The 121483-nt window shown below is 39.2% G+C and overlaps 7 protein-coding genes and 1 long non-coding RNA gene across 15 annotated transcripts; 5 read left to right on the forward strand and 3 right to left on the reverse strand.

Annotated features, from left to right (window-relative positions):
* Window positions 1–11859: 11859 nt before the first annotated feature.
* Window positions 11860–28422, reverse strand: hnf4g (hepatocyte nuclear factor 4, gamma). Of its 2 annotated transcripts, none has more exons than XM_023266228.3 (11): window positions 28255–28422; window positions 20716–20881; window positions 20225–20319; window positions 19395–19501; window positions 19105–19254; window positions 18708–18795; window positions 18146–18298; window positions 17109–17158; window positions 16653–16839; window positions 15140–15259; window positions 11860–14714 (listed from the first exon to the last, which is right to left on the reverse strand). In XM_023266228.3, exons 1-11 carry the CDS (start codon window positions 28283–28285, stop codon window positions 14593–14595), a joined length of 1269 nt encoding a protein of 422 aa, XP_023121996.1. In that variant the 5' UTR covers window positions 28286–28422; the 3' UTR covers window positions 11860–14592. The 2 variants fall into 2 exon arrangements, with proteins under 2 accessions (XP_023121996.1, XP_023121994.1); XM_023266226.3 differs by lacking the exon at window positions 28255–28422 and adding an exon at window positions 24295–24555.
* LOC129347983 (uncharacterized) lies at window positions 27935–29718 on the forward strand. Its single transcript, XR_008600358.1, has 2 exons — window positions 27935–28135; window positions 28277–29718. It is a non-coding gene; the product is annotated as an uncharacterized LOC129347983 (long non-coding RNA).
* On the reverse strand, window positions 28682–31472 carry LOC111565919 (probable G-protein coupled receptor 141). Its single transcript, XM_023266229.3, has 2 exons — window positions 31167–31472; window positions 28682–30690 (listed from the first exon to the last, which is right to left on the reverse strand). The coding sequence occupies exon 2, from the start codon at window positions 30682–30684 to the stop codon at window positions 29737–29739; it is 948 nt and encodes a 315-aa protein (XP_023121997.1). The 5' UTR covers window positions 30685–30690; window positions 31167–31472; the 3' UTR covers window positions 28682–29736.
* Window positions 31473–32354: 882 nt separating this feature from the next.
* On the reverse strand, window positions 32355–46892 carry pign (phosphatidylinositol glycan anchor biosynthesis, class N). Its single transcript, XM_023266234.3, has 29 exons — window positions 45817–46892; window positions 45171–45443; window positions 44851–44972; window positions 44356–44454; window positions 43976–44082; window positions 43510–43634; window positions 43257–43387; window positions 43015–43134; window positions 42862–42902; window positions 42676–42735; window positions 42329–42421; window positions 41502–41557; window positions 41046–41124; window positions 39852–40034; window positions 39589–39728; window positions 39152–39251; window positions 38878–38970; window positions 38340–38431; window positions 37744–37849; window positions 37535–37643; window positions 37221–37323; window positions 37013–37115; window positions 36412–36498; window positions 35848–35903; window positions 35178–35253; window positions 34811–34884; window positions 34465–34507; window positions 34295–34347; window positions 32355–34142 (listed from the first exon to the last, which is right to left on the reverse strand). The coding sequence occupies exons 2-29, from the start codon at window positions 45395–45397 to the stop codon at window positions 34019–34021; spliced, it is 2802 nt and encodes a 933-aa protein (XP_023122002.1). The 5' UTR covers window positions 45398–45443; window positions 45817–46892; the 3' UTR covers window positions 32355–34018.
* Window positions 46505–83253, forward strand: relch (RAB11 binding and LisH domain, coiled-coil and HEAT repeat containing). Of its 7 annotated transcripts, none has more exons than XM_035946422.2 (31): window positions 46505–47039; window positions 53916–54005; window positions 56734–56805; window positions 56948–57003; window positions 57166–57279; window positions 57561–57755; window positions 58549–58643; window positions 59104–59236; window positions 59482–59627; window positions 60423–60498; window positions 60585–60680; window positions 61587–61610; window positions 65175–65287; window positions 65444–65534; window positions 66827–66898; window positions 67015–67155; window positions 67344–67508; window positions 67618–67765; window positions 67949–68105; window positions 68536–68659; window positions 69965–70013; window positions 70668–70747; window positions 71605–71711; window positions 71910–72009; window positions 73555–73637; window positions 76186–76249; window positions 76336–76474; window positions 76568–76684; window positions 78913–79001; window positions 79527–79597; window positions 81924–83253. In XM_035946422.2, exons 1-31 carry the CDS (start codon window positions 46586–46588, stop codon window positions 82042–82044), a joined length of 3582 nt encoding a protein of 1193 aa, XP_035802315.1. In that variant the 5' UTR covers window positions 46505–46585; the 3' UTR covers window positions 82045–83253. The 7 variants fall into 7 exon arrangements, 6 of the variants coding, with proteins under 6 accessions (XP_035802315.1, XP_035802316.1, XP_023121987.1 ...); XM_035946423.2 differs by lacking the exon at window positions 73555–73637 and adding an exon at window positions 74375–74457; XM_023266219.3 differs by lacking the exon at window positions 61587–61610.
* Window positions 83254–85945: 2692 nt separating this feature from the next.
* On the forward strand, window positions 85946–99437 carry tnfrsf11a (tumor necrosis factor receptor superfamily, member 11a, NFKB activator). The gene is made up of 10 exons (XM_023266230.3): window positions 85946–86288; window positions 91080–91161; window positions 91616–91741; window positions 92203–92358; window positions 92444–92534; window positions 92886–92962; window positions 93130–93237; window positions 93366–93415; window positions 93591–94536; window positions 98136–99437. The coding sequence occupies exons 1-10, from the start codon at window positions 86214–86216 to the stop codon at window positions 98417–98419; spliced, it is 1995 nt and encodes a 664-aa protein (XP_023121998.1). The 5' UTR covers window positions 85946–86213; the 3' UTR covers window positions 98420–99437.
* A 1830-nt stretch (window positions 99438–101267) lies between these two features.
* si:dkey-73n8.3 (uncharacterized protein LOC100150965 homolog) lies at window positions 101268–106089 on the forward strand. The gene is made up of 7 exons (XM_023266217.3): window positions 101268–101425; window positions 101831–101946; window positions 102311–102466; window positions 102561–102665; window positions 102928–103137; window positions 103559–103751; window positions 104907–106089. Exons 1-7 carry the CDS (start codon window positions 101412–101414, stop codon window positions 105007–105009), a joined length of 897 nt encoding a protein of 298 aa, XP_023121985.1. The 5' UTR covers window positions 101268–101411; the 3' UTR covers window positions 105010–106089.
* A 347-nt stretch (window positions 106090–106436) lies between these two features.
* On the forward strand, window positions 106437–115039 carry zgc:112332 (uncharacterized protein LOC553712 homolog). Its single transcript, XM_023266216.3, has 7 exons — window positions 106437–106588; window positions 106989–107104; window positions 109266–109421; window positions 110451–110555; window positions 112459–112668; window positions 113590–113782; window positions 113987–115039. The coding sequence occupies exons 1-7, from the start codon at window positions 106578–106580 to the stop codon at window positions 114087–114089; spliced, it is 894 nt and encodes a 297-aa protein (XP_023121984.1). The 5' UTR covers window positions 106437–106577; the 3' UTR covers window positions 114090–115039.
* The last annotated feature ends 6444 nt before the right edge of the window (window positions 115040–121483 follow it).

The raw sequence follows: 121483 nt of genomic DNA on the forward strand, positions 1-121483 counted from the left end.
TAGCTTTTTATCCATGTAGAATTTGAAATGAAGATGTAAATTGTTCGTTTAACATAGCCATAGGACATGGAGGCTTCTGCTGTCAAAGTCAATTACAGACTCAGCATAGTCCCAGACTTTATGAAAACCTAATCAAGATGTGGTCTGTGTGTGTGTGTGTGTGTGTGAATGTGTGTATCAGAGTGTCTGGACATGCGCACGTGCATTGGTGTGTGTGCACATGTGAGTGTAGCTTCTGTCTTGGTGCGAACACAGTGTTTCACACTGATGCTGGGCGGTTACACTGATAATAAATATATATATGTATCTAAAAACCAAATCTTATCAGCACAGAGAGAAAATAGTTCTGTTTTAGCTACTGTAACAGAAGAGCTGTAATCTTTAAAAATGTTTTTAACTTTTATTGCCACTCTTTTCTCGTGAAGCTGCTTTATTTTTTGTAATGTAAAATTCGAGGGAAGTGGTCGAATTTGTGCTGTAAATTCATCTAAGTTCAGTTCAGAAGTTTACACTTTAGATGTTTTAACGTGTATCCATTACACAATATCATCAGAGAGGCATCATTTGAAAGCATGACAAGGACCTAAAACATACAAGCAGAGAAATATAGAAGTATCTTCACTGAAAAGAAGAACATAGAACCCTCAAACAGACAGTATGGCCTAGGAAAATCTTTAAATAAAAACTGTTCATGGCGTTATTTTTGAAAGCATTATCACTTTACTTATACTGTTAAAAACCTTTTACACATTTTAGACCCTACAGTCCAAGAGAGACGAGAAACAGAAAAACATGAATATACAAATTCTGTAGATAAATGTTTTGTCTGTAGGCAATGTTCTCTGCCAAACTGATGTAATATGAAAAAAAATGAAATATATCAGGAGCAAAATGAAAAAATGTAAATGCACACAGTAATACATACAGTGATGGAACAGGTAGAGCTGGAGTGAAACATGGCATAACTGATTTACTGATTTGTCAAAAACTTGACTGGGAACAAGTCATTTTTTTAAACTGCTTCTTGAATGTGATTCTCTGTGATTGTTACAGTTGTGCATGAAAGTAAACTCCTTTAATTGACTATTTGGGGCTTCTAGACCCTGTGACTGCTGTTTTTCCCATTTTTTGGATATCTTACAGAGCAAACAGTTGATCACCAGATTAAATAATCAACAGATGTAAACCAGCAATAAAAAAAAAACAGTTGCATATTAAGAACAATTTTGTTTAACAACTATGCAGTGATACATCTTTTCATAGAGCCTGTAGTACAAACCAATACAGAAAAACAAAGCCAGTTTATATAACATTTTATCTGAAACATATCTTAAGACTCTCCTCAGGTTTTCACCTGCAGGAGCTTATTTTTTTCCCCCCATTTTCTATTTGCTAATACAACACTACTTATCGCTGAAAAAGTCAAAACTGTAGTGAAAAATCTTGTCAAACTTTTTAATGCAACTTGTCATGCCAGTGGACGACTGACACAAATTCTGTTGACAGACCTCAAATACCCAAATGAGCTCAGTGGAGTAAGCCATGCAGGCGGAGGTTTGCTTGTGTGGAAAGTCATTTATAAACGCCAAGGGTAGCCATTCATGCTCAATGATTTAGGACTTTCAAAACACATTTCTAGCTCATTTGAATAATAATGGTCATAAAAAACACTGCCTGAGGCGCAGCAAGCATACATCAAGCAACAACAAATGCCTTCTGAAGTTGTCGAAAGGCCCACAAACACAAAAACAATTAGGACACACAACTTAATTTGCAAAGGGTATATTTCTCAGTTACGCCTTGCTCATTTTAATGAGTTTGAAGGCAGTAGTGTCCTGTAGTTTGTGCTGCTGATTGATTGACTGTTGCAGCCATACAGTGCAGGCTCAGACAGACTTCTATTCAACTCCACTATGTGTACGTAGATGTACACACTCGGGCCTGTTTACGCATACACATGCAAAAACATAATTCGCTTCGCCTGGTTTCTTATGCCTGACTTAATCACACCAGGTAGCTGATGATAAGACAGCCAAACACCCGCATGCACGGACTCACACACAGACGGATCAAACAAACCTATCCACTTCAAACAGATGACCCCGTGATTGCCTTACATCAAAACTAGCGTGCAATTAAGGCTGAGTAGTGTTCATCAGCCTCGCCTCGCTTTGTCCAGAGGCTTTTCATTGTCCAGCACACTTAGCAGCAAACATCAGTGTAGAGAATCAAAAGACGAGTGCAATTACACATCAGCAGTGTGTACCAAAAAAACCCCTTTAACTTCTGAATAAAAAAGAAAATTAGATTTTAACATTTATTCTTGCCATGCAAGTTAGCTTACATAATGTACCACATGGCAAATATAACGCACACATCCTATTGTGCATTGGTAAACACATTAGTGTTAAAAATGTCTGTTAATCTGTGTTTTTCTTCCATGAATGAATTGCAGGTATTACAGAATACTGATATAGTATTTTCATATCTGGTGGGAGTGGTTAAAGCAAAAAACTGCTTGCAAATATAACTTCTAAAAAGACTGTGTTCTTCCCTGAGGATAGCTAAGTGAGGAAAAAAAGAGATTTGTGAAAATTTAAAGCTTTTTGGAGCATATTTGTGAATAAAATGTCCAATTCATGCCTTTTTGCATCCTTTAACTGCACCAAATGTGATACAGTCTTGCATTTATGAAGTCGTTCAACTTCGTTTGCTGGTATGCAGTACATATCACAATCACCAGGTATGTGATTGCAAATGCATCATTTACTGAAATAACCCAGTAACACATTATTGCCATTGTCAACCAGACCAACCAGACAGTCCTAATCAACATTTATGAATGTCAGCGAATGGCTCTAAGCATTGTAAATATGCTGAACATTTTCAAGAGGAATGCTTTGCGTAGTATTACAACATGCCAAATGTGTACATTTTCATTCGTAGAATTGCAGGGAATGTAAAATAATGAGACGAGATTGAGCAACAAAACAACGTCTCTTGACTGTTTCTGCAGCTTGTTTGCCAGGTGGATGCTGCACACTTCCATAAGGTTTGAAATGCAAACTGACTTTTCCTGTTCCACAGCTTGTCATACACCGTGGCCCCACTGATTGGCTTTTATTGTCTTTGTAAAAATGAGAATCACTCATCGTCTGTCTCCACTGGAGACCATGTACACACATCCACACATGAAACGACATGCAGATACACGTACACTCTTTACGCGCAGAGGACAATACTCACTGCAGCCTAGGTGGAAGTGACACAAACAAACACGCACAGCTCACTGACTAAAAAAGCTACTAGCAAACAATGCAAAGTGAAAAGATATTAATATTTAAATAGATCATTTGCAAGATTGGTATAATTAGCGGTTCATATTCATGTATTCACTTCAGGGATATCACATCGAGACATGTCTACTTATTCAAATAAGATGCAACATGTCACAGGGTGCATATATGCAAATGCACATATGCCACTAATTACACATTGCCTGTCACAAAGAGAGAGAGGCTTTCAGCAAAAATGTTCAAAGTTTTCTATGAACTGTTCAACCAGGCTGCTCAGGCTGCTCAGGTCTAATTAAAACATGCATGTCCCCAAGGCCTTATCAAAGCACTGTAGAAATATGTACATCTCAAATAGAGGAGAATTAGCTAAATAAAGGACCTCCCTGGTGCTTTTGTCCTGCTCAGATTCCAGGCTCTGCACTAACAAACTTTATTTCTGATTGATACTGATAGTCCACCGCAGGGATTTGAGAATATTTTGACCTGAGGCGGGAGACTTTTATTTTGACATCTTTTCCCCTGGCACAATCCCAGATTTGATTCTGTGCTTGACACCAGCTGTATTGAAGGCTTGTGTGATCGGGATTGTTATTTTAATGAGGTGGAAATGAGATGTAAACCTTCTAGGAAGTGTTTTCTAATTAACCAAATGATTTGGCCTATAGGGCTGGCTACTGACAAATCATACATTGTGTACCGCACAAGGTTGATAACAGGATTTATTTTAAGGCATCAAAGAAAATCAAAACCTACTTTACTTTTTACAAGAGGACCAAAACTTTTGAGCGATTCTCACTAAAATATAATTCCATCGTGGTTTCACTGGATGTAAAAACAACAGGGAATCAATTATAATATAATAAACTGTAATTGATAAGTTGTATTTTTATTATAAGCACATGCATGCTGTGTTTGATACCAGGCCTGTCTCCTCAGAATCATGTTCCCATACAACTAAACTGCACTTTGAAAGAAACTTATTTTTTCCTGGATTATTTAAGTATCAAGCAAGTGTTAATCAACATATCATTTCCATTTATTTTATTGTTTTACTGTCTCTCCTCCCCAGTAAACTATTCATATAATAGACTGGGTAAGATTCAATGCCCTGGTAACCCAGAAGTTTGAGAAGAAGCTTCAAACATGTTGTGAAAGAGTCATATTTTTAACCAACCATTGTTATTTCCTAAAATAAACCAAACAGTTTTGGTACCTAAACCTCACCAAACTTCTAATGCGCACTTATCCTTCAGACAGAGTGAATTTTAACCCAAAACACGATGTTTTCCAAAACCTAGCTTAGTACTTTTGGTGCCTAAAACCAATCAAACTTGGATTAAAAAACATTTGTGAACAAAAAAAAAATGAAGGTTCAGTCTAACAATAATGGGCCCACATGGAACACAAACCACAGTCTCTGGTTTGTGATAGTCCTGTTGTGGAGTTAGGCTAGTGTTATGCTTTCAAGGACTGTGAGTATGCATCTGTGGAATGTCCATATTTTTATCTCTACCAGTTTACAGGCTTTCACGGACATAGGGAGGTGATGTGGAGCCTAAAATCTAGACAATACGTAGATGCAAAACTACTGTGCATGTATGGAGCAATGTCCTCCCAGAGGACTCGAAGCAGTATAATTGTTATGTATCATGATGTCTGCAGTTGTGTGTATGTGCGTCTGCAGGGGAAAATAATCAAGGCTTTAAAGGCCAAGTCATGCTTTCCATGTCCATGTGTCTACATCAATACATATGATGTAGATTTTGTCATCTACCCAATCTGTGAGGGTCCGTGAAACTTTGTCCACACGCGTCATGCAGATAAGAGATTCTCTGTCATAATCCACCATTGAAATATTATCAGGATTCTGAGGTGCTTTAATTTATTGATACGTTTCCATTAATTGTGCCCAAACATAGTGGCAAGTTTTAAATTCTCCAGAAATCCCGTGCAATGTATACCTACTGTGCTCATCACGTTGGCACAGTGCTACAGGCCAATCTGTAACTAGCTGCTATATATGCTAAAATGCATAGTCACTGCCAACCTTTCAGAAACATCCGTGGAAGTCCCATGTGTTTTTCTGTGTCCAATATGACAGGCAAGACTTCCATCTGTGCAGCAGACTGTCACGTCCTCTATAGTATGTATATTGTAGTATGAATGAAACCTCAAGCGAAACCACCTCCTAAAGGGGTTTCCGCATCCCTGTGCACTGACTGAAGCAAGATCTTTCCAGTGTGGAGCAAAGTTGAAGTCAGTCTACCTCTCAAAGCAGCTAATTGAGCTTTTTTTCCATGCAGAAAATAATGAAAGTAACCAATCAGTCCATTGTCTGAAAAATAGACAGGCGTAGCAAATGCATATGTCAAAAAAATTGTCAAAAAGGACAACTGTGTCTCACTTTCTTGCTTTCAAAGACATATACATTTTTATTAACATATACTTGCATTTGCACACATAAACACAAAGGCTGAGGCATCCATTCTGCAGAGCTCAGAGCACAGAGGTGTCCAGAAGCCTGTCTGTGTGAGGAAAATGTATGCAGCTCAAATCAAAGTGATGTTGCACACAGTAATCTTTCTCTATTAAGGATGTCACTTTTTGCAATCTTTTTGCAATTGCGGCCTAATATCCTTTACCACTCCACTGCTGGGTTGGTGAGCTTCTGCGAGCGTACATACACACATACACTCACTGTCTCATCACACAGATCCACGGTGTGTAGGTATCCCACTGAAGGAGTCAGTCATGTGTATCTTTCAGATAGGAGCTGAGAAAGCTCTTGATTAGGACAGGAAGTCATGTGTGTAAAATTCACACTTTTTTACCACCGCCGTCTTTCTATACATGGTGAAGGTAATGTGGGTCTGTGTGTGTCTGTGTGCAGCACACATCTATAGAAACCATAATTAACTGACGTAAAGGTAAATAGTAATATAAAATTAATTACACGCTTACAGTGAATTCCTTTGTACCTGTGAAAGTGAGCTCAGTTCTAATTTTGAGGTAAAATAATTAGATCTGGGGCTGTTTTGGAAATGAAACGCCTTGCCTCTTCTATGAAAGACAAATTATTTACACTTGGTTTGTTTCTGATGATAAAATTCAAAAATGGTCACCCAACAGTCATGTGAACTGGAGATAAAAGTGAGTATTGTCTAATTCTACTGATTTTCCTCAGATGCATTTAGATCTTCTTTTCTTTTCTTGATTAAACCTCATTTACTCAGAAATGCTCTGATTCACACTGACAATTCCACAAATTTTCCTTAATGTGCCAGTGTTGACCAGAGGCCACATCTGTTGAGACAATTAGTAAGTCCTGCATTTTTAAGAATATATTCTCTGGGAAATTCCCTACATTTCCCAAAAATGCCCCTTAAAAACATCAGAATGTTCTATAACTTGTAGAATCCAGCTGTTTTGACTCAAGCATGGATGTAAGAAGCAATGAAAATGGAAAACAAGAGTGCGAGGTTTTCCAGTAGAGAAAAAAGTGAGGATCACAGATGACTCAAAACACAACTTGTCTTATGACAGCAATATTGCATTATGGACTATTGATGCAAGTGTCACTGGAGAAATTGCCCTCTCTGCCTCTTCTTTGATGGATTTTTCCCTGACTGCTGAACATGAAAATGGTCAAAAGCCCTTCCTACTTGATGCTCAGAGGCTGAAAACAAACATCTGAGATTGGATGGCGATGTTTAAGATATAGAAGCTGGAGATTTTTCAATTTTCTCACTCCACCTGTGCAGGTGTATCATCACGCCATTTATTTTTTGCTTTCTGCAGCAGTGCTGAGTAATCAAACTTTGGTTAAATGCAAGGTCTCACATAACTATACATCTATGTATATTTGTATATGTATGTTTTTTTTGCCATGCATGGCTGTATGGTTTGGAAAAGCACCTAATGGATGGATTTTTTGATGACATTTACTGTCCCCGCCTAAAAGAAGTCTACGGACTCTTCTCATAGTGTTACAATGACATTTTGTGTGAAATATCTTGATAAATATTGAGCTAGATTGTTGTGAAATTTGGAAAATGTGATAACATTGGCGATCCTTTAACCAGTCATTCTTGTGCCATCATTAGGTCAAAATTTGAGTTCGTCCAGTTCTTTGGTTTGTGAACAACTACCTGCAAAACCGCCCTCTGCTGTACTTTGAATTCCGTGCTAATTAGCATATGTTAGCATGCTGATACACAGATAATGAGATAATGAACATGCTAAAGCATTATTCCTGCTATCCATTAGTAGCATTGTAACTGTGCACGTCAGCATGCTGATGACACAGGTTTGACCTCTGTATTAACCAGCGTATTCAGTCATTTCACACAGGAGCTATTGGGTCCGCTATCTCTGCTCTTAAGAAGGCGTTCGATTGAAGGTTGTCATTCCAACAAAACCCTGAAGCATGTAATTTAACTGAAAACACCTTTAACCAGAAAAGTGATAGTCAGAATTTAAATCATCTGCTTGGTTGATTAGAAAGAAAATGTGCAGAATCTTTGGCCTGCATGGTCAAAAACAACTTTGGTAAATGCATTTTGAAATAGTGGTATCCAGCTATGAAGCACGGTAGTGTATGAATAAGGGCAGTATTCATGCACCCTTATTACTGTTGGAAATCATCTCTTATTGTGCAAAACATAGGCCACCTACATGCTGCAATTTGCAATACATTTAGTATTATTGACCAAGGTCCATAGGCCCCCTATAATTTAAGATACCAAGCACAGACTTCTACTTGCGCTTCACTACAGGGTGTCTAATATTCTTTGGATTGAAGGTGCTTTAGTTTCCGCAGCAAACCCCAGACAACATGAGATGGGTAAAAAGGTAAGAATTTCCTCAATGCAGATGGAGTTATCTGAAATCATGGCTCTAGTATTCAGTCCTCTCCCTCCTTCTGCCTTCTCTCCTCCTCTCCTCCTTTTCTCTCTCGCCCCTTCTTTCTCAATTGTGTCCCTCGCCTCTAGCAAATGGGAGTCATTTGTTTGTGTGAACTTCCCATAACCCGTAGTGTGTGAGACACTTATCATTCAGAGTGGTGCTGCTTCGTCCTGAGTTGTAATACCTCTTCTCTTCTCTTCTCTTCTCTTCTCTTCTCTTCTCTTCTCTTCTCTTCTCTTCTCTTCTCTTCTCTTCTCTTCTCTTCTCTTCTCTTCTCTTCTCTTCTCTTCTCTTCTTCCGGTTGACTTTCACCGTGGTTCATCATAAACGATTCTCCATATGTCTATATTCTTTCACTCCCCGTCATTAATACCTACTACTCCATTCTCTCTCCTTCCTCTCTCTCCCTCTTTCCCTTCTTCCTCTTATTCTCCAATCTCATTCCCTATAATCTCGGGGTACAGAGGACCATTTTCATTTCTGCACTACTCATCTTATCATCCACCCTGTCATCTCCTCTGTCCCCTGTTCTTTTTTATATTCCTTTATTCTAACAAGTCTGCATCTCAGAACCCATCGCTGGTCCACCCCTTTTCATTTCCCTAATGTACCCCAACAACCACGCACACACATACACACACACTCTTGCGTAAACGTAACCCCTAATTTCATTGCCCTAACCTGTTCCCCATCATCCTGATGTAGAGTGTATCCAAGCTCCCTGAAACCATGTAAATCACTGTGCATGTAGCCACCAGTACAGTGTGTCATTTTTTAAAAAACCTGTGTGTGGATTATCTCTGCAGGCAAAATGAGCAGTAACAAGACAAAATAGATAACTTTACAAGGAATGAGATGATAAAAGTGGAAAAAAACATTTAGGCGTAAATAAATATGGACACAGAAAGAGGGGTGAGACGGGGAGAGACAGACAGAGAGGAAAAAAGAGTGATTTTAAGGAGGGAAAGCTGTCACTGAAGGCCGAGGTGAGCCCTCACCCTCTTGCTTGCTTTAATCCCTCATTTATGTGAACTCAGCTTTGGAAATGAAGCTGTCGCTGTATTTTCCTTCCCTTCACCCATCCTCAGGTATAATCAGAAACCACACATGCATGCAACACACACACACACACACACACACACACACACACACACACACACACACACACACACACACACACACACACACACACACACACACGGTTGCAGGACAGAGACACAGAAAATCACTCAGTAGAGGTTTTAAATTCATTCCAGAGTTAGAGGCAGAGATTCATACCGTCTCACCTTGTCTCCTGGAGGAGGAATCATCGGATACGTTGGAGACAGAGGGGAATTATGGGTAAATGCACTGGTGAGGAATGATAGTCTGCAATCTCCGGTTGTAATCTGGGACCGCTGACACATGCCATTCATTTCAGACTGTACCAATATTCCCCTGCATGGTGCAGAGCCTAAGTGTGTGACTTTGCAATCTTTTCCTGGCAATTTTTGAGACAGAAATCTGTTCAGACAGTTTGGAAATAACCAAAAAGTTGCATTTTTACAACCTGAAAGACTCACTTTTAGTTGTTTGCTGTGGCTATACGTGTACTGATGTCAAATAATGTTGACGTTATATTAAACTACGGATGGAAATTTCCATATGATGAAACAAATAAACAAAAAAAACATGTAGCATATGTCAGTATGTTTCTCACTTTTGTTGATAGGATTTGAGAGGAAAATGATTGATTTACAGTACACACAATGCCTTTCTAAGCGCTGCACCCTACTGAGCGATGCTCATGGCTTTACAGTCTTATTAAATATTTTTAATCACTTTCAATTTTTTTTCTCCATTTTTTATCATTTTGACTTAGGATGATAGAGGAAGGGAAACATACATAGGTAACAGCCATTAAAGAGCAATATGCAATGCTGGAAACCATAGACCTGTACTGCCATCTAGTGCTTACAAGAGAAAGAGGCTGGATGATGTGTTGGGTGGATTGTTGTTTGATGAACAGACGGTCAGAGAAGAGGAAATAACTTGTCGCTGTCCAGTTTTGCAAATTCTAAACCATTTTAACAATGAATGAATAAAAACCTACAATAGATTCAATAAATATCTGCAGAACAGATGTAAATCAGTGTCCACATATCTCATTAATATCAGCACACTTACTCTAGGAAGAGAATTTCATCAACAGTGTGTTTTTTCATTCAGCAAATTAAGTTAAGAGTAAAATATTTTTTAGAAATGTCTCATAACAAGGAAGTGAATCTTGATATTCCAAAACTTTAGAATTGTATCAACTTTACAATCTTGTGCACCGATCTTAAAATTAAACCATAGTTGGACAAAACATAAATCACCTTTTGGCCTCAGGAGATGCTGGGATCCTGTTTGGAAATTACAACCTTAATTGACAAGTCAAACTAAGATGCAACTGCAAAATAAAAGATAAGAACATTTGATATTCCTGTCCATCCTTTATCCCTCCATTTCTCCTCAGGTGGAGCGAGTATCATACTGGTGTGTAATAGCTCTGCTGTCAGTGTGGGCCGCGGTGAGGTGCGGGGAGGAGAGCCGGTGCGTCTCAGATGAGATATGTGACTGGCATGCTAACACACAGTTTTATCTGAGGAAAAAGAGAGAGACAAGGCCCCCACATCTCCTCACTATAGGCCTTTGATTAAAGCTCCCTGGGTACACACACATGCACACACTTCCAAAAACACACATATAGGAGTGTACACACATGTACCCGCTCAGATTATAAATAAATTGCAGGTGGGGGTGAACACACACTTACTGTATATGCACATACACACATCCACCCATTGTAGGTGGTGCTGTTTTGACCTAAGACAGGTAGCTTGTCCATTATAGAGTTGATAGGAGGATTTGGCCATGTTGATTCTAGATAACATCATCTCCTCGCCATAAATAACGTGAGTGTTTTCTCTGAGTCACACAACAATATACAGAGAAAAAGAGCTCTCAGCTTTATCCCCCGGCCTCATCCACTGCACGCAGACACTCACCCATACACATAAACTCCAAGAAAATGATTGTGTGTGGATGGACATAAACAAAATCGCAGATTTAAAAGTACAGTTGGCCCCAGTGCAGCTCAGTTTCAGGGTAAATTACCGCTTTGCATTCTAGTTTGGCTTTACTATTTGTCTCCAAGCGTGTCCTCTCGGATGGACGATGGGGGAAGCTAGTTTGATTTTAGATGAGCAGCATCATCCGACAGTGTGGTCTCAATAGCTTGCCAATAAAGTATGGATACAAACTATATATCCCTGACCAATGGAACTATGGGGGAGCATAATGACTTCCATGAAGAAAGTAATGGACAAAGCAAACTCAGTATTACGACATGTGGGTAAACCATTTTGAAATACATTTCTGTCAATTTATCATCATGTGTCTGTGTGTATTGTGTTCCTTGCAGGATCAAATATGAAAAAATGTCAATTTAACTTTTCTTACATTTAACAAAAATGTACTGAAATGATTTGTTGGGGCTGTAGCAACAAACAGATTGGATAGGAATCGTTTTTTTCGATTGCATATTTGATTCACTTCCATATTTTATCAAAACAAGAAACCCGAATACACACACACACACACACACACGTATATGTAATCCACATTCACTGACCACTTGTTTCATCACTTCTTCAAAATTGTTTAATCAATACATAAATTAAGAAATGTACATGTTATCAACACAAACCAAAAAAAAGCATTTCAATCAATAAAGTGAGAAAACCAGTCTGATAATTTAGATATTTTCTATCATTCATTTCACTATGTACAGCAAGTTAAATACTACAGTTTATCCATATTCATTTATGCATTTAACATGACATCATCAAGAATTTCTGTGATGTTGATCGTTGTTCAAAAGTATTTATATGTTTTAGCTGCTATTCATTTCCATTAGGACAATGCACACATCACTGTGTAAGTTATACGCACACAGACACACACACACACACACACACACACACACACACACACACACACACACACACACACACACACACACACACATATGTATATGTTCAGTATCAAATGCCAACAACAGTATTTTTTGTTTTGTAATTTAATTGTCAATTACTTCCTTCATAAAAGATAAAAATCCTGAAAATGTGAAACAAACAAACAAACAAAAACACGTTTCTGTGGTTCGATTAAACAAAAGAACTGATCTTAGATCTTAGTTTAGAGGTTTCTTCTGATGCATACTGTCTAAACAAAACACTGTATTCATTCCTTATTTGATAGCCAGCTGAAACTTTTACTTTCAGCAGCTGTAATTTTTTGACAGTTTTAAATTAATTATTCCATTGCTGTTTCCTCAGAAACATCTGATTATGTATTTTTATATTTTAGATCTCTGGAATTCAATAGACAGGCTCATTATGCCCAGTCCAGTGAGTGTTATTTTAATACTTAGGTACAAAGCACTAAGTAATAAAATCAACAGTTTAAACCGACCCAAGATCAAAATTTTAGAACACTGTCATGTCCATAAGCCACATGTCTACAATGATGTGCCTTAATGACACTATGGTAGTTTTAAGTGACTACAAAGAAGCATATCTTGTTTAGCTAAACCATAGTTTAGTGTTTGCCGCATTTTTCCACTTCATTTGAAGCGATATAGTAAAGTTTAAGGGCTCTATTTTGCTGAAATATCCCAGACACAAACACAACTGGGTGTGATGAGCAAATTTTGTTTGTAATTATCTCATCTCATCCCCTTTAAAAGAAGCAACAAGTGCAACAAAGTGAAAGAAACTCAGAGAGAGAAGCGAAGTGCTTAAAATTCCAAAATAATGAAAAAATAAAAACATGACATCCCACATTTTAATATGCAATATTTGGCAGTGTAAGTTACAGAATGAACTGGCAGATAATTGGTGCTGCTGCTGCAGGAGTATCAGTACAGCCGGTTGTGGCTGTGCATTTAATTAAATAGACTCAATTATGTCTTAAAAGTAGCATAAACAAAATAAAGAGAAAACAAGGGTCTTTGTGAAATATCAGACCTAATTTACTGAGCAAAACAAAACATCAAACAGTCCTCATATCCTTTGGAAATACATTGCATGAGGCTAATTATCGCTAAATCCTAGTGACTTGTCAGGAGGTTTACATAATGAATTGACATCAACCCTGTGCTCTGTATGCGTAAAGTGTGTGCATTTAGTAGAGGCCTGTGTATCATTTGCTGGTATCCAGCTGGTCTGAGCAGACAGAAATCCACAGAAAAAAAATAGTGTTTTAATTTTTTGGACATTTATTTGCCATTGTGCCATTTTGTACTGCAAGCTTTTATCTTCACTCCCCAACATGCAGCTCTGACTCCATATTTAATTGTGGGTCAGGTCAGGTCTTATATCAATGGTGCAGGTCTGGAATTGATTTAGAGACAATCACAGGTAACAGATGAGTGCATCTGAACCTCTCCAGGAGTCTTTTCCTTCCAAGTTTTCACACCTCTACACTGGACTCCATACCTCACATGTGTAAACTTGTTTTATAGTGTTCTACCAACATGTTGTATTTGTTCTCGGTATATAGAAATGGAAGCAACAAGAGCAAATATGTAGTAGGTTATTGCTAATGATTTGGACTCAGAGTTTGGACTTTTGTTTTTAACAAAAATGCCTGTATGTAGCTATTTGATGGAGCTCAGGACTCATCCAGGGCACGGCTGCATTACTCCAAGATGATTTTACAGCTGAACTTGTAATCTGTAAGCAATAATGCTCTAGTGTGAGAGCATGCCCTTACATGACGGATCCTGCTGCCATGTCGGGAGACTTAAATAATTAATAAAGTTTCTGCTGTGCCATCTTTGCAAATTAAACACAACACTCCCCACACATCAGAGACTGTAGCTGCTGTGCGATGACTACAGCTACAGCGTGCTGTGGGTAGGTTTTAACATGAATGCAATTTTTGTGCCTAAATGAGCACCAGAACTACATTGTGCCACGTAGTGCAAGAAAATGTCAGAATACCCTGAGCTTGAGCTTCTGTAGTGCTGGGAAATAAACAATAACAGGCGCAGATACACAAGAAAAAAAAGAGAAAAAAAAGAACTTGCAGCAGATAAAAATTGCACAAAAACTGTGCTTACCTTAACGCTCATGTGGGAAAATAGAAACCCGCAAAAGCTCCACATAGCTGCTGCTTTCATTATGCCTAAGCTATTGTTACAGCCACACCAGGAGTCACAGCAGAAAGAAGAAGGGTGAAGTCTAACCACAGACACTGAATAGAGACTGCTGTCATAATTTTTTATACCATGACCAGGGATAATGAACGGGGGGGCAAGGAAGCTGATCCCATGTCGGATTCTTTGACAGAGTGCAGGAAGGAGTCAGAGGTCGGTCTGTGTGGACGGCGAGGGGCTGGTTGGAGGACAAAGAGGCTGGGGAAAGTGTTTGTACATTTCCGGGGCAGGACCCTGAGGAGGTGACGGGATGGGAGTGTCTGGAGAGGCTGCAGAAGAGAGACAGGGACAGAGAGTCATTTTAGATTGCTTATTTCTTTATTTTCAAATGAACATGTTTTTATGTGGAACAAAGTAAATGACGTTGTGTGGCCATTAGGTGGTGTGCTATAGCCAAATGCATTTTTTACTAACAAATGAAAGCACAGAATATGGCCAATGCTCATCAATTCTGGCAAATTACAGCGTTACAAGTTACATCTAATGTGTTTTTTTACAATCCGAATTTTTATTTATTTGTTTCAACTAAGCTAATGGAAATGCACCTGGTGGCACACACTTTTTCACAAGAACAGATAAGTTGTCGGTCGACTTTGATGTGTGTGTCAGAGGCCTTGTTCTTGTCTTGGTATCTGACTGCATGCAGGTTGCACTTTCCTGAAATTGCATTTTGAATTTGAGATCAGAATCTTACCTATTTGCGGAGTGTGAGCGACAGGCACGGTGCTGATGACCAGTGTGTGCCCAGTCACAGGGTCCTGGGCCAGCTGGGTGTGTGCTGGGTGGTGCAGGTGTGTGGGCTCTGATGTTAGTCCTGAACACACAACACAGAGACTCATAAATAAATTGCAACAGATAGTGGTGGAGTTTAACCAGCTGACACAAAGATGTTTTAAAGAATGTGTAAAGGCATATAGACACTGATTTTGTTAGATCGAAATGACTGGCAGAAAAACCTATGTAAGCTCACGTTCAATTTGTCCACTCTAATCTGTCAAAAATGCAAGAAAACTTTATTTTTTATCTACATATACATAAGCCAAGGAAAGGCGGACTATCTAATTTTATCTATGTGGTTTGATTAACTTGTCTTTGGTTAAGGGGTTGACCAGTTATTGGTTTGGCCGATTATTGGATCTGATATTCAACATTTTTCCAATCATCCAAATCCTTACTTTTTAAAATTGATTTTGTGTAAAATAACTTGAATTAAAAATCCACTAATTTTGCTCTGATCTCTTCCTATCTGTAGTCACCAGTCTTTTTCTTAAGCAGTGTCCCACCTACAGCACTATTTGATTGGTTATCCTATCAGCACTGAAGGTTAATTGTTGAAAAGTTCGCTGTTAATTAAACTCATGTAAAGCTTAAGTATTTTAATTAAGTCTTGTGTTGGAGTTTATGTTATTATAAATTTGAATGCCAGTATTTCCATTTTAATTGCAAATGCATTTCAGTTATTGGTCTCTGATTACTAATAATCTTCACTCAAAATAATGCATCTTTCAACCCCAAGTTTGGTTTCAAACTGTATCTCTATGCTTCATAAGTTTCCCATTCACATTACTATATATATAATCTTAACTATATTTGAACAGTGTGGGCTTTTGTTTGTATTGTTGTTGGTTTGTATGTGGATTAGTTCCGCATTCTGACAAGACGTTGGAAAGTAAAACAAATGCAGCTCTTTCTGTACACCGTCTTCTAAGTTGTCATATTCTGGAGGTGTTTTTTTTTAGCATGTATGGTGAAAACTGGAAGACATTTTTGGAGATGACTTTTTACTTTATTTCCATATCTCATCTTATGCTTGAGTTGTCTGTCATGGCCCTCCCGTGGAATATATTTGATGCATTCTGGCTTTAACTTCAGGCTTCCTTATTTATACATATTTAGATGTTTGCAGTTGTCCCTAGCAGCATCTCATAGCCACTTCAGTTTATTTCAGCTTTGCCTAATATATACTGTATGTGAATTATACAAAGTTGGACCATCTTTCTGTAACATCCTCAACTTTTTACACATTGTAATATCCTAGAAAACTTTGCAGAGCATGTATACTTTCACTTTCCTACATTGCTTCGTAATTCTACAGTTCACCACATTCATCGTTGAGGAGCTCCACTGGAACATTTGGTGATGTTTGCTGAAGGTCAGCCTATTTGTCTTTCTCCAGATTTACAAGCACAGAAGTCGCCCAGTCTCACCTCCCAGCAGCATCTCATGCAGCAGGTTGTCTATCTTGGCCAGGCCACAGAGCTTAATGAACTGGAGCTGTTCGATCATCTGCCAGGTGATGCTCTGCAGGGTGGGCAGCAGGAGTAACAGCTCCCCAAAACGACCCCTGGAGTCATACTGACGGTCATTAATGTAGTCCTCCAGACTCATCTGAACCTACACATACACACACAAGCACACACAAGGCCTCTAGTTTCTAACAATGAAAGCAAACTGCACATTTGTCCTTGTTGACTGGTACATTGATAACAAACCTGTGAAAATGTGAAGTAAAATACATAGTGAGGATAAAAATGAGGTGATTTAGCTTCTGAAAATCAAAAAGCAGAGATGCTAATCGGTAACATGGTTGAAAGGTCTGATAAAACATTCTACAAACAGCCGCAGTTCTGCAATAAGCTAGAAGGGTCAAATGGTTGACCTACCTGCAGTCGCATAGCCTTAATCTTCGAAGGGTCCCGCAAAGACTTTGCATCTGCAGATTGGAAGGCAAAGCATGGAAGAGGGGGATGCATTAAGGTTGGGAGTGATGGAGGACAGGATAGAAGGACAGGACAGGATAAGAAAAAAAACCTGAAAGATCAGGGATGGAATTGAGGATATGAGTGAAATTGATGGAACGATTATGGTCAAACTGGGGCATGAAGGCAAAATGAGAGGATTTAGTAAAGGGGAGCTAAAAGGGGGGGGGGGGGGGCAGGTAACATAAAATGGGGGCAGGGATTGTAGTGACACTAGGCCGAGGAGACATGAGGAAGGGCTGGAACGATTGGGTTCTAACTAGGAGAGGAAATGTAGCCAGGACACGTTGGGAAAGGAGAGATTTGGATAGAAATTGCAATGTGTATCGAACACGATAGCTATAAAAAGTCTATATTTTAATGCTATTTTTAATCTTTTATGAATCAAAGCATTGTGTTTAACCATTTCCCCCTTTTTACGCCTTCTTCTACCACGTTTGTTGGCCTTTTTCACTTCTAATATAAAACAGCATTTGAAACAAGGCATTTATTTAGCTTTTAGTATGTAACAATCCATTTCGTGTGTAAGTATTAAAAAGGAAGGATTAATTTGTGGTCCATCACAAAATACAACCCCATTTCTGTACATATGTCATAAAGTTCTGTGCCACAATTATTGCCAATATAATTTCTTAGAAATTCTATCGCTGGCCTTAACCAAGCAATCTTACTTCCCTCACATTCATTTGAAACCAAAAGCGGACTTGCTCTAGTTCTCCTAAAATCCCCAAGCTTTTCACTTGCTGGAGCAAACAGACAGAAATTTAATTACATATAATTACAGGCAACAGTTTCTGAATGGACAAGGAAAGGGTGAACCGAAAAATCAGGGCAACCACTCATCCCCAGTAATGGCTACTAGGATATGTTATTAAATGTATCTCACAAATTATTTGATGGCTGCTGGGTTAATGTACTAAATGTTACTTTTAATTCATTACCTGGGTCAAAGAAGACAATGGCCTTGAGAGCTGCGTACTCGTTGTCATCTATCTGAATATCCTGGAAGGGCTGGACCAGCTCATCCAGCACTCTATTGGCTACCCGACATATCTCTGGTTCTGGACTGTTCCTGTGGATCACGCAGCCATTACCTGCAGGCACAGAGAGTGTAGTTAGTGGACATGTTGAGGGGAGGTGACTGGGACTGATAGGTATGTAGGTGTGTGTGAGGTGGGGCAATGGTTTGGAGGACTGTTGCCGCTTTGAGAGAAAGATGCATTTAATCTTGTAGACTTTTATTTGTTTCAGTCAATGGTAAATATGTGTGTGAAGTGGGGTGACACAAAAGGCCCGCTTGAGTGTTTGTAGTAGACAAATCTGCTTACAGTGCAATGTTGATGCATGTTGCAGTAATAAATAATGTAATTTACGAGAGACACTTTTGAAGTCAAAAAGAAACAGAAAGCCTTAGTTAATCATTCAAAGCGCTCTCACTTCAGTGCTGCACCACCCGATTACACCACACATGCATAAAATGCCATTCTAGGGGTCGGTTTCTACCTAAAAGCAGGAAGTCCTTGAATGGCATTGACCTTTTGGCAACCCCGAGCAAGAGGTGTTCACCTGCATGAGCCCTGAGCAAGCTCACCTGGGGACAAACACACACACAGTTAGGGAAAGAACAATGCAAGAATACCTCCTATCTTTGCCCTTACATACAACACATGAATGTAATACTTCTCGTGTTGTTTGCCATATTTAATAGTTACACCCTGGTTTAAAGAAACATCTATCATATTCAATCATGACGGTCATCTATATGTCCATTTTTCTAGCTAAGGTGGATCTTTTTCACTAAAAGCAGGCCCTTTAAGAGCACACACACACACACACACACCTACAAAGGCGAACCAAAATAGAAAGACAGAGCTCCAGAGCTAAAGTCTAAGTTTGTTACCTGGTCATCCAGTGGCAGTTCTCCAAAGGCAGGAATATATTTGGCCCATTCCACCAGCACCAATAGCTGCTGTCTCATAGAATCACATATATCCCCCACAGTGCCTGACTTCTGCTCTGATATGTCTGCCATTCCAACCGGAGTAGTGATCTGCAGATAGAGAGGAGAAAAAAATCTGCTCAATTCTGTAAACAACAGCAATTTAGTCACACACATGATGTGATGACTGATCAATTAACATACAAAGACGCATCAGTATTTAAGTAGGAAATTTATTAAAAGATTATCACCTGTTGAGACAGTGATTCTGCTTGGGCCAAAATAGTAATGGGTGGCAGGTCTTGGGAGTCGGGGATACTTCTTCTGGAGCTGATCCGATCTCTCTCGTTCTGTACAGCTATGATACAACAGTTAAGGTCACTGTGTGTGCCTGCATAAATTAAACATTACAGGGAACGAACACAACCTCCTGTACTGTCCTTTTTGAAAAAATCAGTCCACTTTCAAACTGGAGTATTGGGCTGTAAACTCGTTCCCAGTTTTGTATTTTGAAGAATTTATTTAAGTAGGTATTCATCACCGTTAAAAAGCTGGTAGGGAGTCCTAAATACAAATGTTGACAGTGGATACTAAGGCAGTTAATATTTAGGAAAATAGCCACACGGGCTGGCATCAGCAAAAGGAGTAAAACGTTAACCAGTGGCAATCCAGAACAACATGTTTGAATAACACATGATTAGGTGTCATAAAACTCTGTGCCAAGGTTATACCCCTCATAAATATACACACACACTCAGTAATCTGTTTTATGGCTGAGCCAGTTTCAACCATCTTGAAACAGCTTCTCGGACGACAATCTTTCTTTCAGGGTTGCTGTGCCAAAAATGAAAATAAACTACATTGAAAACTGATTGAAAAATGTAAATGCTGATTGCTCACTGAATATGATGTAGATGAGACAGTTTTTGTACAAAATTGACAAGATATTCAAGAAGGGGTCTTTTTTCTATGTTTGTATCTCTACATCTAACTTTTTGTACAGTTTCGATATTGAAGAAAATATGATGTTTTTGCTGATGATGTGTAACAATTAAGTTTTATGCAAGGGAGGTTTCCCTACCTTCTTTTTTCATGCCAGCTCTGAAGCATTTGTTGAGTCTGCAGAAACGACACTGGTTCCTCTTATCTTTATCCACAATGCATTGTCTGCTGAACCTGTACATGGTGAACACATAATGATAGAGGTAACTTTACAACTTAAGCCATGATGACTCAATGTACTGTAGCATAATGTAATAAGCTGTACCACAACATGATAACTGGGCTGAAAAGAAAGATATCAAGATATCTGCACTTTACCATAGAGGTGCACATAAAAGAAGGCTTAAGTGTACACTTATGCATGTACATTTTGTCCTGTAGTTTACACAAATGCACACACACCCACTCTCACACACTACTTACACACAGTAAATGTCAACCACAGTATGTGTACAGTACCTGTCTACAATAAACATTGTACATAAAGGAGTACATGTCTACTTTTGCTTGTTTGTTTGCTGTGTTTATGTGCCTGTGTGTGCTCACACAGTGAATCCTTGTTGTGTGTACCTGCAGGTATAGATGTGGTTCTTGCGTATGGAGCGTCTGAAGAAGCCTTTACATCCATCGCAGCTGGAAGCTCCGTAGTGTTTCCCAGTAGCTTTGTCTCCACAGATCGCACAGTTACTGCTGACCCCATCGGGACCAGGCAGGCTCGGCTCTGTCGGCATGTTGTCTAAAACACACAAAAACACTCACAAAGGTAAATACACACACATGAGTGCAAAGAGACATGCATCCGTATATTACGCACACTACACAAGTCAAATACATCCAAGAAACAGTACGCCAATGTAGTTCAGTCCACAAAATAGTTCAGCATGACAACCTTGCTATGTCATCTACATGAAACACCTGTATAGAATTTCAGTGCTATGACAGCATGTTTCCAATTACTGTGATGCATAAGTCTTAATTACGCTCAGTGTCTATGTCACATCTTTAGCTTGTTACATAATGCATTACTGTCTGCTGCATTGTCTTTTTTCAAAGTACACCTGAGGGAATGGTAAAATCAGAAACAGGGCCGAGGTCATATCATTTTTGTCGTCACCCAAAGTCAGTGAGAGTCCACCACTAGGACAGTAGTGTGCATGATCAGCAGCAGTGTTGATGCATGGAATACGTAAAGGCCGAGCTACTGTGCTTGTATGGGATGGAGTTCTCTCAACAGATGCCAGGTGACTATAAAGTAGTAAGGGACCAGTTTTAAGCCTTGTTGAGCAGCACACAGATAAGTGCAGATACCACTGACAGGTAGTCGTATTATGCTACACAAATTTTGGGCTGAGCACAATCGTCTGTAAAGGAGAGTGGTGTAAACTCCCGCATACCAGAGGAGATGCTAACATTTTTGTCCAACCGTAGAAGATCCTGGCTTACTTGCAAATAAAGAAAGCATAAGCCCTGATTATGTTTCACTGTGGACACGGACAGCTGTGAAAACCCACAAACACATAGTTTGCTGTTAGCTGTTAGTATAATACTTTGTTAGTCTGTGGAAGTCCACATGGAATATTCAGTTGCAAACATGCCCAGTAAATTGTAACTAAGAATTTTGTTCTGCAAAAATTGTTCATGTGAACACAAATTTTGGGCTGCTCACGGAGGTGTGCGAAGGGATCCATGCAGAGTCAAGCAGACTTGTGGAGATAATGAAATTATGTCTCATGGACCCTTGCACACTTGCAAACATGGAAAGTGTAACACAGAACAAACAAAGCATGAGGTTGCCGTGATATTTCACACATATTAAAGAGTGTATGAATAGACACGTGTGCAGATATCCTTGTGCAGGCCTTTTTTTTTTTTCTGCTACAGCTACTACACCACAAGACTAGTAGTGTGCACACGTGGAATGTGTCAACACTGACTCTTCTTGACATGTATGGACTGGAGTTTTCCAAGCGAACTAGAAAATGCTAGATATAAACAACTACACGTCTGTAGAATCCATAGCTGTCCATGCACACGCAAGTTAAGTGGATTGTTTTTTTCTTAGGTCCCATCACATCATTAAACACCTCTCGTGTTGGGCAGTACCAAAAACAGGCAAGACAAAAAGCAGGTGTGGAGAAATTGCAGGCCATGACAAGAAAGGCCCTTCATGCTGATGCTGCCAAGTGTGCAAAAATCACTGACATGTTTGCTGCAGGCCCTTCTTCAGCACCCACGGCTGATGACGGTGGTGGGCACAAAGGTGACCAGAGGGAGTGTAGAGCTTATATTAAGTAGGAGCTATGAATGGGCTAGCCTTCAGCTCAACAATATGTTACTCTGGAGCTGAACTACCCATTAAACTCTTCTTGATTAAACCGAGCAAAAAAGTGCCTTTGGTGAATAAACTAGCAAAGTTATGTTGATCACACCACAATAATAACGAATCCTGCATGCTATTTTCTACTTCACTTTGGCTAGCTTGCTACTTTTATAAACATAGTTGTTCACATTTTCTGTTTTTCAGGGTGAGCTGATAATAAACCTCACATGTGGCTTACATTGTCTCATAGGAACCAACATTTATCAACATTAACAACAGGTGTGTGAGCAGTGCTTGTTGTTTTGTTTATTCAATTTTTTTTAGACTATATGAGTATATGTAAACAGCTATGCTCTTCTGAGATATGGAAAAATATGTTCAGAGGCCAGCTTTTACTGGCTTTACAGATTATGTAACATTACTTTAATTTGGAAAACTCCTGTCACCTATTGAATCATTTATAATGCCCAGTTGTCACAGTTAAGTGTACAGTTTTGCAACATCACCTATTAAAGACACTTATCAAGTTTCCATTTGCACAATGTTACTTGATCCCCCTCTGTCTTATTACATGGCTGTAAATTTTTTTAAAAATGTGTTTAGGGAGTAGCATGGTTGGTTTACATATGACAAGGACAGTGATCAATGGTGTTATTTTTTATTTTTTGTTTTTTATTTTGGTCCCAGTTCAGCCCTAGTTCATAGTGAAGTTGCAGAGGTTGGTTGGGGTTTGAATAACTGCAAAGATATTTGTGTGTGTTTGATTTGCAGTATATGCATTTGCAAATCAGGGAAAAGCATTGAATGGCAGTTCAGTTACCAGGTCTATTATATATTATAGCCAATTCTTTATTTTTACTGTCATCTCCTTGTTGTCATCATCATGATAATCATGATCATTATCACCTGCAGCAATATTGTCACCATAATTTGCACTGTAATCATTGCTGATTCTCCATATTTATTTCTCTGTCAAAACCTACAAAAAAAAAACATAATAATATCATGAATGTAAAAGCTGAAGATGTTTCAACACAGATCCATCCACACCCTCAGTTCCACACCTTGCAGCCAGTGTGAGAAGAATTAATGTTTGACTAACTTGGGTATCACTGGGATGCGTGCTTGTTCCTCCGTAAACACCTTTATGACACATTCCTGCAATTCCTATTTTTACATTCTGATTTCATCTTTTTTTCCATAACAACCCCAGATTTCCTTTTACACATACTGTATCTACATTTACAAGCAACAGGAAAGTGAAGTTCATATCAAACAATTATCGATACACTTTAGCCAATATTAAAATGACATGAATTTCCCCATCACTGAATTTAGGCACATGGACAACGTTATGTAAAAAAAAACGAAGTTTTCCCCTTTCTCTAAATAGCAACTCATTTGCCTTCAGCTGCTCTCACTTCACATTATTAATACAAGTCTCGTCTTTCAAACCAATACACCTCCTCATCCTGTTCTGAGGCTGACGACCCATGCTAAATCCTCCTCCTTATAGGATACATCACGTTAATGAAGAGGCTTCATATTTGAACATACACAATGCAAGTCTCTTCTCTTTTCTTTGTGCACATCAGCTTCTATTTTGTGTGTGTGAGTGAGCTGTATCTGTGTTTGTAAAGAAGTGTGTGTGTCTCAGTCTGTTTTATCTGTACACTGCCATAATGTATGAGTGGAATTTATCAAGTATGCTGAAAATCAGATGATTTGTACTCGCATTTGTGTCTGTATGTGCATGTCTTGTGTGCTGTGTGTTTGTGGGTTCCTCTATTTGTGTGTGTGTGTCAGTGTCAGCATCCAAACACACTTACCTCCTCCTCCATAGAGCACCTCTGCATTCTCAAAGCCCAGTGTACTGTATGAGGGATCCAGGCCTTCACAGTAGTTAGCTACTTCCATATCTAACAGAGATTTACTCTGAGCAGCAGAAGGATATTTCATTCCTAATTCAGCCTGGTTAACCCTTCTTCTCTTCTCTTCTCTTCTCTTCTCTTCTCTTCTCTTCTCTTCTCTTCTCTTCTCTTCTCTTCTCTTCTCTTCTCTTCTCTTCTCTTGTCTTCTCTTCTCTTCTCTTTTGAGTTCTCTCTAAAATCTCTCTTTCTCTTTTTTTCTCTCTTCCTGTCTTGGTTTCATCTAATTCTTACAAACATGACAAGGGAGATCCCTGGCATAAAAGATCTATAATCCCATCTGATTGGGCCTTGAACGAGGAGAGGGGAGGAGCTAGGACTAAGACTTCTCACCTTATTACACCTCACTTATCTGTCCTTCTCCTTCATACTTATCACAGCGATGAATAGATAATGGTGAAGGAGATATTTCTCTTCTCTTCTCTGTCTCTTTTATGTACCTCTTCTTTTTTCCATGAGATAGATTTCATCATATTTTGAAAAGACAGCTTGTACACAATGTGGATGTGTATCTGCATGCACAATGGGGTGTTTGTGTGTACATACATTATTGTGTGTGACTTGCACATGTGTGTGTGTGTGCGTGTGTGTCCTTCCCAGGTTTCCTAATCTAATCAATAGCAGAGTAAAAGCACCACCACCCCAGCAGATATAATCTATAAAAGACACAAAGTGAAGTAGAAAACACTGATAACTCCCATTAACTCCTCCACAAACACGTTCATTGGGTTTATATTCAACCCTCTGTTTTTAAGTCTTCATACACTTCGAAATAAACTGACCATACACATCTCAAATGACACCCTCATTGACCACACACTGCTTTCACTAATCTTTATGGTTATTTAACAGATTATTTAATTTGCACAGAGTATCATTTTAAAACTTAGGCTTAATTCTAGAGGAATTTATTGCAGTGTCTGTGTCATTGTTTGTGACTTTCGTCAGTAAAAATCAGCATTTGCATTGCTTTTAATAAGAATTTTCGAATGCCGATACTCTAACAGCAACTTTTTCCTTCCCTTTAAAACACTTCTTTTAAGCTTTCTTGCTGTAAAAATAGACCAAATTTCATAAGAAGTGTTCTTTATGTGGAAGGGAAGCAGGTGACTTTAAAAGTGGAAATCAAAAATGAAAGTTTAAACCCTGAGCGCCCCCTCTTCCTCTTTGGGGCCAGGCATGTTATAAACACTCTCAAAATTACTGCCATGGCATAAACCAGTTAAAATGTTCCTTCCCATCCTTTTTTAACACCAAGGATTTCATTGCACTAAATCTTTTTGCGTGGATAAGTTAATCAGTTTGGGGCATTGTGTTAGACAGGGCTGTAAATGATAACAGGCAGTATTACGTGAGACTTGATGCCCTACATCAGTAATTAGCGGGCCGATCAGAAAAGCACACAGTATATGAGAAACCATGGGGATAATATATTGTCACTTTAGGCACATCAGAATGCACATTACCACAGATTACTGACTGGGCTCGAAGAGAAAAAGCTATTAGTATTTAGTCACAGGGTAATAACAGGTATAATATTGGAGACTGGGATAAAGGGGTTAAGAGACAGATGCAAGAGTGAGAGAGGGGAAGGAGAGAGAGAAGCGATAGAGAGATTACATTTTAACCAGGCAGTAAGGTTAGGCCTCCTGACTCATCAAGTTTGTGGAGAGTGGGGAAGAATTTACTCTTTACAATCATGTTCCCGATCACCACTGAAGCTGCAACTACAGCAGCATTAAAGTAGATTTAGGAAGCATAAAATATGCTTTTAAGTATGAAGACATAAAGGGTAAAGTGTGGATGTGCATGGTGGTTTTGTGGGAGGCTAGAAGAGGTGATCAAGATGGTTTAATACACTGAAAGAGAGCAAGATTCAATGGGCTTTTAGGCTTGTAGACATACACAATAACAAAAAAAAAAATCAATATTCACTGAAAGGTAAACAACTTTACACTACAGCTATTGTTTAACAAGCAAAAAACTATAAAAAATCTCTTCTTAGGCTTACCTTCACTCTGAAGTGCAAGGACAAACAATACAGTGATTCAAGTCTGTAACTGTAAGAGTTCATTTGATCCTTTTCTTTCTACTTTTTGAATATAAGCGCCTCTTGATTTAGTTAGATAGCAATATATTATTTAGAAACAAAGAATCTGGTGAGCAGTGTGTGTTGTTAATTATAGGGATAAAGACTTCTTTGAATAGGACAGCAACCTAATGTAAATCAAATACAGTTTCTTGATCGCAGCTAAGCTGAGGTCACACCTCAGATTTTGCAAAGTCTATAAAGAGAACCTAGCTGTAACCCTGAAAGGACAAAATGTCAAGCTATTGGAGAGGAACATTTTTTTAGGTTTTTTTTTTCTCTTTTTCAAAGAATATTTTGGGACATTTATATTCATTTGATAGTGAAAATAGCAAGATGCAGGAAAAGCTGACATGTAGCAAAGGTTGTGGGCATACCCAGGTTGTTACTTTTGTTCATGTCACAAATATGTTAAAAACACAATGCTGAAGCTGATTCACACATTTTATGTTTTTAGGTGAACATTTTTAGGTGAACATAAAAGATTTATATAGAAAGCATGATTTACACAGGTAAAACAACAACGGCTCCTATGACTTCTTCCAGGACATAACTGAGAAACGTTGCATCTGCCTAGCAACCGAAGCTCTCCATGGCCATAAAACCCAGCGCTAAGAGGCTATCTCTGTGTGAACTGGCCATAATACTGTCGCCTCTATTTAGACTGGAGGTTTTAATAGTCACAGATGATGATTAGCCACCTAACTCACTTTAGTAAAGCCCTACTTCCTGATACCCAGGCAACAGTAAAAAGCACACAGTTCAGTAAAACAGCATTCACCCCTTAAACTCTACACCATTTACTCGACATTTGCTTTTATTAGTTGCCTTGTTTTCCAGTTCGGAAACCAATGATGATTGTGTGAAAGTAAGGAGAAACATAAATTTGAAAAAATGTATTGTCAATAGTCCACTGCACTTCCTTAAATTTTAGAGGTATATGCAGGCTCAGAAAATGTACCACAGTTCAAATGTGTCTTTAGACTGGAGTTACCACATTTTCTTGCACAATTTAAGGAAGTTCAATAAAACATTATATGCATACTTAAAAGGCTGTCAACTCTCTGAATGTCTCAACATAGCTTCACCATTGCAATCTACACAAAATTACTCAAGCTCTGTGGTTTGTATTGCATGGCATTATATATGTGTCTACATGTGTGTGTGAACGTGTATATTTAATGTTTTGGCCAAAGCCAGAAGTGTAGTATATATGGTTAAAACTGGCATTTTCTTGTAGGTATATAAAAAAGAAGTCCTTCAGAATCTTTAATCCGAGGGTAGGGATGTTAATTGATTATGACAGTGATTAAAAGAAATGGTATTAAATGGTAAGTGTGTCAGAGAAGAAAAACACAATGTGAATAAATTACCACCTTCCTCTTTAGCAGTCCTTTGCTTTTGTTACAGATTATGTCCTTGTGCAGGTGAAATGGGTTATCACATGATCTTTACAGCACGGCATGTGTGACAAATTGAGTCTTTCTTATCTGGTTTTCGCAAAATGCTGTCTGCGGACGGAGAGGTGAGCTCGCAGGACATACTGTATATCAGCAGCGTGTGTGAAGCAGGACTTTCACCATTACCACCAAAATACAAAACCACGTGATTTAGGAGAACACGTTCACAAACTTCCTTGAAAAACTGCTAAAGGTAAGCTTCACTTCCTCTATAAAAGCAGCACCACCTTTTAATATACTCACTCTTTTTTATCTCAGTGTGTATATTTTGATTTTAATGATAATATACTTAACAAGAAAAGCTCGACTTACCTGTGTTTCTTTTTCTGCCTAGGATGTGCATTTATCCAGGTGTACTGTTGTTCCCTGAAAGTGAGCAGCCCTCAGTGTGCCGTTAGCCTAAATGACACTGAGCATGGGAAAATGGTTAAGGTGTTCAACAACATTAAAAGGTAAGGTTGGAGAGCTGAGCGGCCTATAATTCATGAAGCGACACATTGGTTGGCGCCACCATAGCCCTGTCATTAGATCGATTTACTAAACAAACTCAAACTAGGGTGGGGATGTTAAACAGTAACCCAGCGCCATAAAAACGAAAAGGAAAAGATCACCAGGTGTGTGTGTGGTTGTGTGCGTATGTCTATGTCAGGCAGGACCTCTAACACCACCTCCGAGGGCAGGACGTAGGAGATCCAAGAGGTCTGAGGTAATGTTTCACAAAATAATGGGAGAGCAGTAATGATTTTAGATATTTATTTCTCTTCTCGGCTATGAAGCCGAACACTTGAGCTATGTACACAGGGGTTAAGTGTTAGTAAATACAGTGAAATTAATTTAGTTGTCATCTCCACTCCTTTCATGCCTTTCAGATTAAGTTAAGCGATGAAAAATAAAACCATAGTCTTTGAGTACATTACATAAATCACAAGCTTGAGCCGCATGTAGTATAAACATAGACCAGCAGGTGGCAAGAGTTCACTCATTTTGAGTCAAAAGCTGATGGCAGTTTTCACTCGTGCCAAATTCTTTCAGCATTTTGATCAATAAAAGAACAGTTTGACAGGTATTTAACATCTGCTGTTTGACTTTGGCTGTTCCACGTCACATAATATCTCTCCCCAAATTTCCTGACTGTCTATGGACAACTCAAGTATCAAGTAAGACACAAAATATCAAATAATGGCATTTATTATAATTAAAACAAAGAAGCACAGCTTAAGCATTGTATAATTTAAAAGGAATAAGTCCACATGACACAACAGTGGTAGAACCAATGAAGCAGAACTAGCGATGTTTTAGATTACAGCTGTGGTCTTTCTATGTGTGTTTGAAAATGTCAACAAAACAAGCTATACAAATAAAAGAAAACTGACAACATCCCAAAATGATTATTTTGTCCAACTGATGCTCACAAACTCATGAATGAAGGTTCATATTTCAAAGAAACTCTCAAACAAACGCTGATAGATTCATAGAACTGAAAATGGTATGTATTCTAATTGCACTATATGTACCGCTTAAAGATTTTTAGTCATCTTTCTGCTCTTTACATTCTGTTTATTTTATTTATTTATTTATTTATTTGTTCTTTTATGCCATCTTATCTGTTTAAATGATTATTCTGATGCTATTTTTGGACGTTGTTCTGATATCAAATATCTGCATTTATGGAACTCCAACAAAAATAAAGACCAGTCAAGTGAAGCTAAAACTACAAAAAAAAAAAAAAAAAAAAAAATGTCAATGAAGTCCCTTGAAACCCCCGGTCACACACTTTCATCATACCAACAGTTTTCAGAAAATCCTTCGTACAAAGCATATGTTGCAAGTTCTCCTCCCCATGAAGGTGAGCATGTCCAAACAATTAAAAGTGGTTAAACTCAGAAACACCTCATTAACATTCTGCAAGTGAATGTTCTTCAAGTAATACAACCGGAAAAGGTGGTAGGGAATGAAGCACACCACCATGATCAGGGCGAAGCACATGCTCTTCAGCTGAGCCCCAAAGTCCTGCTGAGAGGTGCACCCCTGGCGATGCTTCTTGTATAAAACCCAAAGGACTTTGGCTTGGAGGGCTGTCAACGTGGTCGCTACCACTATGATCAATGTGCTTGCGATGTAGTTAGACACAATAGCAGTCTCTATGCTCGTTCCAAATTGGAAGCAGTGTCCATCAGTGTTGTTGCTCTTGTCCTTTCCCTTTGGTTGTTGGCCGTAGGAAAAATGGATGACACAAGGGACCACGAAAAGCACAGCGATCCACACAAAAGCGCTTAAAAGGAAAGCATGAATTCTCTGGAAGTGCACCATCCGGTTAGCTTTGTTGTAGAAGGTCAGCAGCCGGGTGATGAGGATGATCACATAGAAAACAAAAGACATGTACATGTGGATGTGGATCATGCTACTGACCATTTTGCACCACCCCCAGCTCAGGCTCCAGTGATTAGCTGCATAATAGTAAATTCGAAAGGGCACGGTGAGGAGGAAGATGAAGTGGGCAAAGATGAGGTTGAGTACAGCGATGGAGGTGGTGGAAATTGAGGTGGATTTCATGATGTGCATCATCAGACTCAGACTAATGGTGCCGCAGAGCAGAACCACAGAGTAGATGACCAGGAGGACTATGTGGTACTCAGAATCTTTCATATCAGTCGTTGCCTTTGAGGTTAGGGGTGCAGAGGTCATGGTCATCGTGGAATTTACAGCTGTGGACAATGTGCTGTTGCCGACTGTAGAAGTCATCTTAAACTGAAAAAATGAAAGGAAGAAGTAAGAGGGAGGCACATCATAAATAAAAGACATAAAGACAAGGGCAGAAATTGATAGTGAGACATGAAAAATCAGTGAAAAAAGAGTAGACAAAGAGAAGACTAGAGAGAAGAAGTAAAAACTGAACATTATTAGACACTGCACATAATATTTACCTACTTTACTGCTACTTTGAGTTGGTTACATTTGACCACATAATCCAGATAAAGACACTAACCACAACACGATTTTAGTCTATCTTGTATATCTTCGGGTGGTTTACCTATGGTTAGGTTAACAGGAAACAAGACTGCAAACACTTAACACACCAAACACCTCAGTTAGACTAAAATGAAAAATTGCAGCGTTTGAAGGGTTGAGAAGTACAGATGACTGTTGTTCACTATTTAATTATTAACAAAAGAACAGTGCTAGAATATAAATGACCACAGTGCAGCGTTGACAATCTGACTTACCTTTTGGTCAAGGAACAAGTGGCTGCCGAGTGCTCCTATACATCAAAGTAAGGCATTGAAGGAAGTGTCTGCACTCTACGATGGTAGGTTTTCTCAGTGTCGGTGATCTTGGGAAAAATTCTGCATCTGAGATAAAAAAAATTAAAATGTAGGTGTCTCTATTTAAGTGTTTGCTTGCGTGTTAGGAGGTGAATGCGTGCCAATATTTCAGGGAAGCAAAGTTTATGAAAACGAAATGTTTGTGTGTGTTGTGAGAGGCTAATGTCCTCTTTTGCATACTGGCTGCCTGTGCTCTGTGATAAACAGGAGGTGACTGCTAACCCATGTCAGTGCAACCACAGAGCTGGTGGCTTCCTCCTTCTGGTCACCCCCCCGTTAAACGGCATTCACTTTGCATGAAATACAGACAGTTACAGTGTAATTTTATACTGTGCACTTCTGGATTCCTGGATTAAAGAAAAAGAGTAGTAGGATTCAGTACATCTCTACTAATCTTTACAGTTATATTACCAAAGAGGTAACAGCTTTATGAAATATGAAAGTACTTTTCCATCTACATTTCAAGAAAGAATGATTCAAATGGAATGCATAGCTTGATCAATGAAAGTAACTGCAAGAACTTGTTTCTATTAAATCTGACAGCAAATCTTGTTGTATTTCTATCTCTTTTAATATGAGTTAAGTTAAACTAGTCAGTACTCCATGCAAGCATAGCTCTTAATTAGTTGACTGTTGACATTCTAAAAAGTATTAACAAATTCAAATAGAAGAAGTGAGTCAGGATGTGGTGATACTAACGGAGATGTTGACAGACGTGTTTATCTCTGATGAATATCACAGCAAGTCACACGGGACATGTACTGCAACTCTGGCTGATTGTTAAGGATGACTTTGCAAGACTTTGAGTCATTGATTAAACTAAAAAAAAATCTTAATTATGGACAGAAAATGATTTATTGTCATATTGAGGAAACACCTTGCTCATTTCCCAACACAGAGAAGCAGAAGAAAACCCCTTGTAATCACCCTGACCACAAATGTGACACCATTCTAAAGAATCAGCCATAGTTGGGGAATGAATATAAAAGAGTAGTCAGTTTATGCAACAAACACTTCCCTACTTTATTATTCTGTATTAATGTTCCACGGGTTAATTTTTTAAGTGAACTTTTGTATTTACATTTACTATTTTTGTTTTTTTTAAAGGAACAATCAGCAGCAACCTTTTCTCAGCATTCAAACAGTTAAATTTACCAAGGAGTTTCCAAATACAACCGCAGTTCTAGTGTGGGCCACAGCAGGATGTTTTCTAGGGCATCTGGTCTGCAGTTGCTTTAAGGACAATTTCTTTTATTTTCTCTAAAGTTTTAATAAGTTTAACACATTCCTATGGCTCCTCGTGTACATACACAGACTACAACAGCTAGTCTTGAAAAAAAAATGGAAATTGTTTTTTGCATATTTGGACAAGCACACATTTGATTTTCTTTGAAACATTATCTACAGATAAAAGTGTCACCAAAAACATCACAAAAACATTTTTCTAAATCATTTACTGGACAAAATCTTTTAATAGGTGTAATATTTTTCTATGGAAAAAGTGAGTGGCCTCAGAACTATTGCCCCCTGTAGTAGAAATAACTAAATCAAGAGTTTTGCAAGTGTCACCAAGTGTGTGACATAAAATTCCTGACATTTTTGGCCACTTTTCAATGCAAACTTACTGAAGCTGCAAGATGTTGGAGGGTTTTTATGCAGCCCATTTCAAATGCCTCCATAGGATTCGTATTTGTACCTGTTTTTCTTGATGAGGACATTCCAAAACTCTACATTTCATCTTCTCAAGGGATTCTTTTGTGGATTTTGAAGTGTGCTTAGGATCATTATTCTGTTGAAAGGTTCAGCTTCAACTTAGAGACACATGGCCTCACTTTGTTTTCAAGCATTCTTTGATGCGATGCTGAATTCATAGTTGAATCAATGACTGCAAGCTGCCCAGGCTCCAAGACAGTGAAACAACCCCAACATTTCCACTTCATTCCATTTCAGACAGACAGTCAGTAACAAATAAAGATAACAGAATTGTGGATAACCATGGGAAATGGAATGCAGGGGGTGACAGGTGACACTAGTACCTAAAGGTGTGCTATTTTCTTCATCAGTGTCATTTGTTCGAGTATACCACCTTTACTAATAGGTGCTGTTTGAAATGAAAAAGGATCAAATCTTTGCTTGTTCAAACATGACAAAAAAGTGGACTAAAGTTCACATGTTTCAGTTTCACCTCTTCAGTTTTATTTTTACATATCTAGTTGCAAAGTTCAGTTCAAATAACATTGCTTTTCCTTTTACACAACAATGCATTCAGGCAGCATTACAAGAATTAGTGTTACATTCTTACAAAACAGGGTTATGAAGTTACCCTTCACTAGAATCGGCAGCTTTGGCAAAGACTTAATTCACAGTCCAATATTCAAGTAGCCTTAGTCAAAGTCATCAATGATCAATGCAAAAATAATGCATTACAAACAGAGACATATACAGAGTATACTTGTACAAAAAAACAAACAAAAAAACAGTACTGTGGAAGCTTAGGCCACTATGTAAAATGTCCCTTTCAAAGTATAGCACAGTCCTGTATAGTATACAGTGACCTAAAATAATACCCCATATGTCTTTACACCTACAAGACAAGTCCAGTTTATTTATACTGAAGCTCCTATCATTACACCAAGGTTTCTCATTTTTAATATAAGACAACAGCTACATGAAATATATGTAAAAAAGTTAAATAAATACTAAGTATTTGGTTTAGTCACCATATGCAAACATCAAACCACAAACACATTTAGTTATGGGAAGTGCATCTTGGGTCTTTGCCACAGGATGAGTCTTTGTGAAGTGAGAATGTGTGTGACGACACTGAGCAACATCAGGAAGATGGTCATAGACATCACTATCACATAGTGGCTAATGCTGCAACAAAGACAGTTTCACATGTTTAAGTATAAGTGTGTGACATGGAGGTACCACCATAAGAACAGTAGAAGAAGAAAGAATGACTGTCTATAAATGAGTCATGTTCATGATTTGTAATTAATTAACCAAGTGTTTCCTAGTTAACCTACCTTGTGCCAATGTCCAACCAGCTGCCATAGTCCTGCACTAAGAAGAAAAAGTGCTGAGGAGAGGAAGGAGAGTTAAAAATGTATGAGATCCACAGTGTACTTAACAAGAAATAGTGAGAGAGAGAGAAAAATCCTTAAAGGAAACAACATTAAGGCCATTAATGTCTTACCAGAGCCATCAAGTCAGAGATAACCAGGACAATAAGGAACAAACTGGAATAATAGAATTGGAGATAAAGGAAAGAAAACATTACAAACAAGATCGACAACACTTGGACAGTAGATTTACACCATCTTTGCACACCTTATGTTGACACTGCATCATTTACTGTAGTTATCTGAGCTGAATCATAATGTAACATTGATGCCTACTGAAATTCAGTGTAAAAGGACAGACATCCTCAAAATCAGCAGAGAGGACCAGACTGCTGATTCAAGGATTGTGATAAAACTGATGTCATGAATTGAACACATTTGCTTTAGTATCTTATTTTAAATGCTACACTGAAAGGTTACCTTCTTGATGAGAGCTGCGTTGCAACTTGGATGGTCTCAAATGTGCACATTACTATGATGAATGGAATTATAACCTGCAAAGAACAAAGGACAACTTAAGGAAATGTGGGTAAATAAACTCAATGCATTGAGAGTGATGATTGTAATATTTCTGTCTCTGATTATTCATGATTAGGAAGTTAGAAATAAGGTAAGTGAGTCAGTGACTATCAAGAGTCAGCAATAGAGAACACAATATAGGCAGAGTAAAACACATTTAAGCATATTTCCAGACAGACTAGAGATCAGATAGTCTCAATCTACAAGACTACTTCCCTTTATTGAGAACACAGCGTTTACCATTTAAAGAGTGTTTAAAATATAGTACCTTCCACATCATCAGCCCTCCCATGATGAAGGGGTTAAAAACAGTGAGGAAACAGTAAACGGATGCTGGGTCAAAACTAGAAAAGAAAAAAGAAGCAGACAAAGTGATTGCAGATGACACCAGACCAGAATTTTCAACCTTAAAGTTTAAAGAGCAAAAAAAATAAAAAAATCTGTTCTATCTGCTCTATAGATTTCGTGATGATCTTCAAAAGCTTTAGTATACACACAGGCATACTGTATTTGGTGCAATGTCGAAACCAAAAAAAGAGAGACTAGCTGTTAACTGCAAATACACACAGTCAGTACATTATTTTCACAGATCCCTCATCTCCTTCCTGTTTTCGAAGAAGATCAGATTTATTGTCATTGTACTTAACACAGTAATCACAGAGAAATGACAGCAACAGTTTTCGCACATCCCAGCTTGTTAGGAAGGTGAGCCCACAGTGTCAGTTCAGCTACACTACAGTGACTCCTGGAGGTTAAGGTCCCACAGTGTCAACACTACCTGGTAGTGGTGCATTGCTAATATTTAAAAAAAAAAAGCACACATCGACGAAACCAGACATTCACTTCACACTGACTGCACAAATATACACCCACTACCAACTTCCTGTCATTTAGAACACACTCACACATGTATACAGACATCACAAACATGTATTTACCTGTTAATAGATGCTATGTTCCCGGTCCCAAAGAAAGCAGTTATTATAAAAAATACCTGAAGAAAATGTACAGTCAAGGAAACGTTAAGCTAAATCAGTTTTTTTCTAATTGTCATACACTTCCTCCCACAAGCTGTTAGAATGCTGAATGACTGATCTGGAATTTACACACTACTGCACCTTAGTTTTTGTTATAATTTTACATTATTTATAGTTCACTAGTCACTTTAACCACATGCTGCTACGATGGACACTTTAAACAGAGACAATTTCAATTTCATTTTAGCTGCTATACGTCTCAGGGATGTATGTGTGTGCGTTTTAAATTGTGTTCTTTTTTCTGTAAATTGGATTCCTTGAGAAACACCCTCTCATTTTGCCTGCACTACAGTTGCATGTACAGCTAAATGACAATAAAGGTCAGTTAAAGTTAAAATTGTAAAAAGACAATCTAATTTGATGGAGTTTGTCTTAAACAACACCACAGCAGCTGTTCTTGTATCTGCTATGGTTTTTTTATGTTTCTGCTGCTGTCAATGTTGCAAATATTCTTAAAAAGGATACAAAAAAATATGATCTTCGGATGTCGTCCAGCTTCAGTTGGCGGATCTTGGTGATGTCGATGTTTGCAGAGAAGTCAAGAGTGGACAACTAGGAAGGGGGAAAAAACACTCATAAACATGCACTTGCATATGCCCTTAACCCACTTATGCACAGAAACAGAAAAATACATGACAAAAATCAGTCAGTACAGACACCTAGTATGTAAATAAGCAGAGTTTTGTGCAACCCCACTTCACAAATTCCAGTATGACACCATGAGTAGGTATTCTCTTGTATGTTTGGGATTTAAAAAGCAGATGGGAAAACCACTTCAGACCTGAGTTTAGAGTTATATGTTATGTACACAAGATCATATAGAATTGTGAAAGCTAATAACACTGAGCAACTTAGATCACCGTCTGTTGCAGTTTTTCATTCAAAGACAGTAAAAAAAAAAGAAAAGAAAAGAGAACAACTCATGGGTGTAAAAATAGACGTGATCTAAATTTAATACAATCCTACAATAAATAGATCCACACTTTGAAATTTGCTTCTAAGTTCATTATGTAGTCTAAGCTACTCGACTAATCTAAGTTTGGAAACATACACTTAAGAGCTCTACCTCTTGCCTGCCAGAGACACCCTGAGCGAGCAAGGCTTCCTGTTCAATGTTGATCCACACAAACATTAACCAAGACAACACTGGGGGGAACAAGGCCTCTGACCTAGGTGGGAGAAAACAACAACAACAATAGAAACTGTGTATTTTGTAATTCTGCTGCTGCAGTAAGTAAGTAAGTGTTGATGTGTGTATGTGAGAAATGTATTACCCCGTGCTGAGAAGCAGGTATGTGGATGTAAGAGACAGAAATATGCTGAGGAGTCGATGAAAAAGACGCGTCGAGCTCAGCAATGGAACCAATATAGAGGATACTGAGAAAAGAGAGGAGACTTTTAGAGCCAGTGGGGCATATATTACAGGATGTGACACTTTAACATAACTTGATTTATATCTTAAATATCTGATGAACATTTCAATGCTAAGCGATGTATCATCTAAATCATATAAATGTGATTACAACCTCCCCAGGAATCTCTAGGATGTTGAACACAGGTCATTTCCCGATATTGTACAAACACCAACCTAATGTGCTCCAGCTGATGATCTGATTAAGAAGCGGTAGGCCCTGTTTCTGCTGCAGGCTGGAGTGCGTGAGGGATGGCACGTACGCACACACGGCCACGTGAAGCATCTGTTGAGTGTGGGAGATGAGTAATTATTTTTGGCAAATGCAGTGACACAATCGCACATTAACACACACACACACACACACGCCCATAACATGTTGTTACCTGAGTGACAAACTGCTGTCTGTCACTAGGGTGCAGCGGCGTCCTCTGTCGTGATGACCAGAGGTAACAGGCTGAAGTGAAGAGAGTGAGCAGACCTGCACAGGTTCTGAGCAAACAAACATCACACAGTGCTATTTTTAAAGATTTCTTATAAAGGCAAAGAGCTTAATATTGCACACATATGCTGAGTAAAGCTACTGCTGGTAATAAACAGTTGATTTGAATGAGATTGCCTGTTTCCTACTTCTCAGATGATCACATTTCTAGTCAGTTTTTTGGAGAAAAATCAAGCAGTTCTTTAAAGGCGAAATACTTTGAAGTGTTTTCAGTTTGCTCATTATGGGAAGCTGTGCTCAGGGCTCCATATTTTTGATATGTATACTGATGCTGGGAAATGTTTCTATTATTTTATGATATTAACTCCGACCATATTTCTAGTTTGACTTATAGAAAACAAATTTCACCACCCTGTAGTGAGGTTTGATTTTTCTTAACTATAGAAAAATCTAATATTTTGTGTACATGGCCTAACCTGTTTTGACTCTCATCCTGTGCTACATATACTGATAAATATAAAAACTAATAAAGGTACTCACACCAGACTGAGGTTAGGCTCTCTACCCACAACAGGCATCAGGGGGAAGCCAGCCAAACATAGACAGCCTAGAAACCAGCTCAGTGAACGAAACTACACAGGAAGAGACATTTACTTTATGTAATATGAGATACTGCATGGAAACACACATGCCAAAAAAAGAGCAAAAACTATATTTTGCAAAATTATCTTGTACTTTTTCCATCACAAAACACTTTTTTACCTTGATCTTTGTGTATCTATATTTAATCTAATAATTTATGTCTTCATTTAATAACACAATCATTCAACAAAGAAAATATACATTACTTTATAACTCTCTGGAACATATGACAAGTCACATTAGATTATGGAAATTTAGCAAGAATTAAAATGAATGGAAATAGATTTAATCACTGATCAAAGGCCGTGTTTCTCCTATTGACAGACTTCCTGGAGACACACTGTTTTCCATAACCTGTGAGGTGTGGAAATGAAAAATAGCATTTCTATTCCTGGTTTAATGTGACTGCAGGAACCATGATCTGTAACACGGTTACCTTGGCCTTGTGATAAAGTCCCGACAGGAGGGGCCAGAGGGAGAGGACAGCCAGGCCCACGGTCAGCATGGCGCGATGAAAGAAACTCACCACCTGGGTGCAGCAAAGATAAGCAGATTTGTAAGATACAGATTTCATCCTGTGTGGGATAACCTCAAAAAAATAGTGGACAATTTGTAGTGTGTAGGTGGAACTGAGATAAAGGCCAATGGGTAATTCAAAAATATGCCTTTAAATGTACAAAAGAAGACATAACAGATTGAAAGGCACCTACCAGTAGTTCAATTCCAAATGCCACCAGCACAAAATAGCAAAAGCATTTCCACAGTGGCAGAGATGGAGCTGATCGAATCAGATCTGTCAGAGTTCCAGACCTAAAATGGATTATTAATTAGATTATTTTTCCTGTAATAAAAGAGAAAAAACACTTCCAAGGCCATCCCTTCATCTATTTACAGAGGAGAAACAGGAATGGATACAACACCACATCAAAGGATCTAAGTAACACCTCGCTACACATGTGCCAGACATACATGCAAGTATGTATGAGGTGAATAACATCTGATGAACAAAGTGCTATATTTGATGATTTTTGTGCTCTGCGGATGTGTTTTGATATCATGTTGGTGTGTTTGCTCCAGAGCAGCATACAAGAACTACACGTGTTCTGTGTCAAGAGACTGTATGAAGATACGTTTTGCTGCTACTCACTCTTTAAGAACAGAGTACCATACAGGGACGGGCAGCAGACAGTAAATATAGTAGGTAATGGGGCTCCTCTGGATAAGCAGGAATGCAGTGATCACCACAGCCACACACATACACAGCCTCGCCAAGTTACGGTTGGGATTCTGCACACACACAGAGGAGCAATACCACCTTAACAAGACATTCAAGTTTCATAAACCTGTCTTGCCAGAAGAAATCTTATGTATCAAAAGAAAGTGGAATTACATTTTAATGTGCATCCTAACCTGTTTAGTGAGATTTGGGTGTCTATTGAGGCTGGCGTGAGTCTTCAGTATCACTAAGACAACATATGAAGTCCAGCCTACAAATCCGAGCACCACGCTGCATCCCAGAAAGAACCTGTCATAGGTGTGGTAGTAGACCAGGCCTTCCAGAGAGTAGGAGATCAGAGACTGGCACAGAGAGATCTGACGAGAAATAAATCAAATGGAGGGCTGAGCAAAAACAAATATAGCTAAAATGGAAAGAATATTAATCAGCAAGGAATGTGTAGTAAAAAAAACAGCAATGCAGGTGTTTATTAATGTAAACAGTGTTTAGAATGGTTCATCTAGCTCCAGTGGTGTCAGAAATAACAGCAGATACAATTTTTCCACACCTTCAACTAAGCATTATACTCACATTTGCTGCAACATTAGCCACTGGTTCACAAACACATCTTCAGTGTTAAATATACATGAAAACTACAAGTTGAAACACCAGTTTAGTGCATCATAGTATCCAAAATCAATCTAAAACTTTAGGCTAAACTAAAGGCTTTAATTATGAACGGTGTTGGTTTGTCTATCTGTCTGTCTGTCAGGTTGCAACATTACTCAAAAACGGATTAATGGATTTGGATGAAATTTTCAGGGAAGGTCAGAAATGACAAGGATCAAGTGATTAGATTTTGGCAGTAATGCGGTTTATAGTCTGGATCCACAGAGTAGTTAAAGATTTTTGTATCGCTGTCAGATGGCGGCACAGTGTCACCATAACTATGACTACAAGTGAACGCTACGTCAGCTACCTGCTGACGATCACATGATTGAGATCCTACTACAAATCGACAGCTGCGGACTTATCCGTCAGAAATGATACAAGGAACAATTGATTAAATTGTGGGGGTGTTTCCAAGTCCCATCAATTCCCGCTGCCCGCTACATATTTAGGTTACGTGATTCGGTATCCGTACATAACGTACACATGCATAACACACACCTGTGCTCAGCACAAGGTCATTTTGTTTGTGGTTACATATATATTAAATGGCTACATTCTATAATGCTGTGATTTCTGCCACGATTTCAGCCGTCGGAAATTATACAACAACTGGGCAGCTTTGGCTGAGTACTGCGCTCTCTGAGTGCTTTTCTTGTTCTGCTATGCAGCTGTTACTTTACCTAGAAGCTGCAGGTTATCCTTTCAATGATACTCACAGCATCGTCATACTTCTCCAGCTGAATCAGTATTCGGGCCTTCCGGGTGAATTCTGCTTGTTTTGACTCAGTCAGGAGTCTGGGAAAACAGAGAAACACAGCAAAAAAAAAATTGGATAAAATTAATTTTAATGTGATCTTGATTGTGTTTACCGTACAAGGGGAATGATCCTTGCCTTCACATTTATGCAACAGCACAAGCTAATCTAAACAATGCATTGCAATGTCAGCAGCAGATTCTGGTGAAAATATTTGAAAAATGAAATAAACCCTTCTCTCAATAATGTTTCTTTTAAAAATGCAGCTTTTAGTCTACTCCCCCCACATGTTTTACATGATATAAACTAAGCAGGACATGAGCACATAGTAAACATGAGACGCTATCATGAACAGTAAATCCCCATTCTTCTCTCAGGTAATGTTGGTAGAAGTTACTAATTCACATATTGTACTTACTGGTATGGGGTGAAGAGAAAAGACAAGGTTGTGTCCTTTTTCTGGCTCATTTTCATCTATATAAAAAAAACAAAGCAAAACATATACACACTATATTATATGGTGCAATAAATGATTTGTTGTATAAAGACAGTAATTTTCCAAATGTAGAAATTGACTTATTTTATAGGAATAAATAATTTTGAACATATATGACTCAGCTGCAACTCTTAAGTCACTGAATGGTGTTTATCACTCTGCACTAAGATTTATTATCATTGACAGTTATAATGCTCTCATTGTGAGCCGTATGCTAAGGTGGGGTGGCCCTCCCTCTCTGTAAGGAATGACAGACACTGGATTTTATTCATGCTGTCTTTAAATGTAGGCCCTTCCCAAACATGTTCAAATGACTGGGCTACATTGCAGGTGCGGGGTGCTTTTGCTGAACTTGGAAAATCTAGCTTTACTCACTGTGCACCTGCAACCTGGAATAACCAGCAGAACAATCTCAACATTTACTTATTTTTATCCTCAGGGCAATTAAGGTTTCAGATTTAATTTCACCACTTCAAGCTCTTCTTCTTTTAGCTAATTCTACTTATCTTAAATTTAATTGCTTTTTTCTTAACAGTTTTATTATTTTATGAATTTGCCTTTTTAATATTATATTGCTAATTTTATCCAGTGCTGTTTCCACTGTGTGTCTAGATCTTCTGTTTATTTGTGTCTTTGCTTGACTATGTCATAAATAAGTCCTCTACCTCAATGTAGCTCCAAGTTCAAATAAAGATTTATGTATAGTTATTTATCAACATGTCAGCTGTAGTGGATGCATGCTGTCATACCTTGAACTGCTCCAGAACTTGAATAGCATTTGTGTACATGCTCTCTGCCTTGAACTGGCCACTGTTGTTAAGGTAGAGAAGCGGTAACACACCCTGAAGACACACAAATACACATATAGACTGCAATAAAGTCTTAAAAATAGGATTATAATACTGATAAAACATTGTGTAATGAATACATGTGAATAAACACTTTCTGTTAGCTACTTTGTTTCTTTTTTGTGGATTTTGAAAGTATGTTTGTGAAATCCACTTTACATTTTTTCACTAAGTGGTTGTAACTGCAACTTCATAAAATGAAAATAACTGAAATCACTCCTTTGTGGTTAGTTTATTTCAATACTTACAACCGAGTTCACGGGAATTGGGACACCGATAAGAGAAGCCATGAGTGGAGCAATGTCAGCCTGTAAAAAATGCAGAAAATCAATATAAAATTACACTTCACTTCCTGGTGTTCTGTTATAACTAAGCTTCCACATATTTGGAATTTAGTGGTGTTAACGGATGACACTGACATCATTGAGCCTTACCTGATTGACATCAACTCTGCGAAGGTGCTCCAATTTCCAATCTGGGAGAAATAGTAGGACAAATCAGGACGGCAATTAGATTCAATAAAAGCATATAATGTAAAAAAAATTGAGGAAAATCTGCGCCATAAACTGAAGCTAAAAAATTGCTACCTTGTAGGTACCCATCATTGTACGGTTGGGGTTCTGTAACTTTCTGGGCATTATGAACACCAGCTCCCCAGACCACTAAAGGAGTGAGTGTCTCAGAGGGATGACCTGCACCATGAGAACCTGAACTCACACAAACATGGCAAAAAAGAAAACTGTAGTGAATTTGTATGTTGAGAACATTTTTATTTTGAAGTTGCAGCCAGCTAAAGTTACATTATAAATCTTATAATTATAAGATTTACCCCAGTTTGTCATGCCATGATCAGCGGTAAACACATAGGCTGTTCTGCCATCATTACCGAAGAAGTCCTCCACCATAGACACCAGCTCAGCTACACCCGTGTCTACTAGAGCAATATTGTCGAGGTATTCCCTGGACAAAAGAGAAAGTACAAGATAAAGTTACTTTTACGTCACTGAATGGTGATTAGGAAAAATCTGATGATATCATAAAAGTCAAACCAAGAAAAAAATCTGATTAAATAACCTACTCACTGTGACATTGGTCTGTGAGCATGTCCATTAGTGTCAATACCCAGGAGATGCAGGAAGAAGACATTCTTGTCCTCGAGTAGACTGGCCTTCAGAGTGGAGTTAGACTTCGCTGACTGAAAGAAAGACTGTTAGAAAAATTAAATATCGTTTGTTAATTTATTCAAGAAATTAGTGGGCAAACCTTCACTGAGAGTACTGTTGCAATTGTGCATAAATTGTCCAATGAAGTTTATAGCAGCTGTACTATAATCTAATCTGGCTTCAAAATGTGCAACATACATGTATAATGCATAATTAGGAAAACAAATTATTGAAACATGGCATGTATAGAACATGTGTTTTACACTGGCAAATATTATCTTAGCTGTAACAAAAGCTATGAGAACATTTTATAAAATATCAGTTGTTATTATCAACACATTTATCACAGCAGCCATCTTTATTGTTTGTACTTCCACTAACATACTTTGACTTGAGTGAACACCCAGGTGTCCAGTCTGGAGGCATCTGTGGAGGCAAAGTCCTCCTCCTGTGCTGGGTATGTGTGGGTATACACATGGTCTCCACTGGCACCTGGAAGAACCAAAAAAGAAATCAGATCTATTACAATCATTGTTCAGAAATGGTGTTCTGATATGATCCAAACATTTAGTCAGTAATGAGGAAAAAATAAATACAAGATGATAAAAAGTGATGTTACTTACAGCAGTAAATCCATTACTCAGATTAAATCTCTGATTTTTGATACCCTCTGTCTATGACCTTTTTGTTTTTGTGTTGACTAGGTTGGTGGTTCTGTTTGTGATGTTTGTAGGAGTGTGTGTGCGCATGTGTGTGCTTGTGTACCTTTGGCAAACATAGGCAGGATATCAGGGCTGCCCCAGCACCAGGTGTGTCTGCTCTCATTAAACACAGAGTCAAACTCTACAGGATTCTCCTTCCAGCCTGAAAACATTCACAAAAAAGACCACTGAAACACAACAGTAGAATCCCACATGGTTGACATGGTTCCATTTGTTATACACACTTTATCATGTGGGGGTTAGTAGCATGCTGGAGGCTATTCCAGCTGACACAGGGAAAAAAAAACAGGTACACCCTGGACATGTCTCCAGTACATCACCATGCACTATTATACAGCTAATTTAGAATCATTAATTAATCTCTGGACTGCAGAATGAGGCCTGAGCACCCAAGGAAAACCGATGCAAGTACTGGGAGACCATGCAAACTCCACACAGAAAGGCCCCAGTCAAACAGACAGAAGAATATAAAAGCAGACACTTACTGATTGTTCTAATATCCTTTTTTCTGACAACAAGAAACACAACATGCACCTACCTTTAGCAACTGCACTAACATCCTCATAGAAGCCTGCAATGAGGGCAACGTGACCAGGCCGGGACTCAGTAGGCACTCGCGTATGTGACACACCCCAGGTACCTGTGTCCTCTATTATACTCCTAATATTGGGAAACAGACACACACATGCTTTCACAATCACTGGTTACTCTAGGATTAGGAACAAAGTATGAGAAAAGTCTCAGCTTAACTGCTACACTTACACAATAAAACACTGACAATGCATACTCCCTTCTCCACGAGACTAAACAATATGTACAAAAACACTCCACACAAAAGCTTTATATCAGCTTCCTAACCTCAGGTATGGAGTCCTGGATGAGCCGTTGGGGAGCAGAGTGAAGAGACTGTCTGCTCTGAGGCCATCGGCCACCACTAACACCAGTCTGGAGGCTGGGGGTGCCAGCGGTGTGGACTGGGGCATCATGCCATGCACCAGGGGAGAGGTGAAGTAGATGTCAAAGATGGAGAGGAAGAAAACCACGTGGACCGTCAGCCCAATCAAGAAGAATGTGATCATCCTCATTTTGAGTGTCAACACCAGGCTGGCTTTGGAGAACAACTGTGGAGAACTTGAGAGAGAAGGGGCGCGATTTCATTTGTTTTGGAGGTGAAGGGAGGTGAGAACAAGGAGAAAGAGAAAGAAAGAGATAATAAAAACGAGGCAAACAGGGACAAACACTAATACAGTCTGTGGTGGTACTGGGAAGTTTTAGAATAATACAGACTGGTTAAGCCAAAGCGTGTGCCATGTAAAGACTGCTTAAGGGCAGGATTAACCCTTGTTGACCATATGCCATTAGCCAGGTGCAGAAAGAGTGACTTTAGTAGTTATTTAATTATATGTTAACAGTACACATTGTGCCAGCAGTGATTGCTACTATTGTTAGCACGAGAATGACTCAGAAAACGTGTTCCATCTTTAGGCCATATAAAAAGTCTTACCTGCATGTAACGTCAGCGGACTATGACCATAACAACGGGGGACGCTGTCTTGTTAAAGAATGTATGGTAGCGCGGGACAACTTACTATCTGCAATCACACCCATTCACCTGTTAGACACAATGATTTAGATTCCATTTCACCTCCGTAGATGACCTGTTATATATCCGGAGAACTAAACAGATAAAGACTCTGTTGCCCGAAACAAGATCAACGTAATCTTTAAGTGCGTACTTTTACAAAACCAACTGACCGGCTTTCTAAGAAGATTACTAAAAGAAATTCTGCACTTCCTTGTTGTGACTTGACTGCTGACGTTTTGCTGTCCAACTGCATTGTGGGTAGTGTAGTTGAAATACACCATATTTTCCAGCGAGCGATATCACTAGCTCAAAACGAACTAAAAATAAGTAGCATTCAGCTTGGTTAAACTGTTTGCATTACAGTGCAGTTTCATTGTAAAGCGTTTTTAAAATTATTATTTTCATTTATTTATTCGTTATTTTTAACACATCAGCTAACACAGGCTGTCAAATGTGCCCTGCCCAGACCTTCTTTCCACTTCAGAAGTATCCAATGATTTTATAGTATCCAATGGAAGAGGCGGGCTCTTAGTGTAACGTCCTTCAACTTCGACCAATCAGTGCGTCGCATTCCTTCCCCTTGTCAAAGCCACCTACCAAACCTTGGCTAGCTTAATATCCATTCAGGAAGAAGCGGGTCTGATTAGCTTAGCTAGCTTAGATTGCTAAAAATCTTTATAGTGCAAAAATGGCGTCGGTCAACCCATTTAATCTCAGTGATTCTGAGGAAGAGGCTGAGCGGCGCCCCAATGAAACAGTTGACACAGAGAGGAGCCCGAGTGACGGGGCGCCAGGGCCACCGCCAGGCAATCCTTTCTCTCCGCCTGCGGACGCCGAGCCTCCGACGCTGCTGCTGTCTAGCAACCGGACGAGCCCCAGCGGTGAGGGCATCTCGGTGTCGGCCGCGGCCACCTCCGCTATGGCAGGCAGCACCGAGGCGCGGGTGTCTGTGGATGTCATTGCTGCTCAGCTATTGCGGGACCAATATATTCTCACGGCCCTTGAGTTTCACACCGAACTGTTGGAAGCAGGTAGAGAGCTTCCGCGGCTGAGGGATTATTTCTCCAACCCGGGGAACTTCGAGCGACAGAGCGGCACTCCTCCGGCCAAAGACCAGGTACTCGGACCTGGAGGACCGCTGAGTGAGTAACGTTAGCTTCCCCCAGTGCTACTCGTATAGCTGTCAGCTAGCTTAATCTTTAACGGTGTGTTACTCAGAGTTAGCCCACTAGCTAGCAAACGTTAGCTTAAAACATTGCATTTGAAAGCCAATCGATCTTGAGATATCAGCTTGCTGCACCTGCACCTTGTTCGGGCCGCAGCCAATTAACAGGTTTTGTGGGTCAGCTGTGTTGGCAGACAGAGAGGCGAGAGCCGCTCAGAAATATGATTAGACCAAACCACCTTGTCTGCTTGCTAGAAAAGACGCTTTGTGGAGACGGATGCGTGATATTCTGACAGACCTGTTGTGCTCGCTCTAGTGTAATTGAATCTGGTAGGAAGCCACTCCTTTCTTCAGGCCACCGGGAGGTCAGAGGTCAGGATCAGCAAAGAAAACAGAGGCAAGAAAAGAAAAGGATGTACAACCTGCTTTAGCTGTTCTGTATTTAGCCATGGCAATGCCAGGAAAGCAGTGCTAAATTTAAAGTAAAGGCTGCAATTAGTAAGTAGAAACAGGACACTGTTGTATAGCATTAGACTATCTGAACTACACTGAATCTACATCATTTGGTTTAGGAGCACAATAAGTGTTAGTACTGGGATTTCTCTATAACAGATGGGGATAAGATATTATTTTGGTTTACTGGCGAAGTGCATACATATCCGTAGCACCATCATCTACTTGGTGGCTGAAAAAAACCATAAACACACATACCATGCAAATGGTTACTATGGTCACAGCCCAAGCTACCAATTGAATAAAGCCAGCTATAGAAGACTAGGAGTAGCATTACCATATACTGCAACTCACTTGTGGCTGAGCATGGGGCTTTGCATTACAGGGAATATGAGTGGCAAACCCTCTCTATAGGCCCCATTTCACTGAGGGGAGCAAATTTATTCAGACCTATTGTAGACATATGATATAAAGTGTCATAAAGCTCCTCTGGTTTAAGATCAGTGCATTGTCTTCCCTTAAAATCGCTAGAATAAGGAAAAAATACACTCTGTAGATGTATTAACTTAACACGGAGAAGTGCTTTTCATCTGTGTAAGGAGTGTTAGGCCACTGGATGTGAATTGAAAATTATAGTGATTTACAGATGTGCTTGTTCTTAATCAGCTGTAGACTACTCTAATGTAAATGACTCATCTTGAAATTGATTCAGTGATTGTTGAATTGAAGTCTAGATGCCGGGTAGAAAAAGTAGGAAGGATGCGAGTGTGTGTACAAAGATGGATAAACTGTCTGAGACATTTCAGCCCAGCACTGTGGTGGTGATTTGAATTGATAGAAATATACATCCGTTGTTTGCCATCTAAATGTATTACAAATGAACAGATCTTTGCTGGTTCTTTCTTCTTTAACATGCCATTGAAAAACAAGACAAATCTTTCTGTTGATCAGTTTATGTGAAAGCAGATGGTCTTTGTGTCTGGATGATAAAGTGCAATGTCACACCAATGGGTGTGATTTGCCTCCTCGAGAGTAATTTTAAATTAGGAAAGAGTAACAACATACTGCTTCCAGTATCTGTCAAATCTGGCAGTGGTGTGTGTTGTCAGAATTAAGTTATATTGAAGTATTAGTAGTGTAATAGTAGTTATGCCTTTCTTCTCATCAATTCAAGGTTTCAAATCAGTATTTTTAGTCTCAATTAGCTCCACATTTTTATAGAATGAAATGATGGAAGCACTGCGATTGTAATTTTGACTTTTTTGATGCAAGCTGAGCAAAAGGGACAAGTGATGTATTTACCTTGTGGAACTGGCAGTTTTCCAACTCAGGGAACCATAGCATATCAAGAAATACTGGGGAAAAAGAAGATATGATGATTTTTACAACAAGAAAATTTATTTTTCCTTTACTTTATATGCAGTAGCAACGGACAATGACTTGATGTCTCAGGAGGATGTCACTCAGTCTTGAGTGTGGGTCTGGATAACTGACCAACTCAGATTATCAGCATCCTTTGCTTGCCCATATGAAACCCTAACCTGAAGAATTAAATACTGACTTATATGTCTTAGACCACAGCAGCAAACCATGAAATGTGTGTGGTTGCCGTTAAGGTCTAGCTGTTGCATGCAAACCCCAAAAAAGGTTTGAAGCAAAGTAGCAGAATAAATGTTTTATGATGATGTCTCCGAAAATCATGACACGATCTGACAGCTCCCCTGCTGTGGTGCTGTCAGGGATCTTGTAAAGAAACAGCAATCTCAGTTGCAATATATATTTATGAACAAAAGTTCATAATAATATGAAACTTTGATGAAGCTGAAAAGTCAAGTCTTTCAAATGTAGACAGTACAAAAAGCAACATCAGCAATTCATGAATTGATAAGAGCGACAGACTCAGCCCAAGACAGATTCCAGCATATTCTACTAGCCAAGACCTCATGTGATCACTGGAATGGTATTTTTACTCATGTGAAGGATTCTCCTGATGGATTGCAGCATGAAGATACACTTAATTAGTTGTTAAAGAGGGAGGGATACCGTGTGAATGTGTACCGTCTTGTTAAAACAGCAGCTAGCTGTTTAGATAGCAATTTCTTTTGTGTTTTTGCAAACAAAAGCGACACATTCACTACCTTGCTTTTGACGTTATGTTCCTTGACGACTGCACACTTAAACGTATAACCTCTACATCTAATTTGTCCAATGTTGGAATAAATTCAGCTTGTTAACTGCTTTTACCTCAGAAAGTGTTGAAAAGATGCACGGTGTAGCTGTAGCGTACAATCAAATGAACTGTCTAACACAATGTGACATGGCACAGCTGGTAACCACACTGCTGGATAGCGGAAAAAAAAAAGATCACCTAGTGAGTGTAATGATACTGTCCTTGACTGTTCTGTGCTTAACCCAAATATTGCTTTCATGTCATTATTCTGGTAAATGTTCTGATTCCTCTGATGAAATAAAGAGTCCATTGATCATCTAATGTCCGATAAAAGCAAAATATAAGCACAAAGCATTCAGCTGGCCAACCAGAAATGTTATTGATGTAATCATTATGAGTGTACTATGCTGTAAGCAGCTCATTGCAGTGTGAGCATTTGTACAGATAATGACTGTGTTATGAGCTGCACCTGTTGTTCAAAGCCACATAGCAAAGTAAAGCGTCTCCCACAACCTTGCTAAATTGTAGCAAGGAAGTATGAATGGTTTTCTCTTAACCCATCGTGGGCCACGTTTACGTGAGACCTTTAATTCCTCTTTAATTCGGAATTAAAGTTAATTCTGCTTTAAAATCTCCTTGTAAACACTTAATTCTGAATTAGAAAGTTAACTCCGAAGAAACTTAATTCCGAATAAACTACCTGGTTTATTCCGATGTTAATTCCGAATAAACTAATTGCTGTACGTTCTATTCATGTATACAGTTAATTCTGCTTTAGTTAACTCCGGTCATTCTGTGCATGCTTGGCTCCTCACGTAGCGATGACGTAGCGACGTACACGTTCTGTGACCTTACTGGCACGAGCACATTCTTCTCCGGTATTCTATCTCTCTTCTCCTTCTCAAGTGACGTAACAGAAGTAGTACGCCATTGTCGAGTTGCTGTTTCAAAACGACAATAAAAAGCAAAGCGAAAAGCGTGCTTATTAGGTGTTCCTCCATGTTGTTGGGGAAAAGAAATGCCGTGGCAAATGGAGTTTGTTTTCATCCGGTAAACAGGGATACGTCATGTCCACTCCCTGTCCAATCAGAATCCTTTCCAACGCCCAAGCGTTAAAGCGGAATTAAGGAAGGGGAATAAACGTGTGGTCCATGTAAACCTTAATTTGGAATTAATATTTCCATGTAAACGCGAAGCACAAAACTTTAATTCCGAATGAGTTAATTCCGAATTAAAAAACTTCATGTAAACGTGGCCATAGTTGACAGAAAGCTGCCATATCTCGGAAGTTTGTGTGATTTGCCACATAAGGACTAATAGCAGTTATATAAATTACAGTCAATTTATTGTTATAGACACTTTCACATACTTTATATGTGTCAAATAGTATATTAATGTCATAAATTGTAATTTAAGCTATTTGTGACCTCAATTTATCTTTAAAATTGACATAATATTCAGCTAGCTCAATAATACAGCACATCTGAACAGTGAGGTTTATAACAACACCTACATTTATTTGATAAAAATTCGATAGTAGTCATTCTTAGCCTGTTGAAACAAACCTGCCACATGTACGCCTTCCAAATAGAAGCACTGCCTATGACTCGGCCCGACCTCATGTTCTCTCATGTCCCCCTGTCCTTTTCTCTGTCAGGGTGCAGAGAGTTGGTATTGTGTGAGAAGGTGATTAATGATATTATTGGAGCACTGGCAAGGCTCCTTGTTGCTTTGGACCGACTCCGACGGGCTGCCTATTCATAACTCTCTGCTTTTCATTAAGCTGTGTGTGTGCGTGCGCAAATGCAGGTGTTTCTGTGCATGTGAATGCTAGGGCTTATGTGCAAGTGCATGCATCACAGCAGTGGTGCACAATCAGAAAGTGGGTTATTACTCTCTGTTAGGGTTTGACTGCTTGTGGTTCTAATAAGTGCAACCAAAGAAACAAATGTTTTTCATAGAAACCCAATTTGTTTCTTATCTCCGTTTAACTACATGCATAGAATTAAATCCTTGGCCTGGTTCAATCATACATAAATGTGGTTTATTATTATTTTTTGTGTGGTAATATAATATTTATTTTGTTACATGTGATAATAATATGTAGGTTTTTCCATAGGCTCATTCACTACTATCCATCCATCCATTATCTATACACCGCTTAATCCTCACTAGGGTCGTGGGGAGGCTGGAGTCTATCCCAGCTGACTCGGGCGAAGGCAGGGGACACCCTAGACAGGTCGCCAGTCTGTCGCAGGGCCACATACAAAGACAAACAAGCACTCTCACATTCACACCTACGGGCAATTTAGAATGATCAATTAACCTCAGCATATTTTTGGACTGTGGGAGGAAGCCGGAGTACCCGGAGAGAACCCACGCATGCACAGGGAGAACATGCAAACTCCATGCAGAAAGATCCCGGGAAAGCCGGGACGCGAACCAGGGATCTTCTTGCTGCAAGGCGAAAGTGCTAACCACTACGTCACTGTGCAGCCCTCATTCACTACTACATTTTATCAAATATATTTTCAATAAATGTGCATAGAGCTTTGCGGTCCATTGTTTCATCTCGTCTTTCTACACACTAAACCAACCTCAGTATTGCCAAAACATCCGTCCCATTAAATTAAAAGAGCTTGTTGGCTATATCCTGACCATCCATTTCTCTCCTGTATCCTGTATTTGGATCATCTCTTTTTAAATGTAACTTTGTGTTCCTGATCTAAACTCATGTACCTTTCTCTTTCTCCCATTTATCTCCTTTGTCTTTCAACTTGCCAAGCAGAGAATCTATTGTCTTTGTGTCCATGTGTTGTACAGCCAGCCAGGCAGGAGCAAAGTGAGGAGGAGATGGTCTAAAGTGTCAGATCTGTCTCAGTCCAGATAGTACTCGCCACAGGCATCGAACTGAAAGGTCAACCAGGCAGAAATTCTTGCTTTTTGCAAATCAGGCACATAAACAAAAGACATCTTGCATGCTCATGCACAAATACGAAATTATGTTTTTTTTTCCTTGTGCACATACCTATTATAAACACTATTATGTACTGCTTTGCCAATAGAATTGCAGCCACTTAAAGCAATCATCCTCACACATCATCAGGAAGTAAGGACAGTTGGAAGCATTCTCCACAGGAAAAGCTATTCACCTGACATCAGCTAGACAGAACAATGACACACATACAGACACAACCAGTGCAGGAACCCTCTCACACTACGGTCACAGGACTGAGAGTGTGTTTGCTTAGTAAAGCTGCATGTGACACATGCAGATCTACATTTTATACTTTTCACCCAATTTTTGAATGTGATTAAAAATACGTATTTAGCCCCCCCAAAAAAGTATTCTTGTTTCAAGCAACTGCTTTTTCTTTTGGCATCACCCTTTAAGTTTCTCTCTCTTTTTTTTTAAAGGTCTAGCTTATTTTAATAATACCAGGGTATATCGTTATTCAAAGGACACTCACAGATAATATAGTTACAATGACAATATAACTTTGTAACTTAAGCAATCTGGTGCTTATCGTTGGTGCCAACAATGAATTTGTTGGGTTAGTACTTTTTTTTCTTTTAGCTTCACTACTCACACAATCCCTGCTCTTTAGCTTGGCTTTTAGGCCAGCAAGGCTACATTTGGCTTGACCTTCTACTGTATCTTGATATCAGAGAACAAATAGGCCAATCTCACACTTGCATTGCAGTGGAAAGAAAGCTAACACCATTGACTGAGCTACTGGAGTAGCCCAGCTCAGTGACATATGAGCATGACTATGCTTATTTTTCAGCTTTATCTCTTCTTTGGGTGAACAATGCTTTCGGTATTCCTACAATCAGATGTGAGGTTACTGTTTGAAGGTATTAGTTTGGAAATGGGCGTGTCTGTTAAGCAAAGTTGTATTCACGATTGATTACTTTCTTCTCAAGTGCAGTAACTGAATTGTTTCTTGGCTAAACTATAACCTTTCCATGTAGTTTATATGGATCTCTGCTTTTAGGTGACTTTAGTTAAGTTTCTGTTTGTATTGTGGAAAGGTGGACTTTTAACTTAGGCCCAGCATCAGCAGGCTTTTTATGGTGATGAAGAGCCCGTAAGCAAAATAGTGAATCCATGTAAAGCTCTGACACATTTTAAAGCCTTAGCTGCTTGATAATGAAATCATCTAACTGTGTGGTTATGTAGCTGTATACTGGTCTCACTGCTATCTCTGTGTTTGTGTCCCCGTTCAGATCGAGCTGGCAGCATCAGCACCTTGGACTCTCTGGACTTTGCCCGATACTCAGATGACGGCAACCGAGAGTCTGACGAACGGGTGGCAGGTAAGATGAACCACATCTACCGGGCTCAAAGCAAGAGACCTGGCTTACCTTGGGCAAATAAAAGGATAATGACTGAATGGGAGAGTCCAATAACAACAAGGAAGATAACTTCTGAAAGCTGCATTCATCCCATATCTATTTAACCTATAATAATAATCTAAAGTATATTAAAGCTTCGATGTGTTTTTATTTTTTCATTTGACGCTGCTATGTCATGCCTCCTTAGTAGGGATGACAAAATCATGAGAATACTTTTTGACCTACATGCTGTCAAATTAACCAAATATCTGGGGCTTCATAGCATCACGTTTTTTTCAATGTAGGCTTTTTACACCAGCTAGGTAACAATAAAGTAACTGATCTTTAACATATTCCAGTTTCAACATGTAGTCTGCTTCTTTCTGTTGCGTGGTAGAGATGCTCGTGTCTCCTCCCATCAGCGATCACACTGTCGAGTCAGTCTGTGTTATTTTTGACCTGTTTCAGCATTGTTTGATATCACACTCTTTTACCCCGGTGACTCCGTCATGACACACCATTAGATAGTTTTAGGCAAATACATTAACAGTTGTGTCTGACACCAGTGATGCGTCATCACACAACGTTGCCTTTAAAAGCAGCTGCTCATTTATGAGCATGTTGTTAGTTTTTAGATGTTGTGTGATGAGCATTTTCATGCTGTTGTCTAAAGAAAAACAAATGAATAAGCCTTTTATGCTAATGCAGAGTGTTGACGTGCAGGGAAGTTTGATCTCTCTGTTTCTTAGTCACCAACACGAAGACATTACTTTTTAGCCATGTATAGTGTCATAATACAACAGTTGACTTTATCCATTATCAGCTTTTTGTAGTCATCCATCCGTTCGATCGGTAAGTGTTAGTCACTGAGTCCTGAAAAGCCCCAATCCATAACTGTTGTACGGAGTAATGAAATTGTATGCAAACTGTTTAAACACTGTAATGTTTTGTGGTTTATGTTTTTAATTGTTTTTTGTTAAATCTTGTTTTCCCCCTACACTGTACATAAATTCAAAGCATTAGAATATGCACTGAACATACATAGTTTGTAATTATTAATGTCAATAAATGTAATGTGTGCATAAAAGCACTACTTTCAGGTCAATATAATGCAGGGGGAATGTAAACCTAAAATGTAAACAGTGCTTGCTTATGGTTTGGGGCTTTTATCAGTTGATAAAAACAGATATATAATAATGCATAGTAAGGACTGATTTAAAACCATGCAGCAGAGATGTTGGTTCTGCCTCACACCTACAAATTGTGCATCTTTTCCAAAATGGCAATTACTCACACACTTCTCACTTTACCAAATTGGTGCCTCCCTCTCCTCTCTTCACTTTTCAACCATCCCCACTCTCATTCCCCTCAACCTGGTCTTCTTGCCAAGATGCCTGCCCCCAGCTGTCTGACTCTGGGTTTTCTGGCTTCCTCCTGACGTTGATCAAACCCCAGTGAAATACTGGACAAGTCACTCCATCCAGACTAGCTTTTTGCTTATTCTTTTTTTTTATTTCTCTCCCCGTTATTAAGTTCTTGGTTTTCCATTTTGTTGCGATTGCATCCTGTGCACTCTTGATCTGCTGGAAAAGTTGGTCAGAATTAGTGTTTTTTTGTTAAACAAATAACTAAAAAAACTATAATATTGATGCCATTCTTTTCCTAAATTGTGGAAACAAAAAAAATGATAATGTCCTTTTGAGAAATAGTAGGTTGTATTTGAGACCTCAAAGATTGTTAAAGAGTTATACCTCCCTTTCACACTTCCTATACTGGCATGTTTAGCCCTTCAGTAAAGAAGTGTGAAACTTACTACAGCATCCACTGAACCACAATCCTAGACATTCGATGACAGATTTAGAGGCAACAACAGGCTCAGGATCAAATAGTAGATTTTCAGTGCACGGCTATGCAACATAGTTTTCCTGCTCCATCGCTTATTACTTTTTTGCGTGTGTTTTTTATCTAACATGTCTTTAAGATCTTGTGTGTTCTTTTTCTTTATTCAGTGTTAGTTTAGCATTTCAAATTGGAATTTATAGGCTTAGCCCAATATCTGCTGCTTCTGATTGTATAAGATGTCAGAAATGGCTTGCTCATGTTATAATACACTGTTTTTTTAATGAAAACAAGTATGCCTAAATCATATTTTGACTCTTAATTTTTAAAGCATAGAATAGGGTTGTGATATTGTAATGGCCTAATCTGTTGAAAACAAGTAACCTGAGCAGTGGCTGTCCTTTTGAGTGGCTTGAAACCAAATGTTTTAATTACTTATTAGTAAGGCATTTGCCTGGAAAAAACCTGTGTCAGACAGCTTGTAGATTATCAAGGACACATTTTAGTAGGTTGAATAGATTTGCTCACCTCAGCTACAACTTCAGTAAATTTGGACTCCCATTTGTGAAGTCATCGTTGCTATCGATGGGAGGAAAACGAGGGCAGGAGATCCTATCATTGAGATGTATCTCAAAGCATTACACACACCTGTCAAACAAACATCCAGTCAGCTTTACCATGATCCTCTGCTGCATGCGTTTCTTAGACCCATGATTTGCATGCATTCTTTTTTTTTGTTGTTGTTTTTTTTTATGACTCTTATGATCTTTTGTGTCGTTTGGTTTTTCATGCCCATCCTTGTTTTTATTTGTTTGTTCCCTGTCTTTGGTTGGATGCATTTCCTGTGTGTGTGTTGTCAATTCCTGTCCAGTGCTGGAGTTTGAGCTACGGAAAGCAAAGGAGACCATTCAGGCTCTGCGCGCCAACTTGACTCAGGCAGCAGGTGTGGCGTACTTTTAACTTCTTCTCCACCTGAACCCTTTTTGTTACAGCTTTCTCTCTTTTTTAGTTTCTAAGAGAATTCCTCTAGATGAGTAATGCTCAGAATCCTTTCAAACCCATCTAATGTCTTCTCAATTTTGCAGAGAGCGAAGTGCCCTCTCAAGAGAGAAAAAACTTCAAGTCAAGTCCTGAAATTCAGGTGGGAAATCTCTTAAGTGTTCAAAATGCAAAGATTTGTGAATTTTTCTCCTGTGTTAGAAGGAACCGAGAGATTAAACGTGTACCTTTAAACTCCTGTGAGGCCGTCACTTGTAGGCCTTGAATGAATAATTTTACAGCTTCTCTTTCTTCTCTATCCCAGGAGCCTATACGCCCACTGGAGAAAAGAGCCTTAAACTTCCTTGTGAATGAATATTTATTAAAAAACGAATACAAACTCTCATCTATCACCTTCTCTGATGAAAATGATGATCAGGTAAAGCTTTTTCTGGCTGCTTTAGAGAGACAGTGTGACAAATGTCTAAATAGAGTGGACCTTTTTTACACTTTGCCACGTTTTCATTGCCAAGTTTCTTTATTCGTAAGGATGATTAGGAGGTAGAGTTAGAACCATGAGTTCCCAGACACTAGTTGGATCATATTACCACAAATATATTCAACAGTCCTGTATAGATGAATGCAGAGGACAACTCCACATTGGCCACAATATGAGGATCGTATAATTGTTTTTCTAAAAAATGTTTTATTCATTTCCAGGACTTTGAGTTGTGGGATGATGTCGGCCTCAACATCCCAAAACCTCCTGACCTATTACAGCTCTACAGGAACTGTGGCACCCCCCTTCCTTCTCCTCGGGACATGGTTGATGTGTCAGTAGGGGTGGATTTTGGTGATCTTCCAGGAAACTGCATTGCTCAAGAGCCCCCTAAGAAGCCTGACTTATCACAACAGGTGTGTACAGTACATGTTAGGGCTGCACAATCATGAATGAAATGACAATCACAAATATTTTAAGTGCAATCACTTCATCATTGATACAGAGCACCACCTTCCCTTCCATGTTGTGCTACATTCTTGTTACACAAATACATTCAGTACGTCTCCTAAAGGCAAATATGAATAGGACTGGAATGAAAATTTCTCAATCGCTCAACCTCTGCATATCGATAGACACTACAATTTACCGATGTTCTCTAAACGCCTCACATGCTGTGCACAGTGAAGCCTCTAGTCTCCCCACTCAGGTACTGCAGTGCAGCAACTCAGACATGCATGTGACTTACTTTGAAAAGACTGATGCAGTGTTAAAATGTCAATTTTTTCCACGTTGAAACCCAATAATTCTATGTATGCAGGTTGTTATCTATTAACAGTTTTGTATGTGCAGAACACACAATTCAAGCATCAATGTTAAAGTAGTACTCCCATTATCTTGTTTATTTGAATCAATTGTCTATTAGAGGAGATAACTGAAACTGGCTGAAAACAGTGCATTTACACAGTCATTAAGAGGCCGCATCAATTTGACCAGAAGGATTGATTGATTTGACTCATTACATAGCGTAGAGGAAATGGTCCATAGAACTACAATGATGATGATAAAAATAACCTAATACCAGCTCTACATTCACAGTGGTCGCCTATTTCACTAAAGTCTAAGATTTGATAGACTTTTGACCTTTTAGAGTGCCTGCTTTTGAGCTAAAATTCTAACACATCCGTATTATATTTTTTCCCTCTCTAGCAACAGACAGAAGTGGTGCAAGAGCTGGAGTACCAGATCAGCCTCCTCAACAATGAGAAGCAGAGCCTAGCAGAGCAGATCAAGAAACTGCAAAGGTAAGTGCAAGTTTGTGCTCATGTGCTGACCTGTATTGATGTAGACACAGTTCCCTTCATTCATAGCAGTTATATTTCATTTGCCAATAGTGCCAAGGGGAAATGAGAAGCATTCATAAAAAAATCTAAAAGTTTCCAGTACTCCATTCCACATTATTACCATAACTCTGACCAAAACTGGACCAGTATGGAAATTTCCTCTGAGTACCACTGCTGCATGAAATTACAGAGAAAAAAAACCTCCTCTGAAACTCTATGTCAAGTCTTTAATTGCCACCAGTAGGGTTTTGACTAGTTTGTTTAACCACAATTCCGAACAGCTGAGGCATATTACAGAGCTGTTCTGCAAATGCTTTTGGATACAACTTGTTGAACAGGGGATTGTTTATTGATTTGCTGCTTCACTAGTATGAAATGTGTCGTCTTTTTGACACACCGTTTCATTTTCTTGGCCTCACAGTGAGATTCAGACACTGAAGAGGACTGTCTCCTCCCCACCTCTGGCCACTCTGGACTTGGGCACCCAGAGTAAATCTAACCTCTCTTCCTCTTCTACCACCACCACCGCTTGCTCCACTGACCCTCTCTCTGTGGTATGTGGGCAGTTTGAATCTGTAGTGCACTGACTTCTGCAAATGTTAGCCAGTGATGCACAGTATTAATAGGACCAGTGTCTTGCAATTGCAACATTTTTCTCAAATCCCAGGTATTTGAACCTCTAATCCTAACTTAATTCAGTCATACCGTCAGATCTCCTATGAGATTATTTCTTTTTTTTTTTTTGCAGAATCCCACATTTTAAACCTCTAATCCTAACTCAACTTTCTCTTACCCTCAGCCTCCAACAGATAATGGCCAGTATCTGGACATCAGAGGGGTTTCGGAAGCTGGTAATGACCCCACCTCTGTTCAAAACACATCACATCCACAATCCCACAACAAGCTTAAGAGTCAGCCACTTGTCCAGTTTGATAAACCCAACAGGTGAGTGAAAATTCAGGAATGACATTTGCAAAACAACGAAATACAAATTCAAAAACCATATTAAAAATTCTATATATACTTCCTCTATGGAAAGAATGTAAATATACACTACAAAATGACAATTCTTGAGACAAAATTTTGTATTTGTTTCTATATTACTTGATTTATATTGGTTCCGAATCAGATCACCTTAGGTAAACTTTACACATTGAATGTACACTATATGAATATAATACAGAAAAAGCATGCAGTTGTAGCCCATATCAGTGTAGTTCTTGAATGTAACCACTAGATGGAGGTAGTTAACAGTCTTTGTAACCACAATGCACAAAGAACAGCAGTTATTAGGTGAGTGACTGCCCTCTTGAGTGAAAAAGTAGGCCTTGGCACTTGGTTCATTTTCTCAGAGTACATAGTGGGATTGAATTTATATTTTTGGTTATGATTAAACATTTCTTACGTCTGTCCCACCCATGCTGTAGAATATGTAGTGCGTCAACAACTAGTGAATCATTCATTCAGTGGAATACTGTTATTCCGAGGTGCCCTCATATAGTTCCCTTTTTAAAATCTCAGATTCATGCACAGTTGCAAAAACTGAGAGGTAAAATACTTTTGGTACTTTTAGTAGGTACATGGGTGAATGGCAGCGCTAAGCTCTCTGGTTAGGTAGCCCAGTTCACTCCTTAATCATTCAGTGGCCAGGGCACTCTCCAGAGTTCTGGTGTATTTCAGATTAAATGTTGCAGAGTGATGTGACTGTTTTCGGTCTCTTGCCGTTTGTGGTGTCTCCAGGAAGTTATCTCCGGTCTTCCAGCAAGCCTTGCTGTCCTTCTGCAGAATGTGTTCTGACAGCCGCTTGGGAGCAGAGGTCAGCACCACGCTTTTCATATGCGTATAAAAAAACAAAGGTTCATTCAGGACAGGAACATTTCATAATATCCCTCTCCTTTCCAGGTGTCTCGTATAGCAGACAGCGAGGAGAGTGTGATGCTAATGTTGGGCCGCTGTCTTCCTCACATTGTCCCTAATGTCCTTCTTGCTAAACGAGAGGTAACCTCACTCCTGCTGCTCCTCCCTCTCCTCTTCTTCTCCTCCCTGTTTCCCTGTCATTGTCATCATCACAGGCTTCTTGTCTTAATGTCTAATAGATACACACACAGCAGCAAGGCTAAGCAGGGTGGAAATTTAGGGAGAGCTGTAGAGTCATCTTACAAATTTCAATGTAAACCGTCTTCATACAGCGTATTGAAAACTAATTATAACAGCCTCAGGCATCATTGGGTTAAAGGTGCTAAATGTAAAGTTATTTGTCAGTATGTTTAACAGTGATATCTTGCAAATAATTGTCCACATTGTCACCTCAGTGCCAGATATATTTTCCATAATCCTCATGCAAAAGTGAATTTTGCATCTCTTGTCCGAATTTGTCTGTGAAGATAAACAAGTTTCTGCTTTCTGGTGATGATTCACTCATTTCACCATCTGCTGTTGTGAGAAATATTTTGCTCTGTTTGCTTTAAAAGAACACCACCCTTTTTTTGGTTTGTGCACACTGTGTAGATGCTGCCAGTCTTTTGGCAGTGGTCTAATTGGTGTGATTAGTGGTTTGTTTCAAACAATTCATACAAATGCCTCCAACCTAATGTAATGAAGCTGCACAGAGCACCTTTATCCTTGTTGCCTTTTTAGATTGTGTCCTTGGACAGAAAAAAAGAATACCCACAGAGTTAAAACAGATTTTTTTAACCTGCTCATCCCTAGCTGACTCGTGTCTATCTATTGATTGGGAATTTCACCTTCTTTTATGATGCCGTTTGTTTCCACCAGTCATTATCATTTCCCCCTCTGCTGTCCCCTACTCACATTTGCTGTCCTTTTTGCCTTCACTGGTTTTGTTTTTATTCTTCTCTTTTCGTCTCACTCATTCTCTCACTCTCATGCATGCCTCTCTTCTAGAGAATGGTTGCGCACCTTTGCCAGGTGAGTCTTTCACGCACTCATCTGCATGGATCTCACATGACCTGTAGATCAGAAATGTGTAACTAATGCCCAGCTCCTTTAGCTACAACTGCTATCACTTAGGCTAAGATTTGCATTAAATTATTGTTATTTGTTTGCAATTGCAAATTTTTTTCTAAAAAATGCAATTGACTATTATGCTGTCTTGCACTGTCTTAGAATAAATTATGAAAGCTGATTTGGAACTAAAATGTCAACAAACATGCAATGATGGCCTAAAAGTAAGCAATTGTGGCCTTACGTGAGTTATAATGTATGTCTCTTCAATCCAGTTTGTATTTACTCTTTCCCCTATACTGTGTGGTCCCTTTTACATTTTATTTGTGGCAATCATTGTACATACCTTAACTGCTGAGATGTGGTTTTAATTAGTCTTATAACATTTTTGCAACCCTTTTCAAATAAGATTATGTTATGTTTTTAAAACTAAAGAAGCCAAAATAATTTTTTGAATATATTGTAGTTGTATTTTTTTTTTTTTTTTTTTTGTTACAGGTAACTCAACTAAATGTAAACTGGCTTGCTTCCTTTAACAGTAAAGCCAGTAATTCTAATCCAATACACTTTTTGTCCATTCTGTCTGTGCACTGGAAAAAATCCTTTGTTTGTGCACAGCCCTGGCTCTGTAATTGGGACACAAAATGGCTCACTATTCCAGCGATCCCCATGCATGTTTGTGCATGGGGCTCGGGAGATGGGGGCAGTGGAAAGGATCAAGATGGTAAACCATGCACATGCTAGCTACCTAAATATGTTAACTTGCTAAATATCAGCAATCTTGTTCCCAAATCACAGACTCCATCTTTAACTGTTGGGGAACAGAGTTGCCGTTCAATAGTTGAGTTCTAATTTCTTCTTAAGAAAGAAGGGAATGAGATTTGACAGTAAATTAGGCATTAACAAGCAGTTACTCCGTGGAAGCTATAATGCAGACACCTGTACAGGTGTTCTTTTAACTCATAACTGCTTGCATGCAATGCGTGTCTGTGTATGTCCATGTGTACACAAATACAATATGCTTCAATTTTTTACACGGTATTGAAACTTGATAAAGCACAAAATGGATTGTCTGAAAGAGGTAAATCTGGTTGGAGTAGCTCGCTTCCAGGCTGCTTTGCATATCACCATGGTTATGTAGTTTTAATCAACCACAGACAGTTATGGAGAACTTAATCTCTTTGCAAAATCTGGATAAACAAACTGCAGTGAGAGGTTGGCAAAAAAAAATAAAAAATCTAACACAGGAGAACATTGAGGCTTTGGGGTTCTTCTTGAGTGGTGTGGACTTTGTACTGTGTCCGTTAGATTCACTGTGCGTGACATTATACACACACACACACACACACAGCTGCTCACACTTCCATCTTGCAACTTGAGGCTTTCTGACCACCCCAAACGTGGAGACACACCTTCAGTTGTTTGAATGTGACACCCACTTAAGAACAAAAGGTGTCTGACCTGAAACGGTAGTGTGATACAGTGACACTCTGCCTGCCACCTGGCTGTATTATCAGACACTGTAAATCATTAAACACGTTTTTCTTCAATACACAGGACAGCACTGCACTGTGATTTGCATTCTTTGAATGAACCATTTGTATTTAATTTTCCTTTTTAGTGAATTATTTATTTTCTTTTGCTATAAAAATAATTTCCTGATGGCATTACTGCATACAGTAGAAGAAGAGTATAGGCTTTCTTTATCTTTATAAAGAGAGTAAATAATGCTGTAATCATTGACTTCCGTCTTTTCTACTGGCCAGAATAACTGTGATCTTAACGAACTCCTGCAAGACAAAGAGCATTGATAGTTTTATCAAGATTGTTGGCATGACGCATGGCGGGCGAATTTTGGAAATGCTTTAATGAATGCATTAGTCAACAGATGTTGAACAGAGACCATTCAGAGTAGAATAAACAACAAATTTATGGCTTAAGACATTGCTCAAGCCCAAATCTTGGAGTGTAATCAAGTACAGTTGAGGCTGATGGGACTGTTATTAGTTTTGCAGACATGTGGTCGTAAAGTATTGGACAAATGTTTTTTTTAAAACTACCTTATGATGGTGCTGGCTGATAAATTGATGTGTTTATGACCATTTTTATGGTCTTATTGGGGTTTAGTCTGAATGTCTGCAAAATTTTCCAACAGGCACACATAGCTAAATAACTAGCATGGCTAAAAATTATATAAAAAAGAATGGACACATGGATGAGAGAAGTAATTAGGTGCAGTTGGATGCAGGTTCTTGTGCATATTGGTCCATGCACTGTAATGTGTACTAGTACTACCCTTTAACAAAAAGCAACGGTCCTCCTGTCCCTGGGTTCTGGCGTCACTCTGTCCACTCTACCTGCCCACAATGTTTACCCAGAACTGGTCAGATGTTTAACCTCCTGAAGGAGTCTTCACATCAGAAAGACTGGAGTTCACACCAAAATAGAGCGGGGTCAGTGTGGTTTCTGACTCCTCAGATGTGTGCTCTTTATGAATTCCTTTATTTGTTTTAAAAGGCCAGTGCTGTTGACTCTCCAAAATGTCTCTTGCAAAGATGTATAGTATTTTTACAGGCCAGGACAGAAGATTATTAAATGAGACGGTTGAATTTGGCTGAATTCGGTCAATTTGCAAATTTTTGCTGTTTTTCTGACGCTTGAACGGATTTCTCCCATATTCAACTCGGCATGTAACCACTTAAAATGAGCCTCTGATACTTAAAAGTCATATTTTTACTTTTTAATAGATGGCCAACATGGCACTAACTTCACAGGGTTGGTCAGGTTTTGAGCGAGTGACTCATCAAAGCCTATCTTTACCCAAGTCTCTCTGTTAGGTCAGTCTGTCCGTCCAGTGTTGGGGTTTTGCTTGTTCTTCCAACACTTGGCAGGAAAATAAGATATCTTCCTGGAAAAAAAAAAGAAAACAGAGTTTGAAAAAAAATATTTTTAACTCTGTGTGCACTCTCTAATTTCGGTGTGTGTGGCGGGAATGAAGCGCTGACCGCAGTTTGGCCATGGAGGCCCTGTATCAAGGGCAGCCGAACTCTCTCTCCTCTGGCTGGAAGGCCCATGAACTCTGTCTGAACTCCGGGATAGAGCTCAGTTTTAGCACAAGAAGTACTACATTCGGTATGTGTGTGTCTGTCTATATACAACTGTCTGGGTGTGTGCATGGCTCGAGCTTTATATGTGTAACCAAATATCCAAATCAGTCAAGGTATACCACCAAGAAGGTATTGAAGGTAAGCATGCTTTCTCCACTGTTGACGGGCTCCTGTTGGTGTTCAAAGGTGACCCTACTGTGTATCTTTCTCCCTGTGACTTGTCCATTTTCTCTCCTCTTTTTGATAAACACCCTCTCCCCTTTTCCTGTTCCTGCTACTCCAGAGATTTGCAGGCCTGCTTGACTGCTACCAACCGTCCTTTCCCTATGTGTTGTAATCATGAGCGCATTCTGTTTTGGCAAAGCTAAACTGATGCCAGATTTTTCTGTCTCTTTTTTTTTCTGATCTTTCTCTACTTCAGGAGTTGATTCCTCTCATCCTGTGTACCGCCTGCCTACACCCAGAGCCTAAAGAGAGAGACCAGCTCCTTCACATCCTTTTTAACCTCATCAAGAGACCGGATGATGAGCAGAGGTGTGTATAAGGATAGTGCAATATGCACATATATTTTATGATACTGACTGACCACTTACCAAGAAGTCATTCTTTAGACCCAAAGACTGGGAGACAAACAGAGTTTATCCAGCAGCGATTTGTCATATTTACATGTATGTGTGTGTGTTTTCAAAGACAAATGATCTTGACGGGCTGTGTTGCATTTGCACGGCATGTGGGTCCCACGCGTGTCGAGGCAGAGCTACTTCCTCAGTGCTGGGAACAGGTATAGTGCTGCAGCTGACCTCTTTTAATACATCAGTGTGCTGCCACAGTTTCATATCTTTCCATTCAGTTTACTTCTTTATACATACTGAGTCATTTGAAAACTGCTTCTTTGTTCTATTTCTGAATTCCAAGTTTAATTTTGTACTCAAGTATTGAACAGACGACAGATTGTGAATTAATCAGCATATAGTCTTTACTGGCAATAAAACATTCATACTCGTCCTTTATGTTTTGTTTTATTTTTACTGTTGTATTTTTTACAAAGTTATCTGTGACGCTGTCTCCTCTTTATGAGCCACAATTTCTTATGCATGTCAGTACAAATACCAGGAGGATTAGTATTAATCATGGCTATTTTTGTTGGTAATTTGTTACACTTTGTCACTCATATGTATATATATATATATATATATATATATATATATATATATATATATATATATATATATATATATATATATACATACACTATCGTTCAAAAGATTAATGTCACCCAGGCAATTACACATTTTCCATGAAAACTTACACTTTTATTCATGTGCAAACATAATTCCTTATGGGTTTTCTAATCATCAATGAGCCTTTCAACACCATTAGCTAACACAATGTAGCATTAGAACACAAGAGTGATGGTTACTGGAAATGTTCTTCTGTACCTCTATGTAGATATTCCATTAAAAATCAGCCATTCCAGTTAATAGTCATTTACCACATTAACGTCTAGACAGTATTTCTGATTAATTTTGTGTTATCTTCATTTAAAAAAACTGCTTTTCTTTCAAAAATAAGGACGTTTCTAAGTGACTCCAAATTTTTGGCCGGTAGTGTAGATTTCACAATACAGAGGAAGAATTCTGCAACAAAAAACACATATTTCTAATTAAAATAAAGACAATTTATACAGAGAAAATCTCAGCTGAGTCTTGGTGCCACTGGGAAGATTCATTCAGTGTTTAATTTTATCCTCTGATCCAGAAAAAGCCGTCATTACCCTCATAGCGTCCCTGACATAAATGTGATATCAGTTTTGTTTTCATTGCCACCTGTGTCACCCAATGCAGCACGATTATGATAAACAAAAGCTGCTGTCATGACAATAGCAACTCCCAGTGGTTTGGAGGCTGAGAATCTGAGTAGAAAGACAAATAGCGGTTTCCACAGGGTCAGCGTGTTGATGATTCTTGAGTTGTTTCCATTCCATGGCGGCTGCACTCCCGTCTGCTTCTCCCTTCTTTTCAACTTCTGTTCCTCTATTTCTTTCAACATTTCCTCTAAATTTGTCCTCCGTAGATTAACCACAAATATCCAGAGAGGAGATTGTTGGTGGCAGAGTCCTGTGGAGCCTTAGCACCTTATCTGCCTGTAAGACCATATTGTGCATACAGAATTTTAAAATGATCGTACATGAATGTACTGTAGATGAACGAAATCTAGATGAATTTTCTGTTTTTCTTTATCTTGCTTTGTGTGTCTTGCAGAAGGAGATTCGTAGCTCCCTGGTGTTGTCTATGCTTCAGCAGATGCTTGCTGAGGATAAGGCTGACATGGTCAGGGAGGCTGTGGTCAAGAGCCTGGGTATTATCATGGGTTACATAGATGACCCTGACAAATACTCCCAGGTATGTGTTTGGAGAGGAACATGTTTCAAGACTGTGTTTTTTTAAAATGCTATCAAGAACTGCCACCCTGTAGTTATCTGTCAATATTGCCGCAGGATTTTCCACCAGTCAAAACATTCGTTCTGTATATACTTGTGGATTAGTTTTCATTCTAGTTTTTTGTTTTTTTGTTTGTGTTTTTATTCCAGGGTTTTGAGTTGATGCTGCTGTCACTCGGGGACCCATCAGAGCGGGTGGTCAGTGCAGTCCACCAGGTCTTCATTCCTGCCTTTGCTGCCTGGACCACAGAGCTGGGCACTCTGCACACCGCACTTATCCCTTCTCTATTAGCACGGATAGAGAAGCTACTTAATGTAAATGACTTTTCATACTCTTCGAGCTCATTCATTTCAATAAATCTTGCAATGCATGTAATTAATTCAACTGCCTCACCTTTCCTACTTTTTGCCTCCTCTTCTGTAGCAGGGAGAACACGGCCTTGATGAACACAAACTCCACGTTTTCCTGTCAGCCCTTCAGTCCCTCATCCCTCCTCTGTTTGCTGTGGTGCTGCAAAATGCACCTTTTACCAGCAGAGCCAAACTCCACGGAGACATACCTGCAATAGAAGGTAGCGTCACTGTTTACACAAACACTAGTACTTGTACAAGAGATTCACTTTAGATTGAAAAAACTGAAGCAAAAGCTGAGGTCCATGTACACATTTTCTAATGGAGCAGTTTTTGCTCTTAGAATTCTATAAGGAGCACATTTAAGGAGTTTCTACTGTTTTACTGTATCTTTTGTCTTGCAGTTACCCGGTTCCCCAGGCCAGCTTCTCCTCTCCAGGATGTGGCAACTATCATCGGCAGCAGGGAGATGCTTAGTGCTCTGCTGCTACTCTATGACCACCAGTTAGAGCATGAAGGAACCACCGGCTGGGACAGTCTGCTATGGGTGGTCAACCAACTGTAAGAAATACGCACACGCACACACAAAGTGGGGTTTCCATTACTTCAGAGGACATTGCATTGGCTTGTATTCATTTTCTACAGACTTAAAATAACTTTAACCATAACCACTACTTCCCTAACCCTAAAACCTAACCTTAACTTAACTGAAAACAAGTCTTCATACTAAAGCTTGATGAATAATGCATTGAGGACTTCCCTAAAGGGAGTCCCGGTCCCCAGAAGGGAGACCGGTCTTCACGATGTGTGTGTGTAAACAAACTAATTTGTGTCCCTACAACATGAATAATGCAAGTACACACATGCACACACACTCTCAAGACACATGCATGTTAACCGACAGTTTACAGTTTATTGAAAAAGATAAAGACATGTATGCTCAATGCAATATGCACCTATACTGACCTCCGTCTGTCTGCTATTTCTCCAGCCTGCCTCAGCTCATAGACATTGTGGGTCGCATTAATGTGACATCGTCTACCTGCGTACACGAGTTTTCCCGCTTTTTCTGGAGGTTCTGTCGCACCTTTGGAAAGATTTTCACCAACACTAAGGTAGGGACATGTTAAGATTTAGTTTGAGGATACCACAACGGTAACCCTCTGAACCCCAAGCAGTTTCTGGATGTTTTTGTTCCTGGTACATTTTTACTCACTGTGGTCTCATTTTTCACTGCAATATAATGGATATATCTATGGAAACCGCACAACGATGCAAATGGAATTTCAGTAATTGTGTTTTGTGCAATATAACACAGTTATGAAGCCATAAATGAGAAAAAAAGTTACATTTATTTGATTACTGAATTTACAGAAATTGAAAAAAATGTAGCATCAATAAATCCAACATTTTTTTCAAGTGCCCAAGGTGTTACCAATGCTAGAAACAAAGAGTCCCCAGTATATGCTATATACTGTAGATATTTTACTACTTAATTTATCTTCGTATTTATCTTGTAACTGTATAAACATGGCCTTCAGTTTAGCTCATCCAAAAAAACTGAATTTGTCAGGCCATGGCTTCTCAGTTGTATATTTATTTATTTGTTTGTTTGTTTGTTTGTTTGTTTGTTTGTTTGTTTGTTTGATTGTTTGACAGAATCTGGTTGTGACATGATTTATTTTGGCAATTTTTTTTATAATGACACATATAGAATACAGAGTTTCTTTTGAAATATCACAATTTTAACCTTAGATTTGAATATTTTTTCCAGACCAAAACGTATGATAATGGTAACTTCAATGGCTGTTGAAAAGTTAAACATCCAGTGATTCTCTTGTTTTTACAGTTTCTGGCTCTGATTGCTTTCAAACACGCCATTGGGGTTTATAGGTTCAAATGGTTAAACTTGAAGTAGTCTTCCTCAGTTTAGGTTCTTCACCTGAACATGGACTTTTTTAAAATTATTATTATTAACTATACTGAACTGTGTCTAAATTTGCAGTGTAAGTGCTATGCCTTGACAACAGCCCCCATCCTGAAATCAAACAAAAAAATCTATGTCATAGCATGTACACTATTACTTGCTTAAGACTTCACAGTGCAGTGCTTCACCTTTTCTCCTGTGATGGTGAATGTGTTATATTACTGTTGTTGTGCATCACTATCTATCCTAGTGGTGCAAAATGATGATATTATAGCTCAACAGTTTATTTTATTGTTATTTAGGGGAAAATAAATGAGTAAATGATTTCAAATACAGCTGTAATGACTGTATTCTGAAGAGTGGAAGGTTTACTATTTATTTATTAGAGATTCATTTCAGAGGTAGATGTTTAAAAATAGTGTCTTAGAATGAATGTCAGTGATATTTAGAAATGAAGTGGCAGCATTTTTAAAAATCTTATTGACCTTTTCAGGTTAAACCACAGTTCCAAGAGATTCTTCGACTCTCTGAAGAAAACGTTGGTAAGGGCAGTTATGACATACGGACTGAAGTGTTTAAAGATTTTCTCAGCTCTCTCAAGAGAATGTTGATAGGTGGAGTTCAGACACTGACACTGTTGATGTAAACAAGCTATTTGGAGTCACTTATGGGTGTTCCCCTTTTTCTTTTTTAAATTCCGGACATGTTTTTGTGATTATAAAGAGGTGCTTGGTCTCATCTGGCTGCCAAGTGATTTAGCTTTGGTATTGTGGCCATTTATGAAATGTGTTTTGCATTGGGACATAGTCAGTGTTGAGGTCATTGTGACCCTTATATAGCAATTGTCCCCTTTCAGTAGATTTTTGTAAAACCACAACAATATAATGTATGCTGAGCCCACATTGTTGCAGACATAGTAATGTGCAGCACAGTATGTCAGACTGCAATTCGCTTCATCTTGTCCTAAGCATCTTGATGTATTTTTTATCTTCCTGATTAATTGGGCAAAACAGGACTGTTAATCCAGATATGCCTGGCTCCAGTGTTCAGTATAAGAAAAACTGTGTCAAGTGTAGCCTATGATACAATGTAGCCACAAGAAAAAGTCATTTTGTCTAGATGCAGACACATGCAAAAATATTTTTGAAAGGTCTATTCCTTTGACCTGTTTTACTCTGGTTTTATTCTTCTATCAGATGCTTCAGCAGGGAACGGTATTCTCACCAAAGCCACAGTCCCCATCTATGCCACTGGAGTGCTGACATGTTATAACCAGGTAACTTAATAGCAGCTCAAGTAGTTGACTTGAGGGTCAAACCTTTTGATGTTTTTTTTTTTTTTTTTTGTATAGACGCTTCCTATCGCAGTTAGTCATTAATTTCTGTAATGCTGTAATTTATATGTCCCATATTTTTCACATAATTTTGTAAACATTAGATTATATTAGTCTGGAAATTATTTGAGATTTTCATGAAAAGCTTGAGCAATTTAGTGTTATTTATATGGGAAGTGGAGACAGTATAGCTGCTCAGCTACCACCTTGTTATGTTTAAGTTTGTAAAGAAAAAAATAGGCAATTATGTATTAGGTAAGTTTAAAAAAAACTTCATGAACTAAATCTAGTGTGCATCTGAGTTTCCAGGAAATACAAATTTTCAATTTGTTTAGACAGAGAATTCATCACACAAAGTTGCTGGAGAAAACACAACCCTGAAAATATAGCATTGCAATAAGTTCATCTATACCATAAGCTGACATTTTAAATAGATTTTGGACCTTTGTGCCTTGCTGAAGAGTGTGTACCACATAGTACTTTGGGTTATTGTTCGTTGTCATGAGGGAAAATCCACTCCAAAATACATCAAGTTACCACATATTTTTGTTTTGATATTTAGCTTCACAAAATAATGCAGCAGTTGCAAAACATCCTGGAACACAGAAGTGCTATATTTTGAGTTAACTTTCAACACAATGTGTCACCAAAAAATGCTCAGAGCTGTCCAATTCAACCTGTGTTAAAAATTGTTTTTAGAAAAGCATTTGTCGCAGTCTACTAAGTTACAGTAGAAAACTGTGAATTTTGCATTAAAATGTGAATATGAATGTATGTGTAAAGCTATTGTTTTTCTAAAGGAGGAGGATCGCAAGCTGTTGGTGGGTTTCCTGGAGGATGTTATGACAACCCTATCTCTATCCCATGCACCTCTCGACAGCCTGAAGGCCTCCTTTGTGGAGCTGGGGTGAGATATACATAGACACGCATGCATAGATTTAATCTTTTTTTGGCATGTGGTGGAAGATACCCCTACTTTTAAAACACATTTTCTTTTGTACAGTCATTCATTTGCTGTTGTAACGTGAATAAATTACATTGCAGTGTGAAGTTAGTTGATGGTCATCAGTCACCGCAATATTTATTTTTTTTTTCTCTATTTCAGTGCTAACCCAGTCTACCATGAACTGCTGCTGACTGTCCTGTGGTACGGGGTGGTCCATACATCTGCTCTGGTCCGGTGTACTGCAGCACGGATGTTTGAGGTACAAAACAGACACACAAACACACAGATAGTGTATTGAATAAATCCCTGTTGTTTAGATTTTCACTAAAAATATGGTGCTGTTGATACATTTGCTTTTTTTTGTACATTCTGAGCAAGACGTAAAAATAAATGACTTTGACTCTTACGGAATGTATAGATAAAATGAGCATGCATTAACTTGTGTATTGTGATTTTTTTTTTTTTAAACAATTTTTATTAAAGCATCTAAAGTTTGTTATACGATGATTGTAAGCCATTTTAAATGTAATTATATGTACTGATGTATTGAGCAAAAAGGATTTTGTGCAGTTGTACATGCTGGTACAGTCCTACTATATAGATAATACTTTTATGTTTACTTATTTGCTGTACATGTGCTAGCTCGGCGTGCTGTTGCTGCTGTTAAACATGCATTTAATATTAAGCTATTCTGTCTTATGAATGTCAGTGAAGACTGTAGCAGTAGCTTATTTGCCCTCTGGTTCCAGCTGTATGTCTAGACCCTCCTGGGGTTAACATCAGACCTTTCACTGTGCACACGTCTTAAGTAACTACATAAATATCTGCTCCATATCAGCTAAAGGCTTCAGCCAGTGACCTGAAAGTACTGTGCGGTCAAAGGAGTTGAAGGCCTGTTCCTTTTCAGTGTTGTTGGAAAATATAATTTAATCAGAAATTTTTTCTCCTGATTTTTTTTTTGATATCTTTTTTTACTGTTTTCACTAATTTAGCTCTTATGGAAACATAATACTACTGTTATTTTTTAAAGGAAGACAAAAGCTTCTCTGTTTTCTTCCTTGCTATTCTACTGAGCTGATTGTATCCATTTTAAGCCAAGTCAGAAGTCCAGGCCAAATCCATGAGAGACATGAGATGTGTGCACACTGTAGGTCAAATGTTGGGAGGCTCTAGGTATAGCTCTGGAACGTGGCCTATGTTGATCTAAACCCTGGGGGAGGAGGAGTGGTAGGCTGTATTCATGTCCCCCTGTTCTGTGCAGTACTTGCCCTTTCCCAAAACACCTCACTGTCACCATTCCATAGTGTAAAGCTGTCCACCATTGTCAAAACTGTGGATTGAAAGGTGGTCCTCTACCACAGATGCCAGATCAAATGAGCATTCTCTACTATTTTATATATTTAAAGTGACTGAAGTAATCTGATCTGGAGTATGTGGAAAGAGCCCACAGTTTCCTGCTCACCTTACTGTGACAGTACTTGTGAAGTTTAGCTATGTTGGCTTTGCCGTGTCTTCTGCATACCTGCAGGTGCATGAATGTGCGTGTGTTTGTGTGTGTGAATGTGTGTGTGCACACACTTGCTTGATACATACAGTGCCGCTCCGTGCCTTGCAGCTATGGTTCTTGTCATTGTATATCACTTTCTTCCTATCTTTTTGTGTTTGTTTTTTTCTTTTCCCTACCCTCTTTGTTTTGCTTTTTTTTTTTTCTTTTCTCTCTATCTATTGGCGGTGTTGCTCGCTCTTGTCCCAATGCCCCGCCCACCTCTGTGACATCACGGCTGGCTCTGTCCAATCGGATCAGCTGCTGGTGAAGGGGGTGAATGAGACGCTGGTAGCTCAGAGAGTGGTGCCGGCTCTCATCACACTGTCCTCCGACCCTGAAATGTAAGTGGAACAACAACAGTAAACCGCGCCGCGTCTCTCTCCCCCTTCTCTTTGCTGCCTAAGAACTATCACACTAGTCTGTACCTGCCAGGAGCAAAGTCACGGCGAGGCAGATTCCGCGCAAAAAAACTCTTAAGACAGAATTTGACCTTGATTTAAAACTTTTTAGTAATCATATTGATTAACTAAGATATTTTTCTGTCATTTACAGTCTCATCTAAATGGCATCTGTTTTAGTTGTTTGGAGAAGCTCCTGTGTAGGTTTAGACTGTGCCAGGGGGTGGTTCTTCAGCATAACCCCTGTTAACACTAACATTGTGCATGTCAGCATCGTCAATCTGCAACACTAACTCATGCCAGCTCCCATCGCCTCATCAGTCTACGATACTGACCAGTCCTGTGCCAGACTGTTGCGTATACATTGTCTACATGTGACAACAGCACAATCCCAGCATGCTCATCTGTAACCCGTCACCTCCTCCTCCTCTTCCTCCCTACCCCACTTTGTTAAAGCAGGGCCCCTCCTCCTGACTCGCTCGCCTATTAGTGATTTATTATCAGCCCGTCTCTCTCAGTTTATCCTGTCACTCTTTTTTCTCTCTTTATCTCTTCTATATTTTTTCTTCTTTCTGTACCTCTCTCTGTCCTCTACCTACATTTCCCTCTCTCCTCCTGTCTCTGTCCCATCCCACCATGCCTCTCCCTCTCTCTCATCCTGCTGTGTGGTGGGTTTGCAGTTGGTTCTCCGAGGCATGAGTGAAGCATTAGTAGATCGCCGGGCAGCTCCAGCCCTTATAACTCTGTGCAGTGGGCCTGAATTGTGAGTCAATCGACACAAGAAAACCTCTCTCTAAACATTTTACATTTTGTGGGCTGCATCCTTACAGTGTAAAACAGTGTTTCCCTATAAATCTGTCTTGCTGAAGAACCTTGATGTGATGCCAGAACCGTACATCTTAATATTTGACTGATGAAGCAGTTTCTTTAACCATCACAAAAACTCAGCAGAAGATAAGAATCTAAAGTCACTGGCCTCTCTTCTTCTAGTCTGTCTTCAGCATAGACTGATATGATGTCAGTGAGCCACAGTGACTGGATGATTGCTTAAAATCTTATTTTGTTCAGTCCTTTGTTTTTAAGTATAAACAAAGGACAATCCTCTTAGTCATCTCTTGACAGTAATTCAAAGCATTTTTGGCTTGGATGTCTGTGATGAGACACGGTGCTGAAATTTGAGGCATCGCTGTTGGAATGCAGCCCATTTCATCTTATCATTCTTTGTATTTAAATGCACACGTTAAAGAGCGTATACACCTGTCCCCAACTTGTACATCAAACACATTATTTTAAAATCTTAATCTATATTTTTAGTAGTTGGAAACCATTCCAAAAATTTGGTTTGATATCCCTCACATATCTTGCTGTGTCTACAATCAGTAAACTTTTGACTCCAACAATCCCTCGGCGGCCCATTTGTATCCTTTTCTGGTCCTACTGACAGTCGAATGATTATCTAATATCTCTCTAACAGCACCCCATTAACCTTGCCTAATGCAGTTCATTTCAATCATTGATTATTGTGAGTTGTTTTAATCATCATATTTGTATGTATAAAGCAGATTTGGGAATTAAGTAACCACTTAAGAGAAAGTATATGTGAACCCATTGTCTTGGCATTGTTAGCATTTCGTTTTTAATTAGCCCAACAAGGATATGGTCAATCTGTCATACCAAGTATAGTATTGTTAGAAAATTCAAATAAAATACAGATTTGAGTCAAATATTTTTTGCAAATTGTTTGCTGTTTTTGTGTTACAATCTAGAAAGCTGGCACCATTTTGTACACCTTTATATCCTCTGTGTGTCATGGTGTACCAGATGAGTGGCAGTAACTTCCCTAAATGGATCATTAGAGATCGGATTGTCACCATTGTAACTGACAAGTCAAAAATATACTCACTTGGTTAGTAAAGTAGCATCAGTAAAGTATTGATAGCATTGACAGGTCCTGCATTTGGCACTGACAGTTCATTTTGTCTGAATTTCACTACCTCTGGTCATGTAATAGTTCTAAATTGGCCATACAGTAAGCACCCCTGTTGTTGCTGTGGTTAGCAACATGTCATTACTATATAATTACTATATTTGGATGAAGCCTACACCATGTGTTAACCAAAATAGTCCAATTTCTTTGTGGTTTTAGTATAAATGCTGCACTGGATGTGGCACTGTAGTAGAAAACCTGTACAAATATGTGATTTAAGTCGATTTTGAAATCAGTTAACTTGCCCAGGAAATCTGATTGGTGCCTCCCTACTGATGATCATCATACCCTGAAGCCATCTGAGTTGCTTTAATGTGGTTTCAAAACAATCTGAAGAATCACACATTATGGCATATATCAGATAACAATTTGCAGATGACGTTTGACTCATTCTGATTCAGGCATAAAGACACGCTACTGGAAAAATTCAAGAGTACTTCAGAGAGTGATGAGGTGACTGTGAACGGTCAAAACATTGTGTTGCTTTCCTGCTGTTTTTTTTAGCTCGGTGAGGATATCTACTATTCCTGCCTTTGGTACCATCATGGAGACCGTCACACAGAAAGAGGTAGGGAATTAAATGTAAAACTGGCCAATGTGCAGATGATGAATCAGTCATTGTAAAAGGTTTAAAAATACTTTGCCTCTGTGTAGCTGCTGGAGCGTGTTAAAATGCAGCTGGCATCGTTCCTGGAAGACCCTCAGTACCAAGATCAGCACTCTTTGCACATGGAGATCATCAGGACATTCGGGAGGGTTGGACCTAATGCAGAGCCACGCTTCAGAGACGAGTGTATGTAAAACACACAAATGCAGTAGAAGTCCCCAATACCGAATTGTGTTTAAATGTCTGTCATGTGCTGCAACTTTTTGTTTGTTTCTGTAGTTGTGCTGCCACACCTTCACAAGCTGGCGCTGGCTAACAACAGCCAGCCAACGGAAAGCAAGAGGATTGACATTGCCACCCAGCTGTTCGAGGCCTACAGCGCCCTCTCCTGCTGCTGTATCCTTCCATATGTCGTGGTTTGTGTAAATTAGGCCATATGCTGGCCAGCTTTGATCTAAAATCTTGATAGAGACTTTAGTTTATAGCCCCAGTAGTGACTGTATTTATATTTGTGTATAAAACTTAAGGGGAAATATGCGTAGTCCACTTTTTTCTAAGAGGTCACCACACACATGCTTGTATAACTACCGTTCTTATGTATTTCCGAAGGATTTACTAGAAGTCTGTGTCAAGGTTGGCTAGGGTCCACGGTTAGCTGTCATAACACTGAGTCAGTGGGCAGACCAATTGAATAACCGGTCAAATGCTAGTAACACCGGTCAGATGTGCCTGTGTAACTGTGCGCTGGTACGTATCAGCACAGCCCCGGTGCCTGAGTGCATGGATCACTGTGTGCGTTGGCAGAGTTTGCCTGTCATTTGGCAGAAGGAGAAAGGAAAAATAAGCTGCCTCCATTTTGGGGCTAGAGGTAATTACAGGGTTGGTTAAGCAAAGGAAAGGATGAGAGAGGGAGAAAGCGTGTGAGAGGAGGAAAAGGACTGAACATCAAGTCCAATCCTTAGGAACAGTTCCCAGGACAAGACTCACGTTTACATTACCTCTGCCGTGTCTCTGTCGTCCTCTTCTGTGATTCTTTCGCCTCTTACCATTTCTCACACTCTTTTTTCCTCTCTGCTTCTTCCTTCCTCTGTCAACCCTACCCCACCCAGGTCCAACTCACGTACACACAGACAGAGGACAGCTGGTTTGAGGTTCATTCCTGTGGATTTTTGTCAGGCTGTGATTTCACAGTGCAGTAGTGTCCAGGAGGTATAGCCCTAACCTCAGAGGCCTTGCCTCCCACTGCACTTCTTTCTCTTGTAATCAGTGTGACAAGCTCTGAAGCTGTACATTCCCATCTCTATAAATATAAATTTGTTCACTGCTTGTACCTTATAGCTCTGCTGGAGTTGACAGGTGGCAGAACACATGCGGTCCTGGACATAAAGTTTAAGTTTGTGTCGGCCTATTTTGGTGGCAGATGAGTGGAATGTAGCTTTCAACAGCACAATGATGAAGAACCTTTTCAAAATCAAAAGAAAATATTTGAAAATCAATTGTGGTTTATTTAATTCATTTTCTTTTAAATTGCTGGCAGGTTTATGTACATTTTTTAATTCTCTTGAGGTAAACCCCTCCCATCTGGTAATTCCTGGAAGCACCATCCAAACAGTACAAACAGTAATAGTGACTGTCTGACCTTGGGAACAGCACTTCCTTACTTTACGTGTCTGTATAAGTGGCAAGAAAACCAGGAAAGTCTGACTGGATACAAATTGTGATCATTTTACACCAGGTGAAAAGTTATTACAATTGAGTAAGTGCATTTTGTAATTTTTTTATGACAACACTGAGTATTTTTTGTTGTAGTGCCGATCAACAGTTGAACGACGGTTGATAGTCTATTTGTGGTGACTTTTTAAGAATTTTCTTTCCCAGATTTGATTTTAATTTTAAATATCTTTTGACTTAACCCACTGAACTCCAAGCAGTTTCTGTTCATTTTTTGTTCCTATCACATTTTGACTCATTGTGGGCTCAATCCTCACTGCAACAGAAAGTCCTGCACCTCTATGGAAACAGTACTACCATGGTTAGAGCTCAGAAGCGTCTTCTGTGCAGTGTGACAAAAAGAAAAATGGAAATTGAATTTGCAGTACTAGAAGAAAGGTAATTCTGCATAGTATAGATATTTTACTTGTAACATCTTTAATCTGATTCCATAGTACTTTTTCCATGCTCTCCGTTTAAACACAGCCTGCAGTTCAACCCTGTTCAGCTGAAAAGTCAAGCAACTGCTGGAAAAAGCTGAGTTACTAATGCCTTCATGGTTGCAGTGAGAAGCCACAATTGTTGTTTTTTTGTTGTTGTTGTTTTTACAGAATCTGGTGCAAACTATTAATTTATGGTGAATTTTTAAAAGTGACTTGTAAAGTGATTTTGATCATATGTCTCAGTTTTAAGCTTAAATACGGTTACAGTATGGGATGGAGGTACACACCACTGATGAGTCGTTTGAGGACAATTCTTTCTGGTTTCAGAGTTTTCTTTCAGATAGTAACAGGCTAGGATCTTGATTTCTCCACTTTGATTAGTAATGCACTTATTCATGGTGCTTTTGGTCAACTGGCATTTTTCCCCCACACTGTTTTTTTCTCCCTTCCTTCCCTTAACGTCCTGTGCAGTCATTTCCGAGGAGGTGATGGTCAACCATTTCCTGCCTGGCCTCAGGTGTTTGCGCGCCGACATGGAGCAACTCTCTCCCGAGCACGAGGTTGGTAGACAAATAAACATATGCATCCATGGGGATTTTATGTTTTTATCAGACACTGACTGTGACGCTTCACGTTCATTCATAAATGCAAGTACATTATCTCATCTGCATGCTTATGCTCTGATGGCCCAGACTGTCTCCATTTTTCGATCTTTTCCTCCCAGAAGATTGCACACAATAAAGACAATGAAGACAGACAGTGTGACTCTTAACTTCTTTGTCAGATACACTCATAGACACACACCTACCATATTTATTTGCGTCTCAGAATCTCACGCGATACATTTCATGTGAGCATTTTCCCAAGGTGACTAACGATCAGCTGATTCTTCTCCTCTCTACACATCCATTCTGTCTGTAAGCTCTACATACCAGGTGCTAAGACTGGATTTTTTTTTACAAATAGTAAAACATAGAAATACATACAGAGTCTTTATTTTGCTTGGTGATGCCTGTTTTGTAGCACTCCAGTACATACGAATATGCTGTTAACAAATCAGCTTGATCTGTTTCTGTCGTTCACAGGTTATTCTAAGTTCTATGATCAAAGAGTGTGAAATCAAGGTGGAAAACAGAGGAATGTCAGACGCACAAGGGTGAGAAACATTACAAAGGTCACATTTGCTTCATCAATTCTTCTGAAAGGATGCATTATTTGATGAGATGGCTATGTGAGTGACAACAGTCTGAAGTAGTCCTACTATGTGGCAAGGAGCCACTTTACAGTGTTGGGATTCGACCTGTATTGTGGGTTTACCTCCCATGAGGAGAGCATATAAAAGTGTTGGAACCACACTCATTATGTGGGCATCTTCATAGAAGGAGAGAGGAGAAAATGAGTTGTTTTGCTAAAGCTATGGAAGCTGGGACACAGGCCACATTGCGGATATCTTAGAAAAAGAAGAATGTGTATATGGATATAAGAATATGTTTCCATATCTGCATGTGCTGAGTTTTGGGTGTGTTCCCTCAAGTCATCAGACAAACTCTGATGTGCTCAGAGATTTTAGTTCCTCTTTCATTTTCAATCTGTCTTCAATTTCTATCCCTATAATTGATGACTTGGTTCATTATTTTTGCAGCATGCATCTTTTTTACTTCCTGGCATGAAGTGTCAAAACCCTGACGTTTTGTGCTTAACAGTAGCTTAGTGACTTCCCTGTCAAAAAGGCTTTTTGAAATAGTATCTCATAACATTGGTGTAGTTGTTGCTACCAATGTATCACTGAGCTCTGATGTTAAAGTCTCCATGCTCACATACTTCTTGATGCTTATAAAGTTTTCTTTGGTTTAGTTGTTGGGCTTAGTGTAGGGCTGCAGCTATCGATTATTTTAGTAATTGAGTATTCTAGCGATTATTCTAGCGATTAATCAAGTAATCAGTGTCCATGATTGGCATGCGCGTTACAGCATCAAAAGCGGAAGTGAGCGCCCTGTGCAACAGAAATATCTGTCCCAGTGGAACATGGGTAGACATCTGTGGTGTATTGTACATATATAGTACAGTACAGGGGTATTCAAGTACAACTCAAAGCCATATGAACCCCACATGTATTTAGCTGGTGATGCAGAAATCGCATAAATATGTTTTTATATTTGGTTCATAGCTGGTACTGCAGCTGATAGAACACAAATAAGAAAACTGATCAGTTTATTAGCATTTCTTACAGAGAATATTCAATCAGTAACATTAGTTTCACTTTGAAATTAACACAAATTAAAGTGAATTCCTTCATTATGGGACAGCGTCAGACCTACGTGCACTTCAATACAATATCATGTTTGAGTGTATGAAGTTTGATAGTTTTATTGTGCAGCTGTCTGTTAGAAATAAACGGCTGCATTGATCAGTAAAATAAATACATTAACACACATTTTACCGTTTTCTACCAACATTCCAGTCTTGCATAATTTACAGTCACAGCATTTTTTACTGTCTTTTACGTTCCTCATTGTTCTTCATTAATAGAACTTGTTCGCGGTTCATTTTGTGCGGATATTAAATGAAGTGTTAAACTCTTGTTTGTGTGGACGAGTTTGAAGCAGAAAGTCTGAGTTGACAAGGAAAGTTGAAAACCACCTTCATACCTGTTAACTCTGACTGAGGTTTTAGTTTTTGTCAAGCAGACTTAAACAGAGAAAGTCTGACTATGTTAAACTGCCTTCTTAGTTCAGTCCTCTGATCTGCTTAACGCTGTAAACACGAGAAAAGCTGCGCCGGTTAAAATAAGCGCGTATAGGTCCGGGTCGTATGGGATAAAGTCTGGGTCTGGACTCGGACTGCGGTCCGCCAGTTAGTGACCTGGGGTCTATTATGTAGTGGATTAAACGAAGCCTCGATTCAGAGAATTTTGCCTCGAGGACTTTTAGTAATCAAATAACTTGAGGAATTGTTTCACCCCTAGTTTAGTTGTACATACATGCAACACTGTAACCTGAAGATGGCTCACAGGAAGTCTGAGGTCTTAGTCTGTAATACTTGAGGCATTTTGATAACAAATTCTTAAGGTTGTTGTCAAATACTAGTGTTGATCTGGCTGTCATGTGCTACTTTTTACCAGTCAGCCCAGTCTGAACTTCCCACAATGCATGTTTGTCCCTTTGTTGAGCAATGCAGCAGCTTGGCAGAGAGCTGTAACTTTTCCACTTTATCAGTCTGAATCTCCACTAACTCAAAAGAGGAACTTGTGGAGCCGTTAGACTGTAAAAATCAGGAGGGGCTATATTGCCAAACAGCATTCTCTCCCTGATGAAGTAGAGTAAAGGCTGAAGTGAGGTCACATAATAGAAGATTTTGTGTAGGTTTGTTGCACTGTTGTGATTTTGTTTTCGTCTTACAATTAAGTAACGTGACAAAAAGGAGCTGAAGTTTGTGGTTGCGGCATGTTCTAACTGACATTTATGCCCTGTTTTTGTCCGTAGCTCGATGTCCATTGCATCCAGTTTGGTGGGTGAGGATGCCAAGACCAAGTTCCTGAGTAAGATGGGTCAGCTGACCACCTCTGGTGCCATGCTGGCCAACGTCTTCCAGAGGAAGAAGTAACCACAACACTGACTGATCGGCCATCGCAACTAACTGACGAACCCCTGCTGTCTTTGGGAGCATCTCATTTTGCTGGGAAAAAAAGCATCGGTTCAGCTTAAAGTAGAAGAAAGTGTATATTTTAATCAATTTGAAAGGGTTTGCTCAAAGTGGTGTTGATTTAAAATCTTCAGAGCAGCAGGAGAATCTGCTACTTAAAGGTGAACAGAAATGGGCTTTTTTGTTTTGCAGCGAAAGCATCTGAGGTTTTCCCCTCTGCTCATTTATTCTCTCCTTAATTCTTAATCATGATGACAGCATTGTCAAGGGATCTGCTTTTATGAGTCACGTTGTCATTTCAGAAAGAGAGGAGAGAGGGGAACACGCTGAACTGTATCACCCAAAGTGATGACAAGGAATTTGTTACCGGGACATTTCTGGACTTGAAAATAGCACTGAATTTGATTTTCAGAAGAGCATAATTTGTCTCTAGGAAACAAAACTTCTGCTGGATTTCATATAGAAATTTAACGGGCGCCATTATGGATGAAAAGGTTCCACAGCATTTGCACAGTTTCTCATAACTTGCATTTGTCAGTGAAATCACACTGACGGTTTGAACCACAGAATGGCAGTGCATCTGTTTAGAATGCCTTGTACAGTGTGTCTGTACGGCTCAGAAGTATCGCCTACTTGAAACTATAAAAAAGTTGTCTTGCCTTTATTTCTTCAACGTCCGTCTCTGGTTTTGTTTTGATAGCTTCTATTTTATAACTTATTTATGTCTTAATGAAGAAAAACGCATACTTTATTCCAACTTCCAAAGAAATTTGCACTTCACTTTACTGTTTTGTTCTTTATTATATATTTTTTGTTTTAATTCAGAGTCTTATACATAAAGATTATCACTACTGTTAATGAGTTTTTTGGGGGGTTTTTTTTGTTTAACTGTTTTGGCAATGTGAAGTTGAAGAGAACACTGGTCATAATTATACCTTTTCTGTCCGTTGCATCTTGTCTCTCAGTGTTGCAGTGTCTCTGATAATTGTACTTTTTTTTCTAAAGTGGGTATTTGGTTATATTTTTTCGTTGTTCTTTTTGGATATGCTCGAAGAGAAACAGTAAATAACTGTATCATACACTGAACTGAAGGGGATGGTACTCGTGTATATTTGAAATTCGTGTCATGGTGTAATAAAAGATGGAGATCAGTTGTGTACTTAAACATAACTGTGGCAGTTTTATTGAATGCCTTCATGCCTTTAAACTTTTCGCTGTGCGCGATGAAAGAAAAGCTCACTTTGGCTTGCGGTTCAAAGTGTCGACAGGTGTTGTAGGCTGTAAAACAAAGTCATTCCACTGAAAAACACACACTCCTACTGTCTCTGTCCCTCACGTCCAACCCTTTGATGTGCTCTATTGTCTGCTTAGTGCAACAAACCAAAGTCCGTCTTATGGGGCATTCCCAACAACTTAACCAAAAAAACCACAATAATAAAAGCTTAGATCCGCCGTCAAGATTACACTATCTCTCAATCTGTGCTATTGTTCGGAAAATTATGACCCAGTGTTAATAACATGGTAAACTTTGGCCTTAATCGATTGATCTCAGCCATCTCTCCATAGGATAATGAAGCAATGAAAGCACAGTCTTACAAATAGGGTTTTCACTGACATGTAGTGAAATCTGCGACATTGATCTGTGTTGAAAATAGGAAAAAAAAGACTCATGCCCCACTTATTCAGTGGTTAAATGTGATGTGGGTTAGCTAACACTGTGATAAAGAGGAATATTTGCATATTTCAGGTAATGTTCAACCACCATCGCTGATAACTGACCAGGTGGACAAATAATTGATACATGCTGGGGGGGCACAGCTCGTGTGTGTTCTCCCATTCCTTTGTGGGCGTGCCTGTGTGTTTCTGTGTCTAAAGATATGTGTGTGCAAGAGACAGATGCCTGATACGTGTGATTTGCATTCAGACTGACTTGTTTTTTTGTACTTGTATGCAAGGATTTGAACCTGCATTTCAGTATGTGCTTGTGAGCATTCATAAAACTCCTGGTATTTTGTTTGCAAGTCGAAATGGCATCGGGCGGGAGCTCTTACTCACACCGGTGCCTTGGGTGACTCACTGATCACATCTGTTTCCAAAGCGAGCAGAAGCAATGCAGATCCGATCCTAAAACCACCGGAACATGGTGGCTAAGATTTAACGTTATTATTCCGCTCTGTTCTGTATGTGTGTGAGGGCCATGTGCATGTTTTTTTGTTGGTTTTTTTTGAGCCCAGTGCACTTTTCACTCTGTTCAAGGGAGACCATGCATAACCCTTGAAGCTTCCTCCAAAATCTCCAAAACAGGCTGCGGCTGTTTTGTTCTATGGAACGAGTGTGTGTGACATTAATCAGAACCATTCAGCGGCTTATGGCGCACGCATGTGTGTGCATTTTTGTGTATACGAGTCGTCTGAAAATAGGCCTACTTCATGAACTTTGACTTGTTGTAAGTGATGCTAAGCAACACAAGCCACATACTTGCAGCGCTACACAGTCTGTGCTCTGACCCTGGTCATTAGAGGTGTAATGCTTGTAAAGCAGCATGCTGTTTGCCTGCTGTGGCTCCAATTTTATACATCAAAACAAGCTACATTGTTTGAAGTGAGGCCTAACAGTGACCTCCCTGTGCTTGCTGGTTAGGTTTTACTGTTTAGTGGGGGGGTGGTGACCTGGTATGAATGTTTTTGGGGGTGCATTCAGAGTCAAGCTGAGGTTTTTGATTGCTAAAAGAGTCAAATCTTAATTGCTACTGTGCAAGCTGCACAGGCCCCACCACAAAACAGCTTTTCTCAGCATGTTTTTTTACAGGAAGAGGGGGTAGAGGAGCCCATTACCTTTAGTGGCTCAGCTTAAAACCTTCAGTATTATCCCTGAGCTCCTGAATAGTGAAAAAGCTTTTGGTCTGATCTTTAGTCCTAATATATAAAATAATTTCTACTTATTTCCCTGAAAACATCTGCAAGATCAGTGTGTGCAACAGTGAGTCCCGCACACCCACAAACATCTCAGTAATTCTTTTAAAATAGTCATGTTTGTCTCCTTGTTTTTCTCCTCTCTAATTTCATTCTTCTGTATATCATTAGGAAGACAGATTCATTTTTTTTGCATGTTTTTCCCTGTTTACCTCCCTCTCTCGTGCTGACCGAGCCCCGGTTTCATCCAGGGTGTGCACATTTAATATTTGCATAACTGTCACCTTGAAGAGAACATGTTCCCCTCTCTCTAACCTTCTCTCTCTTGACATGCCAAAGTGGGCTGGGTCTACTCTGCCATGCAAATTCTGAGGAAAATACAACCCAGTGGGATTTCTCATTCTTTCCTGAGGGTTGAGGAACAGCTGCAATATTTCCTGGAGGCAGTCGCTGTACTTTTTAAATAAATGACTTTTGTAGACTGGAGAGATGGTCATGGGCCCACGCTCCAGGAACTATGCTGGGCCCCGGCCTACTCACTGCCACGATGAATGGCTCATGTGGGAAGTGAAATCTATGAAAGTGACCACATGCTTTGCCTCCACTGGTATCTGAATTCATCTCTGGCACGAGGACATAACTCAGCCTGTCTGATTAATGACACCAAAACTGACAACTGACAAACTTTCTGTCAAAAATAAGTTGTGCAGGTGCATTTAAACAGCTAAGAATTACTGAAACATGCCACTCTAGTATCTCCATTACTATGACTGTGCATCATTGGCAACGTTTATGCCCATTATCAGTCACATATCTATTCAACATTTCTTCAGAAAGACAAGAGATCAGTAGGGCTGAGAGGGGGATGAACTTTTTTTTCTTTACATATGACAACATGGGAGGAGTTCCCTCCCTCCCTCAGTCACTCAGTTTTTACAAGCTGTTGCATGTTGCTCCCTCCACAACGCGTGGGTGAAAGCAGAAGGAAGATGAGAGGAGAGCAGAGATGGGAACTGCAGCTGCCTAACTGGGAATGAAGGCGCAAGAATGCCCTGTGAGATGCGTGGCCGCTCTACCACATTTACGCACGCAAGAAGAAGTGATTTGCTGTGAGGACATTTAAAGAGAGTCTGGGAAATTTGCATCTTAGTGCATTTTTTGCGTTGACTAAGACCGAAAAGTTTGGCTCAGAAGTAATTTTTTCATAAATCAGCAGAGATGAGATTGAACTTTTCTACAAGCTGGATATTCCGGGGCTGGATAACGTGCGTCCTTGTCACCTTTTACGCACAGGTAAAGAGCTTTTTTTCTATTATTTGTGCGAGTTTAGGCTTTAATAACAATGGTATATGCCACCGTATGTATGTTCTGTCTGCTGTGCGCTAGATCGCAGGGACTGTAGAGTTACACTCGTGAGCCAATGCAAAATTTTGAGATTTATGCTAGTTTGTTTGACCAAAGCTGAAGAATCATAACAGAAAACCAGAATGTGTGTCATCACATCAAAAGATTCTCGATTCTCGTGAACTGGTCAGATGGGGAACGACGGGAAGGGAGGAGCGGTTCTTTTTACGCACGGACACTAACTGGAATCAGTTGTATTTGGGTCGAGTCCACCTCTCCCCTGTTCTGACCACAAAAACGCCGCTGGCAACTGGATGTTCTTCTCCCTCCACCAAGCATCCTCTCCCGGTCCGGAGGGGACTGTTGTGTACCAAATGGCTCATCAGGAACCTCATTAGATCCAACAGAGCCGAGGGACCAGAAGGGGCCGCACAGGAATGCAGATGGTTACCCACCAAAAGTAATTTAGAAAATATTTTGATTACCTTTAAGTTAGGGCTTCAAAAATGTTTTACAACCACTCTGACTATAAGACAATAAGCAGCTTAAATGATCCTACATCTTGTGGTTGGCACACAGTTAAAAACTCCAATCAATTATATTTTTGACATGTTGATATAAAACATGACATAATGTCCCAGCTGATCCACCACAACAGTTCAAACTGAGGGGAGAAGTTACCAGTTACCATGGCATGTTGTTGTCCGTGTTGTTGTTTCGTCCAAGCAGCTAACGCTGTCCAGGTGGAGCAGTTTATAAGATGTGGTTGTAGTGGTGGGACTGCTGGGCACCAGTGATCTATCACTGCCTGCATGCCTCTATTACCGTAAGCCAGCAACGTTATGAGTTTGACTGGAACAGACGCTTTTTTTTCCCTCCCTGAAATGTGTTGCAAGAGGGAATGCTTGAGAGAACACTGCAACTTGTCCATGCTGGATCCAGAGAAACACAGGAGAAAAATGTTTTTTCACAGCATGTCAGATGCATGTCACAGTTGTTCAAGCAGCAGTGAGCCAAGGAAGATATGATGTCTGGAAAAGGAATCGGTGTAGAAGGGAAAAATACTTTTCATCTACGTTTTAAGGTGACACTGCAAACCTTTGGCTTTGGTTTGTTCTCATCATGGTCTTGCCATTACTGACTCATGCTATTCCCAAAGAATTCCCCTTCATTTTCTTGGTTTTCAACCGCTTCATCCAATCAATTCCAAATACATCTCTAACTGTCTGTATGGCATTGAGCAATACACGATTGCTTCAAGATGTTCAGAGTGTAAAAGTCAGTGTATCATGAATAAACTGTGCTCTGCTACATTCCTTTACTTGCCTACTCACATTAACGGCTCCTGTACTTTTTATTAACCAGCTTCTCTACATTCATCCCTGCATGTTCGCATTCATCCAACTGCCACTCTTTCCTCTTCCAGCGCACTACCTCTGTCTTCACGCCTTTCATTTCCTACTCAGTCAACACCCCTTTTCTCACTTCAATCATTTGCTTCATCACGTGTGCTTTTCTACCCTTTGGAGATTCATCCCTTCCATTTAGCATCCAACAATCGTCATTGTTACGTCTGTCTCAGCCTGAGCAAGCACTGCATTGCCTCAGACCTGCAGATCCAAACTTGAATAAATCCTGGAGTCAGCTGTCATTCCACTGATAGATAATGCAACTCTTGTGATCACAAAAGAACTTTGTTTGGAGAGAGGTGGAGCATTTCTAATTCACTTTTTGGATGTCCCTAAAGCTAAATACTATTTAGCTCAGATGATATTTATTAAGAGCTATGTTCCAAGTACTTACAATAAATGTTCTGCCCTTGTCTTTTCAGTTTCTGTAATAACCTGTGTACTTCCTGCCACTATTTCTGACAGTTCGCCAGCTCTTCCTTTTATTCTACAAAAGCCACAGTACCTGCTGCAGATCTAAAATAAATTCATTCAGTGTGTAGCAGAGAAAAAGCCTACAGAAAGTCACTTGAAAGCATGTTTTATTGACGTGGCTGCAAGAAAATCACTAGTTTTCCTATACAAACTCTATTAAGATTATTACTTGGACCTAATACTACACTAAGACTTCATATGATATCAAATGTTGAAAGTACTTATTAAGAGAAGTGGTTCAAGTCTTGATTTGTGCAGGTGGCATTTCAGAGGATTTGTTTTTATGGCTTTGACAGAATTAATCACAGGTGCAAACATACAGAGATTCAGTTGTTGAGCAACACACTTTTATAGCACCTTATCGTGGATCACTAAAACCCCTAGAGGCCAAAAAGTCACACTGTGCCTCTCTTGGCTTTGTGCCTGAGGCTGCTGTGGCCGTTATGCAAATTCTCTCATCCCCTGAAAACAAATGGAATGCGCTGTGCGTCACAGTAATCTTTGATAGGATCACGCAAGTGGTGAAGGATTTTTAAAAGATAAACAAAACAGCTGGGAAAAGATCATAAAAAATGGGAGGTGGGGGGCAGTTAATGAATGTCACTGACCGGAACAACTCTTAATGCCTCTTTGTTCTTCTTCTTCTCTCAGTCCTACCCACTGTCCATCCATTTGACTATTTTCTCTTTCCACTCCCTTCTTTTCTTTTTTTGTTTTAACATTTCTGTATTCATAACTATATATTTGAGCACATTCAACAGATAAAGTTAGCCTTGAGGTTGGATGCTCTATCCTATAACCTATAATCTTATAGGGTGGATCAGCTGTTTTCCTTTTACATATATATTTAGTGAGTCAAAACTCATTGCCTCACATTACTGAGACCCAATGTTTAGATGTGGTGGTCACAAAAATACAATTCCCAGCATTCCTTTGGCTTCTTGTGCACAATGGTCCAACTATGCAGATTGAAAACTGTCATATTCTATCTATTGATCTATCAATCTATCTATCTATCTATCTATCTATCTATCGATCTATCGATCTATCTATCCATCTATCTATCTATCTATCTATCTATCTATCTATCTATCTATCGATCTATCTATCTATCTATCTATCTATCTATCGATCTATCGATCTATCTATCCATCTATCCATCTATCCATCTATCCATCTATCCATCTATCTATCTATCTATCTATCTATCTATCTATCTATCTATCGATCTATCTATCGGAAGCATGGGAATCTTTCTTTCTGTCTGCAGCAGCACCTGGTCCTCATTATCATTATTGCTGCGGTCCGAGCTATGAGCGCTGTGCATCATTATCCCTTCTGGTTAGATCCTAAAACAAAGACTGGCTGATGTGTGAGTCTGAGTGGATGTAATTAAATGCTTGCCAGTGTTCATGTTGTGCTGTTGTTGCCCGAGGCCCGACTGACTGAGACTAAACAGACTCGAACATGAAGGTGTGAGAAAGAGCGGGAATAGAATTGCAGGAAGGAGAAGGAGGAGAAGGTGTGGAAGGCAGGATTAGAGCCTGTTATGTATTTATTTTTTATCCAAAATGTCTTAAAAATGACTTTATGCTAAGAACAACAGGAATAATATAAGAAAGTTGACATCTTCATACAACAAAGTGATCCTCTGCATGTAGTGTCGGGGGAAAAAATTAAAAATACATATTATTTTCAGCGGTGTAATGTAGAAATAGGATGTCAACAGCAGGATTTAATTGCAGGATATATGAAATTCAGACACAGTGGAAGTAGATAGCATGACCATCACTGTGTGTATGAGACTGTTGTGCCTTAAAGACAGACAGATGAAAAAAAAAAAACAAAAAAGATAACCAGCGAGGCTGAATCTCATGACAAGCAGACAAATTCAGATCTTGAAGACAGAGTTTTTCACATTTCACTCAACTGAACGTCAGCCTGTCTGTGTTCTTCAAACGACATTAAGAATGACTGAAATGGTGTATAATTTCATTGGAAAAGAGTAACTTTCAAAAAAGGGCTGAATGAGAAAAAATAGAGGAGGTTGTTTCGAGGTCGTAGTGCAGTCAGGCCTATAGGTTGTATTTTTCTACATTTATATAAAGACATTGTGGTTTTGGCATAGTTTCTGTCATAACAGCCAGATTGTCTAATTCAGCAGTGTGGTGAGGATTTCACCAGCCCCTAATTTAGGGTGGCTGGAGGGCGTGTACAGTCTGTATGTATGTGTGAGCCTGCATAACTTACCTTTGCAGCCTTTTTACTAGAGTTATTGTTGAAAACATGCACAGATGTTTCACTTTCATATTTCTCTGCTACAGTTGTGACTGTTTAATGAGACTTTGCAATATGACATGTTTAAACAGAGAGACTTTTAGACATTTAGGTTAGCACACACTAGTAGGGATCAGAAGACTATCTGCAACCAAGTGTTAAATTAATTCTAAAACAACAGGAGTTGTTTTTATATAAGTCTAGTCCCCTATGCAACTGGGATTGGAGTTTGGTTTGTGTGGTTTGACGACAACATGGTGCTGTGGTCAGGTGCTTCTGAGAGAGTGGAAAGAATTCCCGGGCATGTCTTGGAAATCTTTTACCCATCCTCTTCCTCTCATTACTCACAGCCATCTCAAAATATCATGTGTGGATCTGAAAGATGAGCAGAAGAAAGAGAGTTGCCCTTATACATGTTTTTGATAATGTAAAACCATTTTTTTGTTGTTTTTTTTGTTGTTTATTTGCTTGAAATATACTTTGGACATGTGTATAATACACTCTCAACTTCTCTATAGTCTATATAGAAAAGTGCACAAAATAACCAAAAAAACTGAACTTATGTCTTTATTTTCTTTAGAATGCTGTTTCCAAATCTGATCCGTGTGATGAAACACATTACTTCTCCAGAGGCTCCAGATGCTGCAACAAGTGTGGACCAGGTAATAACACACACACACACACACACACACACACACACAAAAGTAACGAATGAAAACACAAGACAGTAGTGTGAGCATTTCACATCTATGGTTTACTCACTGGAATCACTGTAAAATAAAAATAGATTTCCATTCATAAAGATTCCAAATTTAAAGAGGAAGGATGTTTAAAAGCAGAACATTTTGGCTTAATGTGGCTCAGACATGCACGTGTTCTCACCACCGAACACACACACACACACACACACACACACGTGCGCAATTTATACTAACATTCACCAGAAGCATCCACTTTAATAGAGGAAAGAGACTATTTTTGTCAATCTCCCTTTTTCTTTTCTGTTGTTCCATTAGGTTTTTAGTGGTTACTGTGAGTATGTACATGTTCTTAAATCCATCTGTCTTTTTGTCCCTCCTTCTTTCTCTCTCCTTCTCTTCACGTTCTATTCATTAGGTACCCGCGTGCTTTTTCCCTGCACTGAATCTCAGAAGACTATGTGTCGGAACTGTTCTCCCGGTGAATACCAGCCCGGCTGGACTAGTAAGACGTCCTGCACCCTGCAGAAGTTCTGTGATGAAGGTCAGTACTTGCAGCTTAAATCAAGCTTTCAGAATCTTGAAAAAATACAACATCCAGTGCAGCTACACTGCAATTTCTGCCTCAAGGAATGATGACAAGATTGAGGCAAAACATCTCAGCAAAACTGAAGATAAAGGAGTTTACCAAAAACCTTTATTGCAAAAGTATTCATTTGTCAAGGTTCTGTTTTGTATTCGAAAACTCTCTGAACATCAGAGCGAATTTCCTGATTATGATTTGAATGAGGGGAAAATAAAGTATGTTTCAGGAAAATGTCAAAGGAATGAAAAGGAATTTGAGTCATTATCAGAATTATTTCATAGTCTTTGTGGCAAAGTCCATTCAAACCTCTGCTCCAGATTCAGCCTGAGGAGTGGGGTTTTGGATGCAACACACACAAGATTCCTTTCAAGGATTTGGACTTACATCTGCACTAAAATACTCAATTTGTAAACCACCAGGTAAGGGTTTTTTGGAGAGATCTAAAATCCCTGACAACCCCATGGCAGCGGAGCCGTGTCGCTGCCGTCCTGGCCTCCAGTGTTATTCCGTCAACTGTGAATACTGTGAGCTGATACCCACCTGCCCCGCTGGACAAGGACTTGAGTTGGACCCTGGTGAGACAAACAAGCACCTCTTTCATATCAAACAACTCTAAGAAGTGTAACTCAGAGATATCACAATGTATGTCATTCATTCCAGAGTCATCGACAGGAAGGAAGGTCTGTGTCGAGTGTAAGAAGGGCTTCTTCTCTGCTGAGAAGAACGCTGAACAATGCAAGCCGTGGACTAAGTAAGTGTACACTTGCTCACGGTTTTTAAGCTTGGAATCTTTTGACATGTTGCGGAGGGAAAATGCGCTCGGGTAGTTGTCCTCACCAGCAACAAGCTGTTATGAGTAATACGTTCACCATTTCCCCTGGAACCCTGGCGGGACCAGACACCAGCTTCCACTGCTGGCCGGATCTCTAATGATGATAATGATGACGACGGAGACAGAGAGAGAGAGGAAGAATTTTGTTTTTCTCGCTTTTTGTTCGTCATCTTTGCAGTGCCTTGAGGAAAGCCTGGCAGAAAGGAAAAAAAACAAGCTGTACAATATGTTACTCACTCTTTGGTTTTGTGATATTATCTTGTTTCCCAGTTGTAAGTCTGAGGGCAGGAGAGAGACACAGCCAGGCAGCACCACGGCCGATGCAGAGTGTGGACTACCTGTGTCTGGTAAGACATGGACACACTAACCATGCAAAGTCATATTAATGCACATTTAACAGCTACTTCAAATAAAAATGTGACATCGTTTTTGCTACTTGAACGCTGGCAAGCATTTATGACTGATAATAGGTGTAAAGTAGAAAACACAAGCTATGAAACTATCTTTTTTGCAGGTGCAGAGCCCTCTTGGGTCATAGTTTCAGTGCTGTCAGTCATTACTGTTCTGTGTCTCCTTATTCTGCTGCTCTTCTGCTACAAGGACAAACTGAAATTGCTCTCCGGTAGGTAACCTTGGATTTCTCTCTCTCTCTACCTGTATGTTATTGGTGCTGTCATGAGTTATGTCATGATGTTTCTAGTTCTGCATTTTAGTCCGTGTTAAGGTACACTATGTTGTTTCTTTGTCTAGTAAATCTGCGATCCTGTGTTCAGAATCTGAAGAGGACCAGGATACAACAGGTGAAGTGGATTTCAGTTATAAAGCAACGAAAACACACAGAAACTACAATTATTTCAAGAAGTATCACTTACGTTTTAGATGGTCCAATGAAACATATGGGAAGAAATATGTAATTATTCCTTTGCAGATTAGAGGTTATTTTCAATGCTTCTCTTCCTGTTTTTGTCACTCTAGGAGACACTGGCCCCTCTTTACCATAGTGGAGCAGGAGGAGGAATAGGAGGTCCCAAATGTTCCCCGTGTGAGACGACCAAACTCATCTGCCAAGCACCCCACAGCCCCACTGATGGTCCCACATGCATCTTTCCCACCTCTACTACCGATGTCAAGGTCTCTCTGCCTTTTACAGTGGAAATGCCAGAGAAAGAAGGGATAAAGGGGAAGACGGTGATGGAGGATCAGAGCGAAGGATCTGGAGAACCGGAAGAGGTGTCAGAAGACGAAGAGGTTGTGAGTGTGTCTCCACTTTTGCCAGTTTCTTGCCCTTGTGTCATTCCTGTCTGCGAGCCACTGGAAGTAGGGGAGAATGAGGACTGTAGCCAGGCCGTCAGTCCTGGGACACCAGGAACCTGCTCATGTGGAGGGCTAGATTTAGAGGAGAGCGGGAAAGAGGATAAAAGTGACAGTAAAAGGGCAGATAAGGGCGGAGGAAGGGCTGATGGAAATCCAGAAAAGATGTCCACGAGTGAGACGGGCGCTGCGTCTCTTGTCTCTCTTTCTCCTCCCCTCCTCCACACCTCCTCTGTAATCCCTCCCTCCAGTCCACTCGCTGAACTCTGCCTGCCGCTGTCCCAGGCTCAGATGAGACCAGAGTTCAAATCTCACCTGCCTGGCATCTCACCGGTTAAACAGGAGGGATTATACAGACTGGCAAGCGCAGGTTCCACCTCAACAGAAAGTAGTACAACGTCGCCGATGAGCTCGGTCAGCCCCCTGATGACTTCCTCATCTGTTGGAGATCTCTACCTGGACAAACCCCCGGAGGGTCCCAGCCCAGGGCAGGGCCAGGGAATGTCCTGGGGTGATAGCAGGGAAAACAAGCTGTCTACGGGCGAGTTGGAGCTGGAGTGCTCACCAGAGAGCCTCCATAGCCAGTTGAGTGAACCAACTCTTACCTCAGGTGGGTAAAGCGTCAGGAATTTAAACTGGGTATGGAAGCCCATTTGTGCCAGGAAATTAAAAAAAAAAAAAAAAACACTAGTTATAGTAAAGCAAAATAATGAGGTACTAATTAAAAATTATAAAATAAAAGATGACTTTGCACCTAAAAGTCATTACATTTCAGAAAAAAATGCACTTTTGACTTGCTGTCTGTTTCTTTTAATTTTAATTTTGCTATACTTTTAAATTAGTGTCACAAATTTGACTTACTTTCTAAAACTATCACTCAGCATGTAATAACTTTGACCTGAGGTTTATAATTCCAAATGTATTTACAAAGTTAGTACATTGGAATTTTGCTGACCATTACGAACTAGATCATTATTTTAATTTTTTTTTAATCCCTAGATGCGTAAATGGGTCAAAAAATTACCCACTGAGGTCATTTTCTTGCAATGTCTTTGAAATGAATAGTTTTTATCGTTTCATCATATTCCAGCTGTTCCTCAAAAACACGTGTTTGATCTAACTTTTTAAGTTACCTTTAATACTTTTTAAGAAATTGTAATATTTGTATTACTACCCCAAGCTCTTTATCACTCATAATATCATACAAGAGGTGATGCACAAATTTGGAGGGACAGAGAGCAGCAACAGCTGGAGGAAGTGTGGAAAATGTCAACAAAATGTATGTTGACATTCTTCTATTGCCATTCTGTGTAATATTCTTCTTTTTCAATTATCAAAAAAAAACAAATGTTCAAAATCAGTTATAAAATGAAAAATAAACATATTTCAAACATGAAATCATTCTTGTGTGGAAAAATATAAAATACAAACAATAATACAAATTATTGTTCTTAACCAAAATGACAAAAAGGGCAAAAAAACACATTGGTTTGTATATGGGTCATTTTTGACCCACTTATGGAAGAATGTAGGGTTCAATCACTCGTATGCATGTTTCCTATAACTTTCCATCTTTTTTCCATAGTAGAAATTGGCTTTCAAACATCCATAAGTTGATTCCCAGAATTTCTACTTATTTTTACTCTCCTCGGGCCATACAAAGATGCTATGAGGCTGGATATTTCCTGGATGTTTTTGCTATGACCACTCAGCAATGTCAATGAAAACTAATTGCTCAGTGGTTGTGTGCAATGGGGATAATGGCTCATTATGAAGACTGTGGGCTCACAGTTGTGTTTGCCAGGTGGATTCTGTGTCCGTTGTTTGTGTAGGCAGTCACCGCTTCATTGCCACAGGGTCGTACCCATACATGATTTGATACACTACATAGCAGCGCTCTGCTTTTCCACAGAATAGGTGGGACTAGCCACCAACAACAGACTGAAAGTTAGATTGGTTTTAATGGAAAGTTTTAGTGTCACATGGTTGAACTTGCATTGTTCTCACAGAGACCCTTACGTGCTGCCAAAGAGAAAAATCTCCGGGAAACTTATTTATGTACTCAGCCTCAAGCACGGAGTGGTTATGGTTAGTTATAAAAGCAGTAATATCAGAACAGTCTGATCGAGACAGTGGTTTGCTCAAACTGAAGCATTATTAGGCGAACATGCTGAACTCAACTTATAACAGGGGATTGATTTCACCATAAGAATAAAAACGTTTCTGTGACTGTTTCCAAGAAATAGTTTTTATTAAAGCCAGTATTGATATTCGGACCCTGAATTTTTGAGGGACCTCACAGGGAGCAGGAAAAAGATACGTGTGTTTTTGATGCGCCAGTGAACCACCAGAACCACATTCTTAACAAACACTGTTGTGTGTGTGCATCAGTGTGAACTATGCCATCTACAGTACAAAGCTCCTGTTTACCCAGAGTTCCATAAGGTTGCGCAAAGTGACCACAGCTTTAATTGAAGCAAGATGTGCGCAGCTTGAGTAATACTTTTATAACCCTGCCCGCTCCCCCCAAAAAAACACACACACAAACTTGTGAAGGATTTTTTTTTGGACTCTCACTGATGACTGGGTACTTTAATTACAAGCTTGCTGGCTTGAAGTGAACACCATTTCCCATCATGCAGTAATCGCAATTGAATAAATTGACTTCCCACATATGCTATTTAAAGGTTAAACAAGGGTCAGATGGTTTCACCTGCCGACCAGGAAATCTTTTTATCCTCAGGTCACAAATAGTTCGCACATAGAAGCTGTCCAGGGAACAACATGATCATCTGTTGGTTTCCCAGCAGCTCAGCCAGAGCAGTTTTAGGAGCCGCATTTGTCCAAAGGGACCTCATAAGTCCTAATGGCCCACATTTATCCTGCTCAAGGAGGAATTAAACTAGCAGCCTTCCAAGAAAAATAAACAGATTTTGAAGAAAGCTGTATACAAATGTGGTTTTCTATGACACTGAACAAGAGAAGGTTTCTACTGAAGTTTACCCCTGTCAAAAAAAACTGTATTGCTACAGTTGTTGGGCATCCAGAGAAATCAATGTGGTATTAAGAAAGGATAAACAGAAGAGCCCATGCAGATTCCACAGAGCTTTGTTTTCAAAGTTGCGGTGAAATGACATATTTTCAAGCTAGACCTCTCAGACTGGTATTCCGGGAAAGGCTCTCCGATGTGGAACACAGAGACAAACTTTGTGTGAGTGTGCAATTCTGTTTGCCTGACTTTCAAACTTTATAGGGCTATGTGTGCCTTTCAGTGTGTGCGTGTGTGTAGGTGTAAAAAATGTCTGCAAGCATGTGTTTGCTTACATTTACTGCGATTAAGTGTGTATGTGTGCATGCACAATAGATGAGACTAGAGCTGTGAGTCACTAAGGGTCGGCTCGTTCTGTCTGCTGGAAAGTCAGACAGGAGGCTGGATAAAATAGGAACCAGAGCCTTAATGTGGTGAGATGTGACTTGCAAAACAAAAACACACAGTTTATTTCCTAATTCACCTGGCTGGCTTCAATCCATGTATGAAAAGTACAAGGGGATAGGTTTATACATGTTTACAGAAGTGATTCTGAGGCAGGAAGCTCATTGCAGAGACCAGTTGAGATTAACCACTGGCTGGAAGTTCTCTTTTAGAGTTTTAAAGGAGTAAATGTCAGAAAGAGCTGAACAGCACATTTTTTGAATTTGTTCTGCCAATTTCTACATAGCCCTGAACCCTTGACAAATTATTGTCCTCAGACATCTTGAGTTTCTCACACTAAAAAGTGCTGGATGCTCTAAAGCACGTATGGCAAGAAGGATATAATGTGGTGGTCTATGGAGCTGTGGCCTCTCTGTGGTCATCCTGCAATGTCATTACACCCACTGTTCATTTGTCACTCGAGGTTAGCCAACATTCAGCCCCTTCTTCACTTACGTCATGAATAGGGGAAGCTCTATTTTCTTGTGTAGGGGGAAACTGGAGGTCTTACACAACCATGCCATATATATATATGTATATACATATCTACAAATTTCCCAATAGTGTGTCATTGCATTGCCATTTTCTCATGAGGCAAAGATTTAAAAAAAAAAACAAAAGATATCTCTAAAGAATATCACATTTCTCACCCTTGACTCTTTCTCCCGTGCCTATAAATTTGTATACATTCCTCAGCTCACAGTGTTTTCCATTTGTCTTGTCATGTTTTCCATTAGGTCAGGTGTCTGGGAACCACAACACCACCTTCATCTCCAGCGGTCAGGTGATGAACTTCAGTGGTGATGTGATCGTCGTCTATGTCAGCCAGACGTCTCACGGCAACGACGGGGAGGGGCAGGACGACGCCTTCGGGAGCCCCGTCCAGGAAGAAGCCAATGAGACGGCTCTGTTTTTCCAGAGCAGCCTGAGATCTCAAGGGGACTCAATTTCCCAAAGCACCTTGCAAGATGAGACACTGCCAGTCCAGGAAGGGGTTGAGGAGCGGCCAATGGGAAAGTGAAAAGTGACCAGCAGCTGTGTTTACGGTTTATGTCAGTACAGCCATCATCTCCACCATTAGACCTGATTAAACTGGCCTTTCTGTTGGTTCCATCACTTTCTATATATTAGCTCCCATCTATCTAGCAAATAAAGGCAAAAATGCCCCAAAATAATCTTAAACTTGTTCCATTTTACACAAGAGTCACAGATTCTTGCTTTAGGCATTTGTTACAAGTGGAAAGCTGCAGCCTTTTTTAAATGGAAACTCCCTCCATTCCAGACAATGATGGGGAATTTTGTTGGGAATTGGATGTGGAACTGGAGTTCAGATTGGAGGAACAAACTGTTTTTCTTGTTTGATGGAAATTTCAGCTTGATCTTGACACAAAGGAGTCGCTACATATTTCATTTACCACCTTATGTCGTTAAATAGCCCAGGTTACACTCTGTAGACTCCTAGTTTTTTTTGACTTTTTAAAATTTGACATTTGGATGACTTTAACACTTTACTTGTATAACAAAATATCCACCATGTGGAAATGATTTTTTATATTTTTATGGAGAAAATTAAATATAATAGCTACAATAAGATCTGGCAGGACAGAATCAAAGTTTGTACAAAAATCGTCATGAAGCATTTCACTGAGTGAATTCTTCCTTTTTTTCTGGTTTGCAGGATCTAACAGAGGCTATTTTACAATAAAAAGACACATCCAGTTTTGGTACGATGCTTTTAGCCTGTATGTAGACTTTGTTTATTCTCTCCTTATTGCACCACAAGTGCAGTTTGTGTCTAAGAAAAAAATGCTATGCATTTGATAAGCTATTTTATTACTGGTTTGTTTTGTTTCATTACATTTTAATGTGCAAGCCTTAATGAAGAAAAGTGAAATGTCTGTTTATAATATTTTGTTTTAAATAATTTTACAAAGTAGATTGTTTATGTAATATTTCAGAAGTTTCACATGTGATCGATGTTTGTATATATTTCAAAGGAGCATGGTATATTTGTGAAATAAGAACATTCTCTCATTTGATTTGTGGTGTGGGTGTATTAAGTCAAGTGGTGCCATTAACAGCAAGCGAAATGCACACATTCTCAGAGTTTAGAGGGACGACCTCACCATATGTATGCAGCTTTACGGGAAAAAAAAATGTACATATCAATCAGACCAATTGCAATGAACAACTGAAAGACTATTTTTGATTGAAATTAAATATGTTTTGCATCAAATTCGTTCATGGATGACTGCCATCCTGCATTCTGTGGTTTCTCACTGTCAACTTTCCTATTTTGGGACCAACAAATTACAATGAAGGAGTCATTTATCTCCTCGAGATGATCTATAATCTTAGTGAAGCAATGCTAATTACACATGTGGCGAGGCCTCTCTGTCTTTGTCCCCGTGTTGACAGACAGGCGGCCTTTCATCAGGGCTTGGGGATGGCGAGCAGCTGTGAGGAGAAACCAATCTAGCAGTCAGACCAGCTAGCGTCACAGAGAGACCACATGAGAGGAACTGGCAGCTCTCATTTAGGCCTGGTTTGGGTCAGCAGGCGTATGTTTATGTATGTGTGTATGTGTGCGTGCATGTGTGTAAGTGTGCGTCTTGTCTCAGCTTATTTTATGGTTGTTTGTGAAAACAGGAAGTTATGACTAGCTTTCACATGGTTTACATGAGAACTGGCTCGCCGGCCAACACAGGACTCGACTGTAGGTTTAAATGATTTCAGCTTTTTATGTGTGAGAAAACAGTCTCTCATTTCACTGAGGACACTGTAGGTCTTGAACCACTTTAAGTTGCTGTAGTCTGCCCCCTAGTGGTAACTGCATGTTAAGCTTGCAAACAAATCTCAGGTAAATAAGAATACTTTGATAATAATAATGTGGAACCAGACATTTCTGGGTCACATCTTTGAAGCTGCTACTAAATGCAATTGATCAAATCTGTGGTAAAACACATTCATAAATGAGAAAAAAAAGCTCCTTGAAAGAGGGGAAACCCACTATTGGTTAATGATATGGGTTCCGCCTTCATATTCCAACTCTTCCTAGTTTTGAATCATTAACAACCCAATCAGCAAGAAGAATAACAGCCTGTAGGTGATCATGTAGACCTGCGGAAAGCACCAGAAAATCTGCTGTGATAAAATGCTGAAATTACAGCCGACTCACCTGTGGAAACAGGTTTTGAATTTCATCAGCAGACTCACAGAAGAGCATTAAGATTGGTTACTTGTCACCAACAGCAGATGCAGTTTCTAGTCACTTCACAGACAGTGGTTTTAAAGTAATGAACCTATGAATGTGATTAATTGCTTTATATTGAATTACCAAACAGTCCATGAATCAACTTCAAATGCTATCTACAGGTTAATACATCAGTAATTCTGTGGTGAGAAGGGTTACTTTACTATTTCATATTTCATTTTAGATATTTTGTGTAACATTTCTACACTATTTATCCTGATGTTTTACATGCAAAGGCATATTTTGCTATTTTAATATTCCTACATTTACTCAGGTAAAAGAGCTCTTCCTGTATTCCTAGTCATGCAGACTTATTAGTAAGTATTTTCGCAGAAAGTAAAAAATGCTTGAAAAATCAAAATCAAAAGCAACATAACATCACAGTAATATATTGTCCAACAACAGTGTAGTTCAGTTTTGTAATAATTATCCAACTAAATACACAAATGCTTCTCTGTTAGTTACTGAAAGATCACCCCTCATCATGTGTTTTGCTCATCAAACCAAGCTGAAATTCTCACTTAATTGATTGGTTACAATAACTGACTTTGAACAGAAGGGTATTTCTGTCTCATAAAGACATCCCAATACACCCTCAACCAAGTTAAAGGCCAATAAGTCTGCAAGTTTTTCACTTTCTTAATTCTACGTCTTCATCTCTGTCACATATCTGGACCAGAGTCTTGAAGCAACATCAGTGACAGAAGGAGCTGCTCTGATTTAAGGAGGGATATCACAGTTTTATTGTACCAACTCCAAAATGCAAACAATAAGGTAAGAACAAGAAAAAAATCTGATAAAAGTAGAATTACGTGTTTAAAGATGCATTTTTTTAAGCACTACAACATTGTTTCTTCTTTGAGTATCTCCTGGGCAGAGAAAGAAAGTCAGAAATCAGCTTCAGACAAGCCCTGAAATGCCAGAAAGTCAGTTCAAAGCCTGTGACCTTTATTTTCTCTGGGCTTTTTTATACGGTGACTGTTGTTTCTGGCATTCACTGTTTGGCCTTAGGTGGTACACCGCACACACTTTGTAATTTAGTTGCTCTAGGTTTAAACAAACACAAAAGTGATAATTTATACCCTTCATTTTTCTCTGAAATTATTATTCTTTTCTATTGAAAGTAAATCATGGTGTTGAGATCCACTTGAAATTAATTATTCAAATCTCATTCTTTAGGTCTTTCTTCATCACTCAGTGGTCCTCAGATGTGCGCCTGGATGGGAAGACTGCTATAGTAACCGGGGCCAACACTGGGATAGGCAAAGAAACAGCTAAAGACCTGGCCAGCAGAGGCAAGCAAACAAACATTTAAAGACCTTGATGACTTATATGTCCTGTAGTATTCCTGTTATATTCTTCTTTTTTTGCTGTGTGACTCAGATTACCTGTGTGGAAAAGCTTAACAAGCTTGTGCAAGGATAAAAAGCATAAAGTAGTGACTTGTATTAAAGTGCTGAATTCGATGGAATAAATTAGGCTCATAAACACGAGAACCAATATTGTTTTATCGAAAAGCAAGCCAAAAACATTTGGAATCAGAGCCAGATGTCTTATAAACTGACACAGACGTTTAAAAGTGAGCCGAACAGGATCTTATCGCGATCAAATTTCAACATGCAAACACACTCACCATTAAGAGGAATTAATTTCCTCTAGGTGCCCGGGTGATTTTGGCGTGCAGAGACATGGCGAAGGGAGAACAAGCTGTTTGTGAAATCATGAGGGAGGTGACGGGAGCCAAGGTAGTCGCCAGGCAACTGGATCTGGCTGACACTACATCGATCTGTCATTTTGCTGAGAATATCTACAACAGTAGGCGACACTGACACACACACGTGAACTCCAGAATACAGTATCTATCCTTTCAAAAAACTTCAATGCAGATAATAAATATCCTGTTTTGCAGCTGAGAAGGCTCTTCACTACCTGATCAACAATGCAGGCGTGGCTATGTGCCCTTATGCCAAGACTGCGGATGGATTTGAGATGCAGTTTGGAGTCAATCACTTGGGTAGGAGACAAAAAATGTTGAAGAAATTCATGAGGTTTGGAGAGTTTGACATTCTGTTTAGTTAAAGACAGGGATGTTGCAATGAATTCTTGGAAGTAGTCAGAAATAGAACAAAAGAACAGTCAGTTCATTTTGGTGTCTCTGTTCTGATCGTTAGATGGGTTGGCAGTGAGCAGCTCTCCTAAACCTTCTAAATCCACAGTATGCTCCTAATTGTTACTTTACTGCCCCTGTTCCATTTCCTTTCTCTCTTTTGCTTTAGGCCATTTTTTCTTGACTTTTCTGCTGCTGGACCTGCTGAAGCACTCAGCCCCATCTCGGGTCATCAACCTGTCATCGGCGGCTCACGCCATGGGCAAGATCCAGTTCGATGACCTGACTGGGGAGAAGAACTACCACCCAGTCAGGGCCTACGCACAGAGCAAGCTAGCTAATGTCCTGTTCACCAGAGAGCTGGCCAAAAGGACTGAGGGTAGGGTGTGATAGTGAGATTAAACAGGATGTATGCTTTCTTTATCTGTCTGTGAGTCTCTCTGTCTGTTTCCTTATGCATAAAAAATGGATCTGCGTCTCCTGCCAGTGTGAGAGTCTCATGCCTCAACCACAACCGCTGTGGGCAAGAAACACAGCAAGGAGAGGCATGTTTGTTGAAAACATAGTTATAATACGGATTTAATAATTTTCCCAGTGATCAAACGTTGTTTTTCAGTCTGACTAGTAGTTTAACGATTTCTCTAGAGACAATTACAGGGAAACTTTTTTGATTCCGTAAGTTCTTATTTCCCTGGATTATGTAATCATATTTGACTTTAAATTTTATCAGAGGTTTTTCTTTACTTCAGGTTGAGCTTAAAATGAGTGAGATGATACCTAATTCCCTGCTTTCCCTCCAGCTCTAGGCGTCATGGCTTACTCAGTGGACCCCGGCATCGTGAGCACTGAAATTACAAGGCACATAAGGCGCCCTCTTGGGGACATAATCAAGACTTTCAGTTCACTGATCAAGACTCCAGCAGAGGGAGCCTACACCACCCTCTACTGCACTGTCACTCCTGAGAACCAGTTGCACACCGGAGGATTCTACAGGTCAGCTTGACATGCCACTGCAGTAGCATCAACACTATTACTAGTAGTTGAAATAAGCCAAACCAAGCCCCTTAGAAAATGAAAGCTGATGTCAGGCTGCATCCCTCCAAAGAACAAATAATCAAACAAACAAACAAAAAAAAACAACAAATGTGTGAAACTGTAGTTTTCATTAAAATTACAACATAAATTAGCAAAAATGTGTCGTTCAGCTACAATATGTCTAAACCTCAGCTGTTAGTAGGTCAGACACTGAATGCATAAAATAAGCTCTGTTAATGTAAATTAATTTGGAAGTCACTATCCACCACTTATCTTGTCACCTCAATAAAGAAAGATTAGGTAGAAGAACTTAAAGAGTCTCAGATCTTGTATTTAAGTAAACGTACCTGAACCAGAGTGTAGAAATACTCACATAAAAGTTTTTCACATGAGTATCATAATCTACTTGAAGTGCCAAAAGTAAATGTCCTCATTATGCAAAATGATATATTTCAGAGCAGTGTATAGGATTAATGTACAGTAATCAATCATTTTTCAGGTGCAATATATAACTTTCATGTGTAACATTTCAACTTTACTACCTCAGAGTCATTGACAACATTACTTGTTTCTATTCAAGTCTTATTTTAGCTGACTTATTTTTACTTTAAGAAATGTAGCATGCTTATATCTTTTTGCTTTTCCACTAGGCACTGCACTTCTCATGTCATGGAATTTGTTTTCGGAGCGATGTCCTGTAAAACACTTTACTTTTAGGTTTAATGAAGTTTATCTTATCTTTTATTAATTGTTTATGCATTATTGTGTTAATCACTTTATATGGTCATTTGATGGATACCTTGTGAAGTTTATGTACTGATTGTATTTTGCATTATTGAAATAAACTTGCAAAGCAACTAGTAAATAAATGTATCAAAGAAATGTAGTGGAGTAAAAAGTACCCTATTTGCCTCTGAACTGTATTGAAGGAGAGGTATAATGTAGCTCTGAATTGTTCTTACTTGAATAAAAGTATTTAGTTATTTCCACCACTGTAGATTGTCTTATAAGAGACACATTTTAAATCAATAAATAAAATCAACCTAAATGCAGACAACAGGAAAGAGGTCATGACTGATTGTCTTTTCTCTTTTCTTTTTTCTTTGCTTCCAGGGATTGTGCCCTGGCTGAGAGCTGCAGGGCTGGTCAGGATGATGGCAGCGCCTTAAAGCTGTGGGCTGTGAGCTGCCACCTGCTCGGCATTCGCTGGAGATAAATTTGCTCTCTTACATGCTGTGAAGCAACATTCATATTCAGTGATACCCCTCAACGTCATGCTGAAGCTTCCGAATTTTCCTGAAAGTTATGGATGTGATCGACATAAACTGTGAACGCAGATAAAAACGACAATAATACAGGCCTAACCTGCTCATTGTAATGAAGTTTGATTGGTAAGATGTAAGAAGTCCAGTGTGTAGGATTTAGTTAAATTAAATGTGAGGCTCCAGATTGGAACTAACTAAATACACCATGCAGAACACATGAAAAATGCATAAGACCCTCCATAGAGCTGCTATTAGGGAACTGCACACATTTCACTGCAAAATTGATGATGTATATATAGTGTTTGGTTGTCCTAGACTACAAACAGCGTACACAAACTTACAAATTTGCTCAGAATTTAATCTCCCTGTGTGATTATTTACTGCACGTTTGTAGAGTTTCTCACAATTTTCGGTAAAAATGTCCGTACACGATTTACAGATGCCTTTTATGACTTTTGCTAGTTTCCAACTGAGCAGCTGATCAAACCAAGAATGAAACACAAGTCCAAATGCATTGTTTCAACATGTTCTGTCACAACATTGTGTCCCATTCCTCCTCTTTCGTGCACCATTTTGAACCCTCATGACCTCAAGATTTTAATCCTTAAGGAGACTTGCATTGAGCCCCTCCTCACACAGTTTTGTTTTGCAGGGTGACAAAGGCATGATCTGCCTTACGTACCTCTGATTGGTCAACCCTGACATTCTCACCCTAATCTTAACCAATCTCAACATTCCTGCCCTAACCCATCTCAATCCCCATTCACCAGCCAATCAGGTAGCACTTTACCAATGAATATAAATGAGGTTTCCCTGCAAGAAGAAAACCTGTGACCTGCTTCTTTTACAGATACTTCATACTGATGCAATGGAAACACAACTATTGTTATTTTCAGATGATTAAAAGTCTAAATCTATAAATTTGAATATTTTGTTGCATTTCTGCCAATAGCCCCTGAAATCCTATACACTGGACCTTTAAGAGGATTAAGAAAGTAGCTACTGGGAATAAAAATATCACTAATACCTTACAGTGTTTTGGTGTGTTTTGTTCTAAATAAGAAAGCTTGGAACAAATGTGACTTCTTTGAATGTATAATAAAGAACAAATAATCTAATGTGACGCATAAGGAGCAATAGATTTCTTCTTGTAGGTAGAAAACTGCTTTAAATGCAGTTTTTAACTTGCAGACTTCCAGTGGTCTCTCACACTGCAGTGGTGGGGAATTATTTGGGCAAATGCATGCGATTTTGCGCACTTCTCTTGGGTCATTTCAGTCCACAACCGAGCCCCAGACTCCAGTCTTCCGCTCTGCAGCCTCGAACTTGTGAATCAATTAGCCACTGCGTCAGCCAGCTCCTGATTGGCCCAGCGTGAGACGTGAACCGAACGCGGTGGGGTGGGGAGCGATGACAGGCACGGAGCCCCACTGATGGACCGGAGGAGATATGCTGCTTATTGCTGGGTGAAGTCGCACACCGGTCGTGAGGTGGAAATCTGTTGCTCTGGTGGGGGAAAATGTACTGCAGGTAAGGAAAGAAAGAAAAAGAAGAAAATAGTGATACGGTTTGTGAGGAACGGTGGAGATTTGGTGGCTGGCTCTGGAATGTGAGAAATTTTAAGAAGATTATCCTACACGGTGCCACCACATTTGTGGTTAGTTTGGAAACGCAGCGATCGTTTTAGGAACATTTTTACAGTGGCAACCTTTTGGTATGTCTTGATTTTCATTCTTTAAATCTGCTGAAGTGAGTTTGAACATTTCTAAAAATGTATGCAGGAAAATGACCATTTCTTATAATCTCAGTTCATAGCCAGCAGCATCATACAACTGTTGATTTTTTCATGATTTCAAATTGGCATACATTAAATATTTTGAAGGGAAATCCTGTGTTGCTCATTGATGCTGTACTTGTGTGTGCTGCTCAGGAGTGTGTGCTGTAACCGCTGGTCATCTGAGGAGAGGTTAGATGGGAAAACAGTCATCGTCACTGGAGCCAACACTGGGATTGGCAAAGAGACGGCCAGAGATCTGGCAAGAAGAGGTACTGTCCACAATGTGTGTGTCCATCTGCACCCTGCTGATCAGCTGCATTGACTGCATGGTTTGCTTTCACCAACTTTCAATTAGCGACTTGCAAATTCTACATTTTTCCCATGGATTTAAGCACCTCTAACACTTCTGGGTGCTACAAATTTACCTGTGAATCAGGCATATTCCTACTTCAGCTTCATTGTATATGTTTTAATTAGAATATTAGGCTGTATGTAGTGATTTTCTAACCTCAGCATTGCTTAACCGATCATGCATCTGACAAGGCAGTGTTTTGATCTCATGTTAGCTAAAAAATGAGCCTCACATTTCATTAAGTGTAAGATAAGTGGCAGAGATGGAAGATAGATGAGGCATCGAGGGGACAGAGGGAGCATTGTGAGGGTCCTCTCCCCTCCCGCGCCAGACATGGCAACAAAGAGGGTGCATAGCAGCCACACACATGCACGCACACACACACACGCACACACACACACACACACACACACACACACACACACACACACACACACACACACACAGTAATATGAAAAGTGGTTGCGCATACATGATTCAGTTTGCTCATTCATCTGCACTTGAAAGACACAGCATGGTGTATACACCTCCCTCTTCTTCAAAACAACCACTGTGCAATTGAGTGCATAAATATTTCAAAAGAAGAAAAAAAAAGATTTTGTAAATGAAAAGGGCGAGCTGGAATCACTTTGTCTTATTTTTGTTCAGTGGGAGATTTATTTATTTATTCGCTAGTTAAATAAATGAAGTACAGAACAATGGGAGCAAGTGAAAAACAAAAGAACATTCGCTGCTGGTGTGAAAAAGTGACTCTGCGTTTTGTGCGTCTGGAGAATTTACTGTCACATCATTTTTCAGTAAATTGGATTATGCAATGACAATGACAGCATGATTAGATTAGCAAGGATTCATAACGGGGAGTGATACCTTAAGGCACAGCATCCTACTGAGGACAATCCATCTTGATCATTTACTTGTTTGGTTCTAACACTCATGTTCTGAAAAGGAATACCCGCATTATGTTCCCATGTAAAATGTAATGTTTATGAATTTAAATGAGGGAGCTTTGTCATAATTACATACTAACTCTGAATGTAGAGAATATGAAGGTTGACTCAAGTTTTTCTTATTTGCTTTTTATGCATACATAAAACCATGTCTTAATCTGCTGGAAGATCTTTAACTTGGCACAGCATACCTCTTCCTCCCCACTGTTTATTTACTGTTTTATTTAATTGAGCGAACTTGGCTACTCTGGTAATGTGGGAACAATTGGGTTTTCCCACACGGGAGCAGCCAGACAGAAACAAAGACACTGCGATGGGATACAGACGCTGTGCTCCAACTGATTAATGGCTCTTCTGTAATTGCTGGGTCCAGCCGCTACTTTGTATGTGTGTGTTTGTGTGAGCGTGTCTGGTGGGTGTGGGGGACCGTTGCCTGTCTACATGTTAGTTTGTGCGTGTGTGTGCATGCATGTTTGTGTGTGGGGGGAAGAGAAAGGATGCGTGCATGTGTCCTCAAAGCCCCTTTCTGCGCTCATTAAGGAGAATGCACGGTAATTTGTGTCAGAAGCAAATGAGAATGACACAGTTGAGAGGGTCTTGTGTTCATGCGAGTGGAGCGGCTGGGCAAATGAGATGCTGAGTGAGGGCTTAGAAAACGTTAGAGGATGATGAAAAGTATTCTGCGGCTGAGAGATTTAGGTGCCTCGTTCCTAAGTTGATGTTTGTGGCTTTGTACGCCTGCAAATGAGCAGAGATTTTGTGGTTTTGATTTGGAAACTCCGAGTGATTTGAAACACCCTTGCATCGAATATTTGTCTTAATTTATCGCCGTTGGAGTTTATTTGCAGCTGCTGAGTTGAGGCAGTACAAATGGTGTGAACATAGTTGTCATGGGGTGTAAAAAATTTGCTTGCGACACAAAAATAAAAGACTCAGCCAAAACGAGATGTGAGGTCACAGTGAATAAGAGAAATGACAGTGAATTTTCCTTCTTCTTCTCGGGAACATGTGCACACAGAAAGAAACTTGTACAAAGGGAGAATTTACGGTTCCAACCTGGGAGGAGAGTGATGTGTAATGGCTAGAATGTGACAATATCTCACCACCAACTTGTGATATCTTGCTTTTCAGGTGCTCGCATCATCATGGCGTGCAGAGACTTGGAGAGGGCTGAGGAGGCACGGACAGATATTCTGGAAGACACAGGAAATGAGAATGTGATCATCAGGAAACTGGATCTGTCTGACACCAAGTCCATCAGAACCTTTGCTGAACTCATCAACAAAGGTAGTGTCAGAAAAATATCAAGTGTAGCTCAGTGTAATGATGGTAAATAATCAGAAGGTGGATATGTGAGGGAGGTTCATGTGTCATCTTTCCAAGACAACTTTGATAAGACTGTTTTGTCAGCCAGAGGAAGAACATAGTGCAAGGCCACTACGTTCCAGACACGAGAGCAGCTGTATGAGGTTCTGATGTAAACATGACATGTAGCTTCTGAACATGAAGGGAGAATCAGGAGATTGTGATAAACTGAGGGACCTGTGACGGTACTGTTGGCCAGGGTAAAGAATTAAAGATCATTGACTCTATTTATTTTCTTCTTTCGTTGTGTTAGAATAATTGAGAATAATGTTAAATTCTAAAACACAGAGGATAAATAAAAACTATACAGACAGGTGACAAAATAAAGGAAAAACCTAACATAAAATGTCTTGGTAAAGTGTCCACCACGTGCTGCCAAAACAGCTTCAATACACTTCAAATGTCTCTTAAACTCTACTGGAGGGACAGAACTGCATTCTCTCCCAAGATGTTCCAACATTTGGTGTTTTGATGATGGTGATGGAGAGCGCTGTATGAATGGGAGCATTGTCATCCCCACTCCCGTCAGGATAGAAGTGTTTCACCATAGATTAAAGGTGATCACACAGAGCAACTCCGTATTGATTTGGAGTGACCCTTTTCTCCCTGCAGAGGCAATTGAACCCAAATCATGCCAGCAAAATGCCATCACAGCATAACAGAACCACCAGATCTCCTCACTGTAGGGGTCAAGCATTGAGGCTTTTCCTTTATTTTGTCACCCAATGCTCCTTAGACATAAATGGACTCCTTTAACAAAAAGTCATTCATTAATTGTCTGTGATTATGAAGTCACTACTGTACATGGCATCTCTGCTAATATTTACATGGAATGCATAGAGAGGCATATTGTAAAAGCACAATATAAATGCTGTTTATTTACCAAGCATCAACTGCAGGTTTACCATGTATTTCAAATTTGATACTTAACCTATCTTTTTTTCATTTCAGAGGAGAAGCAAGTGAATATCCTGATAAACAATGCAGGCATTATGATGTGTCCCTACTCCAAGACTGCTGATGGGTTTGAAATGCAGTTAGGGGTCAATCATTTGGGTAAGTTGGACTGGATTTTGTAATTTTTTGTGTTTTATTCGTCTATCTGCATTTGCATTTTAATTAGCAGGCATAAAATTAAATTAAGTGGTTTGGTTGACTGATATTTATCGTGAGATGCATAAAAGAGGGGCTTTTTAAGGGTGTTTAGTCTTGGTAATGGAATTAATTAACAGCTGACAGTTATTCTGGATATTTGACTGATTTAATAGTAAGATTACATAGTGACTTGATGGATTGTAACACTAAACAATTTGTATTACCACCTGTACTGCATCTGTAGAGCCAAGCTGGCAAGCTGAAAATAAACCAGAGTCCCTTTTTTTTCTTTTTAAGCTGTCAGTGTTCTCATCTCTCGTTGGACCATGGTTTCCTTCCAGACTATGTTTGCCTCTGTGGTATTTTTGTCACAATCTGACAGAGAGAACAGTCTGTGCTCGAACATGGTCACCCACACACATATGCACACACAGGCATACATACATACATGTCTGTACATTTGAAAACACCCTTCATATGTGCACTTAAAATAATGAGGATGTTTGGTTGAAGAGTAAAACAGGAAGTGGAGAACAATTGAAAGGAAAGCAAAGTCCCTCAATGTAATCATGTTCCTCCACACTAGAGTGCCATTGTGTGTGGGTCAAGTGGACATTCTTTGCATTTGTTTAAAGTAGCAGTTGCTGTACAACATACCGCATTGAACACAGTTATAGGAATGATTTCCTGTGATTATTTAAACTTGCTGGCATTTAGCACACACCACTTTTCATTTGTACAGCTCACAGTGAGGCTGAATGAGTGACAAATGCTGGATGTTGTGAGATCCCACCTACTGTGGATGTGGAGTGTCACTCAAGATGAGAACAAAATGTTTTGGGTTTTTTTTGTCAGGGTAGCCAAGTGTGGTTCAGTAGATGGAGTGAGATTTTAGATTTGACTCACTCAGGTTCCATCCTTGTTTGTGCGTGTTTAGGATCTTCTTCTTATCAGTAAGGCCTTCTTTACATTAACCATGAAAAACAACCACTCACAGTCCGGTGTAACATTTCTGCATAAGAAAAACAACAGTGTAAGTCTGGAGTCTACATCCATTTTGTCAGCATAGCCCCTTTTTTGGCCCTTGTTAATGAAAAACAATGTTATGGGAGGTTTTTGCTAAATCTTTGTATCATTGTTTTACAGCAAGATGTGTTAGTTTGAGTGTTCCTTCAAATTTTAGTTGATAAAATGCTGACAGAGGACGCATTTGTTTTTTCTCTTTGCACAATTACAGTAAATTTTACACAGTATTTTTCTTGACTCCTGTTGATGTATGAATGATAGTGGCCATTTCTGTGCCACATAAACTATGTTTAAATCAGCTAGTCACATTTCAAATGGGCTTTTTCAAATGATTAATCGATGAACTGATGGATAGAAAAAAAATCTGAAGCTATTTTGCAAATCATTTGTTTCTGTGAAGTGAAAATGGCCTCTAATTCTCTGTTTTCATCCTCTTAAATGAGAGGATTTTCAGTTTCTAGTGGTCATATATTATTGTAGAATGAATATTTGCACAAACAAACAAGTCTTTTTTTTTACTTGTCATACTTAGCTATTTTTAAAGAAAGTAACCAGCAGGTTGATCATAATGGAAATGCTCATTAGTTGTAGTCGTTAGGCTTCCAGGATCCAATTCCAGCCAGAACCCAACTTTAATGTATGAGGTTCACAGTGCCAACAGATAAAGGTGGTATATTTAATTCAATTCAATTTTATTTATATAGCACCAATTACAGTCAAATTGTCTCGAGACGCTTTACAGAACCCATATGCCTAAACAACACCACAATGAAAATAACCAATAGATGTGTAGTCAATATTTGGCAAGACACCACTGACTGTTTCATGACTTCCTCAGGTCACTTCTTGTTGACTTACCTGCTGCTGGACCTCATCAAGCGTTCGGCTCCGGCCCGTATTGTTGTTGTGGCATCGGTGGCTCATACCTGGACTGGGCTTCGACTGGATGACATCAACAGTGAGAGGAGTTATGACACCATGAAGGCCTACGGACAAAGCAAACTGGCAAATGTGCTTTTTGCACGTTCACTGGCCAAACGGTTACAAGGTGAGGTCAAGTTTTCAAGGGATCAATGCACAAGCACACATCACAGGGGGTGAAAGAACGAAAATAATACAGATTTTATATTGAACATAAATTTGTATTTGTGTGCCATGACATATGCAATTATGTTGCATGTACAGGGCATGTACAGAGAGAGCGACAGGGAAAGTCTGGATGTTTGAGCAGGAAGACTACTGGGAAGAACTTGTGTTACTCTATCACAGAAAAGTGAAGCAGAAAAGCAGCAATATGTGACATTAGCAAATTCGGACTAATCATCACTTGCTTTAGTTTGCATAAATTCTTATTTGTCTCAATTCAATGTTCTTTTCTCTGCTTAATGGCCAAAAACTGAAGAAAATTGCTGTGCAGCTCTCCAGTCAATCTCATCAGCTTAGCCTATAAAGATTTAAACTTAGGAACACCTAGAAGATGTACCGTTAAAAAAGAACAAAGTGAAAATAAAATGCAAATACCATGGCTAATATGTTATATTTTAGAGACAATGTTCAATCACGTCTGCAGTTACTGTTACTACAGCGAATATATTACAGACTTTATTCAAAATCATGACAGAATAACCATCTATACATTAGCTTTACTTTAGCCTGTGGAGCCTATCCCAGCTGACACTGATGAGAGTACACGCTGAACTGTTTGCTAACACAAACAGACAGACAACCATGCATGCTCACACTCACACTTAGCAATTTAAAATCATCAATTAATGCATGTCTTTGGACTGTGGGAGGAAGCTGGATCACCCGGAGAAAACCCACGCAGGTACGCTGAGAACATGCAACTCCACTCAGAAATCCCCACAGGTAGCAAATGTCAAAAACAGGTCACACATGTTTCCATGCATTAACATAAATAGACAGATTTGCGTAGGTGACTGTGTCGGTGCCCGCATATGTGCTGCAGGTACAGGAGTGAGCGTGTTCTCTCTGCACCCGGGGGTGGTGCAGTCTGACCTGTGGAGGCACCAGCACCAGTGCATCCAGGTGGCGGTGAAGATCTTCAGGATTTTCACCAAGACAACAGTGGAGGGAGCGCAGACCACCATCTACTGCGCCGTGGAGCCGGGCCTGGAGAGCCTGAGTGGGGGGTACTTCAGGTACACACATTATTTCAAACAACGGCTGGTTACACAAGAGCTTTAAGAGTGGCGGCATCACGCTGCTCAGTACTTCTACCTGCAAACTAACAAAAGGCTACATTGTATGTAGTTGAGCTTTTACAATTTTTATCCTCACTTAACAATAGCACAAATGCAGCACACAGCGTGTAATGGCCACTCTCTGTCCCTGCATGTATTCAGCGACTGCGCCCCTGCAAGGCCCTCGAGGGCTGCCTCCGATGATGAATCGGCCCAGAAACTGTGGGAGATCAGCTGCAACATACTCGGCATCACCTGGCAGTGAATAGTGGCAAATTAACCACGCAGTCAAAGACATTGTATTCTTTGTGTAAATACCATCTTTTAAACAGCACTGTTATGCACTTTTATAGATCCATTAATGTTACTGTTGTGAAAAAAATGGATTTTATGACTCAGAGTATAGTAGAGTACAATAGTATCTAGACTGCATCAAAGATTGTCTTTATTTTATCATTTATCTCCCAAAAAAATCTTATGTTTTAGTAAAATAGTGTTATCAAGTGTATGATGTTAATCCTGATGCGAAAGTGTTAAAATTCTCCGGCATTCAAATTGTTTTTAATACTAAGAAATTATTTTACTGTGCTGTCTTTACTTACTGATGAGAGCATTTGGATTTAGAGTGCTGATGCTGCTCTATCTTGTAAAGTCGTCTCATGTTTTTGTTTTGAATGAAAATGATCTGAGATGTGAAATTCTCTCTTAAACTTTCAGTTTGTTTGTCACAAGTTCTAGTGTGGCAGTAGGATAGTTTTTGGCTCCAAACTACCTCCAAAAGTCTCTTTTCAAAGTAACATTTGGCTGAAATACATGATCAGGGCACACATTTTGAAGCAAACAATTAAAACACTTAGATGACAGTTCATATGAGGTGGTTCCTGTTAAAGTCGTTTCCATGAACAAGGGATTCCCAGTAAGAGTGGGTCCTAAGCTATAAAATATCAAAGTGCACCTTTAATGATCAGTAAGATTTGTGGATATGTTTTTTAACAAATTGTTTCATAGAACTGGCTTATGTCTTTTCTCTGAACTGAAGAATGCAAATGTAACATTTCGTAGTGGTGTCGCTGTATTGAGGTAATAAATTGCAACCACAATATGAGTGCATGTGGTTGTAATCATGATGTGTCAGCATGTTGAGGCTTCATGATTGTAAATGTCTTATGTAACGATATGTCATTAAATAGAAATTAAACTCATTAAACTGTCCAACATTGTAAAGCTCTGCATCTAATTGACTAATGGAAAAGTTCTCGTACACGTTAGTTCTGTTTGTATTTAATTAATGCTGATGTTTTTCAGTCTGCCAGGCTGACCTTTTTAGATCCAATAACATGTGACACTGATATGAAGGTCTTAAAGTCTTAGCCAAGGCCAGATGACTGAATTTTGTGACTTACTCCATTGTTGATCCACTGAAGTGGATATATTTATATTTTTATATATATATATATATATATATATATATATATATATATATATATATATATATATATATATATATATATATATGTGTGTGTGTGACAGATAGGCAGATTGAGAGAAAATGCCACAACTTTTTATAGTAACGACATCTTAATCTAAATCACATGTGGGGGTATTTAATCTGGCAGAGGAATGTGTCATGAGCAGGAGTGGCTACAGGAGTCCATGAACAATGATCTGTGTTAACAATGAGTGCAGTATGATTTGGGTTCACAGTGCCATCAGATAAAGGTGGTATATTTAAACAACACCACAATGAAAATAACCAATAGATGTTTTATTTTTCTGTGGAAAAACAAAATTTACTGCACAACTGGGCCGAGAAACATCCCTTTCTGGCTCATCTTTCAGACACATGGTCCCACATTGTCTGCAAACACTCTTTGATATGGTACAAAATTTATAGTTGGATCAGGGACAACAAGCTGCTCAGTCCCCGAGGCAGTGAAGCAACAGCAAACTAACATTTTCACAACCGGTTGGTATGAGGTTGTTCTTCTGAAAAGCTGTTTTCGATAAGTGCATGCAATGTTCCCTCTAATTTTTCATGAGTCTGAGCAAAGACACAAATTCCCTGAGTGGTTCCTTGGACCACTGTGAGCAACATCAGACGTGTGCACTGTGGTCACACCAGCATCACATCCATTCAAGTTACATGGTTCATTAAGGCACATTTATGTTTTGACAACCTATATCTAATGAGTTATTGATGCTGGAAGTCCGAATCTGTGAATATCTTTCCAACTTTACTGAACTTGGGGCCACTACCACCTAAGGAGTGATATATTTAATTTTGAAAAAAGCATTTAGCCATACTTCAAGCTTTAAGTGCTTTATTAACAGGGAACTAAACATTTTGTATTGTTTTATTATCACAGGTTCTGTCTGAAAAGAGGTGGCATCATTTTAAACAGTGAAATCAAACTAACAAAATGTAATGACCAACCAGTGAGCAATACTGGATTCTGCACAAACATAAACTATTTTAAAAATCTAAATCTTAACACAGTTAATGTATTAACTTATTTATGTGTGTATGCATGTATTTATTGATTTATTTAGTACTGTTACCATATCAGAGTTCTGAGTGAGTTTTTCTTAAGATAGGCAAAGACCATTTATTGATTACATATAGGCTATTAAATGTTTATTAAAAACTAAAAAGCATTTAAAAAAACAACAGGCATTTATTGAGTCACTAAAATACTGTAGAGTACAGACCACATCAGCATGATTATAAGCATCCTCTGGTAAATGAACAACCAGATACTGATGTCTCTCACCATATGGACTTCAGGAGATGACTGGGGGATGATAAACTGTGACCTACTGGTTGGGTTCTCTCTGTTCTCATGTTTCTTACATGTTTGTCCCCTGACAGCCGGGTCCAAATGTTTTTTGAGCAACACACCATACTATGACGTTTTTTACAATGATGGTTCTACTATGGAACCAGTTTGACATGTTCAGGTGTTCTTTGTGTGAAAACTCAGAGATTTCAGGTATCAGAAGGTGGTTTTCAACTTTCTTTGTTAACTTTCTGCTTCAACTTTAAACTAAATTTCCTTCACTAACCCAGCCCTCTGGACTTCCAGTAAGCTGTGTTCCTATTGGCTGTCCAGGTGGCTGCTTGGTGTTATCAGGAACACCTGAGCAGCTCAGTGTCTTCCTGCTTTATTTAGCTGCAGTCAAACATTTCCTCTGCTTCTCTTCACCACTGAATCGGGTTTGGCTCCATTGTTGCTTTAGTTTGTTCTTTAGGCGTTGGCTTGCAGCTTCCAGCAGTAAAATCTTTAATGTGTTTCTTGGTGTGTTTTAGGGCTTTGTACTGGATAGTTGTCTTGGTAAATGTGGTTCTTTAGCCACAGTTAGCACATGGTGCTAATGTGTGCAGTGATTAGTGGATTTGGTGCAGCTGAGTTGTGTCTTTATCTTGGCTGTAGTGAGTCTTCAGAGGTTTTTGGTCAGACACATTCTGTATTCTTGTTTGTGAACCAACGTTGGTTGTCCAGAAGGTAAGAGTTCCTGTCCTGATTCTCTGTTCTCAGAGGTTCTCTGGTAGGCTGCAGGAGACTTTAGCGTTTGGGTTGTGCTAGTTTGGTTTTTGTATGGTTTCATTTGGACGACTATCTTGAGGCCCCTCCATGTGGTTTAGTGAGGTTTTCTGGAACAGTTCTACAAAGCAACCTGCAGCAGAAGAGACTTTGAGAGTTTTTAGGAAGTTCTGGAGACCAGACTTTAGAGCAGCAGAAACATTTGTCAGCAGTTTGAGCAGGAGAAGGTGAGCTTCAGAGTAGAAATGAGAGGAAACCTTCTTGACCCGTGTGGTGAGGTCCTGTACCAAGAGTTTGAGCAGGTTGTGAAGAGTCTGTAGTTCTTTGGTCTGAAAGCACAAGAAGAGTCGACTCATTAAAGGAGAAAACAGGAGATATTGTTGGTTCTTCTGTCGCTCTGCAGTTTCCTTAGACTGAATATCAAGTTTATATTTTAAATGATTTCCCATGTGAGCCCAAGAAGACTTCAATAAACTCCCTCCATCCCCTGGACACAACATATTTTATTACCATGTTAAATCTTTTTTTTTTTTGTTTTGAGTTTTAATCATAGTTTTAGCATAGTTTTTTCTCTTTGCTTGTTTAGTTTTGTCATCTGTGTGAAAGGTGCTAAACAAATAAAGTTGAATTGATAAACTGAATAATTGACTAACTCATGATTGTGACAACAGAAGTATTTTCATTGTGATTTAAGGGTTTGTTTCATTTTTAAGGTTGGGGTTAAAATCTTGACAGAAAAAAAGATTAAAGAAATAAACTACAGTAAAAAAGCAATTAAATCAAAGGAAAAAAACATTTATATAATAAAACTTTTAAAAAGAAAATTAAACATTAAATACAATTAAATTATATTAGACAAAATATTTAATTAGATAATTAAACAGAAGATACAAAGCATGTAATTATGAAATTAAAAAATTTTAAACAAAAATATTAAACATTAAAGATGAAATATTTTAGATAATTAAACATTTAAAAAATACAATTAAACAAGAATATTACACATTTAGAAAAATACAAAACATTTAATTAGATTATTAAACCTTTAAAAGTCAAAACATTTAATTAAAAAATTAAATGTTTAATTAGAAAATTAAATCTTAAAGACAATAAAACTTTAAATAGGAATTAAACAGAAAATACAATGAAGCATTAAAAAAGAAAATTAAACATTAAAAGGTGGTAAAACATTTAAAAAGAAAAACCTTAAAGATTTAATCGAAAAATTAAACATTGGGAAAGAAAAGGAAATTTTTCAAACAAGCCGATAAAACATTTGAAAAAACAACAATTAAACATTAAAAAGACAAAACATTTCGAAATCAGATCAGACATTAGAACAGAATAAAAGGTGAGAAAAGAGCAAAACTAAACATTTAAGAAGAATCAAACTAAAGATAAAACCTTTGAAAAGACACCAGTTAAACTTTAGAAGATCAAATTAAACAGAAGAAACAATAAAATGATCAAAAGAGCAAAAACAGATAAAGGCTTAAAGTGTTTTCTAGTCTGAAATGAAAACATCAAGTTGTTTCTTCACACATTTCCTCTTTCTATGTTCTTGGTTTGATTGTGGACAGATTTACTAAGACCTCATTTCAGAAAACTGATTTCCAGATAAAGTCTACTAGAGGTTGAAGGCATCGATCAAACTAATGTTACCTTCTGATCTCCACAAACTTTACTGTTCAGCGAAGAGAATCAAAGTTTGTTCAGGATTTCTAAAAAACCCACAGGTGAAAGTCTGAGAAGAACTCGGATGGTCTAAATGTGAAATCAAGACTCATGGTCAAAAGTTTTAAGGCTTCTGTTAACCAGAAAGTTCAAACTAAAAGAGAAGTACTGAGAAACTTTTAAAATTTCAGTCCTCAGACTGTCTAAAGGTTCAAACGAACAGAGAAGTACTGAGAAACTTTTAAGATTTCAGTCCTGAGACTGTCTGAAGTTTCAAACGAACAGAGAACTACTCAGGAACTTAGAAGATATCAGTCCTTGGGCTGTCTGAAAGTTAAATCTAACAGAGAACGACTGGGACTTAGAAAATTTCAGCCCTCGGACTGTCTGAAGGTTAAAACTAACAGAGAACTACTCAGGAACTTAGAAGATATCAGTCCTTGGACTGTCTGAAAGTTCAATCAAACAGAGAACTACTGTGGGACTTAGAAAATTTCAGCCCTCAGACTGTGTGAAAGCTCAGGTCCTGAGGACTCGGGAGGTGTGGAGGCTTTGAAAAGTCTTGGAACTGAGGGTTCAACCCTCCAGCACAAAGGCTGAAGTCCAACCTCCTGAGGAAAACGGTCGAAACGAGACTCGAGTTAAAAAAAAACTCGAAAATGACAAAAAATAGATGATAAATGCGCAAAAAAAAGAAGATTTAGTATCTGAGCGAGTAGCTCAGGGGATAAGAAGACAGACTACCAAGTGGAAGGTCGCAGGTTCAAGACCCACCACTGGCAATTTTCTTTGTTTGTCTTTGTCAGGATTTTGAGAAAACATTATGAAAGGTCTGGTCTTGAACCAGCGACCTGCAGCTCCATAGGCAAATCCTTAACTCACTGAGCTACAGATCAGATGAAAAGAAATGATTTCGTCGTCCCTTTGTCATCGTAGTTTCCAAGTGACCACACAGGCGGAGCCAAGGCGGAGTCTGGGTGGAGTCAGGGCGGAGAGTAGGCGGGGAGGTGGGTGGCGGCCTCCCCCCTCTACTCCCCCACCTCCCCCGTCCGCCCACCACACCTTCCCCCGCCCGACGAGTTCTTCGAGTCTCAATGAGTTTCTTGAGTCTCGACAGGTTTTTCCGAGTTTCTTGAGTTTCCACGAGGTCGGAGGCAGAACAAGTTGTCATGAAGAGATGTTGAAGTTGGCCAAGTCGAGTGACTTTTTACAGCGACTAGAAGGAAGACGACTAGAAGAGCAGGTCTTTAACCACCATCCATAAAATCCATGGAGTCGGCTCCAGAGAAATGAAAGAAGGTCAACTTTTATCAACCTCCATCCAGATGTTCAACTCGATATCTTTACTTTGAGATTTTTTGCACCACAAACCTTTAGTATCACACTTTATTATCCTTTATTAGGACTTTCATGGAATCCACCAGCAGATTTAGTTTTTGTTGAGAAACTTTATTCTTGTTGTCGTGGGACTGCAGTATTTACAACTGTTCCTTCTATTTGACCTCATGTTTATTAGTTTTAGTGGAGAAAGTTTGAATTGTCAATTAGTCTCTTAAAAACTAAATAATAAATTGGATTCGTCAAGAGGTTTAAATTTCTTATTTTGTCATATTTTAAATATGACAAAAAAATATATAAAAATAAAGCATCTTGAGACAATTTGACCTGTAATTGGCATTATATAAATAAAACTGAATTAAAATTGTATGTATCTTGTAATGTTGGGAGTAATTCAGCCATATATGTTAGAAAACACATTTTCTTTGTCCATTAATCTGTCGTTTTCTCCAGTAATTCATTTCTTGTTTTGGTTTACAAAATGTCAAACCCAAATATATTCAGTTTACTGTCATAAAAACCAAAAAGATTTACATTCATGATGCAGGAATCAGGCAGTTTTTCACTTTTTATCTTAGTTTAGTCAGAAAGATAGTTGATAATGTGTGAATTGTTGCAGCTTGTGAGCCGTAGAAGGTTTTAATCTTTGGGGCCGAGTGTCAAAAAACATTTAGAAACCAACATCAACAAAGCACTCAACAAAGGGAAATCCAACTTTTGCATGACAATGTCTAATTAAAGGACATTAATTTCCAATGTAAATGTGTGATATTCATCCACTGGAGCTTTCTCTTCACATCATCTTCCACCTGAACCGGTTTGGTCGGGAGCATGCGCAACAAACATTTGAAAAACTGCACTTTAACATCAATGAATGACACTGAAGTTTAATCTCTACATAAATGAGACTGAGTCTGGATGTGCTGCTCTGTCATTAACTCTTAAGTTTAGGGAAAGTTAAAACAAAAGAGGACAGTTCAGATAAGACTTGAGAATGAGCTTATTTTTGAACAAACATCTCAGACTTTCTGAGTTTCAGCACCTCTAGCAAGATAATTTAACAACAAGCAACTTAAGAGATCCAGAAGTTGGAGAGAGTTACTTT

This window comes from Amphiprion ocellaris, chromosome 22 (assembly GCF_022539595.1).
Source record: "Amphiprion ocellaris isolate individual 3 ecotype Okinawa chromosome 22, ASM2253959v1, whole genome shotgun sequence".
Classification (NCBI taxonomy): domain Eukaryota; kingdom Metazoa; phylum Chordata; class Actinopteri; family Pomacentridae; genus Amphiprion; species Amphiprion ocellaris.

Bases quoted from the DNA above. Each gene is read 5' to 3' on its own strand.
- pign (XM_023266234.3), bottom strand. From the start codon at position 45,397: ATGAGGATGATCACATTCTTCTTGATTGGGCTGACGGTCCACGTGGTT. The intron at 44,973-45,170 runs GTTAGGAAGCTG...TCCCAATATTAG, and splicing joins TCCAGGACTCCATACCTGAG to GAGTATAATAGAGGACACAG. The intron at 34,348-34,464 runs GTAAGACATTAA...TCCTCTCCTCAG, and splicing joins TCTCTGACTTGATGGCTCTG to CACTTTTTCTTCTTAGTGCA.
- hnf4g (XM_023266226.3), bottom strand. From the start codon at position 24,424: ATGAAATATCCTTCTGCTGCTCAGAGTAAATCTCTGTTAGATATGGAA. The intron at 16,840-17,108 runs GTAGGTCAACCA...GTGTATGTGTAG, and splicing joins TTAAGGCTATGCGACTGCAG to GTTCAGATGAGTCTGGAGGA. The intron at 15,260-16,652 runs GTGAGACTGGGC...TTGTGTGTTCAG, and splicing joins GCATGAGATGCTGCTGGGAG to GACTAACATCAGAGCCCACA.
- LOC111565919 (XM_023266229.3), bottom strand. From the start codon at position 30,684: ATGACTTCTACAGTCGGCAACAGCACATTGTCCACAGCTGTAAATTCC.
- zgc:112332 (XM_023266216.3), top strand. The intron at 107,105-109,265 runs GTACTGTCCACA...CTTGCTTTTCAG, and splicing joins CAGAGATCTGGCAAGAAGAG to GTGCTCGCATCATCATGGCG. The intron at 113,783-113,986 runs GTACACACATTA...GCATGTATTCAG, and splicing joins CTGAGTGGGGGGTACTTCAG to CGACTGCGCCCCTGCAAGGC.
- tnfrsf11a (XM_023266230.3), top strand. From the start codon at position 86,214: ATGAGATTGAACTTTTCTACAAGCTGGATATTCCGGGGCTGGATAACG. The intron at 91,742-92,202 runs GTCAGTACTTGC...GTAAACCACCAG, and splicing joins GCAGAAGTTCTGTGATGAAG to GTAAGGGTTTTTTGGAGAGA. The intron at 94,537-98,135 runs GTGGGTAAAGCG...GTTTTCCATTAG, and splicing joins TGAACCAACTCTTACCTCAG to GTCAGGTGTCTGGGAACCAC.
- relch (XM_035946422.2), top strand. From the start codon at position 46,586: ATGGCGTCGGTCAACCCATTTAATCTCAGTGATTCTGAGGAAGAGGCT. The intron at 58,644-59,103 runs GTAAGTGCAAGT...TTGGCCTCACAG, and splicing joins CAGATCAAGAAACTGCAAAG to TGAGATTCAGACACTGAAGA. The intron at 68,660-69,964 runs GTAGGGACATGT...TGACCTTTTCAG, and splicing joins AGATTTTCACCAACACTAAG to GTTAAACCACAGTTCCAAGA.
- si:dkey-73n8.3 (XM_023266217.3), top strand. The intron at 102,666-102,927 runs GTAGGAGACAAA...CTTTTGCTTTAG, and splicing joins GTTTGGAGTCAATCACTTGG to GCCATTTTTTCTTGACTTTT. The intron at 103,752-104,906 runs GTCAGCTTGACA...CTTTGCTTCCAG, and splicing joins CACACCGGAGGATTCTACAG to GGATTGTGCCCTGGCTGAGA.